Source organism: Arachis hypogaea, chromosome 13 (genome assembly GCF_003086295.3).
Source record: "Arachis hypogaea cultivar Tifrunner chromosome 13, arahy.Tifrunner.gnm2.J5K5, whole genome shotgun sequence".
Lineage (NCBI taxonomy): Eukaryota > Viridiplantae > Streptophyta > Magnoliopsida > Fabales > Fabaceae > Arachis > Arachis hypogaea.
Window position 1 is genome coordinate 133,048,494 of NC_092048.1, and position 144,179 is coordinate 133,192,672.

At 32.9% G+C, this 144,179-nt stretch overlaps 10 protein-coding genes and 1 non-coding gene across 12 annotated transcripts in view; 5 read left to right on the forward strand and 6 right to left on the reverse strand.

Moving 5' to 3' along the window:
* Positions 1-6,723: 6,723 nt before the first annotated feature.
* On the forward strand, positions 6,724-9,957 carry LOC112733706 (glutathione S-transferase DHAR3, chloroplastic). The gene is made up of 6 exons (XM_025782749.2): positions 6,724-7,130; positions 7,586-7,676; positions 7,798-7,941; positions 8,186-8,303; positions 9,027-9,167; positions 9,601-9,957. The coding sequence occupies exons 1-6, from the start codon at positions 6,920-6,922 to the stop codon at positions 9,685-9,687; spliced, it is 792 nt and encodes a 263-aa protein (XP_025638534.1). The 5' UTR covers positions 6,724-6,919; the 3' UTR covers positions 9,688-9,957.
* A 369-nt stretch (positions 9,958-10,326) lies between these two features.
* Positions 10,327-10,398, reverse strand: TRNAK-UUU (transfer RNA lysine (anticodon UUU)). The gene has a single exon. It is a non-coding gene; the product is annotated as a tRNA-Lys (tRNA).
* Positions 10,399-17,978: 7,580 nt separating this feature from the next.
* LOC112733707 (histone H4) lies at positions 17,979-18,698 on the forward strand. Its single transcript, XM_025782750.3, has 2 exons — positions 17,979-18,116; positions 18,213-18,698. The coding sequence occupies exon 2, from the start codon at positions 18,250-18,252 to the stop codon at positions 18,559-18,561; it is 312 nt and encodes a 103-aa protein (XP_025638535.1). The 5' UTR covers positions 17,979-18,116; positions 18,213-18,249; the 3' UTR covers positions 18,562-18,698.
* A 12,353-nt stretch (positions 18,699-31,051) lies between these two features.
* Positions 31,052-33,102, forward strand: LOC112733709 (HMG-Y-related protein B). The gene is made up of 2 exons (XM_025782752.3): positions 31,052-31,577; positions 32,067-33,102. Exons 1-2 carry the CDS (start codon positions 31,527-31,529, stop codon positions 32,571-32,573), a joined length of 558 nt encoding a protein of 185 aa, XP_025638537.1. The 5' UTR covers positions 31,052-31,526; the 3' UTR covers positions 32,574-33,102.
* Positions 33,103-38,221: 5,119 nt separating this feature from the next.
* LOC112733710 (HMG-Y-related protein A) lies at positions 38,222-41,565 on the forward strand. The gene is made up of 3 exons (XM_072212649.1): positions 38,222-38,554; positions 39,083-39,226; positions 40,910-41,565. Exons 1-3 carry the CDS (start codon positions 38,513-38,515, stop codon positions 41,243-41,245), a joined length of 522 nt encoding a protein of 173 aa, XP_072068750.1. The 5' UTR covers positions 38,222-38,512; the 3' UTR covers positions 41,246-41,565.
* A 16,432-nt stretch (positions 41,566-57,997) lies between these two features.
* LOC112733714 (THO complex subunit 4D) lies at positions 57,998-62,159 on the forward strand. Its single transcript, XM_025782757.3, has 7 exons — positions 57,998-58,323; positions 58,951-59,239; positions 60,060-60,203; positions 60,304-60,372; positions 60,827-61,014; positions 61,256-61,318; positions 61,817-62,159. The coding sequence occupies exons 2-7, from the start codon at positions 58,988-58,990 to the stop codon at positions 61,983-61,985; spliced, it is 885 nt and encodes a 294-aa protein (XP_025638542.1). The 5' UTR covers positions 57,998-58,323; positions 58,951-58,987; the 3' UTR covers positions 61,986-62,159.
* Positions 62,160-63,359: 1,200 nt separating this feature from the next.
* LOC112733713 (uncharacterized) lies at positions 63,360-67,794 on the reverse strand. The gene is made up of 6 exons (XM_025782755.3): positions 66,962-67,794; positions 66,209-66,514; positions 65,858-65,916; positions 65,570-65,698; positions 64,007-64,142; positions 63,360-63,890 (listed from the first exon to the last, which is right to left on the reverse strand). Exons 1-6 carry the CDS (start codon positions 67,355-67,357, stop codon positions 63,573-63,575), a joined length of 1,344 nt encoding a protein of 447 aa, XP_025638540.1. The 5' UTR covers positions 67,358-67,794; the 3' UTR covers positions 63,360-63,572.
* Positions 67,795-68,836: 1,042 nt separating this feature from the next.
* On the reverse strand, positions 68,837-71,726 carry LOC112733715 (glucan endo-1,3-beta-glucosidase 2). The gene is made up of 4 exons (XM_025782759.3): positions 71,392-71,726; positions 69,364-70,614; positions 69,239-69,266; positions 68,837-69,143 (listed from the first exon to the last, which is right to left on the reverse strand). Exons 1-4 carry the CDS (start codon positions 71,456-71,458, stop codon positions 69,005-69,007), a joined length of 1,485 nt encoding a protein of 494 aa, XP_025638544.1. The 5' UTR covers positions 71,459-71,726; the 3' UTR covers positions 68,837-69,004.
* Positions 71,727-94,366: 22,640 nt separating this feature from the next.
* LOC112733716 (uncharacterized) lies at positions 94,367-95,964 on the reverse strand. Its single transcript, XM_025782760.3, has 3 exons — positions 95,708-95,964; positions 95,494-95,623; positions 94,367-95,313 (listed from the first exon to the last, which is right to left on the reverse strand). The coding sequence occupies exons 1-3, from the start codon at positions 95,838-95,840 to the stop codon at positions 94,623-94,625; spliced, it is 954 nt and encodes a 317-aa protein (XP_025638545.1). The 5' UTR covers positions 95,841-95,964; the 3' UTR covers positions 94,367-94,622.
* Positions 95,965-132,388: 36,424 nt separating this feature from the next.
* Positions 132,389-135,344, reverse strand: LOC112733718 (plasmodesmata-located protein 7). Of its 2 annotated transcripts, none has more exons than XM_025782762.3 (4): positions 134,989-135,344; positions 134,297-134,895; positions 133,577-133,690; positions 132,389-132,852 (listed from the first exon to the last, which is right to left on the reverse strand). In XM_025782762.3, the coding sequence occupies exons 1-4, from the start codon at positions 135,108-135,110 to the stop codon at positions 132,788-132,790; spliced, it is 900 nt and encodes a 299-aa protein (XP_025638547.1). In that variant the 5' UTR covers positions 135,111-135,344; the 3' UTR covers positions 132,389-132,787. The 2 variants fall into 2 exon arrangements, with proteins under 2 accessions (XP_025638547.1, XP_025638548.1); XM_025782763.2 differs by lacking the exon at positions 132,389-132,852 and adding an exon at positions 133,173-133,450.
* An 8,357-nt stretch (positions 135,345-143,701) lies between these two features.
* The window catches only part of LOC112733720 (nudix hydrolase 18, mitochondrial), a 1,479-nt gene continuing 1,001 nt past the window's right edge, over positions 143,702-144,179 (reverse strand). Inside the window, exon 5 of the mRNA XM_025782764.2 lies at positions 143,702-144,100. Coding sequence (XP_025638549.1) covers positions 143,942-144,100 — 159 coding nt within the window. The 3' untranslated portion in view covers positions 143,702-143,941. The remainder of the gene's footprint in view (positions 144,101-144,179) is intronic.

Consider the following 144,179-nt stretch of genomic DNA (forward strand, 5'->3'; position numbering starts at 1 on the left):
CGTAAAAACCCCAGCTCAAGCAACACGGAGTGTCCGATTTATACGTACCCAAATTTAATTCCTCTCACCTCCCAAATCGGACCATGCGATTTGATGGAGAAAACTTTAGTAACGAAGAACTCGGACGGTCCGAGTTCTTCTTCCTCACCATGCCAAAAATCTGTCCCACATATATGTCTAGTCCCCCTTGATTCCATATCGAAGAATAGCACACATATAGCGTCCATTTCCATAAAATTGAGCCGTAATTACACATGGTTCACTCGTTCTACACGCAGAAATAATTTTTGGTTGGGTCTCATCTCAAGTCATCGAAAGAAGTTAATGATTAAGTCTTCGCGTACAGTTAATGATTAAGTCATCAAAAGAAGTTAGTGATTAAGGCTGATGGTATTTGTGATATAGTGAAAATTCATGTGCAATCAATTTTATGTGAAGTTAATAGTTGAGAGTCGTTAAATAATTTGACTAATTTGATTAAATTTTTATTTAATGGTTCTCAATTATCAACTTCACGTGAAGTTGACTGTATCTGAATTTCCACTTTGTAATATACTAATATTACTCTCTGTTTTTTGGTAATGTACTCTTTTGTTTTTGTATTTAGTTGTTCTATAAAATTAGCGTATTAATGTGAACGCAATAAGTGAAATGGGTTTGGCCCAAATAAACCATGGGACTTCTTCTATGAAGTCCAACGGTCTCTTTTGTTGGAACACATTTTCATTGACCCATTTTGGAAAGCCAGAAAATACTTCCTTCCCCCGTTCCCCGTTTAATTTATAATTTATAATTACTTTTGTTGTTATTCGACTTTAGCCCTGTTTTCATAAAAAATAAATAAATAAATAAACCCGAACACAAAACTAACTCGGTTGTCTATCTAGCAAAGGCCATAAATTAATAATAAAGCCACTCAAAAAATAAAACTAATAACAAAAAACTGATTTGTTCTTTTCTTTAAACAAGCATTACACGTTTAAATAGAATTTAAATTTATAGTAAATTAATCTTTAATTTATTAAATTGAGAAATAAAAAATCTTAAAAAATATCTTAAAAAGTGACTTAAATAAATATAGTTATTTTTAAAAACATATATAAGTTAATTCTTTTACAAAATTTATTATTTTTTCTAAAGTAAATAAAATGAAAAAAAAATTAAAATAAATTAGCCGTTAATAATTAATTAACTTTTATTTAAAACATAATTCACTTTCTATGAATTGTTTTGACCCTATGGCTAATCTTTAAACTCGATTAAATCTGAGTCTAATTAATTTGGATATCGATTTCAGAATTATAAAACTTGAACAATTTAATTATTCAATTAGTTTAATATTAATTAAAAAAATTTAATAATATATATAATTTTATCTACTATTTCTAATAATATATTTATTTAAATTTGAATTAATGATATATTGCTCTTTATCTTTATTATTATTATTATTATTATTATTATTATTATTATTATTTATAATATTTAGAAGACTTTTTAATTTTTTTCTAATTTTATTTTCAATTAAATACCCAATTATTTATTTATTTAAACTGGTTCAATTCAAATTTAATCAATTTAGATTAGTTAAGCTCTGTTCATATCATGTCCCATAAAATATAACTAAAACCAAATGAATAGAATCCCATTTAAGAGATACAACTACTGCTACATTTATTCGACCTAGTGAAAATCGAGCGTTATGACGGTAGTTCAGTATTACTTATCTGAATAAGTAATTAACTCATAAAATATCTCCTATCTGTTTAGATGGAAAATTTTAACAACTTCTCTAATAAAAGGAAACGTTCATCTACCATCAAAGATGGAACTACTATTTAGTTATTTTTTTTACTATAAATATACTAACACCTTTAAGAATATTTAGAATCCGAGAAGTGCTACACATACAAGTCATTTTGGTTTACAAGTCATAGAAGTTGGGTCAAACCCAACAAAAAGGACTTTCACCTATACGAGTGTGTTAACACGCGCACTACTCAACAGTTTTCATAGCGCGCTTCGCGTTCCTCCTCCTCCTCCTCCTCCTTCTTCTCCTTCTTTGCGTTTCTCCTCTTTTTTCTTCGCGTGTTTCATCATCATAGTCTTTTTTTATTACTGTTGTTGTTGCTGCATTTTTCCCTCATTCTCTTTCTATTGATTTTGTAACATTATGTATTTTTTTCTTCTTTGTTTGATTTTGTCTCCGAAGAAGAATTATGAAAATATGAAATAAAAATATGAAGAAGAAGAAGAAGCAGCAGAAGATAAGGAAGAGGAAGAGGAAGAGTTTTGAATTATACAGAATTTATCAACACACATACACCAAAAATTCTTAAAGAATACACCCAATTTTACTGCAAATACAGAAATGTGTTTCCTCTAATGCTGCATTTTTTTTCTTCTTCTTTTTTTTCTTATTTCTTTCTTTCCTTTAGTTGAACGAATGTAAGTTCATCATATTCCAAATAATTTTGTACCATTATGTGTTTCTTTTTCTTCTTTGTTTGATTTTTTTTTGTTTTTATTCTTGTTAAAAGAGTAAAACAACAAAAAATTTGAGAAGATAAAACAAGAAAAAAAAAGACGAATAAGAAAAAAAAGAAGATAATGATGATGATGAAAAAGAAGAATAAGAAACAGCAGAATATGAGGATGAGGGAAAAGAAGAGTTTTGAATTCTGCATAACTTATCAGCATACATACTCAAAAAATTCTTAAAGAATAATACATCAAAATATCTTCGTCTTACACTCAAATTTGCTACAAATACAGAAAAATATTTCCTTTAATACAGAACTTTTATATTACATTCAATTCAAACCATCAACGATGAAACATGATTCACCTATAGAATCATAAACTACTAACAAAAAAATTAACTAGAATCAAATTACACTTCAGCTACTTAATTGAATTCAAAACAATAATCAATTTTGTTTTGGTTCAATTGATAATCTAAACTTGAATTATTTATTATCTTCACCAACGAGATAAGGAGGAGAAGGAAGGAGGAGAAGAAATTCCAATGAAAAAGAAAGAAAGAAGAGGAGGAGGTGGTGGTGTTGATGACGACGATAACGAAGAAAAAGAACGTGCAGCAATAAGAAGAAGTAGAATGTGCAACAAGAAGAAGAAGTAGAACGTTTAGCAAGAAGAAGAACGTGCAGTAACGACACGATCACTAGGGGTGTGCAAAAAAACTGGTTTCACTGAACTGAAACTGTTTTAAATAAACCAGTTTTTTTAAATAAACAATTGAACTGAAACCATAGTTTTTGTGAAAACCAGTTTAATAAAAACCAGTTTTTATGGTTTAGTTTAGTTTTAAACCAAATTAAAACTGGTTTTATTTAAACTCCAAAATTAGTTTTTACATACTCCTTCTCTCTCTCGCTCTCTCTCTCCTTCCTCTTTGTCTCCCTCCTTCTCTCTCTCCCCTTCCCCTTCTCTCTCTCTCTCTCTCTCTCTCTCTCTCTCTCTCCTTCTCCCCTTTCTCCCATTCTCTCTCTCTCTCTCTCTCTCTCCTTTTCCTCTCTCCCACTTCTCTCACTCCTTTCCCTCTCCCTCTCTCTCTCTCCCTCTCCCTTCCCGTCTCTCTTCTTCTTTCTCTCCTCTCTCTCTCTCTCTCTTCCCCTTTCTTTTTCTCTCTCTTCTCTCCCTCCTCTCTCTCTCCTCCCATCTCTCTTCCTCTCTCTCTCTTTCTCCCTTTCCCTCTTTGTCTCTCTCTCTCCTTTCCCGCCTCTCCCTCTTTCTCCCCCTTCCTTCCTCTCTCTCCTCCCATCTCTCTTCCTCTCTCTCTCTCCCTCCTTTTTCTCTATCTCCCCTTTTCTCTCTCCCTCTCTCTCTCTCTCCTTCCCCTCTTTCTTCCTCTCTCTCTCTCCTTCCCCTCTTTCTTCCTCTCTCTCTCTCCTTCTCCTCTTTCTCCCCCTCATCTCTCTCTCTCTCTCTCTCTCTCTCTCTCTCTCTTTTCCCTCTCTTTCCCCTTTTGTTTCTCTTTCTCCTCTCCTTTCTCTCTCTCTCTCCATCCCTTCTCTCTTCCACTTTCTCTATCTCTCTCATTTTTTCATTTTCTCTCTTTCTCTCTCCTATTTGTCTCTCTCCCCTTCTCTTATTTCTCTCTCCTCTTCTCTCTCTTTCTTCTCCCTCCTCTCTCTTTTTCTCCTCTTTTTACCCTTTCTTTCTCTTTTTTCTCTTTCTCTCTCAACCTTCTCTCACTCTATACCCCTATTCTCTCTCTCCCTCCTCCTTTTTTCCAAAACAAGAGATAAAATGAGAGAGAGATAAGAAAAAAGAGAGGGGAGAATGAGAGATAGAAAAGAGAGAGAGAAGAGGAGGAGGAGAGAGAGAAAGAGAAAGAAGGGAAGGGAGAAAGAGTGCAAGGAGAGAGAGAGAGAAAGAGAAAGTGAGAGAGACAGAGGGAAGGAGAGAGGGAGAGGAAGAGAGAGGAGGGGGAGAGAGAAGAAGAGAGAGGGAGAGAGAGGAAGAGGGATAACGGAGAGAGAGAATGAGAGAAAGGGAGAGAGAAAGATAGGAGGGGGGAGAAAGAGGGGTAGTGGAGAGAGAGAAGAGGAGGAGGAGAGAGGGGGAGATAAGGAGAGAGAGAAAAGGAAAAGGGGGAGAGAGAGAGAGAGAGAGAGAGAGAGAGAGAGAGAGAGAAAGGAAGGCAAAGAAATGGGAGGGGGAGAAAGAGGGGGAGAGAGAGAGAGAGAGAAGAGGAAGAGAGAGAGGGGAAGGAGAGAAGGAGAGAGAGAGAGATAAAGGATGGGAGAGAGGGAGAGAAGAGAAAGAGAAGAAGAGGGGAAGAAAAGAGAGAAAGGGAGAGAGAGGAAGAGAGAGAGAGAGAGAAAAGAGGGAGAGAAGGAGAGAAAGAGAGAGAAAGAGAGAGAGGGGGGAAGATAGAGAATGTAAAATCTAATTTTATATATGTTAAGAGAGAGAGAGAGAGAGAAGGGGAGAGGAAAGGAGAGAGAGGGAGAGAGAGAGAGAGAGAGGAAGAGGGATAGGGGAAAGAGAGAATGAGAGAAAGGGAAAGAGAGAAAGAGAGAGAAAGAGAGAGAGGGAGAGAGAGAGAGGAGGGGGAAAGAAAGGGAGAGAAAGAGAGAGAGAAAGAGGGAAAGGATGAGAGAGAGAAAAGAAAAAGAGAGAGGAGGGAGAGAGAGAGAGAGAGAGAAAGGATGAGGAGAGAGGGAGAGAAGAAGAGAGAGAGAGAGAAATAAGGGAAGGAAAGAGAGGGAGAGAAGGGGGATAGAGAGAGGAGGGTGAGAGAGAAGGAGAAAAGGAGAGAGAGTGGGAGAGAGAGAGAAAGGAAGGGAGAGAGGGAGAGAAGAAGAGAGAGAGGGAAAAGGGAAAGAAAGAGAGAGAGAGAGAGAGAGAGAGAGGGAGAGAGAGAGAAAGGATATAGAGCAGGGAGAGGGAGAGGGAGAGAGAGGGGGGGAGGAGGGGGAGAGAGAGTGGGAGAGAGAGAAAATGTAAAAACTAATTTTATATATGTTAAAAGTTAAAACTAGTTTTAGCCTATAAACTAGTTTAAACTGGTTTTTTCAATTAAAACTTGTTTTATTTTTATGAACTGGTTTAAACTGGTGCACTGTATTGTAAATTGGTTTAAAACCTGTTTCTTATGTGACAAAGTAGTTTAGTTCAGTTTCTAAACCATTTAAAATGGTCTAATGTAGTTTCAGTTCAGTTTATGTAAAAACTGAATCATGAACACCCCTAACGATCACATTTATAAATCTGTTAAATTAAGAGGCGTGTAAAATATGCGTGTGTAAGACATGCATGTGAAAGTGATTTAGAGAAAAATAATTTGTATAGACTTGTATGGTAAAATAGCTTGTATGTGAAAAATAATTGTTTAGAATCCAATCTACTAAATCTATTAAAAATCAGCTTAAAACATTTGCTAAGTTAAATATCAGAGTCTTTTGTAGATACCACCCTCTACCTCTTCACAAAGAATTCGAACGGTAACACCTAAACACTAATACAAATCGGACAGACAGTGTCTAAAAAAAAAAAATCTAAACCTCAAATTCAAGTCCAAATCACCATTTTACCTAACCCTCAAAACATGCCCCACTATAAAAAACTCTCAAATTCAAATCCATCCAAACCAATTAAAATAGAATGAGTTTGGGGTTCGGAAATCAAGACCCGCAAGGCCGCAACACTTATTAGGGGTGAGCACAGGTAGCAGGTACCCGATTACCCATTCAAATCCGAACCGAACCAATTAAATTGATTTTGAAACCAACGGATAATCGGGTCCAACCCGAACCAAACCGATGACTTTTGTTAGTGATTGGTTCGGGTATCGGTTTTGGAGGTGTGAAACCTGAACCAACCCGCGAACCCGATCATATATTAATTAAATAAAAAATAAAAAATATATATGGCTTTTTCATTAGACAATGATTATTCATTATTAATATGTTTGGATTTTAATGAGTTTAGTTTTTAATGTATTTAGTGTTTAACATATTTGGATTATTTCTATTGATGTTACATGTTTATTGTACTTGTTGAATTTTTAAGATAAAAATTTGTTTTTTTTTTAAAGAATTTCAAAGTCATCGGATATCCAATTACCCGAACCGAACAAATCTGTTCTTAATCGATTTGGTTTGGTTCAGATACATGTACACAAAAATATAAATCCAAACCAAACTGAACCAATTACATTTTAATTAGTTCGGTTCTAATTTTACCATAAATCCGAAACAAAGTGACGGGTACTCACTCCTAACACTTATTTTGGGGGGTGATATGGCAAATTGGCACGTAAAAGGTGAAACGTGACACGTAGTTAGACTTAGAACATTTGGCAGAAAACAAAACAAAACGCAACCTCATCATCATTCTTCTCCATTCTTCTCCCTTCAAATTCCAATAATTCAAACTATATCAGCTTCCAATGTCCACCGTCAGAATCCAAGCTTCGGCGTGCGCGCTCTACTCCACCTTCAACCACCTCCGCCACCGCCCCAACTCCGTCGTTTCGGTCTGCAGGAATGCCAAGAATTCTAGCGCCCTCAAAGTACTCTCAATGTCTTCTTCTCCGCCTTCTGCGCCCTTCGAAATATGCGTCAAAGCTTCCATAACCACTCCCAACAAGCTCGGAGACTGTAAAAACACCAACTTTCACTTTATTTTAGCTTCCCATTGCTTTGCCTGTTCGAAAATTGAAATTAAATGATACATATTCAGGATGTACACAGACATGTGTTGTGATTCTTCATGACTTGAACGAGTTGTGTGTTATGAATAGTGCTGCTTTTGTTTTTGGTTTAGGAGCTTAATTGCATCCATATTAAGCCTTGGAATTGGATGGTCATTGTAATGTAACTTATTTTCGAATTGTATAATTTTGATGAAATTATCTGAGTCCTAGTTCTGAAATAATAAAAGAGGAGTTCAGTTCTGAAACTGTGTTTACTAGAGTGGAAATTTGATGCCTTTGAAGAAAATGGCCGTAGCGTTATCATGTAATTGAGGGAGTAAAATATTTATGTTTGGTTTTGACCTTTGAACTTGAGGTTCCTATAATCAATTAGTGACGGTTGTTTGAATTGTCTTTCAGGTCCCTTCTGCCAAAGGGTGTTGCTGACTCTTGAGGAGAAACATCTTCCTTATGACCCCAAGTTGGTAGATTTGACCAACAAGCCAGAATGGTGATCTTCTGGTTCATTTCTTTTTGTTAAGTTCTTCCTTTGTACAAGAGTATACAGTTTGTTGTTGTTGTTGTTGTTTTTGTTCTTGTTCCTTTTCTTATTGTTTGTGTTACTGGTTTAGGTTCCTTAAAATCAATGCTGAGGGTAAAGTTCCTGTCATAAAGCTTGATGAGAAGTGGGTTTCTGATTCGGATATCATCACACAAATTCTGGAAGAGAAGTATCCTAGCCCACCATTGGTAACCCCACCCGAAAAAGCTACAGTGTATGTATCTATCTTCTAGATTTCCTGATCATTACTAGATACTTTTGTGCTATTATTATGCGTTTCTTGTGCTTGATGTACTTGGCTTGGAATATTTAGAGAAAAATGAAGCATGGTTGCTGCAAATTAGACAAGCCTAGCAACATTTGCTTTCTCCTCTGTCAGCTTTTTATTCTTAAATGTTAAGATGAATATATTAGATGTCCCCCAAATGACTAATAAAGGCATGAATTTTTGTATGTAGTGGGTCGAAGATCTTTTCTACATTTATTGGATTTCTCAAGAGCAAAGATCCCAATGATGGAACAGAGCAAGCATTGCTAAGTGAACTAAGCTCTTTCAACGATTACCTTAAGGAAAATGTACGACTTATTTTTGCTTTTCTTTTTCTTCTATTGTTTGCATTCTTTATTGGGTCAGTAATTTGTTGATAAAGTCATAAACATATTTACCATCTTCTATGGTTCTCCTTGATGAACCAAAGTTTGATCTTTGTGCCGTTTCTGTGTATATGTCATGGAGTTATTATGAAAGCTCACATACCCATTCATGATATGCCAAAATCTATTTTTATCTTCATTCTTGTAGACATTTGCTGTAAAATGTACCACTGATATTTTTACTCCCTTTGCATAAGACGTCTGGGATTTGAATTGAGTTGATTGTTGAATTGGAAGCAAGTAGTCCAGAACTTATTCCTGAACTAGGAATCTGTTGCTTGAATCAATCCTGGGAGGTAGAGACATAAGCTAGAATCTCTCAATTCTTTCCCGTGCTCCAGGGTAAACTCTAATGTCATTTCCAGCACATTACTTAGACAAACATAGAGAAACAAGTTGTTTGACTAATCTAAGGGCCCTTTGCAGGCTTGTACTCCCAGGTTATCTGAGAGTGATTATGGAGAACTTGATTCATAATATTTGTATGGCACCCTTTGCCATTAATGTGACATCTTGTGTGCCACTAATTCGCCATGCTTAACTAGCAATTACTCTTTGGTATAATTTGAAGTCTGTAAATTAAAACTTGTGCAGGAAACTTCCTATATTTTCATTTAACGGATGATTCTTGCAATTTTCATATAGGGTCCTCTTGTCAATGGGAAAGACATATCTGCAGCTGACTTATCTCTTGGACCGAAGCTGTATCATTTGGAGATTGCTTTGGGGCATTATAAGAAGTGGAAAGTTCCTGATTCACTTCAATCTTTGAAGTCTTATATGAAGGTATCTTAAAGCTGATTCTGCCCTCCCAACTTCTATCATTTATTTGTATTTGAGGAAAAACTCTAGAAGCTTCATTAACACCCATAGTTAGTTGTTACCATTTGTGCAAATCATGTGCAAAAAGTATTATGCTGTGATTGTCGAAAAACCGTAGGCAATGAACAAAAAAGCAATCAATCAGGATGAAGAAATACTTGATCCTTCTATTCAGAGTTCGAGTGTTCACACTAAGTGACTAAGTGAGATGCTCTCTCATTATGATATATAAAATCTCTTGTATGCCATTTTGAGTTTCATATATCATGGTAATGAATCCTTTTGCTAAAATTCACTGAAAGGTTGCAACGAAGTTTGTTGTTTGGTACAATTAACAGTGTATTAAAATGTGTTGGTTCATCTTGTTTGCTATAATCTAATAATGCTGAATATACAGGATATTTTCTCGAGGGAGTCATTCATTAAAACACGTGCACAACCCCAGGATGTGATTGAAGGTTGGCGTCCAAAAGTTGAGGGCTGATGATATGATGTTGAATAATTTCCATGAGACATTGAGGTTCTATGTATACATATAGCAATCCTTAAAGAGTTCATAACCTCTATCCTTTTTTGTATTATCCTAGGTAATTAAATTACTATCAGTCTATCACTTGCCATGTAAGGTTAGTTGGCCACAGATTGTAATATGTTTGGTACTTGGTAGTTGGTAGAGGCCAAGAGCCTTGCATGTAAGATTAAAATAATTGTATTCCCAAAAGGAGTCAGCATTACATTGCTTGTTTTTCCTTTAGCTGTGCACCGTTTTAAGAACTGAATGCGAATGCTGGTGGGTTAGTACTTAGTAATATTGACTCCTGTAAAAAGATATATTTTGTAAACAATAATTGAACGTAAGGCATAAGCCTTGTCAAAATAAATAAATAAGATTTAGGTGATGATATAGATTAAATGGAATAAGAATGGGCGGTTTCAAATGGCTAAACTAATTGACCTTTTAAGGTTGTTTTTTTTTTATTTTGGTCAGGAGGTTGTTTGTTTAACTGATGGGTCAATTTATTTATTCGTCAGTGAGACATAAGGCCCAAAATAAACATTACTGAATTGAGTTGTAATTCCAAAAGCCAAAAGATAACCCATTCCAAGGGAAGATAGAATTAAACGCCGTCTGTGGGGATCGAACCCACGACCACGTGGTTAAAAGCCACGCGCTCTACCGCTGAGCTAAGACGGCTTCTTGTTATTTAATTTGATACAAAAATTATATTGATGCATAACAAAACACCATTTAAAATACAATTTCCAACATAAAAAAAAGATTTATATTCTAATAAAATTTATCATAAATTAATATTAATTTAATATCCATATAAAATAAATTCATTTCACAGTCAATCAATAAATTTTAAAATCAATCATTTTAAGAAAAAAAATAACACTGTATTATAGATATAACATGTGCAAAATCAATGATGCTATGTTAGATTAGATATATATTAAAAATTGGTCATCAACTAACTACTATGTGTAAGAATTTGTATTTGACATCTCATAAGTTTTTTAATTATATTATTATAAATAAAAGAATTTGTATTTGACATCTCATAAGTTTTTTAATTATATTATTATAAATAAATTTAATTATTTTTAGATTGTTTGTTACAAGTTCGATCCAAAACACAAAGAGGGTATAACTACCTCATATTACACTAACTATCCCTTTGACAATACCTCATATTACACTAACTATCCCTTTGACAATACCATAAAAGATAAGAGTATTACTACACATATAAATCTTTTTGGCATACAAGTTATATAAGTCGCTTACATAACGCGTGTGTGAAATCATGTTATTCTTCTTTGTATTCCGCGTTCCTCCTTCTCTTCCTTCTTCTTCTCCTTCTTTTTTGCGTTTCTCCTCCTTTTTCTTCGTGTATTTCATCTTCATGGTCGGGTTTTTTTTAATTACTATTGTTGTTGCTGTATTTTTTTCCTCCTCCTCTTTCTATTGATTTTGCAACATTATGTATTTTTTTCTTCTTTGTTTGATTTTTTTCTCCCAAGAAGAATTATGAGAATATGAAATAAGAAGATGAAGAAGAAGAAGAAGTAGCAGAAGATGAGGATAATGAAGAGGAAGAGTTTTGAATTATGTAGAACTTACTAGCACGCATACATTAAAAATTCTTAAATAATACACTCGAATATCTTTGTGTTACACCCAAATTTGTTGCAAATATAGAAAAATATTTGTTCTAATGCTGTATTTTTTCCTTATTTTTTTCTTTTTTTTAGTTGAATGAATATAAGTTCGTCCTCTTCCAAGTAATTTTGCAGCATTATGTGTTTATTCTTCTTTTTTGTTTTTATTCTTGTTAAAGAAGTAAAACAAGAAGAAACTTGAGAAGATAAAATAAAAATAAAAAGATAAATAAGAAAAGAAGAAGAAGAAGATGGTAATGATGGAAAAAAGAAGAAGAAGCAGCAGAAGATGAGGAGGAGAAGGAAGAGGAAGAGTTTTGAATTATGCAAAACTTATCAACACACATACACCAAAAATTTTTTAAATAATACACTCGAATATCTTCGTGTTACACCCAAATTTACTGCAAATACAGAAAAATATTTTCTCTAATGCTGTATTTTTTTCTTCTTTTTTCCTTATTTATTTCTTTCTTTTAGTTGAATGAATGTAAGTTTATCATCTTCCAAGTAATTTCGCAACATTATGTATTTCTTCTTCTTCTTTGTTTGATTTTTCTTGTTTTTATTCTTGTTAAAAAAGTAAAACAAGAAGAAACTTTAGAAGATAAAATAAGAAAAAAAAGAAGATGATGATAATGATGATGACGAAAACGAAGAAGAAGAAGAAGCAGTAGAACTTATCAGCATATATACACTGAAAATTCTTAAACAATACACTCAAATATCTTCATGTTATACCCAAATTTGCTGTAAATATAGAAAAATATTTTTTTAATGCAGAATTTTTACATTACATTTGTAAAGTCCCACATCGGTTGGGGAGGGGAACGAAGCATGCCTTATAAGGGTGTGTATACCTCTCCCTAGCATGATGTGTTTTGACGAGTGAGTGTGGGGGGCTTCGGCTATCATCCCTATCGTCAAAGGCAAAACCGTGAGACCATGTGTGCCAAAGCGGACAATATCGTGCTAGCGGGTGGTCTGGACTGTTACAGATAGGGATGATAGCCGGAGCCCGGATCGATGTGCCAGCGAGGACGTTGGGCTCCCTTAAGGGGGTGGATTGTAAAGTCCCACATCGGTTGGGGAGGGGAACGAAGCATGCCTTATAAGGGTGTGGATATCTCTCCCTAGCATGACGCGTTTTGATGAGTGAGTGTGGGGGGTTTCGGCCATCATCCCTATCGTCAAAGGCAAAACCGTGAGACCTTGTGTGCCAAAGCGAACAATATCGTGCTAGCGGGTGGCGCATTTTATTTTTAATATGGAGGAAGGTATGTGGTGATACAGCATTATGGAGAATAGGTCTGCTTTCCCTGCATGTGGTGTCAGGGGACTGAAATCGGACCGAGAGATTTAGAGTAAGGAACTTGGGCGGTCCGATTAGAGGAAATATACAAAAAAATATTTTTTTAATAAAATTCGGAGGGTCCGTTTTGATTTAAAAAAAAAGAAGAAAAATCCAAAAAACGGAGGGTCCGTTTTCTTTTAAGGGAAAAATTTAAAAACAAAACTTGTAAACGGAGGGTCCGTTTTCAGTTTAAGGAAAAAAAAAACAAAAAATGTAAACGGAGGGTCCGATTTGTGGTTAAATAAAAACAAAAACAAATCGGACGGTTCAATTTGTGGTCAACGAATTTTTTAACAAAGAACTCGGACGATCCGATTTCTCTCTATCCCACACCTGTGTCTAACACTTGTATACACCATAACCAAGCACAACTCACACACTTTTCCAATATAAAAAAAAATTAGCCAGCGGGTGGTCAATTTCCTTCTGGTTCAATTGACAATCTAAACTTGAATTATTCATTATCTTCAACAGCGAGATAACTGATGATGGAGGAGGAGGAGAAAAAGGAAGGAGGAGAAGAAATTTCAATGAAAAAAGAAAGAGGAAGAGGAGGTGGTGTTAATGACGACAATAACTAAAGAGAAAAATGAAGAAGAACGTGCAATAACGACACAAATAAAAACGTGTGTGCGTGAATATAAATGACTTGTTTAGTGCCAACGGCTATCAAAGAAAAGCACATAACACACATTTAGACGCTTTGTTTAATGCCAAACGCTGTCATTGGTTCTTTGCTAGGAAACTCATACAAACGCTTTGTTCAGCCTGTCAAACAAACGCACATACCACGTCTCACCTTTTAGTCAAGTTATATCTTCATTTCTTTCCGTTGATATCCACTTTACCAAATGCACTTTTCCTTCTACAATCAATTGAACCCTAATCTTCACTTTGTCTATTTTTGGGTCAGATGTATCTTTTTCAATAACTACATCTTTTTTTTTCTTATTTTAATGTCACCTATTTTGATATATATATATTTTTTTTTTTGCTCTTACTTATGTAAATGTTCTACCACAACTTTTTTATTACTACATTATAGCATGGGCGAAGATCCAAAATTTTAAATTCTTCTTACATCCTTCTTAGAGTCTATTATATCATTTTTATCACTTGTTCTTAAATCATTCCTTTCTCCTCTTTGCTGATTTTTGTGTTCTTTCCTTCTTTTTTATTTGGTCATTTTTTTTTGCTATTCTTTTTCTTCCTTTTCGATGGGTGCTCGCTTTTCTTTTATTTGTAGCACTCTTTATTTTTCTTTCTATTATTTTACTACCCCTCTTTTAAAATTGTTTTCTCCAATTTTATCATCCTTTTGTTATTGAATTTTTTACCTTTCTTTATACTTCTCCCATACTAATTTATATCAAACTTTCCTCGATAATATTTTCAAAATCAAATAGATATAATGGTCCTAAAAAATATTCGTTTTCTTTATCTCTATTTCCTTCCATTAATTTACATTTGTTTGATTTCTTATAAGTTAAGTTGTCTTTTTTATAACTTCTTCAAAATTTATATTATCATGGATGCACTTAGGTTGAGATTGAGCTTTTATTAAAAGTTAAAATGTTCGGATTAATTAATTTTTTTATCCCTAACATCTTCGGTCAAAATTAAAATCTTTTTCAATCTTTTTTTAATTAATATCATTCTTAACATTACAAATCGTTTAAAATCATCTTTTTTATATGAAACATTAATTTACGGACGACTATACCCTTCTAATAATTATAATTAAAAAAACTTTTTTAGAGTAGAACACAGACGCTGGGAGTTGGGTCTCTCTCTCTCAACCATTCCCAACAGCAACAACAACAACAAACTCATAAATCATAATCTCCTTCGTACTACCTGAACCCTAACAACCCCAAACTAATCTAAATTTTTAGGGCCTGATTACGATCAAGGCCTTCACTCGTAATTTCCTATTTTATACTTACAGTGAACGTGTTGTTGTTATTGTTGCAGCAGGCCAGCAATGATGATTGTGGATCATAATGTTAATTGGGGGTGGTGGTGCATGACAGGTGACAGTGAGGTGATGGTAGAGGTGGTGTGAAATCAGCAGTAGGTAACAAACCTTGTGAAAAATATGATGATGGAGGTATAGTGGTGATGATGTGGTGATGGTGGTAAAGGAAATGAAGTGGTGGTAAAGAATGGTGTTTAAGTTGAGAGAGAACAGAAAAGGAAGAACCATGGATTATGTTGTGATACGTCACCCTTATCCTCGGCCGCCCAAAAAGTTCGGCACGTGAGCAGATGAGATCGGCCTCTTTGTATCCTTGTTGCCTGGTGATCTGAAAGCTTTTTCCTCATCCCTCCGCTGAGGTTGTCTCTCCGGCTTTTGGGCCTCTCGGAGCTCTTCAATCTCCATTTGACCTGCAGCCCTTTCTCGGAACTCCTCCAGTGTTTTTGGTTTTGTTATCGCAATGGTTTTCCGGAATTTGCCTGGTCGGAGGCTGGCCTTGAGGGCATGCAAGTGGACAGCCGGATCCAAATCTTGGATCTCCATAGTAGCTTCGGAAAACCTGGTCATGTAGTTCTTTAAACTCTCGTGTTGGCCTTGCTTGATTGTGCCTAGGTAGTCTGATCCGTGGACATAAATTCTCGATGCAGCAAAATAGTCAATAAAGGATCTCGCCAACTCCTCAAAGGGGGAAATTGAACCTGCAGACAGTTTAGAAAACCACAGTAATGCAGCACCATCAAGATAGGTAGGAAAAGCTCGACAAAGCACGGACTCGTTGTTAGCGCCGTTAAAAAAATCATGGATTGAAACTTTTTGACATGAGCTCGGGGGTCACCGAACCCCTTGTATGGTTCCAGTGCTGTAGGTAATACAAAGTTTTTCGGCATCTGGAACTTAGTGATCTTGTCAGAAAAGGGGTTCTCGAGGGTGATCTTTTCCTTTGGTGGAGTGATGTTTATGGGATCCGTATTGCCCTGCGCCGAGCTTTTAGAGCTTTCTCCTTCTTGCTTTCCATTGTTCTGTGTGGACAGTTCAGCTATCTTCCGCACCTCCGCCTGGAGTTCGGCGATTTGAGCTAAGAGCTCTGCCTATGTGGGTTGGGGGTTCCCATTGTCAGCCATGTTCGAGGATAGGGAATCTTGCAAAATAAGGTAAGATACTAAATAAAATGAATGGTGAGGTCAGAGATATTCCGGCCCCACGGTGGGCGCCAAGTGTTTCGTCCTAGCACTGGGTGGCCGAGCTTTAGCGACTCCGAGCAAACAACTGTCGGAGAGGAAGAGCTATACGTCGGCCTGGATTGAACACCGCGGCGGGAATACCTGCAAAAGATACTCCGACGCTCAAGTTAGTGATAATCTCGAGTGAAAGTAATTAAGTAAATATGAAGACTGAGAATGGAACCTGAACCTTAGCCGAGGATATTAGCTCGGCTTTATAGGCATTATTTTGCCCGTTTGCTGCAGATAAGTCCTAGTTTGTAGGTTGGTTATGATATTATGTTTTGGTGATTAGGTTTGCTGAGCACGTTTCTTATTTTCAAATGGGTGAGGCCATTTCTGTATGCTCTCGCGCCGAGCTTATCGGGCAGTTGGCGTGAGGCCGATCTCATCTGCTCACGTGCCGAGCTTTTTGGGCGGCCGAGGATAAGGGTGACGTATCAGGTTGGATTATATATATTTAAAAAAATTATGACTATTAGAAGGGTAAAATTATCCGTAAATTAATGTTTTGTATGAAGATGATGATTTTAAAATAATTTGTAACATTGAGAATGATATTAATAAAAAAAAAGGTTGAGAACGATTTTAATTTTGACCCAAGACATTATGAATGAGAAAAAATAATTAACCCTTAAATTCTCAATCATTTGTAAATCAATAGAATCTCATCTCTCCACCTGTATTTTCACTTCTCTATGCATCTGTAAAATATCTTCATTTATAGTGCCTATCTTATTATTCTCATTATTCATTAAACTCATCACATATGTTGTCATATCATTGTCTTTTAGATTATGGTAGTAAAATTACAATCACTCATATCATCCAAAATATCTTTTTATATCATTATTTTTTCCTCTATATTTTTTGGTGTTGGTGTCAGGTTCCTTCACAAATATTTCATATTTTTTCCCATTAAAATTCAACTATAGCAAATTGTTAATTTGAGAAACGTAAATAGTGTCAACTAATGCTTTGTTGAAGCTATCCGAATTTCTCAAATTATCATCTATTTTTTTGTTATTGGCCCCGTCTCGGCAATTACAGTGAAATTTTTCTCACACTGCGCATGGAAACAAACTCCAAAGATTTTAATCTATACTCTTCTGGTTCTATCTGTTTCATATCAAGACCATCTTTTTATTTGTCCAAAGTGGTTTAGGAGAAATGATAGATTTAGAAATTCACTCGTATTATCAATTGAGTTAAATGTGAGGACCATTTTAAATAGGCCAAAACATTTAACATCCTTGAGGGTGTGTCAATCTTTGAAAAGATTGGGAGTGATTTTTTCTACCTTCAATGGGATTATCAACTCCCCATTAATATTTATTCCAAGTTTTTTTATCATTGTTTGATTGCCTTACAGTAGAGATGAGTTGAAGGCAGTGAAACCACCAGAGCTCCGTTCGAGTCAACAATATTGGTAGCAAGAAATTAGATCACGATCTCAGGTAAAGGAGGATGCAGAGACCCTTGTAGATGTTGGAAAGGAGTTTGATTGCGACACATATCTAAAGCTGGGCAATGAACTAGAGGCAATGATGTTGGACTGTGGGGACTTACGAGTAAGAGGCGATGAGAATCTATTTGGATACGGGGACTATCCGTCAAGTTTTGTCCCTCATTTGAGGCGAAAGAGAAAGGCAACATGAGACTGAACCCAGGCTCGAATTGAAGATTGAAGGGAAAAAGTTCGAATTTAAAAGAGGAGATATAGATTAACACTTTTAATAAAATGAACAAAAATTAATTAATATTAATTTAAATTTAAATACAAAGTAATGTAATAAAAAATATTGTTGAACGACTATTTTTATTTGTAGTTTTTTTTTTAGTAGGATTTAGGACTAAGAAAACAATTTCGGAAATTTGTTAGTATTTGGCGGCATAATTCCCAAAAGGTTTAAAAATCCCGCGAGGACCAAAATAGCCCAAAGTGTATTTGCGCCAACGTCACGTGCATCTGAAGTCTGAACCACTCGCTCATCTCAACCACGTCATCGATCTGCAACACACTCGAACTTCGAATCCAGACGGTACATCAATAGATCAATCAACCGTCCAGATCGCCTGATCAAATCATCCCGCGGATCCACGTTCCTTCAACAAAACCCGAACACCACACATATAAATACAACACACATCGCAATTCATAATCATTGCGTAGCTTACTCTTCCTCTCTTACTCGGTAACTATCAATTTCATTATTCTTCATCCCATGCTTAATTCTAACTTAACTCCAATATTATTCTAAGCTACTGTTTTGTTTCTAATTGTTGTGCAGATTTTTGTTTGTGCTAATTGGTTTCTGAGACAGCAAGATGTCTGGTCGTGGAAAGGGTGGCAAGGGATTGGGGAAGGGAGGAGCAAAACGTCACCGTAAGGTTCTGCGCGATAATATTCAGGGTATTACGAAGCCGGCGATTCGTCGTTTGGCTCGTAGGGGTGGAGTGAAGCGTATCAGTGGTCTCATCTATGAGGAGACACGTGGAGTGCTCAAGATCTTTTTGGAGAACGTGATTCGTGACGCCGTTACATACACGGAGCACGCTAGGAGGAAGACAGTTACGGCCATGGACGTTGTGTATGCCCTCAAGAGACAGGGAAGGACTCTTTATGGATTTGGTGGTTAGGACTAAGAGGGTTTTACTCTGGTTTAGGGGTTAGAAAGTTTGTGACTATGTTCAGCAAGTTATCTATCTAAGTTTCGATGTCAATTATTCTGGAATGTAATCAGTAATTACTCATTGCAATGTATTAACTATTAATATGCGTTTTCCTTTACTAAGTTAGGGGAATTGAATGCGGAAATTATTGAAACAAGTAAGCTCGTTTTATTAAAGACAGTTGCTTAGCGATTCGAATATATAGAGCCACTCATTATATATACACGTTACTACGTATACGCGACCACATCAGGGATGAAAATTCCTTGAGCAACATATGATATGGTTCGTTTGCTTGCAACTGCAGATTCACTGAAAACGAGATTTGAAATGTTCCGACAATGTAGAGAAATTTCTTTAGATTGCTTCCACAATGATATAGAAAAATTAAGCAAACAAGCTGTTAAATCGTTGTGAGCAATGCATGTTAAGTTAAATAAATTGCAAAAAGGCAGATTGAGTCCAAATAAAAAGAGAAAACAGAGTTAGTGTAAAGGGTTAACTTCAGAGTAGGTAGCTTTCTGTTAAAGGGGTTTGGGTACCCTTATTATATAGGTGCTCCTCCCTCTCTTGTTGGTTCGGTTTACATGTAAACTTAATCATGGTAAATCGAAGATAGTAAATTTAATTTATTAGCAAAGCAATGCATGTGATTAAATTAAATCGACTTAAATATCCCGGTGAACAATTGAGATATTAGAGTTGGCCCTTTCTTGGGGTCACCAGCGATCTAGGACAACTTAAATTTCCTCTTTAGTAGTAGATGTGGACTTAATTATTACATTTGTGTTTAATTTGCAATGCTGTTTTTGTAAAATTTGTGTAGCGAGTGATTAGCTTTTGAATGAGGCTTTCGTTCTTGGTCTCATATTGTTAGCCAATGAAGACAATGACTAGAACTTGTGATGATTTGCACTGGGTCCTGTCGGTTGTGGTGTTATAAGTCCTAACATCTAAATTATGATAAAATGGGTGCTGTTGTGAAATATCATCAACGTTAGATGAATGTAAACACATTTAAAGTTGAAAAAAATATTTTATATATGGTATCTACATATAACATTTTTATATATAAACCTTCTTTATCATTTAGCTGGAAAAAACGCATTTAACATTATGGATAATGAGGATCAGGAGTTAAAGTAAGAATTATGACAGGCAAGAAGCGACAAACGATGTTATAAAAAATTGTTTGACGATGAAGTTGTAAGAAGTTATTGCTCCTAATCTGTTCCCTTTAATATGGTCCCAACTAGCAGTGTTGAACGACAATAGTGAATGAGTTGGTGTCACATCTTGCAACACCCAATTAATTGTTCATATTCTTGGGCGTCTGATTAGCTATATAGTAGAATTGTAAGGACAGGTAAAACCTTTTTTTTCTTGACTTGGGAATGGTCAATTTGTTAGTGTATAATGGAAATTTTTTAAGTTAGAGACGGATTGCTTAGATTGTTTTCCCGAGTACGGGAGTACCTCTTTATTTTTGTTTTTGGGCAAATTAAATAAATAACTCATTAGAATTTATAATTTAGCTAAATATTCTAAATATAAAGAGTGGACATAAATGCTCTAAATTTATCTAAATCAAATCCATATAATTCGATTTATCTTTGTTTTATCTAAATCGAAATAAGCTAATTTGATTTATCTTGATTTCATGTATATAGAAATTATTACATTTGGTTTTAAGGATGAAATTTTTTCCCTCATCTCAGTTTTCTTCTATTGAACTCCTGTAGTGATTTGGTGTAGGAGATTGTCCTGTTCTGTTCTGATGCGTGGTTAAAATTTCGAAAACGAGTGATGCGAAAGAAAAATGAGGAAGTTGGCCAGGGTGTGCCGTTAGCTATGGAAGAAAACCAACACTTAGTTGATGCCAATTTTCAAATTCAACCTGATGCTTCTTCTACTCTTGCTCCGGTAGAGGAAAGTCCAAGTCACGTCAAAAACGTATCGAAGGAGCCGCCTGTTGAGTCTAAGGCGAAGGCATCTGCTGAGTCTAAGGCAGAGCCACCTGCTGAGGTTATGGCAGAGCTGCATCATGTGGCAAAGGTAGAACCACCTCTTGAGGCCAAGGCAGAGCCATCTCCTAAGGTCAAGGCTGAACAACCCCTTACAGCCATGCCAGAGCCATCTGCTGAGGCTAAGTCAGAGTTACCTGCCCAGGCTACAGCAGTACCACCTGCGGAAGCTGAGGCAGAGGCTCCTTCTGATGATAAGTCTTAGCAACTTCTGAGACTAAATCTACGCTACCTGCTGAAGCTATGTCAGCACCAGACTCTGCGGACAAGGCTGAGCCACCACTTGAGGACAAAAGTGAGAATCAAGAGGCGGTTCCTGAGGGTATTCCACTGCAAGATATTCAAAGCAGTGAAAATATTCTTCAATCAATCACAGTAGAACTTGATGTAAATAAAACTGATCATGAGGAAGTTTCTGACCCGACGGAGGAAGCTAATGAATTTACTCAGAGCAATAATGGTATGTACAAATATGATTCGATTTACACGTAAAACCTAATCATGGTATATCGAAGATAATAGATTTATTAACAACACTCATAATTGTGCATCTTCTTTAGCGTCCGTTACCTATAGTAGTAGACTTGTAGGGACCAATCAAACCTTTTTTTTCTTGACTTGAGACCGGTCAATTTGTCGTTGCTAAACTTAGTTTATAATGGGAACTCTCAGGTTGAGAGGGATTTTTTAGTTTGTTTCCCTGAGTACAATAGTACGTTTTCTATTATTTTTCTTTTGGGTAAAGCACATAAACAAGGTTTATAATTTATGTGAATGTTTTAAATATAAAAAGTAGATGTGAATCTCCTAAATTTATGTAAATCGAATTCACATAATTCGATTTACTTTCATTTCATTAAGCTAATTCAATATACCTTGGTTTCATGTAAATCCAAGCCACTACATTTGATTTACTAGCAGGCTAGCAGCAACACTCGCAATTCGAATCATATCTATTCGATTTATTCATACGCCCTATAATTTGAATCTTGTTGGTTCGATTTACATGTAAACTTAATCATGGTAAATCGAAGATAGTAAATTCAATTTATTAACAAAGCAATGCATGTGATTAAATTAAATTGCAACTGCAGATTCACTGAAAAAGAGATTTGAAATGTTCCGACAATGTAGAAAAATCTCTTTAGAGTGCTTCCACAATGATATAGAAAAATTAAGCAAACAAGTGGTTAAATCGCTGTGAGCAAGGTATGTTAAGTTAAATAAATTGCAAAAAGGCAGATTTGAGCGATTGAGTCCAAATAAAAAGAGAAAACAGAGTTAGTGTAAAGGGTTAACTACAGAGTAGGTAGCTTTCTGTTAAAGGGGTTTGGGTACCCTTATTATATAGGTGCTCCTCCCTCTCTTTTAACAGTAATTTTACCGTTACTTTGGGCTACATTAATGCTGAAGTTCAGCAGACTCGCCCTCAACTCTTTGATTATCACATAAACAGAATGGAAGGGTCGCTAAACATAATCCGCTAAATAGTACAGAAAAACATTCCGAATTTTAATAGCAATGAGAATAAACATGTAATTCACTCAAACCTTGCACACAAGTTTGTTGTTGACAGTGGATGAAGTGTGGGAGAGGGATGTGAACAGTGAGCCTCATGAGAGGGTCCACGGAGATGCTGACCAATTTGAGACACCCTACGGTTCCAACATTTTCGAGAATCATGCCACTTCGGGTCGCTGCACCCTATGCCCGTGGCCATCGAAATTGAAGCAAAATTTATATAATTTGACATGTTGCAAGTCTCCAGCTTGTTGAAACCCAAAGGGGAAAAGGCTGATGAGTGTTGAAACTTGAAACACGTTCCAATGTTTCTTCATCGACTCAAAATTGACATTACTTTTCTTTTATTTATTTATTTTAGCCGTTTTCCCTTCTATTTTATTTTGTCATACCTTATTGAAACAGAGGCTTCATCTTATCTTTTTTTTTTTGTGTGTTATCTTTTTTTGTTTGAGAAGCATTAGAGCAATATAACCTTTTGGAAAGAATGTTAATCATTTTTGCTAGAATCAAGCAAAGGCTATATATATGTTCAGGTTACATCTTTTCTCTAATTTAAACGACTTGTATATATCATTGAATATGTCAAATTGAAAAGTTTGAATAACAATTCTCTTCCACCTAAAATCAGTTTAGAGATATGAAATTACTAATACCAAGTAGCTCCTAAGGTTGAAGATTATGGAGTAAAAATGTAAAATATACCTTCCATGAGGCAAGAAGCGTGTCTCAAGTTGCCGGTATTCAGTAACAAAAAGACAAATACACAAATCTGATGAACACAAAGCCCAAACGGCTGTTGCATGTTTATCATGAGATTCTATTATGGAAAGAGTAAACTCAGACTCATCATCAGAAGATTGAGCAAGATACTCGTAACGAAGCCGTAATTATTGCGCAAGATACTGCTGCCATTGTGGTTTCCTCCACTTTTGCCTTGCTAACTTCCCCGTCAACACCGGCTGATGTCGATGCCATTTGAAGGGAAACCAGTTCTAAGGTGTATTGAGAGTGACAATGAATTGTATTCAATGAAACTAATCAAAACTATCTTAGAGTAACACTGATACATGAGCATATATAGTATAAGCTCTTAACAGAAAACGGAATTGGTAACTAAATTCTGTTAGTTGATTAATTCAAGAACCAGTCTTGAGATAATACAATTATGAATTATCTTGATGTGATCTTGATCCATTCACCTATATACTCTATTACCATTCTTCAACTATAACTTACAGAACATTATTATTCAGAAACTAACTGTCCGTTATCAAAATAGCATTCTAATTTATTTCTAATAATCTAATAAATAAAATATAGGGAAAATCACCCTAATAAACCAATGGCACTAAAAAAATTAGGTAAATCACTCAAACGAGATTAAGTTATGTGAATGTCCCAAAAGGATCTTTTTATGTAAATCTTGATTAAAAATTTTAAATCGACTTACATAGACTAGAATCTTCATGAAACATGATTAAAGAATTGAAAAAGACAAGTTTGAATTGAAAATAATAATTATCTGTTTAATAGAAGATGTTGAAAATTTGAATAATTATCAAGAATATTCAAGAGAGGTATTTGATTATGAAAAGAATGATATCAAAGCATGCAAATTCTACAAGCTTCATGATCATCACCAATGTAGTCTTAGTTGTTAAGAAAAAAAAATTATTTTATTAAAAAGTTTAGTTTATATAAAGCCATACATGCTTTATGTATTATGTGTGTTCCAAACAATAAAAATTGTGTTATGAGAATTGAGAGGTGCTCCTTTGTTTTATAAGTATTAGTGAGTTTGATAGATGAAAAATATGATAGCGTTATTTTTGTGAGTAAGTGATTCTGCGGCCAATATAGTGTGGGTATTATACTGACATTTGGTATCAGAACTAGTTAATCCAGCGCCTAGTGTTTGAGAGTTTGTGAGGTATGAGATGGTTCTCACATAGTTACTTATTCATAGAGTCAGTTTGGCAAACACTTTTAATATTGTGTGGTCCGGTCCCAAGTTAGATGGAAAAATTGATTATAGTTATTGGAAGACTTTGATGTTTACCTATTTGAAAGCTCAGAACCTGTGGAATTTCATCGAACCGGGTTTGTAAGAAGGAGCAGATGTTGCCCAACAGAAGAGAGATCAATTGGCGCTATCTCAAATTCATCAAGGAATAGATTATACGGTGTTTAGTAAAATAGCAAATGCCAAAAATGCGAAAGAAGCATGAAACACTTTAAAGTTATCATACAAAGGCATAGATAAAACTCAAAAAGTAAAGCTACAGTCTTTGAAAAGAGGATATGAAAGGTACAAGATGTCTACCTCAGAAACTATTGAGCAATATTTTACTCGTGTTACAGATCTTGTCAATAAGATGAGAGTCTATGAAGAAGATATACCCGATAGTAAAGTGGTGGAGAAAATTCTTCTCACCATGCCATTGAAATATGACCATGTGGTGACTACGATACTAGAGTCACACGATATGGATACCATGATGATTGCAGAGTTGCAAGAAACCATGGAAAGCCACATCAGGTGAATATTGGATAAGTCAGAAAAATCAACTGAGGAAACCTTGAAAAGTTGGGTGCATTTAAACAATGCTGCAGAATCAAGCCATACACAGGAAGGATGAGGTCGAAGTTTCAATTTTCAAAATAGAGGCAGAGGAAGTTTTAGAGGAAGAGGTCGTGGCAATTACAATCAAGGAAGTTATAATAATTTTACACCACATAATCAAGGAAGAGGTGCAATGAATTTCAGGCCTGTCAACTGAGGAAGAGGTCGAAGCAATTTTTATCAAGAAAGAACCAATTTCAACTGCTTTTATGTGAAAAGTATGGACACAAAGTAGCAGATTGCAGATTCAAAATGGTGAATAACAATCAAGCATACGTTGCAGAAAATCAACATCAAAATATTGATGATAATCCAGGCACTCAGACTTTATTTTTTACAAGTAATTCATGTGGTGAAGATGAAAATATATATTACTTGGATAATACTTGTAGTAATCATACGTCTGGTAGAAAGGAGTTATTTTATTCACTAGATGATTCAATTAAACTATTATTGAAGTTTGATAATAGTACAAAAATTTCTATTGAAGGAAAATGGCATATACTAATTAGATTGAAGGATGGTTCTCTGAATAATATTTCTGATGTTTTCTATGCTCTTGAACTTGATTACAATTTACTAAGTATGGGGCAATTATCTGAGAAGGGATATAAGATGATAACTTATCGTGAATATTGCACTATATTTGACAACAACAGAAGGTTCATAGATAAAGCAAAGATGACTTCAAACAGAATGTTTCTATTAAAAATTCAATATGTTAATCCCTCTTGCATGAGTACTGTGATATTTGATGATAATTGGCTGTGGCATATGCGATTTGGGCATTTTCATTTTTATGGTCTAAACCACTTGTCAAAAAAGGACTTGTTTCTAACTTACCACGGATTCATATTCACAATTGTATTTGTGAGATTTGTCAACTGGAAAAGAAGCACAAAGATCCATTCCTTACAGGAAAGTCATGGAGAGCTAGAAGTTACTTGAAATTGTACATTCAGATATCTGTTCTGTTGAAGTTTCAAGCAATGGTGGTAGCAGGTATTTTATCAATTTTATTAATGATTTTAGTAGATATACATGGGTATACTTTCTGAAGCAGAAATCAGAAGCATGTGCTATCTTTAAGACATTCAAGGTATTTGTTGAAAAACAAAGTGGCTGTAAAATCAAAATTCTCATAACAGACAGAGGGACAGAATATTTTGCGTGTTCAGATAACTTTAAGCAACACGAAATTCAACACCAACTAACAACTAGATATACTCTTCAACAAAATGGAGTTGTTGAAAGAAAGAATAGAACCATCATGGATATGGTCAGATGCATGCTCAAGTCAAAACAAATGCCTAAAGAATTTTGGGGCAGAAGCCGTCGCAACAACAGTTCTTATTTTAAACAGGTGTCCAACAAAGAGTGTTCGAGATAAAACTTCAGAGGAAACTTGGAGTGGAAAGCAGCCATCCATCCATCATTTAAGAGTCTTTGGGTGCATAGCTTATGCACACGTACCAGATCAATTATGGAAGAAGTTAGATGATAAAGGCAAGAAGTGTATCTTTCTCGGCTATAGCACAGACTCAAAAGCATACAAGTTGTACATTCCAAAAAACAAAGAAAGTAATCATCAGTAAAGGCGTGACGTTTGACGAGAAAGACATGTGGGACTGGGACACAAAGACAGAAAAGTAGCCAATTGTAATTTAAAATACATGTGATGATGACGAAGAAAGACAACCGGACATAACCGAAAAACCAGAATCATCTAGAAGACCTCAAAGAGAGCAGAGACTACCTGCTAGATTAGCATATTATGAAGTTGGTAATGACAACGATCCGTCCGATGAAGAAATCATAAATTTTACTCTATTTTCAGATTGTGAGCCGTTGAACTTTGAAGAAGCCTCTAGAAATAACAATTGGAAGAAAGCAATAGATGAGGAGATTCATGCCATTGAAAAGAATGACACATGAGATCTGATAGATTTACCAACAAATAAGAAGCAGATTTGAGTAAAGTGGGTTTACAAGACTAAGTACAAATCCAGTGGTGAAGTTGATCATTTCAAAACAAGATTAGTTGCAAAGGAATACAAACAAAAACCAGAAGAAGAAGTGTAAGTTGAGCAACCTACAAGATATGAAGTTCTTGGAGAAGAAGATAAAATTTACAAGTTGAATAAAGCTTTGTACAGGTTAAAGCAAGCACCAAGAGTATGGTACAAGAAGATTGATTCTTATTTCACTCAGAATGGTTTCAAAAGATGTGCATTTGAGCATACGCTTTATATCAAGTTTGTTGAACCTGAAGATATCTTGATTGTATTTCTTTATGTTGACAATTTGATTTTTACTGGCAACAATTTGAAGATAATTACAGAATTTAGGGAGGCTATGATAAAGCACTTTGAAATGACATATATGGGCTTGATGTCTAAGTTTTTTGGCATTGAAGTAGTTAAAAAAGATGATGTAATTTTTATTTTTCAGAAGAAATATGCAAATGATATTTTGAAGAAATTTCAGATGGAGCACTTAATACCAGTTTTTACTCCGGTCAAAAAGAAGTTCAAATTGTTGAGAAAAGATAAAGGAAGAGTAGTAAATCCCACATACTACAAAAGCTTGATTGAAAGTCTAAGGTACTTGATTGTGACTAGACCAGATATTGTGTTTGGAGTTGGTTTGCTTAGAAGATTTATGGAGGAGGCTTGTACCAACCATTTGGAAGCGGCAAAAAGAATTCTTCGATATATCAAAGTTACTTTAAATGATGAAATTTATTATGAGAATAATAATGAAATAAACCTTGTTGGCTACACTGATAGTGATTGGGCCGGAGATATAGAAATAAGAAAAGTACTTCAGGATTTGTATTTCATCTTGGTTCTGGTGCAATTTCATGGTCGTCAAAAAAACAACTAGTAGTAGCACTTTCTACAACAGAAGCAGAATATATAGCAGCAACAAATTGTGCAACGCAAGTAGTTTGGCTAAGAAGAATTCTTAAGGAATTGAACGAGAAACAAAGTACTCCAACGACGATATTTTGCGATAACAAGTCAGCTATTGCACTTTGCAAAAATCTTGTGTTTTATGGAAGATCGAAGCATATTGATATTCGATTTCACAAAATCAGAAAGTTGGTGAATGAGAAAGAAGTTTTTATTGAGTACTGTCCCATTGATGACCAAGTTGCAGATATCTTTACAAAACTGTTAAAGACCGAGTTATTTTACAAGTTGAAGAAAATGCTTGAAATGATAAATTTTACAAGCTTAATTTAAGGGAGGCAATGTTGATTAAAAATTTTAAATCAACTTGCATGGACTAAAATCTTCATGAAACATGGTTAAAGAATTGAAGAAGCAAAGTTTGAATTGAAAACAATAATCGTCTATTTACTAGAAGATGTTGAAAATTTGAAGAATTATCAAGAATATTCAAGAGATGTATTTGATTATTAAAAGAAGGGTTAAGTATTTTTTTTCTTCCTTAACGTCTTGGGTCAAAATCAAAATCGTCCCCAACCTTTTTTGTTATTAAAATCATCCCCAACGTTACAAAACGTTATAAAATCATCATTTTTACAAAAAATAATAATGCTTTGACAATTTTGCCCTTAAAACAAAAATAAAAAAAACCTCTTCCCCTCCTTCGCCACTAACCCCCTCCCTCTGTCTCCCTGCATCTTTATCATCTACGCATCAGTCACCTCTCTCTCTTTCTCTCTCTTAACCACCACCACCACCACCACCACCACCACCACTACCACCGCCCCACCCACTATCCTTAACTCTTTTCACTTGAATCCCTTACCTAACACAACTCCAACAACCAACATAAAACCACACTCAAACTTCAACAATGCACAATCTGGTCAGGAATCCATATAAATACCAGGTGCATTTTTACATATATCACATCGAGGAACATCACTAGGATCAACAAGTCCAACTCGAACATGTCTACATAACTTAACACAATTCAATTCCATTAAATCTTAATTTTAATTCTATTCCTGCTTAAGATAAAAATAAAATAAAACAAAACTCAATTCAGCGGATCAGTAGACTAATAGAGAAAAGCTTTAGATCTTGTTTAGCAACCAATGGCCTGAACAATTGTATTCATATAAGTGAATCAAGTCGAACGATGCAATATACTTGTCCTAGGCTCTTAGTATACAATAAATTTTAAATCCGTGCTAATAATTTCATCTATTATTTTTGCTCAATAACAATTCAATTTGTGTAGTAAACTAATCGAAATGACTAGACATTAATGAACGGAAGAACAATAGCTTGATAAAATTGAAGTCAAACCTTGTCATCGCAAGAGTGGCAAAGAACAGCCTCGTCGATGGCCCAGAATAAAATTGAAGCGGCGTTTTGGCATACATTGCAGAGGATTCTCATTGTCTCTCTCTTAATAATTATGCCTTTCAAATGTCAATTATTCTTCAGCTGCACTGCTTTCTCACTCTTTCTTCTTCCACAATGACAGTGCCTCAACGCAAACTTTGCGATTTGAACAAGTGATTCAGGTAGTTAGCATCATTAACAGAAGAAGAATAACGAATAGAAGGAATGAATAAGAAGGAAGTTGAAACTTGGAAAGCAGGGTCAGGGGGTCTGAGAGTTTGGTTATGTTGGTAGTGGGGCGTGTCTGAGAGTAGGAGGAAGGGGATTGGGGGAGGGGTGGGGGAAGAGATCGAAGAGATGCTGGGGAGTGGGGTGGAGTGGGGTTTTGTTTTTTTTTTTTAATATTATTTTTATTAATAGTGAAGGATAATTTGGTCAAAAAATATAATTGAAGTAGAAAAGGACGATTTTATAACATTTTGTAACGTTGGGGATGATTTTAATAACAAAAAAAGGTCGGGAACGATTTTGATTTTCACTTCAAACCTTAGAAACGAAAAAAAATACTTAACCCTTAAAAGAATGATGACAAAGCATGCAAGCTCTACAAGCTTCATGATCATCATCAATGTAGTCTTAGTTGTTAAGAAAAAAAAATTATTATTTTTTTAAAAAGTTTAGTCTATATAAAGCCATAGTGAATTCTATGGTGCCTAACTTTTGCCTAACTTATTTTTTATGGCAAATTTTGAATATTTAATAATTATTTACTTTTATATTTTTAAAATTAAATATTAATTTTTAACCATTTTTAGTAAATTAGACAAATATTTTTAGACATCATAGCAATCACTCAAAGCCATACATGCTTTGTGTATTATGTGTGTTCTAAATAATAAAAATTGTGTTATGAGAATTGAGAGGTGCTCCTTTGTTTTACAAATATTTGTGAATTTGAGATGAAAAATATGATAGTGGTATGTGAGTGAGTGATTCTACTGTCAATATAGTGTGAGTATTATACTGACAAAATCGAATGAGACATTATTAATATAGCATTTTTGGTAATAAATCGAGTATACCTGTTTTAATTTACTATCAAAAATATTAAATCATAATGTCTAATTCAATTTATATAAAAAAAATTCTTTGAGAATATACACCTAACGTAATTTTGTTTAAGTGATCTACGTAATTTTTAAGTGCCATTAGTTTATTAAGATGATTTGTCCAATTTTTTTCATATACCTTTTAAAGTATTATCTAAATAATAGTCTTGTAAAATTAAAATCATCAAATACACAAATAATTTATCAAATATAAAACTTATTAGTTACTTATAAAAAAATATATCATATTTTCATAATTTCTATCACTTTTGTTTTTTTGGATGTATTTTTATCGTGTTAAAATATATTTTAGTAGTTTACTCAAATTGTTTTAAGTATTTGTGATTTTAGTACCCGGATAAAAGCGTTATTTCGTTAAGTATACTTATGACTAGAGCCTTGTAATAATAACCGCTTACTTGTTTTTCTAATTCCCTTAACAGGCTAAAAATCTAATATATATTTATTATTTTAAAAACATAAAACAGAAATACAATTTTCCTTGTTTAGAATTAATGATGATTTAATATGGTACTAGACTACTAGTATATCATTATTCATTAGTCCTATGCTTGTTGAACCTAATCAACCTATATTAATTGACCTCACTCTCTTTCAGTCACTTGGATGGAACATCATTATCATGTGTGTCAGTATGTGATACCTTCTTGTTGGTGGTGTTGTACAAATAAATGCCTGGGCGTAGCTGCCACTTATTACTAGTGACTAGTGAGTGCGGAGTAGTGACTACTGACTAGGGAACAACCATATCTGAATCTAACGGACTCAGAACACACGTGATCCTCCCCCCATAAAATCGTCACCGTCGGTTTAGTACGGCTCTCTTACATCAATTTGGATGCTACATCTGTTGAGGTCACGAAAACAAGGAGCTCCCATTCCGGTTTTGGGCTTCCAATTGGGCCCCACCTTTCTACCGAGTTACCCCGTCCACCTTCAGGGACATCTCTGTACTTTCACACTATATTATTAAAAACAATAAAAAAACATAAGCCACGTCAGCGATCCGTGCGTTATTCCGGTGGCAATACCCCACCGTCTGATCACTCACCCTTCTGCGAATCCCAACCGTTCGGATTTTTCCCGAAAACATCAACAACAGCAATTGCAAGAAAAAGAAAGAAGCTCTTGCGTTTTTTTTTTAATTAATTTATTTTTTATTTTATCTTTTCTTCCTTCAAATCAGATCCTCAATTCTTTGCAGGTTCTGCTCAAACGAACGAGACAGTTCTTGTGTGAGAGAAGAGAACCTTGAATCTTGGAAGTTGTATTTCTTTGCGGGAACGAGTGTTCTGCCAAACCTTTAATGGCGACTCCAGAGGTTAATAAACCTCGTTCACTCCCTCCATACCCCGAGGTAACATTCTTCCCTTCTTCAAATCTCCATTTATCTGTTAATACTTTACCTAATTCAAAGTTTTCAGTTATTATTTGATCTTAAAACTTTCAGCTATGTTTTTAATTGTTATTATTATTATTATTATTTTTAGATTTTTTAGATGATTTCAGCTGCATTCAGAATCTTCCCTTCTTGCTTTTTCTTTCTTCATTTTCTTGTTTAGGTTTAATCTTGATCTGAATTCTGAATATTTACAACTGTTCTTGCTATGCTTCCATTGGAATTTCAAAAACTTGGAGAAATGAAAAAAAAAAGAAAAGAAAAATATATTGATTAATTAAGCATCTCCCCCGATTTTGCATTTATAGGAAGCTAGAGAATGGAAATGAAAATTATTTCACTGTATTACGGGTGAAATTAACTAAACAAAAATGACTATAGATTATTTTAAATCAGTGGAAACTGAGTGAGCTTTGTTTACGCGTGTTTTTGTTTGGATTTTCTCAGATGATTTTGAAGGCGATTGAAGCTCTTAATGAAGAGAACGGTTCGAACAAAACGACGATATCAAAGTACATAGAATCCACGTACGGAGGTTTGCCTCAGGGGTACAAGGCACTGCTCAATGTGCACCTTGCAAAGATGAGGGACAGTGGTGAGCTAGTGTTTTGGAAAAACAACTACACCATACGTAACCCCAACACGCCGCCACGGCGGGGCCGGGGCAGGCCCCCAAAGCCCAAGGACTCTCTCTCCCCGGGCATTATCATTGCACCCTCCAGGCCCCGGGGACGGCCCCCAAAGGACCTAAATGAGCTGCCACGCCCACTAAAGACTAAGACCTCGGGTGGGAGTGGCAGACCGAGAGGGCGGCCAAGGAAAATGGCCCGGCCCTCTGGGGGATTTGATGGCTCTCCACCTCCAATGGTGGTTGGGGGTACGCCTAGTGGCAGGGGGAGAGGGAGGCCTCCCAAAATGAAAGGTCCATTGGCGGAAATTAGTGTTGACCGATAGGGTAACCCTTTTTTGTTCTTGGTTGTTGAATCATGGTAATGTTTATTTGGAGTGTTGGGGTTAGAAAAGTGTCTTTGAGTGTCACGTGTTTATGTACAATTTGTGTAGCGTTAGTTGATAATGAAGCTTTGGTGGTTTGTAAACTGTAACTGTGAAAATAGGACAATCAACAATGGATATATAGGACTTCATGGACTCTAAAATCTCTGAAATTCATGACAAAAAATTTCTCGTGTGTGTAGATTATTCAGTTTAAGATTTTTTTTTTAATCTGAAATTACTAATAATTAAGTTTGTATTAGTGGTCTGAGCCTCTGAGGCTATGTGCTGGTTTACAAATTGTGAATTCAATTATATAATATTATTTGAACAATGCTAGGGCCAGTAACTTTTGTGATTGGTAGTCATCAAATAGCTATTAATGATGATTTAATAGTGTGAGATTTCATTCAATAACTCACCTTTCTCTGCTAGTTACATGCTGCCGAAATTCAATAAAATTGCTTCTTAGACTTTTCCATATTATTTTTCAAGGCATGTAGTTTGTTGGCGAAACATTGTTTGAAAGTTGAAACACATTTTTCTGATTTCCAAAGCAATTTATGCTTTTTATGTGTTAGAATATAGAGAAAATGACAAATAAGTCCCTGATTTTTTGTTCTGGGAACATTTTTGTCCATCACCATTGAAAAATACTTTTAAGTTTCTGACCTTCACAAAACTTGGACAGATCAGTTCCTCCGTCCAAATGCCTCCGTCAGGGACTGATCCGTTCAAGTTTTGTGAAGGTCAGGGACTTAAAAGTATTTTTCAATGATCAGAGACAAAAATATCCGCGAGGCAAAAAGTCAGGGACCTATTTGTCCTTTTCTCTAGAATATATTAGGATAATTCTAATGAATGCTAATTGATATATTATAACATTATGGACTATTGTTTTTTGAATAAGAAACCAAGATGACCACATTAACAATCTTCACTAGTAACTAATTTGGATTGGTCGATTGGTTAGTTTATTCGTTTACTTAAATAAGTGTTAGTGTGTGTTTGGATTTACGTTTGTGAAATTGGAGTTCGAATGAAAATGATTTTGTAGAATTGATTTTGGATAGAGGTGAGTTTATGCTAACATGATTTATGTTTGGCAATTTTATATTAAAATTGATTTTGATAAAATAAATATTGTTTGGATAATATTAGTTAAAATCACTTTTAGATAAATAATTAATTCATTACTAAAAAATATAATATTAAATTATAATATTATTTTTTAAGTGTATTTAATTTTTTTTATACTTCTTTTAATATTTTTTTATATAATATTCTTTATAGTACTCTATTTTAGTATATTATAATTTTTTACTATTATAATAAAAATTGATATTTATTTAAGAAATTAAAAATAACATATAAAAATTGACAATTTTTTAAGTAATTTTTTATATTAAAAATTAATATTTATTTATTAAATTAAAAATAACATAAAATAACACTTTTTAGTATTTTTTTAAGTACTCTTAATAATCTTATTTTTATTGTTATTTTAGATTTTAACTTTTTATTAGTTATATTTTTATTATTATTTATTATTAATTTTTTATTTAATTTATCATTTTTAATAGGAACAATAATACATATTATAAAAAATTAAAATAATAAATAATACACACAAATTAGAATAATTATTTTAATACTCTTCGTATTCTTTTATTTAGTATTATTTTGGATGATAAAATTTTATTACTTAGGATTCTATTGTTATATACGATCAATCTTTTATTTATTTTGTCTTTTTTAATAAAATCAATAATTGATATTATAATAAAATTACAATAAAAAATGTAATAAAAAATTAAAATATAAAAAAAAGTATTAAAAGTGATTAAAAAAATTATGGAGAAAATCTACAATGAATGACCAGCAACAAACCTAAACGTACGTTGAGTGAATGCAGAAGTTATAATTTTTTGTTTCAAGTGAACGGTTTTTTGGATACAAAATTACTTCTGCGTTCAGAGAATAAAAGTTGCTAAATATCAAAGAACAACGTTAAATGAACTTAAAGGCAATTATATCCTCTCCAACGTGATTACAAAATACACCCTTAAAAATTTAAATTTTATTTTGTATATGCAACAATTAGTCTTTAGTATGTTGAAGATGTGGTGTGCATGCTTTTAAGTCATTTATATTAGAATAGGTTGCGTGATTAAAATAGTTATATTTGTGTCTTTCTTTTAAGTATAATTATGGTTTTAGATTACAATTTAAAAATATATGTAATAAGTAGTTTAAAATTATGATTCACTAAAAAATTTATTCTGAAATTTTAGTAATTTTTCATAGAATTTAACAAATGAACAATCATAGTTCCCTTTCGGCTTTCACTCTTTACCTTTTCACAAAACCTATCTCATAAAGACATAAATAGTGGATCACATCTTCTAAAGTTTTCTTTGTAAAAATAAAACTTATTTTAGATTTTTATACATTACTAATCTATTTAAAACTGCTAAATCATATTTGTTAATAGTAATGTAACCATTGACCGCATAATTAATAAGCTCTTTACTCGAGAAAAATAATGTAATGAAAAAATGATTTTAATAGAAAATAAGGAAAATATTTTGTTAGATATATAGAAAATCAAAGGAAAGAAGGTTGACAAGGAACATTTTGATTCCGTGTCGAAAATAAAATAAGAGGAAGTATAGAGAGTCAATAAAATATTTGTATAATATATACAATGAAAGTTTAGGGATATTCAAAAACTCACGTGCAGTTATTTTCGTATAAAGTTGATATTCAAAAATTATTACATGATTTGATAAATTTGACTAAATTATCATCTAACAACTATTAATTATCAACTTTATATGAAGACGACTGCATCTGAATTTTCACCAAATAAATAAAAAAGTTGGTCCCACAGTTATCAAACTAGCCCATCGATGGAACTGAAAATCCGGTTTGATTTGATTGTCAATTCGAATTGAGTCATTATTTAAATCGGTGAGAATTAATTCAATCAAATTTAGTCAAATTCAATAAAAATTAGTCAAATCCAATTTTAATTCGGTAAAATCCAATTAAATTAAACAAATAATTTATATACATGAAATTTTTTTATTAAATATATTATATAAATACAATTAAATTATATTTTTAAATTAAGAAAATAATATTTAATAATTATAATATATTTTTTATTTATATATTATTATTTGGATAAAATATATTTTTTGTTTCTAAAATTTATTAAAAATATTTTTAAATTTTATTTTATTTTAATTTTGTCTCATAAATTTTGTATTAAATATATTCTTGGCAACCTTTTTTTTATAATTTAGGACTAATTCAGTAATAATTTTACAAGAATAATTTTCAACACATGTAAATTAAATATAGTTGTCATGCATAATTAGATTGGCCCTAAACTTTCTGTAAATTTAGCTGTCAAGTATATACTTGATGCAAATTCAAAAATTTTTTAGACAAAATTTAAACAAAATAAATTTAGGAGCATTTTTTAAACTTTTTGACAAACTTCAGGAATAAAAAATATAATTTATTCTTATTTTTATTTTTTCTATATATACTTAAACAGTATAATAAATATAAACTAATTGATGAGTTATTAAAATTTTAAAATAATAATGAATTTAATACAAAATAAAGCTAAAAAGATATTTATTATGAAAATAAGAAAATAAATTTAATTTTTATATAATTATTTAATTATAATGAGATCAATCGTTTTAACCTATAACTTATAGATTGAACCGACAATCTAATAATTCAATAGTCTAACTAATTTAATTGTTTAATTATCGGTTCGATTCTGATAATTATAGTTGGTTGAAATTCGATATATATATATATATATATATATATATATATATATATATAAAAGAAGGTCGATCTGAATATTTAGATACATATTGTAGATTGATCTATATTATATTATAGAGTAAAAGTTTTTGCACTACAATTATAGAATAGATAGGATAGATAATATGATAGAAAGAAATCAATGGTCTTTCATTTGCTTCTCTTCGATGGAAGTCTTATTTTCTCAAAATATATCCTAATTTTTGGCCTAATTCTTCTTCTGATGATCGATTCAACCTCTGATAAAAAAGATCTATCTTGGTTCTATTTAATCACTAAGAAAATCCCACACCTAGAAGCCCATTTACTCCAAAATTTAGACAAAAATAGAATTGTTATCCCTGGATCTTGGTAGAAACGGACGATATTTTAGTAGGGAAATTAACGCCTCATAGTTTCGAATCGAATATCTTTAAAAAGATCTTTTGTCTCATGGTAGCCAACTCCAAAGAATCATTTGTGTTTAAAATAAAAGTAGAACAAAAAAAATGTGTAGACTAATGATGTATTGACAATATAAAACGTTTTATAGAGTTATGTAATAACAACAGTTTTTTTTATGATCATTTACATAAAAAGTAGTTATTTTTGTCAACGTAGTGTTATATAATTAAATGTACATATAAAACGATTTTACGCTCACAGTGTATCAAAATTAAATTCTTTTACCAGTGAATCAAAACTTTTGGAGCTTAGTAGCTTACAACGGATGCTCTTATGATTCAAATCTAACACCAAATATGGCATTCGTATATGGTTTTGGAGAATCTAAAAAAGCCAGAAAAAAAAAGTGGATAGCATGTTTCTCCAATAAAAAACAACACGAGTGTTACCTAATTGTTGCTAATAATCTGTAGACTATGGGTAACGGTGACAAATTTTGATAATAATAAAAGAAAATGGATTAGTGTGTTGGTGCTTTTTGTAAAATATTATTATGTTAGTTGGTCACATAGTGTGTACGTAATATTCCCTTCCATCTTTTTTCCCCTATTTTGTTTAAGAAGTTGGGGAACACAACACTATAGCTAGAGCATATGGAAAGTAAGATACTAAAATTTATAATAAAAAAAATATAAAAGTAACTAATTACATTTCAAAATTAATATCACATCAAAAGAGCATATGTCTATGCTAGAAGCGATTCCTCACATATATAAATCTTGGGTGGAAAATTATTATTAGGTGCGAAGTGCGAACAAATTTTATGACTTACAAATCAAAGTTTATTATATATTATTAATTTGTCTAATATGTATATTAAAAATTTGATTGAAAGATGAATCAATTTGTCTGACAATAATAATTCTCAAAAATTTATAAACAATAAAAATTTATACTAAAATAATCTATTTAAAATGATTAGGAACCAATTTGAGTATTTATTTATTTGTTTAAGTGTTGCATAGTTAAACATATATGACCCTACTTTCATATCATCATACATTTATACTCAATTTTTTTGGTGACATACATTTATACTCAATTTTATAAAGAAAAAAAAAACGGAAAGAAAAAAAAAAAAAGGTTAGAAAAAAGAGAAAAAAGAAGAGAGTTAAGAGGGTCACTTCATCCAAAAACAAAGCCCAAAGAACAAGGGAACCTTAAAAAAGATCTTTGAACTTCAACATAATTGCCATGTCATCGATCAAGGTTACCCTGTAATAACGGATCCATCACCGTCCGATCATCATCCATCTCTTAAATCCAAGCTGTCCATTATAATCCCCAAAAAGGATGAAGGAAGAAGGTGGGTGAAAAAGGGGAACTGTTTGCATCTTCTTTTTTTATTTTATTTTTATTATTTCCTCTTTTTCCTCTGCTTTGCAATTTTTTTAATTTATTTATGTTACCTCTATATCACACCATTAGATCTTTGCAAGTGCCACCCAAACCAAAAACTGTTCCTTTGGGTGAAAAAAAAAATTGAACCCTTCCTCTTACAACCCCAAAGTTTTCATTTTTAATATTTGGAGTTAGTGACTTAGTGGGGTGTGCACTGTGCCAGCTAGCTACTCAGCTGCCTCATCAACCTGCAACATACATCAATGGCGACAGAAGAGGATACTAAACTTCCTCCATACCCTGAGGTAAACTTAGCTAGCTTTTAACCAAGCAATTTCTTCCCTCTTTTTAAACCCTAATAAATATATAAATCAATATCCAAAGAATGTTCCTAGTGAAGCAAGTAGAATTTTATGAGGATCAAGGTCGTTTGAATGTTTTTTTTTTTTTAAAAAATTGGTTTCATTTTCTTTTTTGGCCTACATCTTCATTTGAGTTTCCATGTTCCCTAACCGTTATAGGCTGATTTGGTTTTGTTCATCAACTTGAATCTACTTAGTTGAATTAGAAGGCATGTTAGGAAAAAGAATTTAGGGTTTGTAGAAATTTTAACAAGAATGCAACACCCCAAAGTTGTTGTAATTTTGACTGGGAAAAATATTGTTTATCGTTATTATGGGATCTGAGACTTGAGACTCATTTCATGCAATTATTACAGTTCCCATATGAACATGGCAGAAACTCATCGATTTTATTTTATATATATTATTTTTGAATAATACATGTATTAAGTTGTATCTGTTTTTGTGTGTTGGGAATGGCATATGGTGCAGATGATAATGAAAGCAATTGAAGCTACGGGGGACAGCAATGGCGCAAACAAATCAGCCATATCAAACTACATAGAGTCCACCTATGGGGAGCTGCCAGCAGGGCACACAGAATTACTCTCCCACCACCTCAACAACATGAAGGAGAGTGGTGTTGGGAATAAGACACAATTCCCCCTTGAGAAAACACCTTTGACAGAGAAATAAAATAGACACAATCACAACACAAGAATTTAACGTGGAAACTCCAATTACCGGAGAAAAAACCACGGCCGTTGTCAAATGACAACCAGAGAATATCACTATGTGAAAATTGTTACAACACATAGACTTCTTTCTCTCACCGGCACCCCAGTACACCCACACTCTTTCAAAGCAAATATCTAACTACACCTCACAACACTCTCTAATCAAAGAGTACAGAGGAAAAGAAAAATCAGATACAAGCTTAAAGTGTTTCTGACTGGTGCAAAAACAAATGGAGAACTTAGCCTCATATTTATAGCCTAGGCCACCCACTCCATTTGCTATCCTAAGCAATGTGGGACTAATTCAACCAAATCCTAACAATCTCCACCTTGATTGAAATAGTCACACATCTTCAGCTTCCATTGTCAACACCGACAATTCTTTGCTGCCATTGTCTATACCGACAATCATAGTTCAGAGAACTATCATACTCCACCATGAAAGTATACTCACTTGGAATTAGACCACTCCAAGCATTTCGCCTTGGTACAGATCGAAACCTTGCTGAAAATTCATGGTGCAACTTCCAAATTGGCTTTTCCTGGAAGTTCTTCAGCCATCGACCTAACTCCGCCACACACCTTGCATCTCAACGCCAACCAATGCCCGTGTGCAATTGTGGACCTGATTGCCACAACTCATCCTTATCCATGGCAGTGCGGTAATACCATGAGGATACTTCTTGTCTTCTAGAGAACATCATCTTCTCTCATAGAGAGAGCAACCAGAGATCTTCTCCTTCAACGCCTTGTGCAAACCTGATTGTATCAACACATCCTTGACTTGTATTTGCCACAAGCCAAAATTGATTCTTCCATCAAAATTTTCTATTTCAAGCTTCACAGCACTTGAATATCCTGACATTGTTGCAACCGTATACTGGAATAGTATAACTCAACTGTAGACCGTGCACTAGGAAGGGTCCCCAGGAAAGAGAGGTGGGTCACAATGGACACACTTAAATACCAAGTCTTTCCTTAGCCAGAACCTTTTCCAAACTGCACTCTCACAGAGTCACACTGCCTTCCAGCAACAACAACAGCAACCAAAGATCAACCTCAAGCCACAGGACAAAATTCTTTTCTGATGTGGAAGGTCAGACTAGGCTGCAACCACAGAGCATACTAAGAATAAATCCCACCGAACCGAAGCTCTGATACCACTTGTTGGGAATAAGACACAATTCCCCCTTGAGAAAACACCTTTGACAGAGAAATAAAATAGACACAATCACAACACAAGAATTTAACGTGGAAACTCCAATTACCGGAGAAAAAACCACGGCCGTTGTCAAATGACAACCAGAGAATATCACTATGTGAAAATTGTTACAACACATAGACTTCTTTCTCTCACCGGCACCCCAGTACACCCACACTCTTTCAAAGCAAATATCTAACTACACCTCACAACACTCTCTAATCAAAGAGTACAGAGGAAAAGAAAAATCAGATACAAGCTTAAAGTGTTTCTGACTGGTGCAAAAACAAATGGAGAACTTAGCCTCATATTTATAGCCTAGGCCACCCACTCCATTTGCTATCCTAAGCAATGTGGGACTAATTCAACCAAATCCTAACAAGTGGCGACCTCACGTTCTTGAAGAACAACTACATGAAGCCTGACTCTAATGCCCCACCAAAGAGGGGCCGAGGCAGGCCTCCAAAGCCCAAGGCCCCTCTCCCTCCGGGGACAGTCCTGTCCTCACCAAGGCCCCGGGGACGTCCCCCCAAGGACCCTAATGCCCCACCTACTGCCAAAGTGTCAAGTGGCAGGCCTCGAGGCCGGCCCAAGAAGGTTCCTAGGACCACGGACGAGTCTTTGTCATCGGTGTCACCTTATGCTTCCTCCACTGGAAGGCCAAGGGGCAGGCCTCCTAAGATGAAGCCTCACATGGCAGAAGTGAGTGTCGAATAATGAGAAATATTTTGTGTATTTATTTTGTTGAGTATGAGTATGTCAAACTAAACATACATTTGGTTACTTTTAAATGAGGTATGGATGGATTCTACATCCTATTTGAGAGTAACCAAGTGTATAACATAAAATAAGTACGAGGAATATCCCGGTGAACAATTGAGATATTAGAGTTGGCCCTTTCTTGGGGTGACCAGCGCTGTAGGACAACTTTAATTTCCTCTTTAGTAGTAGATGTGGACTTAATTATTAGATTTGTGTTTAATTTGCAATGCTGTTTTGTAAAATTTGTGTAGTGAGTGATTAGCTTTTGAATCTCAGATTGTTAGCCAATGAGGACAATGACTAGAACTTGTGATGATTTGCACTGGGTTCCTGTCGATTGTGGTGTTATAAGTCTTAACATCTAAATTATGATAAAAATGGGTGCTGTTCTTGTGAAATATCATCAACGTTAGATGAATGTAAACACATTTAAAGTTGAAAAAATATTTGATATACAGTATCTACATATAACATTTTTATATATAAACCTTGTTTATCATTTAGCTGGAAAAAACGCATTTAACATTATGGATAATGGGGATCAGGAGTTAGAATAAGAATTATGACAGGCAAGAAGCGGGAAACGATGTTATAAAAAATTGTTTGACGATGAAGTTTGGTGGATATTAAGATGTGGTGTGCAACTGCAAAAAGTTATTGCTCCTAATCTGTTCCCTTTAATATGGTCCCAGCTAGCAGAGTTGAACGACATTAGTGAACAAACTGGTGTCACATCTCGCACCACCCAATTAATTGTGCATCTTCTTGGGCATTACCTATGGTAGTAGACTTATAAGGACCGGTCAAATCTTTTTTTTTTATTTGGACCGGTCAATTTGTCGTTGCCAAATTTAGTGTATACTGGGAATTTGTTAAGTTAGAGACGGATTGTTTAGATTGTTTCCCTGATTACTGGGGTACATCTCTATTTTTTTTGGGGAAATCAAATAAACAACTCATTAGGATTTATAATTGACGTGAATGTTCTAAATATAAAGAGTGGACGTAAATGTTCTAAATTGATGTAAATCGAATCTATATAATTCGATTTATCTTATTTTATGTAAATCGAAGTAAACTAATTTGATTTATCTTAATTTCATATATATATATAGAAGTCATTACATTTGATTTATGTGAGAGATTTTTAATGGTTAATGTATGTAATTCGAATCAATATGATTCGATTTACACGTAAAACCTAATCATGGTATATCGAACATAATAGATTTATTAGCAACACTAATCATTGTGCATCTTCTTTAGCATCCGTTACCTATGGTAGTAGACTTGTAGGGATCAGTCAATTCTTTTTTTCTTGACTTGAGACCGGTCAATTTGTCGTTGCTAAACTTAGCTTATAATAGTAATTCTTAGGTTGAGAGGGATTGGTTAGTTTGTTTCCCTGAGTATAATAATACGTTCTCTATTATTTTTCTTTTGGGGTAAAAAATTAGATGTAAGTGAGAGAAAGAGAGAGAGCGTGGGTGGGAAATACAGAGAGGGGTAGATCTAGGAACCATGGCAATGATCCCAGGGTTTGGAACAGAGAAGAGTATCGGCGGCTGGAATATGAGTCCTATTTGGTTTTTGTGAGCAACCTCCCTGCAGACATATCGAAGAGAGAGTTATTCCATTTGTTCAATTGGACAGGACGCATCAATGACATATACTTATCCCGAAAACAGAAGAGTGGAAATATATACATTTTTGCTTTCATTCGCTATACGACGAAAGGAATGGCGTTGAAAGCTATAGCGGAAATGAATCAACTGAGACTAAGAGGGAAGATAGTGTTTGTCGGAGAGGCTAGATACAGAAGAATGGCGGAACCAACACACAAATCTCTGAGACCAGGAGGAGATGACTTGCAACACCACACCATTTAGAAGCCGCATAGAGAGGTAGTGCCGATTGATGCTGTGTCAGATGGACGTGCTTCACGAACGAAGAAGGATGGAAAGGACCCGCATGGCAATGGTTGGACGAAGGAGGTGGAAGTTGAAGTGGAAAAGGAAAATTTGGAATGGCTGCAGCGAAGTCTTGTTGGGGGCACGACGAAACCTATTAATTTTGAATCTCTGAAGGAAGTCATGGCTAAGAACCTATCTAATGTCGTCCAGGTTAGGGAAATGGGAGTGTACAAAGCTCTACTGACTTTTGATAGTGCTGTGCATGCTGAAGAAACGTACACCTTGAACTTGAATTGCCTCCTACGTTTATTCCACAGTGTATGGCGGTGGGAAGAGTCGGAACATAGTGAAACTCGTAGGGTGTGGCTTGAGTGTTTTGGGGTTCCGTTATACGCATGGTCTGCGAAAACTTTCACCACGATAGGAGGCCAGTGGGGGGAAGTAGTTGGGTGTGCTCGAGAGATAGAATTGTGCAATTCTTTCACGGTAGGTCGCATCTAGATTGATACATGCATAATGGACGTTATTCAGGAATGGATCCATATAACAGTGGGTTCTGGGGGCTTTGATGTGTTGGTAAAAGAAGTTGGACATGAGACGTGCAACCTGCAGTGCACGGAGAACCTGGGTAATGAAGTTATAATAACCGGTGGAAAAAGAAACTCTGGCAACACAAATACAAGCTTAGGAGTGGGTATGGAGCATGGATTTCAAGTAGGGCCGGCGCACGGGGTCACTCAAGACGAAGCCATGCTCATACAGGTTAACCGGGAAGAGGAAGGAGACAAGGGTAGAGTGGTAATTCCAATGACAATTTTGAATGAATGGTTTAATGGTAGTAATTCTCAAAATCGCTTGAATTTTAAATCAATTAGTTAAGGGCGATAATCAAGGGATGGCTGATTTAGGGGGATGCAGCTGATTCAGCGAGGACGTTGTCTTATGATTATAATGGGCTGAATGGGGGAGTCAATAAGGGGAAACAAAAAAAGGCTTCCCATAACTCAAATTGGGCCTGCCAAAACAAGGGGAGAGGTGTGGACCCCTTTAGTTGTTGATGGCAATGCCGGAGATGACAAGGGCAATTCTTTTAATGTTACTGCATTTATTGTAATTTTTTTGTTTTTGTTTTATTTCTATTTGACTGCTCCACTGTACTGTGTTGAGCTCTTTGCATTCAAAAAAAAAAATTTCTTTTGGGGTAAATCACATAAACAATCCATTAAGGTTTATAATTTCTAAATATAAAGAGTAGATGTGAATCTCCTAAATTTATGTTAATCGAATCCACATAATTCGATTTACCTTCCTTTCATTAAGCTAATTCGATATACCTTGGTCATGTAAATCCAAGCCACTACATTTGATTTACTAGCAACACTCGTAATTCGAATCATATTGATTTGATTTAATTATACGCCTATAATTCGAATCTTGTTGGTTCGATTTACATGTAAAGCTAATCATGGTAACTCAAAGATAGTAAATTCAATTTATTAGCAAAGCAATGCATGTGATTAAATTAAATTGACTTAATTTGATTTACGTAAGGACCCCGTGCTATATAAGATCATAACGTGGAATGTTGAATAGAGATAAATTTACAATGGCAAGTAAAGAGAGTTTTATAGTTCTTGTGCACTAGAAAGACATGATTAAGAAAAAAATATTTACTGATAAGGATCTGTTGAGTGTTTTTATCACCTTCTACAAGCCTTGTTGATTTTCAGAATATCGTACTACAGAAATTAGGATTGCATGAAATGAAACGGATAGAGAAGTTATATTATAGAATTCCAAGGTATGTTGTTAGCGATGGGGTGAAGTACGACTCATTTGTGATAGACAGTGACGAGGATCTACAAGTTTTATTTCACTGTCGTCGCCAATTTTCGAAGGTGAGAATCCCTGAACTATTGGCCAAGCTTGTGGATGTGGTCTCTAGCTCAAGAAGATCAAACTGGAATCATCAATTAGTAGCAATGGCAACAGCCTCCAATTCAACTCTATTGTTGTGTCTTCATCTATCCTGGCATCTGCGGGAGATTCGGGAGATTTGGTGGCATTTTTGTCTTTCGCATCTGATCTACACCGAGAATGCGGAAATAGGTGCTAATTAACATAAGTACTACTGTTATGATCCCAATTTCTAGAAAGATTGGAGAACCAGATACGGTGGAAGACGTGCTAGGGGATGATGATAATGTTGAGCCTACCATGATTCATGACGACAACATGATAACATAGGGAGGAGTATTCCTATTGGGGCTGGTGGAGCATGGAGCTCGGGAACTCAACAGTACCACTACACTTTTCGACTCTAGACTTAGATGCCATGAGACAGCAGGTTCCAGATGTAAAAGCTGGTTTTGGGCCAAAGGTTCACAGGATACCATAGGTCTAGCTGAAGTCCAAGCCAGTCAGCAGTTTTAGAATAAAGAGTAAGGCGTCCTGTGTGAAGACTTATAGTATCCGCCGTGGGATTGAGTACAAAGTGCTGGAATCGAACCATGCCAAGTAATACAGAAAAGCATATGAAGTTTGGAAACAATTGCAGATGGTTGATTCGAATCACTCTATGGCAGTGGAAAGGTATCTGGGAGCACTACAAGAAAAAGTAATATTTGTAAGAAAAAATTGTTAAAAAAAACGAAATTTTGAAACAAAAAGAATTTGTAACAAAAAAAGGGGCTGTTGTAGTATGGCCATTACAAAAATTTTTTGTAACAAAAAATGAAATTGTTACAATTCAAAGTAATATTTTTTAACAATTTTTTTTATACAAAAATCAAAATTAGTTACAAAAGTGATAACAAATTTTGATCTTCAAAATATTTTTTGTGACAATATATTTTTTCTATCATAAAATTTTGTTACAAAAAATAACCTAATTTTGTAACATTTTATTTTCTTTAGTTACAAAAACACAATTTTTATTTTGTAATATTTTTTTATACAAATTACATACATAATTTACCAAATTAATTTTTAATTAATTAATATATTATCTACTTTACTGAACAAATCAACATTTACATAATATGTAAAAACATAGATAATTCAAACATGCTTCATTTAACTAAAATTGTTTTAAAACAAAATAACATTAATGTCTACATTGATTAGTTCTACAAGTTATATTTATTACACAAGTTCAACCAAAAGTTAAAAGTCTAACATAGATTAGTATCTCTATGAATCAAAATATTCTTGAGTTCTTTAGGTAACATGTTGTCACCATTTTAGCACTCTTGTAAATGAAAAAAACCGAAACAAAAAATTAGAAACAAGATATAACACCAATTATAATTCTTTCTATTAACTTCTATTCTAAATTTTTAGAAAAATTTTGACAGAATCTCCCCTAAAACTTGGATATTTCTACAGTCTACGGTTCTATCAATAACAACCAATTCATTACTCATTTCTCAGCTATTACACAATCAAATTTATCAAACCAAATAATAGGACATTTGTCATTTATCAACCATGACACAAGTAAAATGTAATAAATAGATCCATATACAATTAAACTATACTAATAATATATGAATCATCTATGAATATGTATTAAAACTATAAGCAATTTTAGGGGGTACCTTTAATTGTTTAGTTTCTTTCATTGTCAAAGCATACTATGAAAGAGTTCACAACGGCTTGTTGAGCTTCCAATTGAGCTTTCACTCGAGCTAATTCTTCCTCTTGCCGTATTCGTTGCTCTTCAAGTTTTTCTTTGAGCACATCATTACACAAGCAAAATTCAACTAAAAAATTCAATAAATAAATTCATTGTATCTACCAAACAAGTTAATGTATCCTCTAATTTGATGACCTTCATCTAAGTTATCACATACTTAAATAATTTAGTTAGATGATTTATATGAACAAATACAAAACTTTTTTTTGTATAATTATTCATTGATAAACAGTAAATGCTACCTTGTTAGGTACTTATTGCAGTTGCTGCACAAGATGGATTTGTAAAATCTACAAAACAAAGAATAAGAGGATCTCCACCACGCTGCAATGAACATGCATTTCAAACTAAAAGAAGTCACAGTGAATTTCAACTAATATTCACACACTCAAAATTGAAAAAGCTAATAATGTTACCAACAGTACACTTACATGTTTGGATAACATCAAAGAATGTGAAAAACTGAATTAAAACTAAAGGAAAGCTCATAAAACAAAAGTAAATAAGAGAATTGAATCCTAAAGCAGTGTATCTGCAGAAAAAGGATACGAGCCACTTTCCTTCTTTTACTATCAAAAGGGAGACCTTCAACATATAAAGTACTTTAAGCATCCGAAGGTAGAGGAACCGTTTCTGACCTTGGCCCGAAAACTGCATCTCCTAGTATGCCCAAACAAAATTAAAAGAATCCAACTTACCAAACTGCAGAAATATGTCCAAAAAAAGTGAAACCAAATAATTAGATAAAAAATTATAACTGAGAACAAATTCAGAAAAAGAAATCCTAAGGAAATAACAATCAAAAACATCAAAAATTCAAAAAACTTAAAATGACCAGAGGAAAGTGCTGTTGGTAACATTATTAGCTTTTTTAAGGAAAGTGGGATTCTCTACGTCAGAGTGTAGAGAATTCCCAACGAGGCAACCTGTGTAAAGAAAGAGTAAAACACTAAACAATTAAAGCTACAAATTTTCGAAAATGATGACTAAAATTAAGCTAGGAAATTCGAAATTTATAAAAAAAAATTAAACAGAAAAATTAAAATAAAACTAACTAGGTAACACCAAACTTAATTCAGAAATTAAGAAAAAATAATAGCACCAAAATTTCAAAAATTATAAAGCAAAATTAAATAAAATTAAAAACTAAAATTCCTAATCTAAGCAATCAAACAACTAATATTTGTCCATCACAGTCAATCCCCGACAACGGCGCCAAAAACTTGGTGCGAAATTTATAACCCACAAATTAACCGGTAAGTGCACCGGGTCGTACCAAGTAGTACCTCAAGTGAATGAGGGTCGATCCCACGAGGATTGATGGACTAAGCAACAATGATTGAATGATTTACTTAGTTAGACAAGCAGAAAATGGTGTTTTGAGAATTCAAAAACATTAACAGTAAATTCAGAATATCAGACAGCAAGCAGTAAATGGTTTGTGAAATATATGGAGAAAACAGTTAAGGCTTCAGAGATATCTATCTTCCGAATTGACTTTTCTTACCAACTATTTTAATCATGCAAGATTCAATTTATGGCAAACTATATGTGACTAAACCCTAATTCCTTATACCTTCTTAGTCTCCTCTAACCTTCATCAACCGCCAATTTCTTGGTCACTTGATTTCAATTAGAGGGTTAATTTCAATTCTAGTTTATATGCCATAGAAACCCTAATTACCCAAATATAAGAGGATTATATGTCACGTATCCCGTTAAGTCCAGATAATTAGAAATTTAGGAGAAATTATTTTCAAGCTGTTGTTCAAGTAAAGAGCTTTTTCAAGTTTTACAAGAACTCAATTAGACAAGGGTCATACTTTCGTTCCACCCAGATTCATAAGATAAAGAACGAAAACAATTCTTGAAATAGAAATCAGTACGTGAATTAAAATAGAAAAATAATAGTACCAATCCATATAATAGACAGAGCTCCTAACCTTAACAGTGGAGGTTTAGTTGCTCATGGTTCAGAGAGAAAACAAGGATTCTGTAAAACTGTAAAGTGCGGAATGAGGGAGAAATGAAGAGATGAGCTCGAAGGGCTGATTCTTTTCCCTTTTATATCTAATCTTAATTAATGTAAAATATATTTTCTAAAACTAAAGAATATCTTTTCCTATTTATAAATGAAATAAAAGTTTAATCAAAATTAAATGATGATCTTCATGCATCTTCAATTGATGAATGGAGACCACTTTGATTCCTATAGCTGGCGCCTAACTTAGAGGACTTGGCGCCTAACTTGGAGGTGGCCGAATCCAAGTGAATGCATTTGTTGTACTTGGCGCCTAACTTGAGAAACCTCAAGTTAGGTGCCACCTTGGCAGTGTCCCTTTTAAGATTTTCCTTTGTCCTGGCGCCTAACTTGGTAAAACCCAAGTTAGGCACCACCTATGCAGCCTTGACTTGATGGATTAAGTTTGTCTTGATGTCTAACTTGGAGAATCCCAAGTTAGGCGCCACCCTTGCCGAAGTGCTGGAGAAGAAGTATGAACTATTATACATCGTTGAAAAGCTCTGAAAGTTAGCTTTCCAACGCTACTAAAATCACGTCAATTGGACCTCTATAACTCGAGTTATTTATGTTAGAGTGCAGAGAGTTCAGGGTTGACATGTACAGCATCATTCGCTTTCTTCTCTTTTTCTACAAAAACTCCATCAAATCCATCTGAATGCCACCTAAAATAAACAGAATTGCACATGACTCAAAGTAGTATCCATAGTGGCTAAAAAATATTTAATTCTTTAGTAAACTCAACAATTTGAATGCATATTCACTAGGAAAAGATAGGAAAGATGCTCACGCATCACCTTAACTCCTGGTTCGTATCCAAGTTCAATACTACATCCAATATTTCGAGTCCTAAACTTCTCAATTCTGTTATGTAACCTAAACGAAAGGAGGGTCCCAGCTCCGAACAGAACAAATCCGTTCTACGTATCCAGTATCACACTTACCTCGATCCTGTTGCGGCCAACCCGCACCTATGGCTCTTCCTTGCGGACAATCCTTAGACATGTGCCCTGGTGCCCCACATCGGAAATACATCTCCAGTCCGGCCCTGTGCGGCTCATCTGGAGTAGTCTCACCATAACCTTCCTGTAGCAACGCCTACTTCATGGAGCAATCTTATGCGAACTGGCTCTTCTTAACTAACTCAGTGAAACTCGTTAGTCTTTGTGGATATACATAGTTGAAGATATCTCTCTTAAGTCCTCTTTCATACTGATGAGCACACATCCACTCTTCATAATCGGCTGGATTTCCTTGACAAGCTTTTGAGAAACGGCACAGGTTATTGAATTCCCGGGTATACTCAGTAACATACATATCCTTCTACTTCAGCTACATTAGCTCCAACTCCTTTTCAGTGCAAATTGCATGCAAGAAATATTTTTCGTAAAACTCTGTCTTAAATCTGTTCTAAGGGATATCTGTTAAATCTACCTGCAAGGTATGACATAGCTCCTGCCACCAATTCTGAGCACCTTCCTCCAACATACAAACGCTCTGTCACAGTGGATACTAACTTCCACCTGTGCAACAGCGTTAACAACATATTAGCCATGTTGACCGTAGGACAACATTGATTCGATTTAAAAACGCTAGGAAAATAATTAAATATGACATTTTAAATGTTAACGACAAATTTGAGACTTACCCCATATGTTGGAGACAAAAATGATACTTTACTCATTAATCATTATTAATTAGTGTTGTTTATGTTATTTAGTGGGAGTGTTATTTCCTTTGACTTTTCTTTCGTAAAATGTACGTTTTATAAAAAAATTTAAAATTTTGGCCTTTTGCAGCCACTGCAACATTATTTTTGTTGTAATTTTCAAAGAAATGATAATTTTTTAAGAATTTTTAAGTTATTATAAAATTTTTCAAAAATTCATTTATTTTTTTTCTTTAGAAGCCTTCAAGCTTATAGCAATTGTTTTCAAAACCTACTTATCTTCTAAAAATGTTTAATTTCAATTAGCATTACTATGTCTGTATGCCATTTTTTATTATGGGTTTGTTTGGGGTCATTTTCAAAAAAAAAAATTAAATGATATTTTTTTAAAAGATTTTTTATAAAAGAAAAAAATAATTTTTTGTTTTGATATTTCATATAAAATGATCTTTTTATCTATCAATTATATTTTGGTAAAATAAGATAAAAGTACTTTTTTATTCATTTATTATATGAAAAATATTTTTTAAAAAAAAAACTTAAAAAAAATATAAATTATAACTTTTCAAAAAAGATATTTTTTATTTTTTTAGTACTTTTATTTTTATTATTAAAAATTTGTCAAATATATTAAAATATAAAATATTTTTTTATTAAAATTTTTTTATCGATTTAATGACGTTTGAATATACACTATGGTAACGTTTGGTAGAGAGACAGAGACAGAAAGACTGAGACTAAGAGACAGAGACTAAGAGACAGAGATTAAAAGACAGAGATTAAAATAAATCTCAGTATTCTGTTTGGTGCAAAATGGGAGACAAAAATTGAAACAAGAATAAAATTCTAATTTAATTTGGACAAAGGTAAAATTAGAATTAATTAATTGAAATGAGGGTATTTTAGGTATAAAATGTTATTAAAGTTTCAATCTCTACTTTTTAGAAGTATTGAAATACTAAAATTTTGGAGATAGAGACAAAAATTTTAGTATCAATCTTTGAACCAACAAACATAATACTGAATCTCAATTTTTTAGTCTCTGTCTCAGTACCTCAAAATAAACGCTACCTATGGCTGCGTTTATTTATTGTCTTTTAAATACATGGACGCAGACAGAAATACACAAAGAGACATATACACAAAGATACACAAATTTTTTTATTGTGTTTGGTGATACTGGACAAAACACACAGTATAAACTAAATATCAATTTTATCCTTATATTATCACCAATGGAATAAGGACAAGAGTAAATTACTAAGGATAAAAGAGTAAATATTTGTGTCTCATCAATGTGTCTCCGTGTCTCATTTTTTTTAAGGACACCAAATACATGTATTTTATGTATGTTTGGATATTACCGTATTCTTGAAAATTCCGTGTCTCAACAAATAAACGATGGATGTGTACCATCGTATCTATATATTAGTGTATGTGTCTCATCAAACAAACACAACATATCTAATACTAAACTATTAAGAGAGGGTTGTCAGGTAGTGGAAATCCAACGTGTCTTGAAAGAAAGAGCTTAAGAGTGGGTTAACTGTGGTACTTTCTATAAGAGTTGTATCATCTGTGGTCTCTCTTCCTTCATTTCTTGTGCATCATTATTAGGTAATATAAAAGGTAATATTAGCTTCAATGTCTTTAATACTTTCTAACAAATCCTCCTCTTATTCTCTTTAACCATTAATAATTTGTTGTATTGTCTCCCTTATTTCAATTAATTTTTTCTTTTTTTCGTACATATTTTTCAAATTATTTGTTGATTTTCAAATTTTGAATTTCACCCCATACATCATATCCATTACTCTTATTTATTTATAACTCCATGCTTTCATTGTATTTTGGCATTTGCTTCTCCCCTCTTCTATTTTTCCAAGTCGAAAATGTTAATGTTAATGTTCCTTAACTACAGGAGTAAAATACAGAAAAAAAATGACCATTTATGTTTCTAAAATGATTTAGGATTAAAAAGTTTTTAAAAAACTTGCTCATGTGATTGATAAAATGTTCTTGAAAGAGTTGTGTGCTAATTTTGATTTGTCTCTATATATCTACGTATTCTTTTTTATTTGTTTTTGAAAGAGTTGTGTGCTAATTTTTATTTGCCTATATATTGTATTTTCATTTTTTTTATTTGAAGGATATAATTTTGGCTTTAAAAATTTTTTATTATCATATTATTAAATTGGTTTATAACAATTTATAGAAATTAAAATTATTCACCATCTGTATTTTTGGATAATAGGTTTGGTTTGATAGGACAACTTATTCTATTTATTTATTTATTTATTTTTTTGCAGTTTTAGTTTAGTAGCACTTACCCAAAAGAGTACTTTGAGAGGCTTCTCAACTTCAATCCATTAAGAAGTAGCCTATATATACAAATTAAAATTTGTTGTATCATTCGCTTTCATTGTAAATCTAATAAGAGACCAATATTATTTCTAAAGTTTATAGAATATACAAGTACATTATTGATATATTAAGTAATTATTGACACAAGTATTGATGGTTTATTTTGAATTTAATCACTAATAAAATGGAATACCACGCCTTTGTGTTTATTTTTAGTATGGTCAGTGACATTTTACAATTTTTTTTGCGAGATTTAAATAAATGGAACAAGTTAAATACATATTTTAGTATTGTAATAATTATGGTTGCAATCTTTAACAAATTGTCTAAAACTATTATAAGTAATCTATAAAATTTTTACAGCACCCCTAATATTTTTAAGTCATTTTTTAAATTTCACTTAAATTTCACACACGCTTGCTATAATCTTATTTTTAAGCGTGTGTGAAATTGTCTAATTATGATATGATTTTTAATATTTTATAATTTATCTTTTTAGTATATAAAAAATAATACATGTTTAACATTTAATTCTTTTAACTATTATAAAGATAATTAAATTTATAATTCAATATGCATTATGTTGTATTGTCTATGCATATTATCAATATTACATCGAAGCAATATTTTTTTTAGTAGAGGCTAATATTAGAGTATAACTAATAAATCATGGTTTTAATGAAATCCTAAATATTTCTATATAATTATTAAAGTACTAACGTTCTCCTATGTTTTTTTTATTATGTACTTCTAAATAAAATAACTCTTCATCCATTTCATGTTTAATTTCATTTGCTTTCTTATCAACTTTTGTTTGTCTTTTTTTTATATGCTTTTGAGATCCTTTTGTTCCCTAATGCATTTATGGCCTTTGTGTATTTATCATTTACGATATATTTTGTAATCATTTCTACCTGTATCTTTAATATATACCCTTTTTGTTTTCTTTGATAATCGTAATTGAATCATGCCGCATGCCTCCTGCATATTAGCTTATTGGGTGGAATATTGCTTTAATATAATAGCTCTTCAGTTTTCAATTTAATGCAAGGAGATGAGCATGATTTGATTATCCTTACTCCTAAATAAATATCCAATGCTCTCCTTAAAGTTATTACTTTCTCTTTCCATCTGTTCATTTCCTCTTTCCATAACTAGCAAGGATGTATGACAACTATTTTCAGGCTCCTTATTTCTTTTCTGAAAATTAATCCTGATATGGTTATATTCTATCCTTCACTTGATCTTGCATAATGCTTTTAATTTTTTAAATAGTTTTACTTATTTTTCAGTTTTGTTTTTTTCTCCCTGTTATTTTCTTTTGATTATCATTTCTCCTTTTTGTTATGATACAAATTCAGGACGTTGAAGAGATCCCTGCATTGTTCTGTAGGAGCTTTAAGGACGTTATATCTAACTCTTTGTTGTTAATCGATGCTAATGGTGATGAGATCAAAATAACAATTCAAAAAGGGGATCGAACTGCTATCATAGTTCAAGGTTACAAGCAACTATTGGAGAGATATCGCCTTGACCATGGTGGTTGGCTTAAGGTGAAATATGTTGGTCGTGACAAATTTCTTATTGATCAAGCAATGGACCACAACATGCACGTAGTTTCTAACTATGTAGTCCCCTTCAAGTCTTTATTGGATAATAAAAAATTATTTGTCCATGAAAATAATGTGGATTCAACTGCTCATACATCTGGATTAATGGATGGGGGCTTATACGTTTCTTCAATTGATATATCCCCTGCATTTCCAATGGATCTTCCTGGTGATATGATTGAATCAATAGATCAACCTTCATCTGAAAATGTGCTATCGATGCCTTCAACACTGTCCAACGAAGTTCCTGTCATTGTTCAGAATGATTTGTCTTTTATACAGATTTTAGAATTTTCTAATCATCTCATGAATTCCTTTTTCGGAGATTTAGCCAATCAGGATGTACCCAAAACCCCTTCTAATGTAAACATCTCTCATTTTACTCCATGTGTAGACGAAATATATGAGAATAATTCCGTATCTCTCATTTTATATAATACTATTTTATGCGCTTTTTTATCTATGATAGGAATGAATTTAAACCATTATTTTTTATGTATTGTAATTATAGGACTTGATCATTCTGCATGATTAACAGTGGTTTTTACTATGTAATACATATTTTCTGCAGATTTTTTTTTTCATTTAACATTTTATAAAAAGAAATTAGTGAAACTGATTGCATTAATTTGTTTCCTAGGTGTTCAGTAGCATATTGAATTTAAAACTACTCTTCCATTCTTATTATGCAGAATAAAAAATGTTGCAATCTATGCTTCTTTTACATTGATTATTATTGATGTATATTAACTTTTCTATCTTTAAGACTTTTAATTTCAGTCTTTTCTTACCTTTTTGTATTAAAGTACCAAAGTTTACACTGTTTCACCTTTTACACCTTCATCGTCTTATTCATGTTTTCTTATTCAAGTACATGATTCTTCTTCAATTGTCCTATTTTTGAAGTATCATACTTTTCCAAGCATTTAATGTTCTCATTCATATACACCATTCCTGCCAATTGGATTAGGTATATAGCAGCTAATTTTGTTTGTTTTGATAATGATCTCAAAGAGTTTGCACAATGGTTAATTCAAATTGGCGATGGGTTGGCAGGTGATTCAACAGATGGTGAGTCTGAGGTAGTCATCTCTAAAGACATTCTAATTAATGATACTGATGATGGGTTTCAGAATTTGGTTACATTTGTCTATGCGAATTTATTGTTGAACTTGAATAACATTGATTACTTCAAGGAGCGCACAATTCTAGCACCTACACTCGAAGTTGTGCATGATGTCAACAATACAATAATGCAATACATTAATGCTGATGAAAAAGTGTATCTTAGTTCAGACTCATTGTGTGCTGAAGAGGGCAACATGGAATATGAGATGGATGCTATCACAACTGATGTGTTGAATTCGATAAATTGCTCAGGCTTGTCTAGCCACCAGTTGAAACCCAAAGTTGGTGTACCTGTTATGCTATTGAGGAATATAGACCAAAGCAATGGACTTTGTAATGGTACTCGATTACAGGTTCGAAGATTAGGTAATCATGTCATTGAATGCAATATCTTGACAGGTGACAAGTGTGGCAAAATAGTTCTGATTCCACGGATGAATATGGTGCCTAACAATGAAACACTTTCATTCAAGTTCCAACGTAGACAATTTCCTCTTATATTCTTCCTTGCAATGACCATCAATAAATCTCAAGGTCAAACTCTAAGCATAATGGGGTTATACTTACCCAAACCTGTTTTTACGCATGGTCAATTATATGTTGCTTTGTCTAGGGTCAAGTCTAAAAAGGGCTTGAGAGTTTTAATAAAGAACAATGGCTCACTAAGTGATAGTTCTACCTTGAATGTTTGTGTATAGGGAGATTTTTCATAATCTATTACTCGGAGCATTAAATTTTTTATGTGTAGAGAAATCTCTATTTGTATCATTCAGTATTATTGATTAGTAAATTGTAGATGACATTTTTAAGTTGAAGTCTTGATATTTTTATTAGGTGGTTCAATGTTTCATAGGAGGTTATTAGGTAACTCTATCCAATGGTAAACCTATTTTTTTGTTGATTGTTGAGCAAATATATAAAATTATGTTTTTGTTATATAACATGACATGAAGAAATTTTTTTACATTAGTAATGAATATGCAAGAAACAATTTTCAGTTTTTTATTTATGTTAAAACATTTGTATATATTAATTTAATTCAATTAAGGACAGACATTAGGGGTGGCAATATGTACCCTACCCGGGTACCCAATTCGATCCCACCCGATCGGGTAGGGTTGCCAACCCGATCCGCAGCGGGTAGGGTAGGGTTCTCGTGCGGGTCGAGTAGGGTGCGGGTTGAGCCTCAACCCTATCCGACCAACCCGCACTCTATATATGTTTATGTTATATATTTATATAAAAATATGTTTTAAGTGGATGTTAAATTAAAGATCTCTCATTAAATGCAAAAGATCCTTAACCATTAAAAGAAAATCATTAATTGATAATTTAATATTTTTTTTACATAAAAATCAGTTCTATTTTAAATTATCATCAAGTTATATAATAATGTTGTATATTTTTTGTAACCCGCGGGTAGGGTCGGGTATCCGCGGATTAAGAACGGATAGGGTTAGGGTTGAGATATTCTCAACCCGCGGATATAGTAGAATTGAGTTTATATAAAAATCTCAACCTGCAGGTAGAGTTAGAATTGGATCTAAACCCTACCCAACCCTGTCCATTGTCACTCCTAACTGACATTAGGACATTTAAGTATAATTTTATTTGATTATGATATACACTATTATGTATAAATGATGTATTTTGTTAATTCAAGTATTAAATATTTTCTGTGCATCGCACGGATCATTCACTAGTATGTCTGGAAAACAAGGACACAACAGACAAGTAATGTGACGGAAATCATCCAATTAAAAAGAGAAAGTATAGGGAGCCAATGACCTAAGCGTACAATGTGTACAATGAAGGTTTGGAAAGTATTAGAGATATTATTATTAGTGTTACATTGTCTTGTCAAGTTATGCTTTTGGGATGAGTGGTTTCAGGATATGGTATAAGAATTCTAGATCCAAAAGGTCAAGGGTTCGAACCTTGGTGAACCCAAAATTAACTTTTTATAATATGAGATGTTTATTATCCTTGGTATCCGGATGGGTATCCCTAGCAAAGATTTATAAGTGATGTTCATTTGATTCATAAACCAAAGATTTAGCCTATTGTACACATTGTACACTTAAGCCATTGGCTCCCTAGCACTACTCAATTAAAAAAGAAAAAAAATGCAAACAAGGGGGAAATAAAAGTTGCGTTGTTAGCACTTAGCACAGTTGCACACTGCATTAAGAAAAGCAAAATGACAAGGAGGCCCCTGAATGGGCACTGGACAACCCAAAAAAAAAAAACGCCTTTCCGAGGGGCCAAGCAATTACGCTAATATATATATATATATATATATATATATATATATATATATATATATAAGAGTGATAAATTAGACCCAAACCAAAATCGCAGTGTTACTCGTTTCGCGTGCTGCATCGCGGAAACCCTACAACCCCCTTCTCTATTATTACCAATTAGCATGGATCCTTCCCCTCTCTTTCATTAGAAACCCTAATTCGCCTCTCTTGTTATTCACTGCCTCCGATTCGAGATCTTCCCCCCCCAGAAAGCACACACTCACGCGCATAACCTCTCTTTCCCTCTCTCACTATTCACAGATTTACGCTCCATACACTCCGTTGCGTTCTTCGTATACATTCCTCACTTCTCTTCTCATCTCCAGGTAAAATTCCCCTCTTCAATTTGTTATTATTGTGTCCGCGCGCCATGTGAGTAGATTAGGGTTTCGGTTTCTAATCTGGTTCATTTTTTTGTCTGTTCGAGGAGGCTAGAATTCTGAACTAGTATCGTGCCTTGATTTGCTTATTATTCTTCTATTGCATTCTAAATACGGTGCTGAAATGCTTTGATTTGGTATTATTAAGGTTACGGTTTTGATACGGTTGTTTAGCCGGAAGCTGGATTATTTGTGGAAAATCATGTGCGTTTGTGTTGTCGGAAAACATAGGAAAATGTTTGTCTTTTAGCAGATTATTCGTTGTTTCTCTCTATTTCAAAATATGAGGACAGTCTTCCATGGAAACCGAGACTTATCTGAACTGTTCGGCTAGTTTTAACAGAATGCTCTCTTGCAAAGATAATCATTGAAGTTTTTGTGGGGTCTGACAGCTAGATGTGTTTCAAATGTGGTTATGAAATTGACGATAATGACTATTGGATAACCGAATCTTCTAGGAACATAACTTTTTCTTGGTTTATTTATTCTTTGTTGTTAAATTTTACATTTTTTTCCTCATTAGGGTAGTGATATTTTATATATCTAACTTGGCTTCATCTTTCTTTTTAACAGGCCTACTTTGTTGACATTTCTGGAAGAATTAAGATCAATGGCATCTTCCTTAGTCATGTCACTTGATGATAGAATAAAGAACAGGAGTAACAGAGGGAGAGCTAGAGGACGTGGTAGAGCCCGTTCTGGCCGTGGAGCAAGCGGGACTCTTGGTGGTGGGAGAATGAATGGTACTGTTAATGGTAGAAGAATGATGACTGGTGCTGTTAGTGCTGGAAGAATGACTGGTGCTGGTCGCAGAGGTCCTCTAATGGTTAATGCTCGGCCATCGTCTTATGCTATCGCCAAGGCAAGCTCAAAAACATGGACCCTTATACATGTGCTTGAGATTCTGAATACTATTAAAACTAATTATGAGAGGATTCTGCAATATAGAAACTCAAAACCAAGAGGAACTCCTACTTAGTATATGATCCATGGAGAAGCTCATGCTCGATCATTTTGCATCATCAATGCTCTTGTCATAGTACCATGTTACAATTAATATGCACCTAAGAGTTGTTTTTGCTTTTGATTTTGGGGGCTTTGCTACGATCTCTGATGTGTGCAGGAGTTCTTTGGTTATTCCTGGCATATTATGTGAATGAACTTCATTAGTTGAATTTCAAAATGGAGTTCTTACCTGTAGCACAAAAATGATATAAACTATAAGCGGGGCTAAATTCTCTAAACCATGCTAATCCATTTCATTTAGATGAGATGATTAAATGTTTGCTTGGTATCTATGGACTGTTTTGGTGGATCCTACTGCTAAGTTGGTGATGCAAGAGTTCAGTTTACTTCCCAATTTCATGGTATTTTGCAAAAGGAGCTTTTCGCTTAACATCAGAACTGGAGTTCTCAGTTGTAGCGTAGCACCAGTTTGTATGCAGTGGGTTGAATTGTTACTCCCCGTTTACTGTCTTTTTACCTAGAAAATTCTTGAGTATGGGTATGTTTTTTGAATACTTTGCCATGGGCAGATCCACTTCATGAACAACATGTTTTGTTTATTTTCTGGGGATTATCCTGCTCTGACTAATCTTGAAGAATGGTGAATGTCTTTTTTGTGGTCATAATCTGATGTGTTCTTATGCCACTCTGGAATGTGTTCTCTTTGCTTTGGCCAGTCGATTCGCAGAGCCAGGCCTTTTCCATGGCAGCATGATTTATTTGAAGATAGTCTTCGAGCTGCTGGCATACAAGGAATTGAAGTTGGCACCAAGTTGTATGTGTCGAACTTGGACCATGGAGTAACCAATGAAGACATAAGGGTACATATTGCATCATATCGTATCATATCATAAGCTCCCTTAGCCTCTATTTCTAGCCAATTTCTCTGGACATCCACTTGAAACTTGATTTGCAACTCAGGAACTTTTTGCCGAGCTTGGAGAGTTGAAGCGCTATGCTGTTCATTATGACAAAAATGGTCATCAAAGTGTAAGCATCAGATTTTTCATTTTAAAAGTTGATACTGTTTTTTTTCCCTTTTGTTCCATTCTATTTGTTGGGCATTTGGGAATGGGTTACAATATACAAAATGTGACATCTTTTCTTTCCCAGTTTAACTATGCAATAACATGGTTTGCCATTTCTTTTGAAGTTCAACAATGTTGTATAAATTTGATTGCATGCCTTTATTTGGTAATCTATCTCATTGAAAAACGGAGAAGTATATACCTTAACACATCCAGAAGAATTGAAGTTACGTAGGCTGCTAAATTAATTTCTTAAGAACTTGTGGATTGACAAAATACAGTTCTCGATTCATTTGTTCCAAATTGGAAGCCTTGAGGTTGCCGAATGCTAACAGATTTCGAAGTCTAATCTCTGCAAAATGAGTTTTAGAATGTAGTAGCATTTTGGAAGTTCTCATTTATCTTTTTCTTTACAGGGTTCTGCAGAAGTTGTTTATACTAGAAGAAGTGATGCATTTGCTGCTCTTAAACGATATAACAATGTGCTTTTGGATGGAAAACCTATGAAGATCGAGATTGTTGGTGCCAATGCAGAGTTACCTGTAACGGCTCGTGTGAATGTCACTGGAGTTAATGGGCAGAGGAAACGGACTGTTGTGATGGCGTAAGTTACATTAATTAGCAATAGAGGTGTTTGACACATCTATATGGCCATGTCCATGTCTCTGCATCTTTTGTGTAATCAACTAATGATGCCTTTCTCATTCTGGAATTGTGAAAAATGTCAATTACTATTTCAACCCTTGATATCGCTATCCTTCAAACATATAAGCCTATATCTTTCCGTGTTGATGGAAAAGTAAGTACTACTTCAAATTGTGAGCTGATGTTAAGAGTGTTTGCAGGCCAAGAGGAGGGCGAGGTGGAGGTCCTGCTGTCCCTAATCGTGGTGCTGGCATTGGTGCTGGGTAAGTCTGTTAGATTGGCAATTGCACTATGTTGATATTACTATGATTTCTCAATGGCATGTGTGTATGAACTTCATAGGCATTATATTTATCTTTTACTACCATTGTCAAAGCAAAGTTAGGTATTGCTTTTGATCTAACTTGGTCTCTAAACCTTCAGTTTACAATTAAATGTAGATGGGATGTTTATGATAGTTTTATTTTGATGTTTTTGCCACAGATGTTAATATCTGTTGGGTTTATTATTTACTTGTTCATTTTCTCGAGTTTGGAGAAGAAGCTTGTGTTAGATTTTCTTTATTCTCTGATCATATGATACTGCATAGTGAAGGCGTGTATTTGATAACGGATGGCCTTTTGATATGCAATCATATCAGCAAAAAGTACCTCGCTATATTTTCCTTTTTCCATAATCCAATTTTGACTTGTTTAAATTTTGTTCAAGCTTATTATATTAGCTACTGAATACCTTGTTTCTATTGGTTTACTATATTACAGTTGGGGACATCGTGGCGGCCCCCCAAGGAGTGGGAATGGACGAGGTCGAGGTCGGGGGCGTGGCAGGGCCGGCGTCCGAGGTCGTGGGAAAAAGGATGCAGTTGAGAAGTCAGCCGAGCAACTTGATAAAGAATTGGAGAACTATCATGCTGATGCCATGCAGTTCTGAGGAAGCAGTGATATTAACTTCGTAGTACCGGTTAATATTTGCCATGTAGTATGTCCTTGTACAAAATCAGTAGTCTGCCGTTATTATATATCCTACACTGCTATGAGATGCCTACTTGTTTTGCGACATTATCTCGTTAGAGGCTGAATGACTTTTAAAAGTTGTTGGATGATATTTTTCCTGCCCATTTTTATTATTGGTGTAAATTGCAATTGCTTGCTAGAGCTTAAGGTAGTGTTTATTTCGAAAGATTGGAATTGAGACTGGTGATTAAAACTCATTATTGTGTTTAGTGGTAAAAAACTAGAATTAAAATTTTAATTTTGAAACAATTCCAGGGTTTTCAGTATTGAAGTAGGAACATATGGGATTGAAATTTCTAAATATGGGGATTGAAATTTTAACATTTTTTTAATAGTTAAAAGGTATTTTAGTAAATATTTTTATTTTATTTTTATATATCTTTTGAATTAAATAGATATTAAGACATAATTCAATGTTGTATACATCAAATATAATATAGAGATTTTTAGTTTCATTTTTCTAATTTCTGTTTCTGTTTGAATCGCTTTTTCAATCTTAGTCCAAGAGTGTTGGTCGGTCCTTAATCCCTTAAACCATGTTTGCATCGAGTGCCTCTTCTATCTATCAATGTAGACATTTTCAATTTTATGGACGCCAAAAATGTACTTGTAGGTCTTCGTTAAATGCTGTCGCTATTAAACTACAATAATAACCATTTCGGGGATACACAAACATAGTAGAAACTAGAAAGATACCTATATGCATATTGGATAGTTCGAGTGTTTTGAGATATTGCTTTCGACTGTGGTTGTAGTAAAGTGTCGATGTCGAGTTATATTTACTTCTCATTTTCATGGTCACCAACTTTTAACTGGGTGCAGCCTAGATATTGTTAAACTTATCCAAGCAAGAATTTTGAAATTGAAGGACTACGGAATGAAACTTTTATTATGAAGAATGCACTGATAAACTGTTATTATGTGCGCGACGAGTTGGCGCAGCTCCAAACTTATCTACATCTTGTTTACGCAATACTCACAAAATTCAATTTAGTTTCAAAATTGCACAGTTAAATTTAATTACTTCTAAAGAATAATTGATCGTATTTTTAATTGTACAAGTAACCAGATTTCCTGCCCAATGCCATTAGAAGTTACTTATTCTCATAGGATATAGCATTAGTATATACAGATAAATTTGGTACTTTTATGGTTTTAGTCATACAAAATTTTAATAAACCATTTTCTTCAGAGTATCTAGCAGATCATGCATCCCACTATGTTCAGACACCTTTTGTGTGTTCGGTTCATCCAAAATTAGAAAGGTTTGAAAAAGATTGATCGATATACGTTTCCTTCACAGTTTTAACATTTATTTCATGATCAAAACATTGGATTTTGAGACAGCACTTGCCGTCATATTATATTAATCTTAATAATACAAATAATTTCTCGTAACGCTGTACACACCATCATTTTACCTTTTACATTATACAAACACTGAATTATCTAAAAATACCAAAAAGCGGTTGAAAAAAAAAAAGAAATTCTCACCTAGAAGATGTTATTGTGGCAAATTTGCAACATCTTCTGACTCATTCTTCTTCTTTAATAGCTTTTGGACAACATCATCCCAGTTTGGTCTTCCACCACTTGTTCTTGATTCAGAACTTGAGGCTTCTTTCCCGTCACTGGTGCTACCTGTCTCGGCTTCATTGTGTTCACCCGGTTCATTCTCTGCAGCATCCACTGCATGGGGTACATTCAAGCTAACAGCTCTTTCCAAAGCATTCCTATGTTCTTTCTCTATGGTCTGCAATCTCTCGAACTTTTGCACCGATGGAGGGACTATCACGGTTTCGGTACTATGTTCCTTCATTTGCTGGAAGAGAAAACCAAAAATACTTCACTTTTATTGACAGCATATCGCACGCAAATGTAACTAACTAATAGATCAACACAAACAGCAAATGGTGCTCTCACACTAAATTTCCTTACTTGTAAAGCTTTCTCTGCCTCCCTTTCGATCCAAATAATTCCATGATCTGATGTTGCATTGCAGGATAAGACGATATGCTCAAATCTTCCATCAACAGGAATGGCAGTTCTCACTTCAGGAGGAAATCTCCCACATCTGTGTTTACCAAGAAATTAGGAATTATATTACAATATATTATCAAATAAATGGTCAAATTCGTACCTAAAAGATCATTTGTTCTTCAAATTGGTCCCGTAAGAATTTTTTTAATCAAATTCATCCTTCAAAAATTTTAGACTAGTTTGGTAAAGTTTTTACTTTTTAAAAGTAGCTTATAAAAGCTAACTTTTAAAAGATGGCTTTTTAAAAGTTGTAGCATTTATGTTTGGTAAATCAAATTAAAAATTATTTTTAATAATCACAAGCAACAATAATTGCATTTGGTAAAATAGCTTTTAAAATTTAAAAATACTATAATAGACAAAAATGCAAGCATTAAATTTGAAAATTAATTAACATATGAGGTTATATTAGACTTTTAAATTTTGAAAAGCACAAGCCAACTTTGAAAAGCTCTATCTTAAGGTGCTTTCAAAAGTACTCCGATCTTTTAAAAGCTACAAGCACAAGCACATGATCTTTTTTATTTACCAAACACAAAATGAGGAGCTTGAGCTTTTAAAAAGCACAAGCACCTCTTCGAAAAGCTTTACCAAACTAAGCTTAAGTTAATCGCATTAGTCTTTCTGTCACTTTCTTTGTTGATGGTGTCAAAATTGCTAATGTAGCACGTTAAGTGACATTACAACACACCTAAGAGTCTTAATTGATTATTAACATAATAAGTTTATTTTTATTTTTTTGGTTACTAACATAATAAGTTTATGAAATTGATTAAATCAAAATCTAATTGTCTAATTGAGGAGAAAACTTGAGGCATTAGAATCTCTTAATTTAGGATTGATTTGATCTAATTTCATAAATTTACCATGTTAACCACCAATTAGGACTACTAGGTGTGTGTTGCAATGTCACATAACGTGCCACATCAGCAAATTCTAATGTGATTAGCAATAAAAGTGACAGAAGGACTAACATGAGTAATTTAAAATCTTTGAAGGGCGAAGTTGATTAAAAAAATCTTTTGAAAACTAATTTGGAGAATGAGTGATATTTCATACACTAATTTGATTATTTACTCATATATTATCTATAGCAACAATTCAGGATGATATTGAACACTCACTTTATGATCTATCGCAAATTGTCTACATTACTACAATTGGGTAAAGTAACACAAATTCTAAACAAACTCCTCAATCATAAACCAAGATTTTCTATAATTCTATTATTGTTTTTGAAGTATTTTTCTAGGTAGGTAGAACCCAAAAAATATTAACAAAAAACAAAATCACTCAATGTTGTGTTGTTACTATATCTGATTAACACTACATCCTTGCGGTATATATTCCTTACTACAATCAAAACGAGACTACTTTACCAAGGGAGAAGAAAGGGAAATTCCCACAATATTTAGGAATATTGGAAGTTTACTATAAACAAGAGTGTATGGAAGTGAATACCTGCAAAATTTTCTCTCAACAATATGGTACATTCGTCCAGGTGCATAAAGTCTCCTTGGATCTCTAAGCTTTCTATCGTCTGGTATGAAGGTGTCCCTCAAGCAAACCAAGAATAATAAGCAGGGCAAGCTGTTTAAATCATCAAGGCCTGGTGTAAGAGATCATTGTGATAATTTACTCCACTCAACAAAGATTAAAAATATGAATGGAGAACAAATCACATGCACTTGAAAGTTGAAAACAATAGTGCTCCCACATTGCCGTTATACGATGAAGGACATTACTAACCAGAATATGGATTTGAATATATCTTCCAATGGAGTGGCCGTTCTTGGCAAGAAATCGTCCTGAAGAAGAATAAAAGCAACTATAATTAGAATCAACATTGTCAATGATCAGAAAGTTGAATAAGCAATTAAATGAGCATCTTTTCAATTCCATTGAGATTAGTAACAAAAAGCTTGTTGATATAGAATATCTTCCTCGCCAGATTAACATACAAACACAAATTCTAGCTTTAGAATAAACAAAGTAATGCCATATAATAATTTGTCTTCAAGAATTGTCATGATTGTGACACACTAGCACTATATTAGCAGGAACACAAGCAGGAGTATCGAATAGAATTTGATTTGTTACCTGCAGCACAACAGAGTGTATGACATTGGCATACTTGACAGCCAAATTGAGTGACATACACCTTGCAGGAGCAATGGCATAGCACCGAATCTTCTCCTTTGGTATCCCTCCCAACCTCTCCCTATGATTCACCACCAGTATAGTCAGCAACGACACAACCCCGGAACCAAGGGAGTGCCCCACGAATACCATATCATAGCTGCAACCATTATCCACCCACAACTTCTTGAGGGTCTCTGATTCCTGGTTCAGCAACCAAACCGCCGACTTCAGCAAACCATGGTGAACATACCCGCCATCAAACATCTGTAACATATTTGGTAAGTGGTAAACACTATCAAGGTTTTATACAATAGCTACATTCATCCTGAATAAAAAAGGGTCCAAGTTTCCAACAATTAAGGCCAAGGCATATAAAAATATTCATCATAGTTATAATAATTCAGCATGTCCTTTAATAGATTATGAGTCCTTATAGGCAGATTCAAATAAAACAATTTTTCTTTGTTTTAATCAAAACCAAACATAGGCAATTCAAACCTCTCGTACCTAGCTCAGCCCCCAGCCAGCTGATTTACGCGCTCGTTAGTAATCTATACCTAATATGAACAGTTTTTCTTCTTATTATTAGAAGGGACGTTGATTAATTAATTCATAACAAAGTTTGAGCATTAGTTTTCTTATAGTTGCAAGCAATATTAGTATATTACTATGTTGAATAAATAAATGTTATTCCAAAATCCAAATACAAACCTGCTTCCCAAGGCGGTTATCCAAAAGGAGCTTGTAGTCGCTCTCTTTGGCGAGGTTGAGGCCGCGGACGGCGAGCACGATCTGGCGGTGCTGGTGGTCGGCGTATATGAGATACGGCGGCACGCGGCCTTGGGTTTCAGAGTGGCCGACACGCTTGACGACGCAATCGGGGTCGACGCGGTAGCCGCCGGCGGGCTCATAGTGGGTAGGACGACGGAGATCGGGCTCGTAGATGGCAAGGATGAGGCGGCAGAGGCGGGGGACGGGCTCGAACTCGTCGGGAGTGGCGGCGGTCCACGTGGCGCTGTCGTAGGAGCCGATGTATGTGCAGCGCTTCCACAGCCAGCGTGCGCAGCCGAGCACGAAGACGCACTCCACCCCACATGACAATGACATTGGTTTCGGATGTTTTGGTCAAATGGGTCTCCGAATATGGTCGCAAGTTTGGAGTTTGCGGATGGTTGAAGAAAGGAAGATGTTTTAACTTGGTAGTGTGTGTTTTCTTCTTCTTCTTCTTATGTGCTTTTGTGTGCTGAGTTGTGACTTGTATTGTCTAGTGTTTTGGAATCTTAAATCCTTAATTGGGGGGTTAAGGGGGTGGCGGTTATTGTGCACATCAGCACATGGAATGGAAGATTCGAGTGTGAGAGGGTTTGTTTATAGGAGCTGGATGAGAGAGAAAGAGTGAGATTATGACAGATTGAATTGGCATAGCAGCTTCTGATCTTTGGCCCCTCATTCTTCTTTAAATACTCCGAAAATGTGTTTACTGTTCTGATACTTGTCTTCAACTACAGCATTAAGTGGTAACTTTTGTCTAACACCAAAGAGGCAAAGAGCATTGGACATTGGCTGCTACTTTTATGCTAATTCTATTATTTTTCTATATGTATGATCGTAAATTTAATGACAACATAATAGGGTAAATGTAGCGCAAAATATCCAATACTATATGTATTTAGTTTAATTTAATATTACATTCGAATTCATGACTTTAAAGGTTACACAAATATAATATAAGAATGTAACTATTGTTCTAATGTAATTAAATAAAGAATTTAATTTTCATATAATATTAAAATAAAAAATTTATACAAATAATTAATATTATTATATTAGTAAAAATAATTAATTTTTAAACTTAATATTTAAAATATTATCTAAATACATGAATATGAACTCTTAAAAAAATAAGTATTATATTAAGAAAATTTAAAGGTAAAAGGTTATCAATTTTAAGGAGAATTGTTAATTGTGGTTAATACAAATATCCTTCTTCAAACCAAAGAATCAAAGATGGCGATATAGTCATAAAAAGCATTTCTCATTGGCAGTATTGTTATTGTGTTTAGCAAAATCCGCCGTACCAACCATACATCGATGACAACCGGGTTTAGCTTTTTGACAACGAGTCATTAATAAGATACTAGCTTTCAGAATCTCTTTCTTTTATTTGATCAAAGTAAATAATATGAATATGAACATACAAAATCAACGCTCATTCTATATCCTTCTTTCAAATAAAAAGACTTTTCTATTTAATTATTTTCTGTATCACTTTGCTATATATCATGAACTCGTGCCTGGATTAGGCGGGTCAATAATAAAGAAATAAAATAAAAAAGCCATCAAGAAAAATGTTATTTATTTATTTAGTGTTTCCAATCTTCCTAGCTTTTTTTTTAAATAACTTTTTCCCCTTTCTTTTTTTCCATCTGGAAAATTCAATGAAGAATATTCTTTATACATGTTTTGAAGGTGAAGGAAACGCTTTGGCAGCCACCTAGTCCTTCCTTAAATCCTACTTAATTTACAGCCTGGAATATTGAATTGTATTATCCGATCACATCTTACATTGAAAAAAAGAAGAAAGGCTTCCACAAAAAAATTGGCCTAGTTAATGCCTTGTCAACTGTCAAACGATATTCTAGTACAAAGTTGAATGGACCAGACCACTTTGGACTTTGAAGTTTGAGATTGCAACATCATCATCATTTTTCACAGAATAATCTAATGAGGAGCATATGTTCCTTAAGGAATGTATCATAGCAAAACCACTCCCCATGTTACTACTCCTATCACCAATACAAGGTTTCTATGAACATTGTTAGCAGAAGAATCTAAACTTGTTGAGTTCATTGATGCTGCTGTCACATTACCAAAGGTTCCATTTTTGCCGAGACTGCACATAATCACATATTTACAAATAAAATCAACAAAGACACAAAAAAACATATTATTAATGAAATGAAGCATAAAAAGGCCAATATGTCTTACCTTCCCGGAAATACACAAGAACCGTGACCTGCATTCGTTAACAATGTCATTAGTTATGTATAATCTTAATTTTGAGAGAAACTATAAAGAAACAAAGTGGATTGATGTAATAAACAGTAACTTACTTGGATTGGAGGTAGAAATTGTGGCCATTTGATTGAAGTTACAGGCTTCAGAAGACCTTCCCATCAAATGGTAGTAAGTATCAAAAGCATAGTTAGCATGTGCAACCACATTGTCCGGTTCATAGCAGGGTTGGCCCTGAAGCAATGGAGAGCAATCCACCTTGCCAGGTCCACAAGCCCAATCTATTCCAGCCTGCAGCATCTTGGGATCAGCATCATCCTTGGCGACGCAGTAAGTTTGATTTGTAGTATCATTAGCCAAAACTGCTCCTGACCCTGTGAGATGCAATATGTAAATAGGTTTTCCATTTGCATCAAACAATCCCCAGTTCTTTTCAGACAATGGCCCTGCTTTTGTGTCCTCATTGTAGAGCTCATAGATGTAAGTACTAATGGCTATCCCCGGATGCTTGGGAGTTCCTGTCATGTTTAAAACATGTTTGATGAGATTGCTGTTATATCCATTTGCATTGTCTAATGTTGCGTCCGGCTCGTTCCGGTCGCCCTTGGAAGGCCATCCTGTCTCCGTCACCACCACCGGGATATTGGTGAAGTTTAGAAAGGACATGGCGAAATATGCTGCGTCCACCACAGCATCAAACACATTGGTGTAGTGTACAAGTGTGTTGGAATCTATGGCTTCTTTGTTGGGAGGCAGAGGCTTGAAAAGTGCATAGTCCAATGGAATCACCCCATTAGATTCCATGTAATCATAGTACGGGTAAATGTTGAGCATTAGATAGGAGCCTGTTGATTGCAAGAAATCAAGCATTGGAATCAAGATAGGATTCAGGGAGCGGTTAAAGAAGGCTTGGGAAGGAGGGAACGAATCCAGGATCATGGAAGACGAAAGGGGTGTGGAAACTTTGATCTGGCGATCCAGATTCGAAGCGACAAGAGCTGAATGAATGTACTTAAGGGCATTGACTAGGATTTTTGCAACGTTAGGAAGTGTGGTTAAAACCTCAGAACCAACACAAATGGATGTTATGTTAGTGGATGGATAATGTGCTACAACATTTCGGTAAACCCAATTGGCAGCTGTGGAATTTGATTGGGCAATTGCTAAGAGTTCTTCATTGGGGACAGAGACAGAAACTTCAATTCCTGTCTTTGCAAGTGCAATGAGCATGGCTTGGTCAGCATCATACAACCGAACATGGTGAATTTGCTGTGATTTAAGAAGTGCTACTACTTGTGTTGGATGAGGCATGTCTGAGAGAGATGTTCCAATGTTCACTCCAATGAATGCTTCAAAGGTGGTAAAAAACAAACCCAAATCAGCATCATGTTCCATTTAACATAAGGTGAAGACCATAAGTTATTGAATTGAAAGGAGAACAAAACCAACAAACTGAGGTGTCCTTCTTTATTTAATGTATCTGAATGATTAGAGGTGGACCACATAAATTGTCATTCAAGAAGAAGATCAAAGAACAAATGCCTATCTACCCTCTCATTATTTTCATTCTAAAAGAAAATATGCAACAAGTAAATAAAAAGGGTTGTGCTTGTGCACATGGGGGTATCTTTTTTATAACTTTGTTCTTTCATTCAAATGTGTAAATACATTAAAAACACCAACAACTCTTCCATTATTAATTCCATGACTAGTATTCTTAACACACTCCCTACCCTAAGATAAACACAAAGAGAAAAGCATTATTAAAAGTAGAATAATTAGTAGTTGCTTGGACCTAATACAGTGTTAAAGAGCAGGCAAGAGAAGAACTCATCCCAAAATCCACCTCTGGAGAATGAAGCAAAAGTAGTTTTCACTTTCAAAGCACACTTAACAATGAAGGCCAACTCATGAGAAATAATATATATGTTATTATTCCAAAGGGGAATGTTAATGCTATAATGAACAGTTCAAACATCAAGAAAATCTGAATGGGAAAAAAAATTAATGTTTATCCCTTGACAAAGAAAACACCCATGTTGAGAGAAAGCACAGCAGCAAAGAAGATAACATAGATATGTTTATAGTAAAGAAAGTAATAGAAGAGGGCACTACTCAGTACTCACCTTCATCAGCTGCAAGTAGAGAGATTTGAAGAAGAAGAAGAAGCAGAAGACAACAATGTAGAGCCATGTCCTCCGGGTTGAGAAACTCAACAATGGAAAGAGGAAGAAGGTGATATATGTGATAATGTGAATGAGAGAGAAACAAAACAAAAGAAGTGATGTTATGGAATTGAAGGAGCAATGCAAGTGGGGAAAAGAAAGGTGTCAGAAAAATGAAAATGGTTAAGGAATCCAAATGAATGCTGAAAAGAAGCAGAGTCAGCAGAAAACGAAACCAGATTGCAAGGACCAAGGAAAGGAGAGTGACTAATATTTTATGTTTGCACTTCTTTTTAAGTATTTGGATTCAAGATATGGTGAGTGGTGACTACAAATATGATAATTTGTTAAAGGTGTATGTGCATGTAAATTACAATTACTACATAAATTGGTATTATTTATGGTTAACTGTGTGGTAGCCGTTAAAGTAGGAGAGTTTAATTGGCTTTAGGATTTTGTCTTGTAACTTGTAACTGCAAAGCATATGATATGAGATGAGATGAAAAGAGACCAATGGATGTGGTGTGGGGCCAGCAAAAAGGGAAAAGGACCACTGCAACTTACAGACAGGTACTCTACATAGAATCAACAACGGTCAAATATTATATGGGATTTCCCACCCTTACCCCTTCTTTTCTTCTCTTCCTCATTCATTTTTAATACTTTTAGTTGGCTCAATGTGGAAAATACTTTTTTGTTAAATTGATTTTATTAAATATAATTTTTTATTATATAATATTTTCCAGATTTTACTTAAAAATATATAATGAAAAATCACACTTTATAACATCTATTAAAAAAATATTTACGCTTATTGTGTTAAAATTAAAAAAAATTATTCAATTTTATTAACTATTGGCGTATATGGTGATTAAATGTTGAGATAATAAGATATGTTAAAATAAAAATTTAGTTAAGTAAATATAATTTTATGTGAGGAATAATTTCTGACTTAATTTTATGGTACTTGTATGTTTGTCGTTGTTATGAATGAAATATAGTAACTTTTTTTAACGTCAAAATAACCTACAGTAACATTAGGGGAGAAAAATTTAGAATAAAATTGAGTATTTCCATATATGTATAACTTAAAATTAAACTTACATTTCTAATGTAGCTAAAAAAAATTTCCAAAACTTGTAATGACACATCTTCACATTACTGATGTTTTGTTTTAAAAAAAGAGGGGGAAAGAAAAACACAATAAATGACTCATGTTTTTTTGTTATTATTTGGGATGCTTGGTTTGGGAAGAATGGGCAGATCTTTAATAATAAGAGAGTCAGTGTAAAAGAAGTGTTTCACAAATTTTTGACTAGTTATAGAGAGTGGAATAGTGCAGATCCTTTTTGTTGTTGATGACAATGCAAAAAATAACACTAAAGATAGTGTTCAGCTTATATTTCCTTATATTTTGGTTCGAGTCCTTTGTTTCTGCCACTCCACTTTATTGTGTTGAGCTCATTTGTTTAAAAAAAAAATAAGAGGAAGATAAAATTAGTAGTTATCATCTTCTATTTTTTTTTTTTTTCAAAAGGATTAGATAACTTTTAATTTTAAACATTACAAACTCAGATACACTACTCATTCACACACATATTTAAGGATTCTATTCATACTTGGCCATTGTCACAGTTTGAACCTGAATACAGATTAAAGCATCGTATATTACCACTCTACCAAAGTCCTAACTTCTTTTCTTCGACCTAATGAATTTCTTGGTTTTTTGGACTTGAATGAGATCTTTTTATCACTTCTCATTAACTCTCCACTTCTTTTCTAACCCAGGAAACAAACAACATATGGCCTTAGAGAGAATAACACATCACTACAAAAATATGGGCGGGCTTAACAAAAAATATTGAGCCTTTTACCAAAAACAAATATCGAGCCTTTCCTATACTATACACGGGACCTTTATTTGGCCCAGATTATTTATATGACTCATTTGTTTGCTCTAGTAACAAGGCAAATAGCTTATATGCTATCATTGCTATGTGAACTTGTCATCAACATTTATCTGAAATCAAGTTGATTTTGTAAATTAGACAATAATTTTAACATTATTGTTTCCAACCCATTAATTATTTTTAATTCAAATCACAGCTTTATCAAAATTTCCCCCTATTAGAAATTCTTTTATCGCTGTCTAAGATAAAAAGAATGAAATGAAATAAATTAAAGTGTCTACTCTTATACAAAATAAAATTGTATAGAGAATACAAAAAAATAAAAATAAATAGTAAATCAAATGAATTTTATTTTCTTTTAAAATAAAATTTAATTTTATTATCAAATATATTCGTATTTTATATTTTATGTATATATTTATTCTGTACGTGAATAACCATAAATTAAGAGTAAAATCCTTTCCTGATCCCTAACCATTTATAAAAAGGATCTGGCACCTTCTGGCTATTAAAAAATAACAACGTGATCCTTATCCATTTTTTCCGTATGACCGAAAGGATCCTCTTGTTGGTTTTTGGATAAAAAGTAATCGGAAGAGTCTACGTGTACCGGTCACTCTTATACGTTGACAGACTATGGTGGATAAGACAAAAATTCTATACACAGTCATAAAAAATGTTGCAGTTTTGATTCCAATTCTTAATAAGAGCAAACCCAAATGTTAATGTGAACCTTAGATATCTCCTACCTTTAGTGATGAACATGAAAAAGCATTCATCAAGTTTAATCCGTCGTTCATGGAAAGAGAAGTTGCTCGGCTCTTCAAGCAACAATGCTGGCAATGTTGGCATGACGAAGAAGAAGTTCACACATCCAACCTGCAATTGTGGAGCTTATGCTATTTTTTTTTGAATCCACCACATCAAATAACTCAAATAGGTTGTTCTTTGGTTGCAGTTATTTCAAAGTATATTAATATTCACTCCATCTTACAATCTTCTGTGTAATTAGGTTGATTAAAAAATAATTGTTCATAATTATAGACTCCTTCAACACATTGCAAATATTTTAAGTGGCTGGATGAGCTCATAACTGAGTTTGACTATACGGTGGTGAACGTGTAGAAGATGGAAGTTCATGGTAGATTAAAGGAGTTGGGGGACAAAATTAAAGAAATGGAGATTAAGCTATATAATGGAGTTCAATAAAAAAGTTACGCAAGACAAAATAGATGTATCATCATAGTATTTTTTATTGCCGTTGCTCTTGGATTCTTTTTTACTGCACTTCAACCTAATAGGATGTAACAAATTGTAACTTATTTTGGATATTAATGATATAAACTAGATGCATATTAAGAATGGTGACTGAGATGTAAAAATGGTTGGATTTTAATGATGGAAAGATTATTGTGAGTTACATTGCAAGTAAGAATGTGATTTATAGTCTTCTAGTATTTTTCACTGTTTTGAGTTAAAGTGACAATTTTTTGTATTTTATTATTTGAAATATGTTTTCATACAATTTCATTGAGTTAAGAATAAACCAAATTCAATAAGCAACGAAAATCTTTAGCCTGAAACATAAATATTATAATATATAGAAAGTTGCAAACTATTTACAGCATGTAATAATATCTCACAAAGACAACACTTACATGCCATTACATACTATCCCCTGGTAACTAAACAAAACAGATAATCTAAAGTATTCAAGTACTAAAAGTTCCAAAATACTTAATTAATACTATCCAAAATACTTAACTAATACTATGCACAGTTTGCATTTAGATATGAGCTACAAAATACTATCCAAAATACTAACTATAACTATCTAGTCCTCATTTTTTTGTGAAACTTTGAAAGGTGGTGCATTGGTTCCACATTCCTTAAAGTTTGGTGGTGCTCCGAAGCTTGGTCCCTTGATTTTTTGTTTGAGTCCTGATGTTGGGGTGAATTAGAACATCCTAGCTGTTGTGCCAGTACTAGTTGCCACTTGTGTCTCGAGAGAAATTCCAATTAAGTTAGTTGATCTTGTAGCCATCCTTAGTTGGGTTAATGAGACTTGATTTGTGGGCACAGTAGGTGGAAGTAACGGCCCATGAACTTGAGGTATCGATGGCTTACGAATTGTCTGCTTCTTCCTAAATGGAGCAGGAATGATCTATGGACCGTTGATCATATTTTGCAAGACATGGTTGCTTGTAGTTGTGGTTAGGCCTGGGGCAGTTGGATTAGGTATGGTTGTTTTTTGTGCCTGTGATCCATTGTCATTTTCACTACTTTGTCCATTGATGTTTTGAACCTTTTTTTTACGAAACATAATGTGAATTAGAATATGAACATGACACTAAAAATTCAGTCACAATGTTATATTCTTTATTACTATTACTTCATTCGTAGGAGCAGACTAGAACATTGAAATTTCTTCTCTTGTTTGTTTAAGTGTCATTGGAGTAAAATTTCTTGATAACTTCTTTGTATACTTCCTTGCTTTGGCCTATAAATTTTGCATAATGTTAGATATCCTATTTTAAGTCACACCATAATTTAATACCATAAATTAGTCATGAACTAATCACAGGATCTAAAACTGCAGACGGAACAGTACCAAATTTAGGTGCAACATTAGCTGGGTTATCACCCTGTAAACAATAATAAGACATTTAGAAAACATATAAACCCCTCATTAAATCATATCTAAGACACATAAATTTCTCATTAAACCATTTGCAAGACACATAAACTCCTTCGATATTCACATTATAAGACATTTAAATATTTGTAAATCCTAATACTAGCCTAATTATTGTACCTTTGATTGTCTTGCCTTCTTCTTCTTTGGTTGCCAATTGGGATCCCTTGAAACTCCTTTACATGTATTATAATAGTGACTCCTTTTTTTTGCACTTGCTACATGTCACTTCGAAGGTCTTCTTCACTTTATTTTCTGTTAGTTGGCTCTCAGACACAGGATCAACAGTTCTTCTCTTTCTAGGACAACCAGTGGTCTCTTAATGGCAGGTGCCACTGGCCTAAGAGCATCTGATGTCTCCCAAAATTTCTCACTATTTACAGGTTGAATTGTTATACCATAAGTGGCATGCATGACATCCATAATAAGCCACTCATGCGCAAAATTTTCAGGCTTCAAGTTAAACTTCTGCAACCTTGAGATTGTAGCAACTGCATATTTACATGGCATGTCTGCAACAAATTACCTTATTACATGTGTACATAATAGAAACTACAAATTACTATTATTAGAGAATTACCAGTAAGCTGCCATAAATTACAAGTGCAGATCTTTTTCTTTATATTCACTCCAAGCTTGCTTTGGCGTCTTTGAACCTCAAAGACAACTCTTTCGTCGTCTCCAGCCCACTCAATTGTCCACTTATTGCTTTCAGACTTAAAGAATTCATCTCCAATCTTTGCTGTTGCACGAGTCAATTTTTTATGATAATTACTTAACCTCTTTTTATGTCCAGCCATTTTTTTCATTATATACCACCTCAAATCCGCACACTTTGCTCTCATTTTATGCTTTTCATTTTTTATATACTCTAACTCTTTCTCTTCAAAAAACAAACATGTCCTTCAATGCTTGCTTGAATTGTGCTAGAGTGTCAAACATTTCTCCAACTTTAAAATCCACTTCACCATAACTAGTGTCATTATCAAATTCATGAAATTTAGGCTTTCTGCCCTCATCATTAGAAAAAATTGGAGATGCTTCAGACTCATACTAATATGACTTGTCAATATCAGAATCTACCTCCTCCACAATGAGCTCATCATTGGCCTCTGCTTTAGGCACTTCATTTGAGCTTTCATCCTCACCCATAGAGTCATTACAATTTGGACCATTGTCTCCATCATGTTGCCCTTGCCTTGACCCATTCATAGACTCATCCTTATCCAAAATATACCTTCTTATCCTCCTCACATATCTCTTATTTTTCTTCTTCTTGGTTTTAGGAGATAGGCCATGATCATCATTAACTTTTTTCTTCATAGGTGCCACAGTCTTCTTCTTAGGTGCTGCTCTCTTCTTTTTAGGTGTCATTGTCTTCTTTTCGGGTGTGTTCTTCTTACTCTTATTCCTAGGTCAAATCTTTGACTTTAACTCCTCACTACTACTGCTGCTTAGTGTCTCATAACCAGGTGGGGGAGGCTTATAAGCCTCATCTTTAGCGCTCTCATAGCCGTCATCAGTGGAGGAATCACTCAATTCTACAGAAATATCTTCTGCTTCATTCACAACTGGATGGCTCACAGGATGATCAAAATACACATGCAACTCAGCAATTTTCAAATTTGCCATCTTGTTATTACACATTTGGTTAATTTCTTTGTCACCTTTCAAAATATGGAGGCCAGACTCTAGGTAAGGGGCAGTGGGATCTTGCCAATATATAATCTTGTACTCTGTATATACCTTAAACCTTTGAACATCTCTTCAAAATCCTTAAAATTAACAAAGTTAATGTCCAACTTGGAGAATCTCTCTACCTTACTATCAAGGTAGCAGAGTATTCCATTTTCGTCTCTTTCAAACCACCCCATGGTGAAATACTAGTATAATCTCAACAGACATCTACAATATATAAACTTTACTCAATAAGTCACAAATAAATTATAATTAATAGACATTGATATGCCCAAAACAGACAAAAAAGCTTTATTTAAAGTAATAATCCAATCCCAATGAAAGTGATTGTTCTTCACAAATGTAAAACAATACACATATCATACTTTATGGTAGTCCATGGGAAGAATACTTGCTTCAAATAAACAAATGAAGGACCACAATGATGTGGTTTACAAACGGTTGAAGAAACTAACTTCCAAAACCGAAGTGCGGCTCTGTCAACAACACGTCACCACCTCCGTCAGCAAACGCCACGTTACTGCGCAGTTACTTTGCCCTCGCCGGCTCTTCTTCATCATCGTTTCTGACAGGAAGTCTGACCATCTCTAGGGTTTACGGTAATTCTATGTGTACGATGAGGACAAAGAGTGAGAGTGTGTGATATGTCAGAGAGAGAATGAAAAATGTATTTTAAAATCTGATTTCATCGTACATCAAAATAGCAACATTTTTAATTATTGTACATGAACCTAATTGTTTTAACAAATTGTTTGAATTCACGTCACAGAATTATCGTTATATGTAGGATTTTTCAATTACATTTTACAGAAAAATTATTATAAAGTCCTTTCGATCACACAGAAATAATGAATAACGATCGCGTTATTATTTTTTAATAATTAAAAAATATTAAATTTTTTTCATAAATAATTAGGGACCAAGAGAGATAAGATTTTACTCTAAATTAAACCTTTATAGATAAACATTCATTTGCCAATGTGTGTGATTATTGAGTTAGCATGATGTTTCGACCCACCCCTTGGCTTCCACTCATTACATTCTATAGTTTTCAAAGTTGAGGCAACAATTATTACCATCTTTGCTGATTCATCTAAAACGTGGAAGTTTCTCGAATTTAATGTTTACTTCTTGTGTCCACACAAGCACTTTCTCTTGATATCTAATCTTAATAAATAGAAAACAATTTAGTTGAGTGAGGACGTTATACGTGACATTGTCCAATGTAATATTGATCATAAATTTTCAAACATTATTTGAACGTCTAACAAAGTGTGTTGGCGTAGTGGTATAAATACGTCAAGTGCTTGTTTAGGTGTCAGTTATTAAAAAAATATTTTTTAATAAAAAATATATTTTATATTTTTTAGTATATTTGACAAAATTTTAATAATAAAAATAAATATACTAAAAAATTTAAAAAAAATTAAAAGTTATAAGTTTATATTTCAAAAAAAATTTTTATTTAAAAAAATATTTTTAATGTAATAAATAAATAAATAATATTTTTATATAAAATATTTAAATATAAAATTATTTTTATTTTTTTTAAATCACTTCTCGAAACTAAGAAGATTAATTTGTAGAAAGCATGAATTAAGTGATTTGTTAATTCTAATTGCTTTTAATTTGTTGCATGCAACATACATATAAAGTATTTGCTACTATGACATTGGAAGAATACGTACGAGTAGGGGTGTACAGACTCGGTCCGGTCTGAAGGTCCGGCCCGGTTCCGAACATTTTTGGGACTAATTTGGTGTGATTTCATCGGGTTTAGGGCCGGGTAAGGGTCTAAAAAATAGACCCGGTCATTATTTCGGGTCGGGTCCGGGCCATAGCTCGGGTCACCCGAAGTCGGCCCGGTGGCCCGGTCATCATACATAATTAATATTTTGTGTTATTAGTGATGGATCATGACTATTCTTATGTGGAATTTAAGTATTGTAAATCTTAATATTTTGTGTTATTAGTCATTATAAGACTATAAGTTAATGTTTTATGTTTAGAATGTATAAGACTTTAGACTAATGCATAATATTGTGTTATTTGTATTGATTTAAATATTTGGTATTATTAGACAATATTAGTATTGATTGTGGTTATACTTTAGTATTGATTGTGGTTATGCTTTAATTTTAAAGAAGGGTTGGTTCTTGTTATATTTTTCTAAGTAAATTTTACCATGTTAAATAATGGTTGGAGTCTTGAAAATTTGGATGTTTTTACATGCTAGCTTACAAGAAGGTATCAACGTAATGTAATGTTAACGGCCCGGTTTTCACCCGGTATAATTGTGGCCCGAAAGTGTATTGGTTTCATCGGGTCTAGGGTCGGGTTCGGGTCTAATAAATAGACCCGGTGTATATTTCGGACCGGGTCTGGGTCACATCAAACCCGGCTTCACCCGGCCCATGTGCACCCCTACGTACGAGCATAAAGCAATTTGAACCCGCACTAATAAGTATAAGGTGTTTGATATGGTACCTAAAAAGTATTGTCTAATTACTAACATAGGTAAAATAATTAATTCTAAATTTAAAAGTATAAAAATTAAAAAAATTTAAATATTTTAAAGTTACTATAAAAAGTAATTTAAATAAAAGTTAAATACTAAACAAAAGACATCATAGAATTGGCCTAAGTATAAATACCAAAAATAAAAGGTAGTTTTGAAACATGTTATACCAGGGACACGAAGTCTGTTACATGTATATTGAAAATTTATTACTAACTAGTCACGTGCAGTTATAATATATATATATACGAAATATGCATTAAAAATGTTTGAAATAAAATATATAAATATATATCATATATCATAATTAATTTTTTGTGTATATAAAATATTTTTACTTTTGATATCTATTTTCCAATAATAACAAATGTGCACACGTGTTGGAAAGTAATTGAAGAATGAACTTAATAAGATAGTTGAATACATAAAGTTACATTAGTTTCAAAAATAAGATAAGACAATATGCTAAAAATATGATAAAAAAAATTAGTATTTTTATATTTTGTTTGGTGATAAATTAAATACAATAAAAAAGTATAATCTATCTTTATTTTTTTCATATAAAATTTAAAATAAAAAATAAAATGATAAAATATAATTATAAAAATTTAATAATAATAACTATTATTATTTCTTGATAATATTTCAAAACACAATAATATTTATATTCATATTTTACTTGTTAAATATAATTTTATATTTCAATATATAACTATGATTTAGTGTCTTATTCTTATAAACAAAGGCAACCTAATTGATAATGATAAAGACCAATAAAATGCAAAGTCCAAATAAAAATGTCTGGGGCTTAGTATAGTGGTTAACAAATATTTGGTGCAACTACACCTGTATTTGATAAATTGGAGCAGCTCATATAAGATGGTACCCTCCAAAACATAATGTCTGGCTTCCATATATATTCTAATAATGACACACCTTGCATCAGAAGAATGTAGAACCCATAATGTGGCTTCATAAGATAAGGTTTCTACAAAAATGAATGGATATGTAGCAATTAGCATTCCCATATCGAAGAATAATCAAATATGGAAAAGGCCTTTTCAGTATCCATAATCATATAAAGTGATTGCTATTAGATAATATTTTACATAATATTATTAAATTTTTGAAAAAGTCGCTGAAAATATTAATGATATTCCCTCTCTTTTTTTTTTCCTAATCATTTATCTTTTTTTGTGGATTTATAAAAAGATGTTGCCGTCTAAAATGTTGACCTCTTATTTTTTATTTTTTCCCCATTTCAATATAAAACAGAACCAGTCATAGCTCCACCTTTTGGACCCATTATCAAGCTCCAATTTTTAGCTTCAAGTATATACTAGACAACATAAATGCATAATATTTAAATCACATTTACATGTAGTGGTGGGTGGGGACCAAAGATTTGTTGGGATTATTAGTTCCAAATCAAAATGTGAAAAGAAAAGTATAAGTAGCCAATGAAAATATTAAACAATGTGAATAATTTATATATTGAATGCTCATTTTATTAGGTGTGCGAATGATTATTCTAATATTAATTTAGGTGAATAATTTAAAAATGTAGTATATTTTAATTTAATTGGTGATTGTTCATGTTGTTCAAGATTTAAAGTATTGCATGCCTTATTTAGGAGCCTAACACCTCATCTCATTAGACCAATCGAATGTTGGTATTCATGAATTATTATTTGATCGTTTATTTTTTATATTTTGTATACATGGTTTGAGTTTATAGGAAATAAATAATAATTTATTTTTTATTGTCTAATTTATTGCATTATAACGTAATTTAGAGTTTAAATCATATTAATTTTAAGTATATTTTTTAAATAGTTATATTTTATAATTCAAAAATTTTATATTATATAATTATTCTCCAATAAATATTGCATTTTCTATTTTGTTTTCAAAACGCATTAGCATTAGCTTATATTGATGTCATTTTTGCATGTTAGGTTAATTCATATTCTTCTGATATGTTAAGTTAAATATTTATGCAATAAACTAAATTGAGGTGGCAAGACGTCAATTTAATCTATTATATATGTCGGCACTTAATATATTAAAATTATAAATTAACAATAAGGACTAAAATAAAACACTTTTAAATTGTATTGAATAAAAAATTAGATATTTAAAAAAGATAAAAATAAATTTATTTAAACCTACTATCTAATAAAAAAACGAAATGGATCGAACAAAAATATAAGTACATATTTAAAACGCCTCAATCTAAATATAAGCAAAAAAGAGTAGTGTTAGGAAGTTTTTTTTCAGCTAATATATTAGTAAACAAAATTTAAAATTCTTTTTTTTATTTTATTTTAAATTTTAAATATTAAATTATAAATTATAAATTTTAAATTCTCTAAAAAAAATTAGAATTAAAAAAAATAGTTAATATTGACTAAATGAAAGTTGGTTTCTATCTTTTTGAACGAAAAATTGAAAGTTATTGCTCTATAAATATGATTCTCCTGAATTTCCCTTTCGATACCCCACCTTCATCTTCAAACTCCAATTCTTTATAAACCATATATATGAATTGTCATTGGTTTTCTTTATTGAGACTTATTATTCAGGGGGAAATAAAATAAAAATAAAAAGGAGATACGAAAATGTGAACTTTTTTATATATATTGGTTTATGAGTGATAAATTTTTTAAAAATGATGTAATAAATTATGTGTTATATGTTGTTGTGGGTTTTTATAAACGTCAATAACGTTTTATTTGTCCTTTTGTAATTAAAATAATATTTTTTTATAAAATAATAATTAAATAATATATCTTTTACTTTGAAATTATCCATATATAAAAGTTGGGAGCCATTTAGATAAAGATGCTGAAAACGTCTTTTTATAAAGATATTTTTTAATAATTAAAATTTAATATATATAATCGATTAAATAGTGTTATTTTTGTCAAAATTAAGCTAGATAAATTAATTTAACCGAAAAATGGTGAATCAAATTTTGAACTGGTCTAAATTAATATCGTTTTTTTTATAGAAAATGACTAAAATACTTCTATTATATATATTAATTTTAAAAATCCTAAATTTTAGTCTTTTATTTTTTTATCGTAGGGTTAGGATTTAGAATTTTTTAAATTAATATATATAATAAGAGTATTTTAATCATTCTCTATAATAAGGGTATTGTAGTAAAAATAATAATATTAATTTAGACGAGTTCAAGATTTGATTTACTATTTTTTCGATTAAATTAATTTGTCTAGCCTAATTTTGACAAAAGTAACATGATTTAATCGATTATATATGTTAAATTTTAATTACTGAACAACATCTATAAAAAAACGTTTTAGACTCCTATAAAAGTTTTAGCTCGAAAATGTCCTTCCAACCAAGCTAATGGGACAAGCATTATTGCGTCAAGCTTGTATGTTGCTTAAGTCATTCAAGGGTGGAGAAAATTTTAAGTGGGCATAGTAGTGATAGTACACCAAGTTTAAATTTTCTGGCTTTGCCATTCAATTGTATATAATTAAGAAAAAATGTAGGTGTGATGTGTGACATTGTGAGTGACCAAAGCATTACGAGTTGGCTTGTGTCATACTGTCGTGTATCGAATTAACAATGGACACATGCAATTATGGGAAGAAGAACGCATGGTATTGCAAGAAAGTGAAAAAACAAAGAATTGTACTATAAAAACTAGTAGGTAGTCTATTTTAATGTAAAGGTTGAGGACATAACAACGTCAAAGGTGACTTGTGAAAATAATGCACTAATTGGAGCATTGATTAATTATTGTAATAATAATAATTGATGAAATGGATGCCAGAAAACACTATGCTTCATGAGGGAATTGTACCTCATATCCAATGAAATGCTTTGCTTAATTTAATTTGTAAAGCTTTTTGCTTAAATTGCAAATGTACCCCAGGGCCGGTAACTTTTATAAATATTGAATAGTATGTTGCTTACCATGCGAATATAAGAGAGTGGCATTCTCCAATCCAATGAAATCACAGAACCAGAGACGAACCTGCTCATGTAGTAATGTATTTGTTCTCAGTAAAAAAAAAAAATACAGAACTACTTGAGAGGATGAGAGCTTATTTTACGAAAGAAAAAAAAATGTGGATTCAAAGCTAATTCCAAATGTTTATTTATTGGGTTGTGTTTTGGTTATCTTGTAATTTATAGGTGCCATTAAATTATTTCTCATAAATATTTAAATTGATTGGAGGAGGTGTACAAATGATTATATATATTTTTAATTTTTTTTGAAGTAATAATTTTTTTTGAATTTGTTTAAATTTTTGTAGACTTTTTTTTTGGTCATATGTTATTTTTTTATTTTTCTTATACAAAAAGTTTGAAAAAAATATAATAATAGAAAATATAATTATAAAAAAATGATAAAAATAAGAGAAAATGACAAATCGATTTTTGATTTTTTTGTTCACGGACATTTAAGTCTTTGAGAATTTAAAAATACATTTAAGTTTCGAATCTTTTAATTTGTCATATTTTAAAAATTCTTTCACATGTGCGTTCGTATCAATCAGGTCAGTACAATAGAAGTCACGTTTGATTTTTTTGTTGGGTCCGATAGACCCAAGTGAACATAAGAGATCGATATGTCCAAGTTTTGAAAATGATTGAGACTTAAATAAATTTTCGAATCCTTGAAGATTTAAATATCCGTAGATCAAAAGGTTAAGGACCTATTTTATCATTTTTTCTAAAAATAATAATAAAAAAATAAGTCATGTTTTTAATTCAGTATTTCTATCCATATCTTTTGTTCACATTATAAAAATCCAAAAAATTTAAACCGATAAAAAAAGACAAAAATTATTATATCTCTAATTTTAATTACCTTAAGATTCATATCCCATTTACTAACTAATAACTGTGCACTTGTTACTTGTTGACATTTTTATTTTTTTTGTTTGCACCGACTCTTGATTATTTTCAGCAATGAAAAACCAAGAAAAAAAAAAGAAAAAAACAAAAGTATCATTTAATTTTTGATTATGTTATGTAAATAATAATTTTTATAAATAATATAAATAATGAACTTTAAAATGACTTAACAAAATAAAAAAAAAAATATTCTGTTATCTCTAAATTATCTCTTAAATCTTAATATTAAAATAATTGCACATCTAGTAAATTGAATATTTAATGAAAAAATTGAATAAAATAAAAATCATCCAATTAAAAATAATTAACATAATCATTTATATATCTATTAAATTGAATATTCGATATATTCATTATTTAAATATAATGGTATTCATATTAACATTTTATCAATCTACAAGAAAATCCAAGCAGATTTATGTTTGTCGGGAGTTGAGTTACTGTTTAGTACCTCATCTTGCAAATGCTATTTCCCTCTCGTTTTTCTCGACTACCTAGCTAGCTATAGCCTGTGTTTTAATTCATGATCGATATTATTGTTGATTAATGAAATCTTTTTAGAAAAATTGTTAGGAGATAATATTTTTAATGAAAAATAAAAAGTTAATTTATGCTAGTTTAAGGATAAAATATTTATTTAGTTCTTAATATTTGAATTAAGTCCTATAACTAGTTTTATTTCTTATATTTGAAATGTTCTCTTTTTATCTCAAATATTTTATTTCATCTTATTATAATTTTATAATAACTAAAACTATAAAAATTATTTTTTTATTATTATCTTTTTTTATTTTTATTTTTTATCACAATAATTATCACCACTATAATAGAAGAGTATTTTAAAAAAATATTAATTTTGATCAAAAAATTAAAATATAACAAAATAAGATGTATAAAATAAAAATAAAATGTTTTAAATGTTAAAAATAAAAATAAAATTTATTTTAAATATTAGAAATTATAATAATACTTCATCCTTAATTTAAATATAAAGTGTTATATATATAATATAAGAAGATTTATATGTATGAGCAGGCGAAGTCAACATTTGTACTCATGGGTATTGATTATGCGTTGATACATGTTTGTGACTTTTTGAGTTTAAGATAATCCAATAATTGTCCTCATAAAACAGGTCAGGTACACAAATATAGGTCTTAGCCAAAAAAATATGACAATCGGGGAGTTCTCGACAATATGCTTGAATGTTTATATATATATATATATATATATATATATATATATATATATTGGACTAATAGTGAGAGTTCTCGATAATTTGGGAGATTTTAGAGAGAAATTAAGTGAGAGAATATAAGATAAGATGATACCACATTCAACTCAAAACTTTAAAGTGTTAAGTTAATGGGTCTTTTATCTTATAAACTCTTTACTCTTTTTTATTTTTTTTAATGTAGGACTAATTTTATACACTCTTCAAGTTTACAACATTAACAATATATACACCGTCATCGTTTAATATTCTTATATTTCATATGATTTGTAAAATAGTTGTAAAAAGTCAAACAATCAATTTTAAAAAATATATATACGATGGTATATACATACTTGAAAAACATGATTTTCTTTTACTAAAAGCTAGTATATTCTTTAACAAAGGCATAAGCATAATAGCTTGTCATGAAATTATTTAATTAAAAAAAATAAAATTAATAAAAAATATATATAAATATTATATCTCTAACATAGTTTAAATAGTAATTTATAGCTTTTATTGATTATTTATGAAGAAACAAATAATAAATATAATCCATTTTAATCACTTTTGAAGAGATAAGGACCTAACTTGACAATCATCTACTTACTTTTTCTAAAAGGTTTTTAAAGAATAATAATATATGATTAATAAACATTATTATTTTTAATTAATAATAATTTATATTTATATTTATAGATATTTTGTATATAAAAAATATATAATTTATATTTATATTTATTAAAATTTATTACATATAAATTAATATAATTTATATTCATATTTTTAAAAAATTATAACATATAACTTAACAAATTTTATTTATTTAAAATAATTTAATATTTATACTAATTAAATAAATAAATAATAACAAACAATACTAAAAATTACTAATTCCACACGTTTCTCCTCCTTAAAGGTCTATGACATTAGGGATTCACCGCCAATTATAGCGACTTGTGGGAAGCATTCTAAGCTGTAATAATTATGGTTGTATAATAAGGAATTTCTTTTGGTGAAAAGTAATATTGGATGAAAAACAAAGTTTTTGCTAAATTATGAAAATCATGCATATCTTATATAATAATTTTTTTTGGATTTTTTATTAAAAAATTAAATTTTACTCTTCGCTAAACTATTTTTTTTATCACAGTATTATCTGTATAAGTATACGTATAATTATAAGCAGTAGTATATTATAACTACTAGTAAGTCATTTGAATGAAGTTAATGACACATCATGAGTGATGATCCATGAATTGACCTTCTAACGACTGCTTTAATTTGGAAGTGATTTGACCCACTAATTAAGTATACCAAATCAACCAATCACATGCCTTCAATTATGTTTCATGGGATAAAATTCATCATCATATGGCAAGAAATTAAATAAGAACCACTAAGAATCTTGCTTTCCCATTGACAAAAGCTGTTCAACACTAATACTAATTCACAATAAAATGGAAAAAGAATTAATATTTAATCCATCATGTTAATTTTTACTTTCTAGTTTCTACTACCAAGGTGGGTTTGATTTAATAATATCCAATTGGTCCATTTTCAAATATCTGTATTTTCAATAGTAATTAATGACTTATAATAATCATAGAATATTTACTTTTAGGCTATTCTATAATTTATTCTGCATCAAAGGCAATATTTCAAAAACATTGTGTTTTTAGTAAAAATAGTTTGAGGGACTTAATTTAATTTTTTTATTTAATATATAAATTTAATTATAAACTTTTAAATTTTAAAGATCTAATTAAAATTTTAATAAAATTACAAGGACCATTAAAATAGTTAAATATTTTTTAAAACATATTTTCTTTTAAAATTAGGTGAAAATATATTTTTTAATGTTTAACTTTTTAATACTCATACAAGTATGAAATTATTTTAAAAGTTTGATTTTAAAAAAATTGAATAATTCTAAAATAATTAAATTTGCATTAATTCTTATGTCGTTACCTAGATTATTTTTTTATCAGTAGTAGATGTAGGCTTATTTGTTATAATCTTTTTTTAGTGGGAATACATAAGAAGTACATAGTATATAAAGTGTAATAATTCAACAAATATTTTTAAAGAGATTTTTCATTCTCTTCAACAATAAAAATAACTTATTTTTCTCTTTCAAAATAATAATAATAATAATCCAGGTAACATATGTTATGAAATATTTTGTTATTTTAATGATTAATTTTTAAAAAAATATAAAATAATATATATAATTATACATAAATAAATGATAACTGAATTTTTATGTTGGTAAATTATTTTTTTATTTTAATATTTAGTCATCACCCTCGTAGAGAAACACAATTATTCAGCTAGCAATGATTTTCCTCAAATAAAAATGGACACAATTGGCCTATGAGAGACACAGCCACGTATAAGATGTTCATTAGTACGTGAACATATGCCTCCAAAATTCTAATAAAAAATTATGTAACTAAATCTTTTAATATTATATGTATGTGCAATATGGAACTTGCAATTTGGGGCACAAAATATTTGGTTTCCACTTGTCTGTATATGAGCTTCAATTCAGCTTTTGATGGTAGAATCCGTAGGTGATATGGATTGAGAATGATGCGCATAGTAATGGGGTACCATCTATATATGATTCACTGTCACATCTTGTAGGGTATCATGTCCATTTTTTGTTATAGTGGATAAATGATTATACTTCTTCCAAGCATAGCCCTTATAGGTGAATTAGAACGTCAATCCGCCAAGAAATGATGCCCAATCCCACAACTTTATTAATTAGTTCTTAATTGTTACAATAATAATTCAGTGGAATATAATATACGTAAGAAATATTTATATTGTTATTTATCATCAAATGGTTAAATTTTCATATTCAAATAATTAACCGGTCTAAAACAAATTAAAGGGCAAAAAAACTGACGGTTTGTATCTTTTTAAGCAAGGCGAAATGATTTTAGATTTTACCGAAAGACTGAATCAAAGTTTGCATGATAACATTGTTTGAATTTTGAATCATAGTTTTGGTCTTCGCAGACAAGATTCTAAGGAAGAATCGCTGAACTCCATTCCTATGGAACAAGTTGACAAATGTAAACAGAAAAGAGTGATAGAAGAATTATGGACATAACGCGGAACGCGGCATTATAAATCATTTGATATGAAGAAATGAAATGAAACTTCACTTGTGTCGTTCTGAGAAGACAAGTATGCCAAAAAGAGTGTGTGAATACCATAACTTTGAAAGATTTTTGTGTAATTAATTTATTGAACTCCACTATGTAAATAAAGGTCATTTTCTTTGTGTAACGAGCTAGCCACAATTATCTCTTAACATTATATTGCCTAACACAAAAAACAAAACCAATTCATACGCGTTTTGAAGCTCCTTTGCGGATTAATTGAAGTGCTTGCATGCTATATATCTAGCTGTGATGATGAAACTTATTGCTAGAAATGAAGAATGAAGCGGCTTCAATCGATGGAGCAAAAACTTATATTTTGTTGATTAATAAATAATCCACTCAGATCATCAATACACACCTGCCGCCAATTCAATTGCTAATAAAGGGATCAAATCCACACAACATTCGTAGCCTTCGCTTTTCCATAAAGACTTTTAAATCTTTAATTTATTACTGTTATTTTGTACTACATATTGATATTTAACTTTTTCAACATCTATTAATTAAATTAACAAGATAAGAACAAGAATATTACTTTTCAATTTCAGAACAATGGGATCGATGCTGTAATAATTAATATTATTTAAGAATTTAACTTGTATTTGATGTTATTTGAAATAAAATATTTTATTATACTATACAAATATCTAATCTTATTATTATATTTTTATGTCATTAAAAACAGTTTATTATTTAATTGAAAACTCATATATATCTAAAGAAGACATACAAAACACAAATATATTTGATTAGCAAGTCATATAGTTTTCATTTTTTATTTATAGCGTGGAAGTTAAATAATAGTAATAGTTTTGTGTAGGTTTATTTTCATTAGATAATTAATCAAATATTAATTTGTCTAAGTCTCAAAAACGTGGAGATGAAAGGGAAAAGGTTTGACTAATTTAAGAGCGATGTACATACATTGACTTGGTGTATGTACGGACAATGCCCTCATAATGTATGTGCATACATGGAATCTTTCTCTCCCACTTAGATCTTATGATCCCTTTCATATTGTTTTGTCCTTCATTGTTTTCAGCAGAGCCTTAATCATCTCAAGTAGTTAAGTTCATATCTGCTTCCTCAAGTCAAATGTACAGGTTACATTTATTTTATTTGGTTAGGTTGTTTCTTGATTATCACATTTTTCAATCCAACTTATTCACAATCCAATTTTTCATGCCGAATCTTGCAAATTAAAAGTTTACTAAAAAATAGAGGTCCAAATAAAATATCCTTATTTCAGAATTTGGAGACAACTTTTGGCTTAATATCTATTTATTTTTCTTCAAATTAAAGACACTTATCTTAAATAATAAAATCTCTCAAAACATTTATCATTCATAATCTACTGTGCTGTTATTATTGTATTTAGTAAAATATTTAAGTATCATATATAAAAATTAAAATTAAAATAATAAATTTTGTTCATCATCTAATATTGTTCTAAAAAAATAACTTTGGCTTGCAGCACAAGTATATGCTTGCTGTCATCATACAAACTTAGACAAGCATATACATTCATATATTAAGTAGAGGTAATATATACAGCAGCTAAAAGGACCATTTACCAAATGTTTGTCTATATATGTATTTAATTACCACTTAATATAATTACTACCATAATATATGTACACAGACCATAATGTGTTTTAATTAGTGAAAAGTATATATAAAGTAATAAAAAAAATCAGAAGTATATATTATAATTAGGTAGAAAGTGACTATATATATATATTCAAATAAAAATATATTTATATAAAAATATAACTAAAATTGTGATAGTTTGATAAGTTTAATTAAATTATTTAATCTAATATATATTTATATTTTAATTATTATTTTTGTATAAAGATATTTTCAAGTAATGTGAGTACAGAAGACTTACACTTAGTAGTATAGCAAAATTACTAGAGAAAGTAAATAAACAAATAAAAAATGGAATTGAGTACATTAATAATAGTGATATATATATATACTTAGATAACACATGATGTATAGTATAATTTTATACAATAATATTACTTGTACACTAAAATCAATCACTAAAATTAATTATTAATATATTTGTATATATATAGTTTAATTTATTTTTAATTTATATTTATATTTATATTCTAATATATATTTTATATTGGTGGCTGATTTTAGTGACTGATTTTAATATATATCTAGTCGAATCTTATGTATATATGGACCCTTTCAATGTTACTCGTAATTTACGGTTTTAACTTTTAAGATAAGGCACCCTTTCTACTCATTCCCAAGCTAAGAAATTATATCAAGTATTCATCGCGAATTCTCAAATTTAATTTGAAATTATCATAAATAATGAACTTATAATTTTGTTAAAAATAAGCTTTAGAATTCAAGTGCAATCTTGTTAAAGTTATCATGGATATTGTGTAGCAACCCTGTTTGTTAAGGACTTTCTTTTCTTTTTCCTTTTGGAAAATGACTTTCTTGTTGTATTATCTACTTCTACTCTGTTTTCTAATTGATCTTTCATTTCTTCCTTTTTTGATGATCAAAATAATTTTGGCTGTGCTATGTGAAAAAAGTAACTCCTAACCATAAATCTTATATAAATAAAGATTAAAATAAATCCCGTAACATAATTTAAAAAAAAAAAGTTTAAAGGATCAACACTTTTTGGCTACTCGAAAAAAATAAGTTTTGTAAAAATTAATAAATTTCTCCAGCCAAAAATGTTTCAAATAGGAGAGAAATAAAGTAGCGCACTCCCATTTTTAATTCTGATCGATTTGATAAACCGCATATCAATGTGGATTTTCACGTGAATTTCTATTCATGATAACAAATTTTTGGTTATTGATCATCTTTAGTCATATGTCTTAGCTTGTCTCACTTTCTTAATCAATATATATTTACATTAAAAAAAAAGCATGTAAATTTTACATAAGAAAGTCATTCTCTTGAGGTTTGTTATCACAATAATGCATTATTATTTATTCTGATACTAATATAAAAGCTGCATCAAGTTTGTTAATTATATGGAAGAGAACATTATAAATGTATTTGACTATATCAATTTTAATTAGAGTTTATTAATGCAATGAGCAAAACAAATTATACCAGAATTAAAATATAGATTTTGTAGGTCATAGAAATAAGATGCTTTATTGTGATGCTGTTTGAGGCTAGCCGCACTTTGATGAACCCTTTGTTTGCTTTTTTGCTGCTGGAAAATATTTATAATAACGATAACACTAGGCGTCCAAAATTTTTTAAATCAAACATTTAACTAAGTCGTAACGTATTTTATTCAACGCCGTTATTATCATGGTCGTCATTTTTTTTGTTCTTTTTTAACGCCGTTATCTTCTTTTTTTATTTAATTTTTTTTATCATCCATCATTATTATTATCATTATTATTGTCATCTTCTTCATCTTTTTTTTAATATGTATTAAAAAACTTAGAACATATAAATTTTGATTCACAGTACATAAAACTTTTTATATACATCACAAAAAAATTTAAAAAATTACATGTCTAAAATATTAATACTTAACTAACAAAATACGAACAATAATATTAATATTAAACCGTTGGTATGTAAAATTAGGGGTAGTAGCGAAGACAATTTTATGTGAATTAGATTTTGTTGTAGTGAAAGCACAAAAAATTTAATACACATAACAGAAATTTTAATGTACAACAATTTTTTAAAAAACTACATATTCAAAATATTAACATCTAACCAATAAAATATATATAACAGAAAAATTTTAGTGTACAATACAAATATTTTTTATGCACATCATAAAAAATTTTTATATACAGTACAAAGATTTTTAAAATACCACATAACTATAATATTGATTTACCCAACCAATAAATTATTGATAACAAAAATTTGTGTATTATGCACAAAAATTTTTATATTATGAATAAAAATTGTTATGCTATATCTATGGGATGTCAATAAAAAAAATTTGTGTACTGAAAAAATATAAAAAAAATAATAATAATATATGTGCACATTTATTTTGTTAGATTTATACTAACTTAATTAATTTTAGATATAAAAGTGTATAGCATCAACGTTATAAAAAATTGTACAACTACGCATTAGTTTAATTTCACAAAGATAATTGATCGCCGGCCACGAGGAGATTGTATTATAAGATAAGAATAATAAATTCTACATATCATATAATTAATAAGTAGCTTCCCGAGCATATATTTGATTAATTTTCAAATATATGCGATTTGGATAAATCGGTTAAGAGGTTATTGAATGGCATCTAGTGCGCAGATTTCCGATGCTTGCTTCAAAATCCAATAAATATACACTGACGTCTACTTTTTGGATGACTTCCATTTAAATAACTTCATTATTTACTTTTATCAAAATTTTAGGTATTGGAATTTGGAACTATCTCATTTTTTCTTTTTCCTTTGTTTTCTTACCCACTTAATTAATTAATTTTGAGCTGTTTAAGTCCTGGATTAGAAATATCTCAAATGATTAAATTGGTAATCTTTCATTATTGCTAACATAGTGAAACACGAGTGTAATTTAGTAGCAACAAGAGTTAAATAGCATTTAATATATGAAGTATGGAATGAAAACATATATTTATTGAACTTGCTATGTAAGAAACAATATGGAATTCTAATTACAAAGGTTAATACTAGGTCGACAAAAATAACAGCTAGAATTTGTCTTATTTACCATTAATTAATTATCATAACAATTAATAAATACCAAATAAGACAAGTTATGATTGATTTTTTTTTGTTACTAAATATTTCGTGTGCAGGTACAAAATTTCAAGTGTGACAAAAGAGATAGAGAAAATAAAAAATATGCCTTGAACATAAGAAGCAACAAACCAACAAGTTTCCACTATCATATACAGATTTTCTTTTCCCCTTCTTTTTGGGGAAAAAGAAAGTGGATAATATATATTGTATATACTAATTACTAAACAAACTATTTGGGGTTCGGTTTCACTGTTTATTCTTTGTAACAACTTACAAGCACATACGTAAGCTGTGATCAAGTGAAATAAATAGAAAAAGAAGAGGAGGATGGGAAATTGCAATCAAAACAAGCCATAAGCCCAAGATTCTGATGAATCCATGATCATTCTTGGGTACTGATTCAGTGAAGCATCAAAAGGTTGCTGCTGCTGTTTTCTGTCACTGTCATAATAATCATCATTAAGAAGCATATCCAAACTGCTAATGAAGTCATCATCATCCCATAAGGCCATGCTGCTATAGTTGTTGTTGTTATTGTCATTGGACCACTCAGAATCTGAGAGAAGAAGGTCTTCAAGGAACTTGGATGATGGATTATTTGAATAAGAATCAGAAGAAGAAGAAGAAGAAGATGATGAAGAAGAAGAAGTGGTTGTTGCTATTGATGAAGTAGAAGCATCACCAGCACATGGAGCAAGGATCTCATCAGGTTCTAAAATTGGAACTTCATCTGTACAGAAACCATTCATCATTATTGTGTCCATGGATTCAAACAGTGGGGTCATGAATTGATCCTCTGCCTCAGGCTTCTCTGCCTCCTTAATTTCAGGTTCATGATGATCTTGTTCTTGCTCTTGAAGTGGTGGTTGTTCTGGTTTGATTTGATTTTGGTGAGTGGTATTATTAGAGAGTGGCTTGTGTGTGACAGGATCAATTCCTAATTTCTTGAGCTTTTTCTTGATGTGGGTGTTCCAATGATTCTTGATCTCATTATCAGTTCTTCCAGGCAGATGTGAAGCAATCTTAGACCACCTACCAAACAAAAATACTATTTATTATTGAAAAGGAATAATGGCTTTAAAGCCACTTGAAAGTTACAGCTTATCATAAAAATTTTGCTTTCTTTATTATTAATCATTAACGTATGCAGTCAACTTTAAAGAAGTGCAATCATAAACAAAGACTTGGTCTATTGGAGATAGAAAGAAGCACCTGTTGCCTAATTGAGCATGGAGGTCAATGACCATTTTCTCCTCATATTCTGATAGAAGGCCTCTTTTCAAGTCTGGCCTGAGGTAATTTGTCCACCGAAGCCTACAACTTTTACCACACCTTAACAAGCCTGCATCAAAATCATTTTCCAATTTCATTCATATCCAAATTCCTACATTAATATTAAATGTGGTGGACATGATAAGAAGGGAACCTGCAAGTTTAGGGACAGCTCTCCAGCAACATTGGCCATTTGTGAGGATGAAGTTGATCAGCTTCTTGTCTTCCTCTGCAGTCCATGGCCCCTTCTTCAACCCAACTTTATCACAGCATGGTTGCCTTCCCATTATGAGAATATGCACATAAACAAGGGAAGCTTTGAGATAGAGCAGCACCACCTACTTATTTATATATACACAAATACAATAGAATTGAATTGCTCTAAAGTCCAAAAGTCATCAAGCCCCCACTATCTCAATTTGCATTTTTGATTTAAGAGATATAAATAATAAAAGACAGGTGTTGGTTAGAGAAGGTGACACGGGCCACACGTGCTAGGTCATGGTCAGAAAGCGCCAACTCATCAACCTACTTTGCTTCGGTTTCAAGCGTGAGATAGAGATAATACTCCATTCCACTATCTATCTCAATTCCTGCAAACAGTAAACACCATTCTCAATTTGTGTATGTAACCCTCCAATTACTTCATATTTTCCGACCAATTGGAATCTCACCCCCACCAACACCTCTTACAATTCACTACACTCTTCTTCTTTGCCTTGTTAAACATTCATTCATTTCATTCAATCTCTTCATTATTATTTCAGCCCCTATAAACTAATTCTCATTTATTTCAACTCTAACTATTGACTTCTTTAACACTTTTTATTTGAAAATATTATTTGTGTTCACACTAAAGCCTTTAATGAATAAAGTATTTACTAAAATATAATTAATCCTTTTAAGCAACAAGGTTAATCAACCAGCATGCACTTTAATTATTAGCAAAAATATATATATATATCACACCGAAAATCAATTAAGAACTCGGGATGTATATCAAATAAGAGCCAATTTTATTTTTTTTAAGTAGAATTTTCTAGACATTTACAATTGTTTAAGGAAAATATTAATAAAAAGAAAGGAGTCACGAGGAGTGTTAGGGTCAGCAATTTTTATGATTTATAACCATTAAATAGCCATCAATAATATTTTTAATGATGTGAGATTTTATCGAACGATGTAGGATTATTTATTTTTCTTTTACTGGATACATAGTGGATAAAATTTAATAAAGTTGCTGGCTCCTTAGATTTTTTCAAGTAGTAATTATATGAAGCCATGATTGAGATTAAAAGATGATGTGATTTATTATTTGAACGTAACCAGTTTGAATTCCTTTAGTAGTTAGCTAGACTCATGAAGGTATAAATTAAAGAACAATGTGAATTATCAATTGTCTAAATAATTCTATTCAGCAATAAATAAGTACAAAAAGATAAAAAAACTAAAGCAAAAGTGGGGGAAAAAAGGGTCAGCTTTTCTTTTTCATTCCTTTGTTCTTAGTCAAATCCTATAATTTGTGTATTGTGGCCTGTGGGTGATCGATGCAATGTGAGTAATGATGAAAATTGTAGCTACACATCAATTACATGCATCATATAAAACTAACGGATCATTGGTGCACGTTCTTAAAAAAAATCATAATATCTATACTTAAAAATAATTAATTCCTTAATTAAATGCTCATAAAATCAATATTTTACTTCATTCTAAATATTATAAATGCGCAATGTTTGCAGAAAAATAAAAAGCAAGAATAACTTGTTAGAAAATGTAGTGTGTTGTTTTACCTTAAAAGCAAATATACGAAGACTCTAGCTTTTAAGACGTAAAGAAATAAGTTTTAAGGTTGTTTCCATTTATTTACCATGACTCTACATATACCTTTCAAGTACGCTCTCTTGTATTTACTTCTTGTAACCAAAGTCATCAGGGTTGCGTCATTCTCGTTGCGACAACAATATAATAAACTAATGACCGATAATGTATAATTAATTAGTGAATTCACCCACGATAAAAAAATTGCCTATCTATTATCTTCAATAGTCTAATATAATAAATTTAACGTGCATAATACATATTATAAAATTCAACCTAGGAATATGTCTCATCCATCTATCCCATAGAGTAGAGGAAGAAGTTTAGATATTTCAAAAATATTCAATCTTTTAGTGTGTTGATGTTAATTATAAAAAATATATATAATATATAATAATTAAAATTTACGATTAAAATTATTAAAATATTAATATTTTTGATACATTTAAAATTTTTTTTATAGTATAAGGTTATTTGAACTCAAAATTAAATTAAATCTCTTGTATGAGTTTAGTTTGCAAATTTATTTTTTATCTTTTGTAAAAAAATAAAAATAATAATTCAAAATAAAATTTTATAATTTTTAATAAAATAAAAAATATCCAAACCAAAGGCAATCTTACCTTTTTCTCTTACTATCTTGTCAATATATATATATATTGAACCCAAATCTGAGGTCCCAAAAAAAAAAAAAAAAACCTGAGCTTTACCCTAGCTAGCGTGACTATATATATAAGAAATTAACAAGTTGGGCGATATGGTGGCTATGGAGAATCTGCGCTTCTTTTGGAAAATCCAACTCTCTCTCTCTGAATCTCGATCTCTATATATAGCCAGCTCAAGTAAGTTTGCAACATGGAGTAGTTGATCCACCAGGATTTAATTAGCCATGATACATATTTAATCTTGAATAGGGAGATTGTGTTCCCCTAATTTAATCTTGATTATGGTGTCATGATTCAATAATTATTCCTACTAGCAACTTGATCCATCTTCCTTTCTGCATGCATGGAGCTTGATCAGATCGAGTACTCATAAGGATCGAAAAACTGACAAAGAAGGGGGCTTAAAAACGACGATTTCTCTTCTCTTCAATTTAGGGTTTTAAAAATTAAGGGACGGATTGGACTACGTTTTTCATGGATTTTAATTTTAAAAATTTTCTCCACTCTTTCCTATTTAAATAATTATCCATTCTTCTCTAATTAGTTATATATATGTGATTATCATGATTGGTTGTTGTATTAGTATGTTCATATCTCCCATTTCAGCCATGTAGCAAAATAGTTTAGGGTTTTTTTTATCAATCTTTTTCCTTTGCTTTAATTGTTTCTCCATATTAATTTTTCGAGTTATTATTATTATTATTATTTCCTTGTTGGATTTCGTAGGTTAGTTAGCATTATTACTTACATGTTTTTACTTTCTTATGTTATTAAGATAGAGTCTTCCTACTTATCTAAATAAATTCTCTATTTTTGTGAGTGATGCATAGAGCAGAGAAGTATATTTATGTATGTATATAATGCTGCGGTGTATGTTTTTGATGGCAAATCTTAGAAGTGCCGTCTAATATGTTGTACTTAGGTTCAAATTTTAGCTGAGACCAAATAGTAGATGAGAATTTTTAAATCGAAAATGTTTAGCAACCAAAGAAAATAAGCCAAAAACAGTCATAACTTGTCTTATTTAACATTCATTAATTATTGTGATAATTAATTAATGCTAAATAAAGTAAGTTGTGGCTGTTTTTTTTGTCACCTAGCATTACCCATTTTAAATGTTGTGCATGTGAGCGTGTAGTGTATATAAGTTTGTGATGTTGTAGTGTCTAAAATTAGAGACTTCTAGTTCATCTAAATAAATAAATAAAAAGAACACAATAAGTGAAGTGCATCGTACTATTGTTAGTGGCCGGTATTATTGTTGCATATACTACTACTTACACCACCAAGATCAAATGAAACAATTTGTTGCTTTGATTTAATACATCTGTGGTGAACTTTCGATATTTATAATTAAGGATTCTTCGTTAAACTTTAAGGCAGCTTGTTACATGCTTGCAATTGCAAGAGGAAATATATGTTTAATATTCTCAGGTTGATTCTTTGGTTTCGATGTAGGAACATATGGTTTCAAACTCCTGTTTCATAAAGGAAAATAAATGTAAATAATCACCAAAAGATAAATATTTAACTTATTAAAATAGTTTCACAATTTAAATCTTAAAGCATTGAAAACCAATAATAACTATGGTCCACGGTGGTGTTAAATATACACTCTAGGGCAATATATAAGTATTGACTTAAAAAAAAAAAGACACAAAAAACGAAGATTACTATAAGATACATATAAAATTTAAGTATAAAAAGAATGTTTTAGGCTATCGTGTTTGTTTAGTGATATTCTTTTACTACCACGCCGCTATGATTATATATCAAGTTATATTTTTTGGTGACTATATATCAAGTTATATAAGTAATGATAAATCAGATTAGGAATTGATTCATAGATAGTATGAATATTTAAATGATTATATATTTCATAATAATAATTCCATTGTAAATATTAAAATGAAGATTTTTAAGTATATTTTGATCCATTAAATGATACATGGTCATTATATCTACATTAAATTAAACTGTTAGCTAGCATTGTATAAGTTGCAAGAAATATGAATAAGGCGTCAATTTTTTAAGGCACCGATTGAATTATGTATGCTTTAAGCCTATCATTTCATTCCAATGTGTTGTATATATATTAGTTTTAATAATAATATTTGAAAAATAGTAACAAATTAATCTAAACAGTTTAAAATTATTTTAGCGTTAAAATAATTGTGTATATTTAAATATAATAAATATATAATTATAAATAATATGTTTATTGAATTATAGAGGTTATATTATATAAAATAATTTTAAATATTGTATATGTGTGCGATGTTTTACGAAAAGTTGATATTGTTAAAAGAAAATTATATGGTACAGATCTAAATCTGTACAGATTTAAAGATTTGCTTACTTAAACCACATTTTCTAAAGCCACACTTTTCACTTAAAACCGTAGCTCTTCACAAAGAAAAGTGTCACCTAATGGAAAAAAGTAAATTAGAAGATTTAAGAGAAGAAATAATTAAGTTATCAAAATTAATAGATCAAAAATTAATGATTTTAACTAATGTTAACTGTAATGACACCGAATTCTTAAAATCAATACAAAATAATTTTTCTCAAAATCTTTATTTTACTATAAGCTTTATTGAAGGACTTCAAAAACCTGAAAAAACTTATTTTTCACACGGAATTTCTAAGAAATGTTATCATGGAAATGATTCCCCACATCTTTATCATACTTTTAACCCACAATTAAATTCTATAGTAGATATGCTTGAAAAAATACTAGTATCCATAAAATTTCAAAGAAATAAGGAAAAAGAAAATCCAAAAGAAGAAAAATTTAAAAATATAATCAACATAACAGATTTAAAAGTAAAACCACCACTAAAATTATGAATATTGAAGAAAAATTAGAAGAAGTTACAATGCTTTTTAAACAATTAAAAATGGCTCAAGAAAATAATATTATGGAACAGGGATTTCAGATAGAAGAAGAAATAGTAAATTCTGAAAATATAGAAAATGAAGAACACATCCTAGATTATTCAAGTGACGAAGAACCAGCAATTCCAATACAAGTAAAAAATGAAGCTGGAACATCTAAGGATAATCAATCTCAATTTAAATGGGAAACAGGTTTTGATAATTATGCTTTTAAAAAAGGGTTTATAAATAAAGATTCAAAATATACAAAAATATCATCAAAATACGTTCCTAAAATCCAGGAAATGGAAGGAGAAAGAATGCTCGATTTAGACTGTAAAACGAATGAAAAAGAAATTTTCGAAAACTGGTTGAATTCCTTCTTATTAGAAGCCTTTACTAATCCAAAACTTAATGAATTATCTGGAAGAGACATTTGGAATTACATAGGGTTTCATACTAAATGAGCTATAAGAGATTATATGACATCAATAGAAAACCAAATAATAGAAGAATTAGCAACAAAAATAACAGCTTATGATAAGATATTATATATAATGATGATTCTATATAAAGAATTTTTTGGAAAAAATATTATAAACAAGAAGTCTATAATAAAGAATATCAAGAAGCAAAAAACCATTTAGCTAACATTCACATATATGATCTATGTAATGTGGAGTCTTATATATGTGAATATAGAATACATTATTATAAATTAAAAGAAGAAGATAAAAATCATTATCTTAGTATGTATATAACAAAACTTCCATATCCTGCTAATGAATTTATTATGGGAAGATTTATAAGAGAAATAAATAGAGGAACAATTGAAAATAATTTTGGTGGAGCAACCTCTGCAATAAGAGAGGAAATAAAAGAACGTTGTATGCAAGAAGCAACTCAAAAAAGATTTGCAAATATAATTAGAATTTGCTGTCAGGATAATGAAGAGATACCTCAAAAATATGGTCTTAATAAAAATTTTCAAAGAAAAAGAAAATATCAATTTAGAAAAAGAAAATACTATCCAAACTGGAGAAAAAAGAGGTATTTTAGAAAAAGAAATAACAATAAAAATAAGAGACAAAAAAGTGATTATTGCCCAAATAAAAAAGAAAATTGTAAGTGTTGGTATTGTCAAGAAGAAGGACACTATGCAAATGAATGTCCGAAAAAGAAGGATAAAAAGGATCTTACTAAACAAATAGAAATTGCTAAGTCTTGTTTTATGGAACCTTTAGAAGAATCTGATGATAACTTAGACTATATTTTTGAATATGTCTCGGAAACAGACTCAGAGACTGAGTAATAATGCTACATTTATTACTATAAAAATAACAGAAAAATATATAAATGCTTTCATAGATTCTGGAGCAACACAATGCTTTGCTAGTTCAAATATAAAACTTGATTGGAAAAAATTAAAGAAACCATTAAGAGTTAGAATAGCTGACAAATCAATACATAAAATTAACCAAAAAGCAGAGATGGTTGAAATTTTTATTCAAAATTATAGGTTCATTGTTCCATCTATATACATGTTAGATTCTGGAATGGATTTTATCATAGGAAATAACTTTTTAAAGCTATATCATCCATTCATTCAAGAACTAACATATATAGTTTTAAAAGCTCCACACGATTCTTCAATAAATCAAAAATCAAAACGTATAAAAATACCGACTACTACTATAGATAAGATCTTAAAATTTAAAATATTTTCTATATTAGAGACATATTATTTAAATTTATACTTTCAAATAAATATCCCAAAAAATAATCTTGAAATAAAGATAGAAGAACTTTTGGATGAAATTTGTGCTGAAAATCCTTTAGATATTAAAAATACAAATAACGAATTAGTAAGCATTAAATTAAAAGATCCGACAAAAGAGATAAATGTTCCAAATAAAATCCCTTATTCCGCAAGAGATAGAGAAGAGTTTTCATTAGAATGTAGAGATCTTTTGGAAAAAGGAATTATAAGATTAAGTAAAAGTCCTCATGCGGCTCCAGCCTTTTATGTCGAAAACAATAATGAAATTAAAAGGGGAAAACGAAGAATGGTTATTAACTATAAGAAGATGAATGAAGCAACTATTGGTGATGCTCATAAACTTCCAAGAAAAGATTCTATTTTAGAAAAAATCAAAGGAGCAACTTGGTTTTCATCTCTTGATGCAAAATCAGGATATTGGCAACTTCGTTTAGACGAAGAAACAAAGAAATTAACTGCTTTTACTTGTCCAACAAAAGAATCAACAAGTATGTTGCTCTATGAATGGAATGTATTGCCATTCGGATTAAAACAAGCTCCAGGTATTTATCAAAGATTTATGGAAGAAAATCTAAAAGAGTTAAATGAATTTGTTTTAGTGTACATTGATGATATACTAATTTTTACAAAACAGGATAGAGAAGATCATCTTCAAAAATTATTAATAGTTTTAGAAAGATGTAAAGAAAAAGGATTAGTTCTTAGCAAAAAGAAAGCAAGATTAACAAAACAAGAAATAGAGTTTCTTGGATTAATTCTATCCACTCAAGGAAAGCTAAAACTTCAGCCAAATGTCCTAGAAAAGGTAAATTTATTTCCAAATAAAATAGAAGATAGAAAACAATTACAAAGATTTTTAGGGTGTATAAATTATATTTCTGATCAAGGATTCTTAAAGAATATAACAGAATACACTAAAAACTTATTTCCAAAAATAAGTACTAAAAAGAATGGAAATGGGATGAAAAAGATAGTATGCAAATTCAAAAGATTAAAGAATTATGTGAAAAACTTCCAGAACTTTATATTCCAGAAGAAAATGACTATTTAATAGTAGAAACAGATGCTTCAGACATAACCTGGTCAGGATGTCTAAAAGCTAAGAAAGCTATAAAAAGTTTGGAGCAAGGAAAAGAATCACTAGATTCTAAAAATTCCCCAAAGGAATTACTTTGCAGGTATATTTCAGGGACTTTTACTCCAACAGAACAGAGATATACCACTCATGAAAAGGAAACTCTAGCAGCAATTAAATCTCTTAAGAAATGGAAAATTGATTTACTACCCAGAGAATTTACATTAAGGACAGATTCAAGCTACCTAACAGGTTTCATACGATATAATTTAAAAGTTGATTATAATCATGGACGATTGGTAAGATGGCAATTATTTTTGTTACAATATCCAATAAAAATTGAATATATTAAGGGTGACAAAAATGTTATTGCAGATACATTAACAAGAGAATGGAGTTCGTCTACAACGCATTAGATCAAGAAATTCAGAAATACGAACAAGAACTCGAAAAATGCAAGCATTGTCAGCAAATAAGGACACAGATCCAATCCCTCAAGAAGGGCATCGAAGCAATGAAATCAACACAACAACCAAAACCATCAGAGCTCAGCCAGCTAAGCGTGGTGGACAAATCAGGTGAAGAAAAAATTCCAGAAAATAAAACAATTGCTGAAATTATCAAAAAATCTACCCAAGATAAAAAATATTATGTAATTTATAATGGCCCCATGAAAGGAGTATATGATGCCTGGGAAAAAGCAGCACCATTTACACATCAATCAAGGATAATTCATAAAGGAGGGTTTTTAACACTGGAAGAAGCAAAGGAATCTTTCAGGGAATATGAAGCTCTTCATCCAGAGCAAACCCTAAAAAGAGCAGATAAAGCTCCAATTCAAACCCAGAGAACAGGGATAATAAGAAACATTCCTACAAGGGCTGAAATCAAAGAAAAGAAAAGGGTCTGTAGATCAAATCTCAGAGAAACCCTTAATATAGTCCTGAACTGGACTGAAGAAAAAAGAGCAATTTTGGGATATTATCCTATTGCCAAAGAACAGCTAACAAAGCTGGTTATATTTCCAGATGCATCCCCATCGGACACCTATCAGTTTTTCCAGTATGGATTAATTGATACAATTTTAATTTTTAATGATCTAAAAATTATTAGTGAGTTTCCTGCAGGATTCGTTGATGCAGTGAAGAGATTTAAAAATATGATTGACAACGTAAATCCAAGGGATATATCCCTAAAATTTACGAACAGTCAACCTATTTTTAATGAAGAAGAAGAATGCTTGGTTCCAGCACACCAAGTAATATTCATGTCCGTCTTCCCAGGAAATTTTCAACCAATTGATCAAGTTCAAGATTTAACAATCTACAGTCATGAAGGAAGGCTAGCCAGCACACTAGCAAGGGTCTTCGAAAGAACTCAAAAGATAACAAGGGAATCTCACACAAGAATTAATTATAAAAGCAGAAATACTTTGCTTGTGTCTAGTAAAAGGAATGAAATTGAAGAAAGAGAGATGAGACTCTTAGTAGAATTTGAATCAGCATTCTACAACTTATCTGGACTCTTAGAAAAGCTCCCTGAAGGGATAAAGAGGAATCTCTGCTATCTGATAAAAGACAGAGAAGACCACAAGTGCCAGCTATGCGTTTCAGAGTTATCTGAAGAAAGCAATAATAAAACGGAATCAACCCACATGATAAAGGAAGAAGACAACGCATCTGAAGGTCACATAATGAAAGAGGAAGACAGCACATCTGAAGCATCTCTCAACATTATTGCATAGTGACGTAAGCGCTTAGGTCATAGAGCACCAACAATGTAGCTGGTGCAAGATAATAAACAATGACGTAAGCAATGACGTCATAAGAAGGGTAAGGATGGGAATTGTCCATCAGACCCAACCATTATAAATAGGTTGCTTAGGCAATTGTAGAGGTATCAGAAAATAGAAAGCAGGATGCAAAGAGTACTCAAATGCTAGGAGAGCAAGGAGGAAGCTGCCGAGGCGATTCTATGGTCTGAAGAAGAATTCCCATTAGGGAAAAATAGTTCTAAACTCCCCTCTGGAGTTAGTATTTACAATCTCCCCTCTGGAGATAAAAACACCTTATGTAAAATATATTAAATAAAGGAAGTTTTTCTCCAGAAAGGTACATATTCATTCTAGTCTTTCAATTATGAATTATTTAGAAAGTTTAGAATTAACAGAAGAATCTGATTATTATAGATTAACTGCTTTATTAGATAATGAAAAACAGGCTGTTTTAAAAACAGAATTAAATCTCAAATCAAACGAAAATTTTAATAAACAAAACCTTTTAAAAGAAGTTTTTAATAGAAAAAATATAATATACTATGGAAAAATTCAACTTGAAGCCCCTATAAAGATAAAATCCGCCAATGGAGAACTTGAAATAGCTTTGATAAATGATGAAGAATTAAGTAAACAGATTAAGAAAATTAAGGATCAACAAAAAAGATCTAAAATTGGATGGATTCATATTAGTACTATACAAGTCTTAATCAAATCTACATATATGAAAGGAATTAATTCACCAATAAGCTTAGCAATCTGTGACAAAAGAATTACTGATGACCCAATAGATCAAATAATTGGAATTGTTCATGGAAACTTGGCAAACGTAAATGTTAAATTTAATGCCCATCTGGGATATGCTATACCCTTATCAACTGAAAATCTTGGAAGATCTATAAGTCTGCCTTATAAATTTCACAGAAAGAATCTAATGGAACAAGATGATGAACCATTTTCAATTACATATGCAATAAATTATGCTTTAACAATTAGCCATCATAGTATAATATTTAAAAACAGAGAAAGAATTTATGTCGATGAATTATTTCAGAAAATTGTAAAAACAGAAATACCAAAATATAAAGCTATTGAAAACCCAGTTCTATTATTAAAAGAACCGTCAGGAAAATTAGTTTCATCGAATTTTCAAATAAGAGAATCTAAAATTAATAGCCCTTTAAGTCTATCTAAGTTGAAGATTAAAGAAGAAAATTCTGAAATAAAAGAATTAACAAAAAAGGTCGAAAAATTAAATGAAACCCTAAACACTAAATTATGACAATAAATAAAGAAGAAATATATGTAACTTATCAAGACAAGAAACAAGAGCTCTTTGAAAGAGAAAATCGTTTGAATTATTTACAGTTTTCTGAAATAAATCAAAGAGCATTTGAAACTCTAAAAATAATCTATGACAAGTTAAAAAGAGAAGTTGAAGAGCTAGAAAAATTAATAAAATCTCTAGAAAATAGTGATGAATCAATGATAGAGTTTGCAGAAATTTTAAAATAAATAATGAAGCATAAAAAGATTGAAAAACCAGAAAATAAAATAAAAAGAAAAAGGGCAGAAAAATTAAAAAGTAAAATAAAAGAGTATAAAAGGGAATTAAATAACCTTCAGATCGAAATTGATGACCTTATAATAAAAAGGATAGAAATAAGAATAAATATAAACAAGTTGGAATTAAACTTAAAAAATTTTTAAATGCCTGGAAAACCATATTATGACTTAAAAGAATTAAAGCTGTTGAAAGAAAAAATGGAAAATGAAGTTGAAAAATTAAGAAGGTATTTAGAAACAACAGAAAGTGTAGAAATAAAAGAAGTTTTTGAGGATTTAAGAAATTATAAAATACAAACAGATAAAAGATTTTATATACAATAATCCATGCAAAAAAGAATATTATAAACTAAAACAAGATTGAAAACTATAAAAATGAAATTACAATATACAAGGACTAGTAAAAAAATGGTATCATATAGTAAAAATGATTGCAAAATTGGTATCAGAGCCAAGTTAACGATTAAGGGTAACACTTTTTCTTTAAGCAACACTTTTAGTGGCACGCTTTTGAGCCACAAAAAGACAAAAATCTGTACACCCACATCTGTACACTATAAGGCCCCATTGTTAAATTCTAACTATGTTAATGTTCCTGCCAGAGGTTGTATTTCGGAGATTAGGAGTGGTAGAAACTAGAAACAGAGAATTATGTGGCTTTATGTAGTCCGTCCACGTCCTCTTTTGTATCGTCTTTTTTTTTTAATTATTCTGTTGATTTCTATAGAAATTTTAATTAAATTTTTATATATTTTTTAATTAAATTTTTATACCATATTAAATTTTATAACTAAATTTTTATCATGATAAAAAAGTTAAAATTAACATAATATTCTGTTAAACTAATTAGGAGCAACATACATGAGAGACAGAGAGAGAATGAAAGCATACGAAATGGAAAAACACAGAGTGAAAAAGAACTAATTAAATAAAACATAATAAGGGCTTAGAATAAAAAAGAGTATCAACGACTGGAGCTTGATTCTTTTTCTATTTTTATTGACAATTTACCGGAAAATATATTAAAGATAGAACTCTTTAATCTGTTTAAATGGATAGGCAGAATCATAGACATATACTTGTCATGGAAGCATAAAAAGGGTCAAATCTATCTATTTGTATTCATACGATATACTACAAAGAGCGGAGCAATGAAGGCTATTGCAAATATAAAAGATTTGGTGCTAAGAGGAAAGATACTTTTTGTTATAGAAGCGAAATATAGAAGGGGAGCTATTTTGCAGGATATGAAGGGTAAAGAAAAAACGGAGATCACAAGACATAATGTTGAAGTAAGCGCCAACAAACAAGGAGTGGAAGAGTAGCCGAAGAGAAAGTGGTAAAACAGCAGAGTGTTGCACCCATTAAAGAGCCGAATAATAATAGGTGGACAAAGAAGTTAGAAGTACCAATAGCAAATGAGAACGTCGTCTGGCAGCAAAGAAGTATTATTGGAGGCACGAAGTCGGCGATCGATTTTCAAGCACTGCGGCAAAAGATTCATAGGAACTGGCCAGGCGTAACACAAGTATGGAAATTGGGAGCATACAAGGCAATGTTAACTTTTGACACTGTGCTTAGTGCTGAGGAATCTTATACTTTTAGGATGAATGACCTATTAAAAATGTTTTATATGGTGTGAAGATGGGACGAAAACGAGAGAAACAAATCTAGAAGAGTATGGTTAGAATGTTATGGAGTTCCACTACATGCATGGTCAATAGCGACTTTTTGAAGGATAGGGGATCAATGGGGTGAGGTGGTTAAGTGCGATAAACTCATAGAATTATGTACTTCATTCAGTGTTGGTCGAATTATGATTGATACGTGTGATTTTGATATGATTAATGAGTGGATTCACAATACAATAGGTACAAGTGAGTTTGACGTCCTTGTAAGAGAGGTGGGTGAAGAGGTGTACCAAAAAGAATGTGTTTAAAAGTTAATGGCTAAGGAAGGAGACAGACACATAATAATTAGAGATGAGGTGCAACACGAAGGTATTGAATAATGGTGGTGAACAGCTGGTGGCTGGATGGGACCAGGAGGTGGTGTTGATGACGGAGGCATAGAGAAAGGAAGAACACGATAAGTACAAAAGGGTAATTTCATGCTTAGATTTGAATGAATGGAATCATAAGAATCCAAAGTATTATTATGAGAAGATAACTATGTGAAATTCATGGAGAAGGAGGATTCTCAGGTATCAATTGAAATGAATCAAGAGGAAGATTCGGCTAAAACAGTTTCTTATGATTATGAGGCTTGCAACAGAAAACATTCATATTCACATAGAGGAGATGAAATTGCGTTGGGAACAAATAGGCCCAACAAGTGGGGTCTCTTATATCATGATTGTGTGAAGGAGCTTACCCATATTGGAAGACCTTCCAGCGGGCTCCCCAACCGGATCAGGTGCGACCCATATTCAATGTTGGCCCGGCAAGGGAGAAAGGCACTGCACATGGGTGCTACGCAGATTGAGCCTGAGCGTGCAGTTGGCTCAAGGGCTGGAATGGTCGACAGAACGGCAGAGGGACGCAAACACTGTAGCGTAACAAAGGAGGACGCACGGGTTGCCGCGATTGCATAGCTCGATGGATGGACAAACGACGATGAGAAGCAACGCACCGTGGAATTGAACGACGTCAGTGAGGGAATCAAAAAGGCAGAATCACAGAACCAAGTGCAACTCACTTGGACGATCAACATTCGGATAAGACGGGAATGGTGCAGGCTGAGGCGGTGGTTCCAGGAGTGGAAGTCACAGCTATTGGGCAAGGAAATGTTACAGACATAAAAATAAGAAAAAACGCACAACATGGACAATGGAAACCTAGCGATGAAAACGGGTATGCAACTGGAGGAGGAGCAAGGCTTAGAGGAGGGCGGGGCAGGTGTTCAGAGCCATGGACAAGAGGAAGAATGCGAGAACTATGCAGAAAACAGATCAGATTTGGAGGCTGGTCTGGATGGAGGCAGTAAGTTCCACAGGGAGGATCAACGGCTAACTTAGGAAGAGGAAATGGCAGAGAACAAAGAGGCATGGAAGCTAGCTGTAGAGTCCGGTGCTCAATGCAGGGATGAGGAGAACATCATGGCTATTTTACATGAGTAAAATGAAGCAATTGCTCTGAAGCAGGGGAGGCAAAGCAAAAAGAAAAAAGTTGAAGGAGTCGGCCAAAAAATCATAAACAGGTGTGTAATAAGCTTGTTAAATGATTTTAAACTCTTGGAATATTAGGGGATTAGGAGGTGTTGAAAAATTTAGTATGATAAAGAATTTTAAAAGTAAGTTTAAGTTGGACATGTTGAGTTTGATAGAGACAAAAAATGAGGTGGTTTCTAAATTTCATGTAATACGCATTTGGGAAAGTGACAGAGCTAGATGGGAGTTTGTAAGTTCAGTTGGGACTTCTGAAGAGTTATTGTTAATATGGGATGAATCAATTTTTAAATTGGCTAATTGCTATAAAGGGAATACATGGTTGTGTGTAGAAGGGGTGATAGTAAAAGATACTTTTCATTGTGCTATTTGTTTGGTTTATGGACCACATGTGAGAGCTGATATGATTTCTATGTGGGAAGAGTTGAGTTATATTGCAGGGTTATGTTAGGTACCGTTCTGTTATTTGGGAGATTTCAATGAAATTTTGCATTTGGAAGAAAGAAAATGAGTGACTAGTTTGCCAATATCTATTGACGATTTTAGAACATGGATGAATGATTTGGAGTTAGTTGATTTGGCACTTAATGATCGCAACTATACATGGTTTAGGGGGACTGTCGTGCAGTCGTATTAATAGAACCTTGGTTAGTTTAGGCTGGCTCGATACGTATCCGGAGATGCAACTGAGGGGAGGACCAAGAGGTTTATTTGATAACTGCCCTTTGATAGTGGAGGACAAAAGAAAATTTGAAGACCCAAGACCGTTCCGTAGCTTGGACTCGTGGTTCACACATGAAGGGTTCTTGAGAATGATGAAGAAAGAGTGGAGGGAATTAGGAGATGGACATCTCTTAGACAAGATGAAAGCATTGTCAATACCGCTAGGTAGATGGCATAAGCAGCATTTGGGGATATAAATAAGAAGATAAAGCAGTTTGAGAAAGAGATAAAGAAGGTGGATGATATGGTTAGCAGTGGACTTTATGATGGTACAATAGAGGCAAGGAGAAGGGCGTTAGTGAGGTGCCGTGAGAAGTGGTATATTAGGCAGGATATTCATTGGAAGCAAATGTCTATATCTCGGCATGCTGAGAAGATGGATAGGAACACAAGGTATTTTCACAATATGACTTCGGCGAGAAGAAGGAATAACTGGATTGAGTCATTGGTGATTAATGGGAGACTAGTGAGGAATCATGCAAGAATAAAAGTTGCAATTAGAGATTTTTATAAAAGTTTGTACCACTAGAAAGCTTATCCAAGTTTGAGCTTTACAGATGGTTTAGTTAATCGATTAGAAAGGGAAGAAGCTGAAGCCCTTGAGGTGATGCCATCGGTGGAGGAAGTGAAAGATGCTGTTTGGGACTATGAATCATCTAAGACTATAAAAAGTGATGGGTACAACATAAATTTCATAAAAAAGTGTTGGCATGAGATTGGAATGGATTTTACTGCAGCTGTGATGAACTTTTTTGAGACGACAAGGCTACCAGTAGAGTCTAATGTCACGTGGATAACGTTGGCTCCAAAATTTATTAGGGCTAAGGAGATAAAAGACCTCAGACCTATAAGTATGGTTGGATGTGTCTATAAATTTATATCTAAATTGTTGACAAGAAGAATGAGGAGTATAATGCCAGGTTTAGTTGGAGAATCACAGAGTGCCTTTGTAAAGGGAAGGAAGATATATGATGGAGTTTTAATTGCATGTGAAACTGTGCAATGATTGAAATTGAAGAAGAAGGCATCAACAATAATCAAATTGGATTTCCAAAAGGCATATGATAGAGTTAAATGGTGCTTTGTTGATAATGTGTTAGAAAATATGGGATTTGGTAGTACATGGAGGGCATGGATCAGAGAGTGTATTAAATCGGCATCTATCTCTATTCTGGTTAATGGGTCACCATCGAAACCATTCAAGATGGAAATGGGGCTTCGTCAGGGCGATCCACTATCGCCATTTTTGTTTGTTCTGGTAGTAGATGTGCTTAACAGGATGATCAGGGAGGTGGTAAGGAACAGGCGAATCTCTCCACTTTTAGTCGATATGAATAATATAGAGTTATCACATTTATAATTTGTCGATGACACTATATTATTCTGCTGCTGGAGGAGGAGACAGTGTGAAGTTATCAGAGACTTTTGAGGTGCTTTGAAATGATATTTTGGTTGAATATTAATTTTGACAAGTCCAATTTGATCCCAGTGAATTACAGTCAGGAGTGGGTTAGTCGGATGTGCCTTCTTCTCGGATGCTACCAGACAGCTCTACCGGTGAGGTACCTTGGTATTAGTCTCGGAGCAAATCCCTGACTAGTAAAAACTTGGAAGCCAGTAATAGATAAGGTGAAAGAAAAACTTAGCTTGTAGAAATCAAAGGTCTTTAGTAAGGCCGAAAAGCTAGTACTCATAAAGTCAGTAATAAACAGTCTACCTATTATTATTTGAACTTGTATAAGTTGCCAAATGTGGTTGTACAAAGAATAATCTCATTGCAAAGACGATTCTTTTGTGGGAAGGAAGATGGACAACCTGATCTGGCTCTTGTTAAGTGGGAGATGGTCCAGACACCGAAAAATCTAGGAGGGTTGGGTTGGGAGATATGGTGGTCTGTAATACTGCTCTATTGTTTAAATGGTGGTGGCGTTTCTCAAAGAAAGACTGTCCGTTATGAAAAAATTGTGTACTCCTGTAATAGCTTAAACCCTGATCTATTGTTGTCAACTTAGACAGTACCAGTGAAAAGAGGTCCGTGAAGAGACATATGTCAACTTCAAATAAAAGACCAACAGGTCCGACAGAAGATGATTGATGGCCTTGCTATGGAGGTAGGGGATAGTAAATCCACCAGATTTTGGGAGGATACTTGGCTCCAAGTGGAAAAGCTGAAAGACTCCTTTCTGATACTATTCTTGATTTCAATCCAAAAAGGATCAGTAATTGGGGATCGTGAGTTTTGGGATGGGATAGAGTGGATTTGAAACTTTCAATGGAGGAGAAAACTTCGCCATTGGGAGGTAGATACCTTGGATCAACTGCTTCATGTCTTGCAATCTATTATTGATAGCAAAAGTACAAGATAGAGTGGTGTGGAAATTTGACAAAAAGGTGTTTATTCTACTAACTCATTTATTCAGATTTTGCAGGAAGAGACTATGACCGATGATATTTTGAACTCCAGATTCACAAAAGAAATTTAGAAAGGATTACTTTCGCCTAGAGTTGTTTACCTGGTTTGTTTTAGTAGGCCAGGTCAATACAAATGAGCGGCTAAGTAGATTCGGAATCATTGAATGGAATGATAATTTGTGTGTTTTGTGTAAAAAGGATGTTGAAACTGTACAACACTTATTTGTTACTTGTGAGTACTCTTGACAGGTGTGGTGTGTATGGATCAAGGTGTTTGGATGGGAGCGGACTATCCCAACTACCTTAAAAGATCATTTTGAGCATTGGCAGAGTATGCCTTTGACAAAAGAGTTGCGCAAGTGTTGGTTAATTGAGTTCTTCTCAATTATATGGACTATTTGGTTACGTAGAAATAATGTCATTTTTTAAAACAAGGTAACAGACGTGGTTGATTGTGTTGCTCGATCATTCAGTTGTGCTAGGAAATAGTGTGGTAGTTAGCTCATGTTATTGATGGCTATACCGAAGATGACATAGGAGTTATTTGGTTTATATTTTTATGTTTTGTAAATGTAAGTTGTTTGCTCCACTTCAAGTGTTAAGCTCTTTTTTTCAAAAAAAAAAAGAATATTCAGTAAATGTTAAGCATATTTGTTTTGTTTAATATAATATTCTGTTAATTTTGGTATTTTTGTTATGGCAGGGACTTAATTACAAAATCTGATATGGTATAAGGACTTAATTAAAAAATATATATATGGACCTAATTAAAAATTTAGTGAAATTATAGAGATCGACAAAATAATTAAACATTTTTTTATTTTATGTATTTTTTTTTAATTTTTTTTAGAATAATAAAGATAAATCTTAAGTTTTTAGATTACAAAAGTTTTAATATTTATTACAAAATTAATTATTTTAAAATTTAAATCAATAAAAAAATATATGAATTATCATATATATCTCTAGTAATAACTTATTTTTCTTTTGTTTTATATATATATAATATTTTAAACAAAGTTCATCTAATCATCTTAAACTATGATTTTTTTTTGTTGCTTTCAATAATATTATTAGTCGACATTATTAGGAATTACGTAATTAAGTTTTCTTAGCTAGCATGCTTTTTGGATTGAATTTATAGTTCGTTATTTTACACAAAAAATAGGTAGGCTTTCGTATGTATTATTGAGTTGATTTTATAGATCATTTTTTTAGAACAAAAAGTAGGTAGGATTTTTTTTTTTTTTTTTTGGTGTGGAAAAGTAGGTAGGATTTATGTACAAAGAGAGAAAGTCTCCATCGCTAATATGAATTATTTTCGTGTTAGAAGCAATAAATAGTGCCGATTCCAAAGAATAATTGAGAGTTCGTTGATAATGTATATAATTTGGCGGCAAATACTTCAAGCAGAAAAACATTAATATACTGAAGCTGAAGTTATATTATTATTAAATAAATTGAATACAGACATAATGTTCCCGTAAAAATATTGCGTAAGGTCATTTATAATGCTAGCCTCAAATAAATACTTTACTAGTTTTTTTTTTTTTTAAATAAATACTGCTACTACTTGTGTATACTTTAAGCATAAGTGCAATTCCATGTGATATATATATATATATGATGATTATAACTCGGTTAAATACGAATTATACTTTAAATAAAACAGTTATCTTAATGTTATAATTCGGTAACGGCTGAAATAGTTCATAATTTTTATGATAATCATATTAATCATGCATTAATTCTCACAGCAGTAAGTAAATTCTATCTTTTAATTTTTTTAAAAAAAATACTATCTGAATTAATATGAGTGTTCGTTGAAGTATTCCCTCACCTGAAAACTCAGGTGAAATCGACTTTACGTGAAGTTGATATCTGATAGTCGTGAGATGAAAATTTAGTCAATTCAGTCAAATCATCTAACGGCTCTCAAGTATCAACTTCACGTGAAATCGACTGCACATGAGTTTTCACCATTCCCTCACCCATCCAATCCCCCGTGACAAATTCGGTTAGGAAAATTTAACTAACAAATGTGAGTCGTCGTTAAGGATGTTAGTGGTTATAACTTCAATTTGCCATTTGAGTTTCTTAAAATTGTTGGGCCACTCGGTTTGGATTGAAATGGCAAGGAGGATTGTTAGAGTCAGCAATTTTTGTGTTTTGTAATTATCAATTGGTTATTAATAGTCTTTTTAATGGTGTGAAATTACATCCAATAATGAAAAATTACTCATTTTTCTTTTGATTGTTAAATGCGAGCCAAAAATACAACAGTTGCTAGTCCCTAAATTTTTCCAATTCACAATCCATGTGCCTAATATTTTATTCACGAACGTACTGAGCTATATATTGCAAGCATATAGCCAAACAATGAATCATATTATTGGTTAGATTGCGTTAAAAAGAAAAAAAAAAGGGCGTAACTTCACTCCTCAATATATAAAATTAAGTGCTTTTTTTTGGTGACTCAATATAATTAAGTGTGTCTTATTATTTTATGAAAAGTTTTAGTGTGTCTCTATATTTATATCGCGTCAAATATTAATAATATCAACGCTTCATAACCTATTTTCTTAGAAATAATGTAGTAAAATTAGCAACATAATTATGATTTTTTAATATTATATTAATAACACAAAATATGAAACTCCTGGTGAAGACGCGACTATGCCACTCTATACATATTGACGCGTGAAAAAAAAATATTAAAATTAAAATTGAATGGTTTAACTAATTTTAAAAGTTAATTTATAGGATGAAAAATATCACATTATTATAAATTTTTTAGAGACTTGATTTTTGAAAAATTAGAGACTTGTAATACATCATCATCGCATTTAAAAATGATCATTTGGAGACAAAATATTTTACAGGTGGGTGACCCAAAAATATTAATTAGATTGGATAAGTTTTGATGATACAATATTAGAATTAAAATTAAATGAGTTTGACTAAACCTAAAAGTTTTTTAACATAGATTTTATTTCTTTCTCTTTTTATTGGTTTTATGATAATTTTTATTTTTTTTGAAGTAAATAAGAATCGAATTTAAACTTTTAAATCATATAAATTTTTTGATACGTATCATAAAATTACTTATCCTAAAAATTTATAAGAGGACACATACAAATAGTTATATATATAATAGAAGATTATATATATTATACATGACAAATATATATATATATATATATATATATATATATATATATATATATATATATATATATATATATATAAAGTTTTAAAGTGTTTGGGTCACAATTTTGTAAACCAAGTCCATATTTTAATATCTATCTTTTATTTATTAATTTCTTATTGTGACCGTGACATGCCAACAGCACAAATGAATAGGTTATTGATAACGTGGTCAAATTAAAATATAGGCAGAAGAGCAAAATAAAATTGCAATAAGTTAAACGTTTACAATTACTGATATAAATCATATATACAACGACGATCACCAAACGGCAAAAGATTCAAGGTATTTTTTCTTTTCTTTTTCCGAATATTATAAATATTTATTATCAAAAGTTTAAACTAGCTATTAGAAAAAATAAAAATCTTTGATCTAGAATGAAAAATAACAATGATACTTTCTCTCTCTGAACATGAAATTGCTAGCACTACCAAACGTATATATGCAAGGTACGTACTACAAAATAAATCCTGCTAGTTGTTATCATCTTAGTTGTTTAACCAATCATTTTCTTAATTACTGATTGTTAAAAACAATGACTACTAGCCATATTTCTTAATGAGAAATAAACTTAATGCTAGCATCCTTAGAATATATAAATAGTAATGAAGCAGCCATGGCGACATGCATTCTTCACATTAATTAGTTCGTTGTTTTATTAATTAATTCTCAGCTTTTTTTTAGTTATTCACACGGTATTTTTTAATTCGACAAACAAAAAATTAATCTATTGCAAATTTAAGTATTATTTAAAAGTTTATAGTTAAGTTGTTACCGACACAATGTAATATTCGAACCTCCCAATACTTTTCAACACTTACTTAAGGAGACAAAATCAAGTATCACTTTAATTATGCGTAAATAGGTCATATATAACCAGACAAAGGTTATGATGGAGTCAGCTGAGCAAATAGTCAAATTTAATTTATAACATGTTAAAATGTAATCAAGTTGCTTTGCGTTTTCCACTTAAACACTATAAATTAAATGTGATTAATACCATCGTCCAATTTTAAATTATTTATTGACAAGGATATATATTATATTAACTAATTTAAAGAGATTGCTTGAGTTTAGTGGATGGAGTTAGTTCCTTATATATGGCTGGATGTGCAATATTTTTTAATATCCAACGGACTTAAGAGATCAAAATCAGTTTAATGAGTAAGAGATTAAAATACAGCTAATTAGTTGATAATATACTAAATTAAAAGTCAATTTAATTATACTAAATTATATACAAACAAGAGGTACATTTTAAAATTTTATGTCACTAATTAAGTTTGGTATTGTGCTGTAATGTCATTTTAAATCCAAATAAACACCTCGGTATATTGGTGTTATATATTATATAAAAAAAAGCATTATTCGTATATCAAATACTCTTTACATTCACATAATAATATAATTATTATTAATTAATAATCAATTTAAATTATTTTTTAATTAATAAAACAAAAAATACATATTTAATTATTAAAAATATTAATATTAAAATAACATTTATTATAAAAAGTGTAAACGTAACCAAATTGTGATAAAAATATTAAAAACATATAATCCGTTAAGAAACATGTTAAGGCATATCCGGCCCGTTTCTTTTCGTGTTCAAGAAAATGAAACATCAACAACCTCCTACAACCAATAATGCTTATTTTGATTTTGATATATGCAGACTGCAGATATATATTTTTGTCTTTTTTTATTGTTATTTGTGTAATTTGTAGAATTATTTGAGATACACAATAATGAAATAAATAAACAAGTATAAAGTGGTTGATTTTCTTTTTTTCTTTTTTCACCTCAATATATACCTATCATTTTGTATTTTATTTTTAATTTTATTTTTAATGTCAAGAATTAATTATATACATTTACTGGTATATATAAGGTGTGGAAGACTGGTGGAAGAGAGCATGTTGTTAACACATTATTTATTATTAAATGAAAAATAATCATATGTAAACTCGACTTATAGTAATATCCTTTTATCTAGTAAAAATTAATGAGTTGACGTAGTGTTTTTCATGTGTAGTAAATATAGTATAATCAATGGACGCTCTTAAAAGATAAAATATAATTTTTGTTCGTGCATGTTGTTAGCTCTCACGATTTACATAATAAATAAAATAAGACACTTACGTAAGGAGTTTTCAAATGTTACAATCAGATAAAGGATTATTTAAGTATATCGTCCTTTTTTTAATGAGTCATATGTACACATTAATATCAAGTTCATTAGTAATTTCTATTATTTTGTTGTTTGAGTAACTTTTTCAGCGATAATTGTTGTTAACTGGCTCTTTATTTGTCATAGTAACATTGTATATTGTGCACTATGTGACATGGCTCTTTTGACGACACAATAAAAAATAATTATTAAATTCATTAAATTAGATAGAATAAAAAAAATAGTATTACAAGTTACAACGGCTTTTCATTCTCTTCCCTTCACTCCACTCTCAAAAGTTACTTTGAATAGAGCTCTAGCACACCGTGAACAAGAAATTCTTCATGTTTTTTCTTTTTTGTTTTTGTTAGGAATGAACGCAGATTGAACCGGATCAGATATGACCAAAATTTCTGTCTGATCCGCACTAAAATTATTGGATTAGATATCGGATATATTCACAAAACACAAAAATATTTTAAAAAACTTATTTTTATTAAAAAAATCGATAAAATTCATTTTTTTATTCTTTTAAGGGAGTCACTCAAATAAAGACGCCTAAAACGTCTTTTTTTAAATATATTTTCCAGTAATTAAAATTTAACATATATAATCGATTAAATCATGTTATTTTTATCAAAATTAGACTAGACAAATTGATTTAACCGAAAAAATAGTGAATCAAATCTTGAACTGATCTAAATTAATATTATCCTTTTTATAAAAAATAACTACAATACCTTTTGTTCATACCATGGCCCAACGATTAAGGCCCAGGGTCCAAGTAAAAAGGCCCAACCCAAAGGGTTGACCTCACCTTTCACCAGATCAGCCACTACGAAGTCGGTACTCGTCACGACTTGCTCTAAAGAAGACGGGAACGAGGGTTAGCTGGCAGATAAGCGCTCATTTGAATGAGTAACTGCCCCTAGAATCTCTCTAACCACTTCCACGAGCCATATCTTAACTTCCCTAAGATAAAGGGACAGTTAACACCCTAGAAAAGTGGCACTACTCCAACGGTGGTTATTGGTCCACCACTATAAATACACTGACACCCCTCAGGTATCTTTAAGTCCCAATACTCTCTAGGCCTGCTCACACCCTTGCTGACTTAGGCATCGGAGTGTCTTTGCAGGTACCACCCTCATTCGTTCATACTCACAAGTCGGACGGAGGCCCTCAAGGCGCTGACCCGCACGAAGGCTTCCTTCCTCAGACGATTGGGCCAACCCAGCGAGTCCAGCCCAACCATCTCCGGTTACCCATCGTAACATTGGCGCCGTTGCCGGGGACCCGAGAGATCAACCAGTGATGGCGGACAGATTCCCTGAGGAGGGTCATGTGGAAACAGATTCTGAACAAGAGAATCTGGATATCGGAAATAATGACGCGGACCTAACCCTCCATCAGGAAACCAACGATCAACACAAAGGAGGAACCTCCGGAGTCAAAACCCCGAAGGTAAATTCCTCTGAAGGCCGTGAGTCAGAGAAAGACGGACAGTCCCACGCAACTGAGCTTATGGGATTAGTTCATATCCACCAAAGTCGTTTGGAACAACTAGAACAGGAACGGGAGCGACAAAGGGAGATAGAAAAGCACCTAAGAGAGGAGATGGATCGACGAAAAGAGTTGGAGGAAAAACTCTTAAAGTTAGAATCCTCCCTCAAAGGTCGGAACTCCCGTGACGGTAGAGAAGAGTCGCCCCTAGGGGGGAAGATCCTTTTAGTGAGGACATAATGAGGGCAAAAGTTCCGAGAAACTTTAGAAGCCCCGATATGGACCTCTACTACGGAACCACTGATCCAAAGCATCATCTGAGCAATTTTAAAAGTCGGATGTATCTGGCTGATGCTTCTGATGCTACGCGATGCAAAGCCTTTCCGACAACCTTGTCGAAAGCGGCAATGAAGTGGTTCGACAGCCTCCCCCCGAGGTCGGTTACCAGTTTTGAAGACCTCTCAAGGAAGTTCTTGATGAGGTTCTCTATCCAGAAAGACAAAGTAAAACATGCACCAAGCCTCCTGGGAATAAAACAGGAGGTCGGAGAATCCTTACGAGCCTATATGGAAAGGTTCAACAAAGCATGTTTAGAGATTCGAGACCTGCCCACCGAGGCAGTCATAATGGGGTTAGTCAATGGGCTCAGAGAAGGTCCCTTCTCACAGTCCATATCCAAAAGACATCCCATTTCTCTAAGTGATGTACATGAAAGAGCTGAAAAGTACATCAACATGGAGGAAAATGCTAAGTTAAGTGACCTGAGTTGGCGACCTGGGCACCCTCCCTCAACAAAAGAGAGAGAGAGGGAAACCAAGAAGAAGGAAGAACTCGGTCTCGATAGACCAAGAAAATATCACTCGTATACTCCTCTGAAAGTTTCTATAGTGGATGTATGCAGAGAGATTTGTAACACCGAAAGGCTGCCACCCCCCAGACCCATTAAAAATAAAAAAGGGGGGAGCCGCAGCGACTACTGTGAGTACCATAAAATATATGGTCACTCCACAAACGATTGCTACGACCTCAAAAATGTGATAGAAAAGCTGGCGAGAGAATGTCGGCTTGACAGATATCTCATAGAAAGGTCGGACAGTCATGGGAAGAGAAAGCGAGATGATATGGATAGAAGAGACCCACCACCGCAGACTCCGGAGAGACATATCCATATGATCTCAGGGGGGTTCGCGGGAGGGGGACTCACCAAATCCTCTCGCAAAAGACACCTCAAGAGAGTCTACCAAGTCGGAGGAGAGTCATTCGACCTCCCAACCATTTCATTCACAAAAGAAGATGGGCAAGGAATAATCCCTGGACAGGATGATCCAGTGGTAATAACTATGATCCTAGCAAATGCTCATCTCCACAGAACCCTAGTAGACCAAGGAAGCTCAGCGGACATCCTTTTTAAGCCCGCTTTCGACAAACTAGGGTTGGATGAGAAAGAATTAAGAGCCTACCCCGACACCTTATACGGACTAGGCGACACACCAATAAAGCCACTAGGATTTTTTCCCATCCACACCACCTTTGGAAAAGGGGAAAAATAAAAAACTCTGAGCATAGACTTCATAGTCATCGATGTAGGGTCAGCATATAACGCTTTAATTGGCAGAGCTACCCTTAATCGACTCGGAGCGGTGGTATCCACTCTTCACCTTTGTATGAAATTCCCGACCTTAGCGGGGATAGCGACGGTAAGGGGAGATCAGAAATTGGCAAGGAAATGCTATAATGAAAGCCTAAACCTGAGAGGAAAAGGCAGAGAAGTTCACACAGTAGAGCTCGGAGGCACAAGGGCCAAAGAGGAGCTGCGTCCACAACCGGGAGAAAAAACCGAGGAGATACAGGTCGGCGAAGAGGAGGGAAAAAATACCCACATAGGGGCCAACCTAGGGGAAACCCTAAAACAAGGGTTGACTAAGCTCCTAAGAGATAATTCCGATCTCTTCGCCTGGAAGGCCTCCGACATGCCTGGGATAGACCCCGAGCTCATGTCCCATTGGCTCTCGGTTTATCCGGGGTCCCGACCTGTACAACAAAGAAGACGCAAGCTCGGCCCAGAACGAGCCCTAATAGTAGAAGAGCAAGTACAAGCGCTCCTAGAAGCCGGCTTTATCAGAGAAGTCAAGTACCCAACGTGGCTAGCCAATGTAGTGCTAGTCAAAAAACAAAATGGTAAATGGAGAATGTGTGTCGACTATACCGACTTAAATAAGGCCTGTCCCAAGGACCCTTACCCACTGCCAAGTATTGACACCCTGGTAGATTCCAGCTCGGGGTATCAATACTTGTCATTCATGGACGCCTACTCGGGGTATAACCAAATCCCGATGTATGATCCAGATCAGGAGAAAACATCATTCATCACGCCCAGAGCTAATTTTTGCTACGTGGTCATGCCGTTTGGATTAAAGAATGCAGGGGCCACATACCAGAGGCTGATGAATAAGGTGTTTGCCTCTCACCTTGGAAGCCTAATGGAAGTATACGTCGACGATATGCTGGTAAAGACCAAGAAGGAAGTCAATCTCTTGGCAGACCTCTCACAAGTCTTCGACACCATAAGGTTACACGGGATGAGACTAAATCCCTCAAAGTGTGCCTTCGCGGTAGAGGCAGGAAAATTCCTAGGGTTTATGCTAACACAAAGAGGGATTGAAGCTAATCCCGACAAGTGTAGAGCTATTCTAGAGATGAAAAGCCCGACCTGTTTGAGAGAGGTCCAGCAGCTGAATGGCCGACTCGCAGCCCTCTCCAGATTCTTGGCAGGATCAGCGCTAAAATCCCTTCTGTTGTTCTCCTTATTAAGAAAGGGATGTCAATTCGAATGGACTCCGGAATGCGAGGAGGCATTCCAAGAGTTCAAAAGATTCTTGAGCCAACCTCCTATTCTGACCCGACCTATAGCTGGGGAAGACCTCGTCCTATACTTTCAAGCTCACACAATAAGAGTTCGCACGAACCAACCCATGAAGCAAATCCTCCAAAAGACGGATGTTGCAGGGAGAATGGTTCAATGGGCAATAGAACTCACCGAGTTTGACTTAAAGTATGAAACTCGGACGGCGATTAAAGCCCAGTGCCTCACCGACTTCATCGCAGAATACGCAGGAGACCAAGAGGAAAAACCAACTACATGGGAACTTTATGTAGATGGATCCTCAAACAAAATAGGAAGCGGTGCAGGCATAATATTGGTGGACGAAAGAGGGACCCAAATAGAGGTTTCCCTCAAATTTGAATTCTCAGCTTCAAATAATCAGGCGGAGTATGAAGCCTTGATTGCTGGATTAAAGCTGGCGGAAGAAGTCGGTGCTACAAAAGTGATGATATACAGCGATTCGCAAGTAGTAACCTCCCAGATAAGTGGAGAGTATCAGGCAAAAGACCCAAATATGAAAAGGTACTTGGAAAAAACTCTGGAACATCTTGGGCGCTTTGCAGAAACCGAGGTCAAACACATAACTCGGGATCTAAATAGCAGAGCAGACGCCCTATCCAAGTTGGCAAGTACCAAGCCAGGAGGGAATAACAGAAGCCTGATCCAGGAAACTCTCCAGAAACCCTCCGTAGTAAAAGAAAAAGACAAACAAGAGGATGTTCTTGAGGTAGTCGGATTAAACCTCGGTTGGATGAACCCCTTGGTCGAATACATGAAATTCGACATCCTCCCCAAGGAGGAGAAAGAGGCTAAGAAGATCCGAAGGGAAGCACAACATTACACTTTGGTGAGAAATATCCTCTACAGAAGGGAGATATCAACACCATTGTTAAAGTGTGTACCGACCTCAAAAACCACCGAAGTGTTGGAAGAAGTCCACAGTGGGATCTACGGAAATCATCTCGGAACAAAGTCACTAGCCAGGAAAGTGATCCGAGCTGGATTCTACTGGCCGACCTTGCAGAAAGATGCCACGGAATTTGTGAAAAAGTGCCAACCATGCCAGATGCATGCAAATTTCCATGTGGCTCCTCCGGAGGAGCTCATCAGTATCACTTCTCCATGGCCTTTTGCAAAATGGGGAATGGATTTGCTAGGACCTTTTCCCCAAGCGCCAGAACAAGTCAGATACCTGATTGTGGGAATAGATTATTTCACAAAGTGGATAGAGGCAGAACCATTGGCACCATCACCGCATAAAGAAGTTGGAGGTTCCTCTACAAAAATATCATCACAAGGTATGGGATACCTCATTCCATTACTACAGATAATGGAACCCAATTCATCGACTCTACCTTTAGAAGCCTAGTAGCCAGTATGAAGATCAAACACCAGTTCACCTCGGTGGAACACCCGCAAGCCAATGGGCAAGCCGAGGCAGCCAACAAAGTCATACTGGCAGGGCTAAAGAAAAGATTACAAGATGCAAAAGGAGCCTGGGCCGAAGAGCTCCCACAAGTGCTATGGGCTTACAGGACAACCCCCCAATCCGCCACTGGAGAAACACCCTTCCGACTAGTCTATGGCGTAGAAGCCATGATCCCAATAGAAGTCAACGAACAAAGCCCAAGAGTGATTCTCCATGACGAGATCGGAAATATACAGGGGCATAAAGAGGAGCTCGACTTGCTTCCCGAGGTCCGAGAAGAAGCCCAGATAAGAGAAGCAGCGTTGAAACAAAGGATGACTACAAGATACAACAAAAAAGTCATTCGAAGAGCATTCACCGCAAGTGACTTAGTCTTGATCAGAAACGACATTGGAGTCAACAAATCGGGAGAAGGAAAGCTCGCTGCAAATTGGAAAGGACCATACAAAATCAATGAGGTCTTAGGAAAGGGCTATTATAAAGTAACCGACTTGGACGGCACCGAGTTACCAAGGTCGTGGCATGCTTGTAATCTGAAAAGGTACTATAGCTAAAAGCGAACTCTACTCCCTGATGTACTCTTTTCCCAACTTCATGATTTTTTCCCAAAAACCAAAGGGTTTTTTCTGGAGAAGGGTTTTTAACGAGGCATCATAGTAGAGGCTAAGGGAAATAGACTGTCAAAAAACCCTTAGTAGCAATAAAGTACCTCCCCAATTAATAAAGATCTTTTTATCTTACAAATATCTCTTAAATTCCTTTGTTGTTTTCTCTTTCTACGAAACGCGCCGACTTAAGCTCGACAAAACATGAAAATCCCATGAACCGACCTAGATGGTCGTCAGGATAAAACGACGAGGTACAAGTCGGTGTAAAGAGGTTATAAAAGGTGATCGTAAGAAACTTGGAAACATTCCGACTCACAAGTCGGAATGAAAAGACCGAGTAGAAATAGAAAACGAATCGCAAAAATAACCTAAGTCATAAAAGCTCAATGAAACGAAATTGAGTACTAGGAATAACAAAAGAGAGATAGGAAAGAACCAAAGAAAAGGCTGCCCTAAAGATCCTCAAAACGAAAAGGTTCAGGAAGGCAGACAAACCAAAGAAAAGGTTCTTTCAGAAAAAATCAAGGGGGAATCCAAAAAAATCGCAAATCAGAAAAGCATGCACGCATAAGGTAACTTAGACCCTTATCCAAAAAGGGTATTTATTTTCTAGCATTAAAACCCCTATGAAAAAGGGTATTATAAAGTGTTTCGTTTACGGCCTTAAAAGGCCAAAAAATTGTTCAAACACTAACAAAAATAAATAAAGAGTTTAAAAAAGGAGGGACCCACAGGCCGGGCCCCCAAAATAGCCAAATTACTTTTTAGGAAGAAGAGTAGATGGATCACCACCACCAGAGTCAGGAAGAACGCCGCCAGGACCAGGAAGAGAGGCATCCATAGGAGAGGAAGTCGGAGGAATAGTAGAAGAGCTCGGAGCGTCCTTAGGACGAGGAGGGGACTCTATGATCCTCTGCCCCCGAGTCTTCAATTCTGACTCGGAAACAATCACAGGGGCAGGAGGATCCACAATGGCTCCGTCGATGACGACTTTGTCAGGATCCAAAGGAGGAAGGTCCAAGTCAGGAGCAATGACTCCGACCTGCTCCTTAAAGACCCTCCAAGCCTCCTCGGCGCCATCAGCGATAGAGTCCTCCAACTCGGCATAGGCCTTCCGAGAATTCAGCAGATCATTCTTCACAGCCACAAGATCTTCAAATAATTTTTGATAGCTGCCCTGCGCTGTTTTCCTCAAGTCCACCTCCATGTTGCATTGGGCTTGCAACTTCCTCCCCTTCTCCCGGAGGTTATCTCTCTCCTCCTTCAGCTTGGCGACTTCCTCCTTCAACTCCCTCTCATGCTCTTGATATATACGAAGCCTTCCTTCCAGCTCCTCGACCCTCGAGGTCATCCCTAAAGAGCTGAGAGGAGCCTTCTCAAAAATATCCAAGAGTTTGCCACAAACCCCCGCCGCCTTGAGACTCTCTTCAACCAGAGTGGTAAGGTGGTGACGAACAGACACATCATCCATGCTTATACGAGCTTGGGGGTAGATGTTCTTTCGGACGAATGCAAGAGCATCCGCCTTCACCTCACCAGAAGAGCCAGATTCTAAGGTCTTGCGCTTCTTATTCTCTGGCTCAGGAGAAGGTCGGGCAGAGGGGGGCGGCTGAGAGAAAGTTGAAGAAGAAATCACAATGGGCTGAGAGGGAGTCCCAACGTTCCGAGGAGGAGGAGGAGGAGAGATAACCGCCCTGGCGCCACCAGTCCTGGCGCGAGACTTTGCTTTAGCCTCCTGGACCCTTTGGTAAGACTCCTGAGCGTTTGCCTTTGCCATCTCTGAAAAGACAATAACAGATAGATCAGACAAGTCGGAAAAGTCAGTCAGACAAGTCGGAAATCTAACAAACAAATAAAAGCTACCTAGCTGTGCCTGGACAAAGGTCGGAGACCCCTGGAGAAACTTTTTTGTGTCCAAGTATGGGGCCCTCCCCCACACTTCTCGGAGGAACCCCACAATGGCTGCTTCTACCTCATCCAGACCATATTTCTCGCAGGGGGAGGCCTCCAGCCAGTATAAAGGAAATCGGGGAGAAGAATTATCATCCAGAAAAAAGGGATGGTGACCCTCTACGGCTTAAACTTTGAAAAAATAATTTTTGAAGTCATGGAAGGATTCGTCAAAAAGGGTAAAAATTCTCCGACCCTGTATGGCTCGGAAAGACACCCATTGTTGCTTATTGTTTAGCCCACTGAAGGGTTTGGTCATATGGAAGAGATAGAAAAAAATCTTCAAAGAAGTCGGGAACTCCAAAGCTTGGCTAATAAATTGATAAATTTTCAAAAAACCCCAAGAGTTGGGGTGAAGCTGGGTAGGGGCAACTCGGCAGTGATGCAAAACAGATATCTCAAAGTTTGAAAAAGGAAGAAAAACACCCAAACGGGTGATCATACACTCATACATAAAGAAAAAATGAGGGGCCGCCTCATTGACCCTCCCAAAGCAAACCCAGTCTTCAGGACCCGGGACTACCAATTCATACTTCGGCTCGTCATCCTCAGAAGTACAAATTCTGTGGTGAGTGCGAAGGTTGGTGATAAACTCAGTATCGACCGAGGGTTCCTCCCCTAGGACCGTGACATCAATCCATTGAAAAAGGATATCTACGGAAGCCATTTCTTTTTCTTAAAAAGGTAGCAAAAGACCTACAAGGGAAAAAGAAAAGGAAAATAAAAAAACACGGTCTCTAAAGGAGGAAGTACGGAACTGAAGTCTACAAACCAACCTATCTACAAAATGAAGGCATGCAAATAGAAAAGCATGTTACAAAAAGAACTAACCTTTATCCGAAAATGAAGGTTGGAGAAAACGAAAGCCTTCGAAAATGCAAAAATGGAGCACGAACGAATGAAGGAGAAATTTGAAAAATCGCAGAAACGAAACAATGAAAGAGAGGGAAAGTATTTATAAGTACGTTAGGGGCACAATGGTAAAAACGGGGCAGTCATTAATGAAAATGCACCGTTACCAAGACCATCAATCCCTACGCACATCCCTAACGGACACGACGCTTGATTAGACGTAACTGTTAGAACCAAAAGGTCACAAAAGTCACGTCGGTTTGGAAACATCACGTCGGTCACAACCCCGAGTAGTATACTCGAACCCAAATCTTAAAGAGAAATTGGGCTCGAGTAGGGGCACTGTTCATACCCTGGCCCAACGATTAAGGCCCAGGGTCCAAGTAAAAAGGCCCAACCCAAAGGGTTGACCTCACCTTTCACCAGATCAGCCACTACGAAGTCGGTACTCGTCACGACTTGCTCTAAAGAAGTCGGGAACGAGGGTTAGCTGGCAGATAAGCGCTCATTTGAATGAGTAACTGCCCCTAGAATCTCTCTAACCACTTCCACGAGCCATATCTTAACTTCCCTAAGATAAAGGGACAGTTAACACCCTAGAAAAGTGGCACTACTCCAACGGTGGTTATTGGTCCACCACTATAAATACACTGACACCCCTCAGGTATCTCTAAGTCCCAATACTCTCTAGGCCTGCTCACACCCTTGCTGACTTAGGCATCGGAGTGTCTTTGCAGGTACCACCCTCATTCGTTCATACTCACAAGTCGGACGGAGGCCCTCAAGGCGCTGACCCGCACGAAGGCTTCCTTCCTCAGACGATTGGGCCAACCCAGCGAGTCCAGCCCAACCATCTCCGGTTACCCATCGTAACACCTTTATTATAGAGAATGATTAAAATACTCTTATTTTATATATATATATATATATTTTTTTTTTTAAAAAAAATTCTAAATCTTAACCCTACGATAGAAAAATAAATGACTAAAATTTAGGATTCTCAAAATTAATATATATAATAGAAGTATTTTAGTCATTTTCTATAATAAGGTATTGTAGTAATTTTCTATAAAAAATGATATTAATTTAGACCAGTTCAAGATTTGATTCACCATTTTTCAGATTTGATTCACCATTTTTCGGTCAAATCAATTTGTTTAGCCTAATTTCGACAAAAATAACACAATTTAATCGATTATATGTGTTAAATTTTAATTATTAAAAAATATCTTTATAAAAAGACGTTTTCAGCGTCTTTATCTAAGTGGCTCCCAATTTTCTTAAATAATAAATTAAAATAATACAACATGTATGATAATTATTAGTTGAATAAAATATAAAAAAAAATATTTACTTATTTATTTCTTTATTTTTGCGGATACGCGGATATACGAATCGGATATGCGGATACCTACACAAAATACGCAATCTGATCCTATTAGTGTGTGGATCGGATCCATATCCGCCATTTCGGATCGATTTTAGATAAATATCGCGGATATGCCGATCAAATCCGATACATGAACACCCTTAGTCTTCATTAAATAAAGTTATGACCTACCTGTGTATATTCACGGACTAATTTGACTTTAAATAAAGTTATGATATATCATATATATGACACCTAATATGTCGCGTGTCATTGACATAAAATATATTGAACTGAATTATATTTTAATATTATATTTAATTTAAAATAAATATAAAAATTAAAAAATTAAAAATTATATAAAAATATTTTTAGAAAATATTATTAAAATTTTAATTTTTATTATTTAAAATTTTAATTTTAATAATCATCCAATACACAATATTAAGTCAGTTATTCCGAGAAACAAACACGCAGCAGCCTTAAAAACGTATACTACTAAAGGACTATTATTTGTCGTATTAGTGAGATGGCTAATTTAATTTAGGCATATGATATGATATAGAGAAAGATCTTAGTGTTATTACTCCACCTTCTAAGTGTATATTAATAAAAAATTTAGTGTTTCCAAACAAAAGTAACACGTCGTTTTTCTGTTACTGTACTTTCATTTCTGAAATGGACGTGCTTCTTGCGTTTTTATTTTATAATTATTTATTTTTTTGAGGTCATTCTAACGTATGGCTGCTGTATGCAACTAGTACCTTTGTTTTCTTCATATTGATTTGAAAATTAAGAGAGCAACTTAGGGAGTGATGTTATAACCTAAAAAGGAATAACGAATCTTAAGTCTTAAGTGTGGATGATGATTTTTCAAAAATTATTCGTATTAAAAATATAATTATTTATATATTTTTATTATATTATCAGCTTAAATTTTTAAAATTACTAAAATATTCAAAGATCATCTAACAAGGATCACAAACTAAAACAAATAAGACGGAATTTTAGAATAAATAAAGTGCAAGTGTTATTATACCATTGATGAATTTAGAACCCATACTGTTCAATAACAAAACAATGACACAAGACATAGTTAAATAAAACAGAACACTCATTTAAATGACGGTAAATTATTTAATTTATTTATCAACACAATACATTATTTAGTCTTTAAATGACAGTGTACATATTTTTCTCGTTGAAAAAGTATAGGTAACCAACAAGATTTTTGAACAATGTGTAAACAATGTGAATTAATAGGATTAAAAGAGTAAATTTAATTAGTAGCATTAAATTAGAGTGTAATATATTTTCATTTGATTGGTGATTGTTCATGTTGTTCAAAATTTTCATTGTTCCCTTAGCACTCCCCTATTATTAATTCTTTGTACAGAGACGATGGCTTTATGCATCAGCAATCATGCATATTACATGGACATTAACTTTTTCAATCAAACATTTCATATTTTCATTTGAGCTTTTATGCCATAAATTAGGTGAATTATATGATAAAAATGTAAGTTGACAGATCTTTCTTTTTATGAGATGAAATAGAGATTGAAAAAGTTAGAACCCATATCTTGAACAACAATAAAATAATTAAAAATAACTATAAAAAAATTTATATTTTCTCTCTATACAACTTTAATCTGTATAGTAGAGTGTCTCCATAAATTATACAACTTCATAGGAAAACAAGAAAAACATTTTTTTGGGTCCATATTTAACACAAGTTTGTAATGAAGAAGTTACCATCATGTTTTAATTGTGTGCATTAGCCAACCAACCTATTTGATTAAATTTCATGTAGGGATGGCAAAATTTCTCGAGACACGAGAATTTTTAAGATGACTGTTCCAAATAAGAATTTGATTGTAGAGAATTTTTTTTTTGGGGATGGAGACGGGGGACAAAATTCTTCCGAGGTAAGCGCGGGGACCCGAGCGAGGATCCCCGTCCCATTTCCGCTAATCTCCGAAATTTATAAATTTATTGAATTGTCCTTGATAGTTTATTTCTCATATATGTTTTTTAGTCATTTCACACACACACATATATATATATATGTAATCCGAAACTCTCTAACGTTGTCCATACTCCATCCAATCTCTCTACAGCCACCCTATCGTCACTCTCCCTTCTCACCGCATCGTCACACCTCACCGTGTCATGATCCTCACTGCGTCATACTCTCGATTTGCGGCGTTCCTTTTCGTAACTCTGTCGTCGTGTCCATTCTCCTCTCAGCGTCTTCCACATTGTCTACTTCTCTGTCCTCTGGCTCGCTGTTGTGTCCCCCACTGCGTCATTTCGAAAGAAGTCACAATCTTTTGTTTAGACATTTTATATAAAATCTTGTTGTTTTTGTATAGAATAGATACTTACGCCTTTATTTATATGAAAATTAATAATTAGTTAGACCTATCAGATAGATGGGGAATGAGATCTCTGCAAAGAATGGGCTCCTGTAGAGAATGAAGATGGAGAGCAATATTTTCTCAAAGTAAAAAACGAGAATGGAAAGGGGAAACAAATTTGAAAACAAGGATGAAGAGCAAAGAGGCATCCGCCCCGCCCTGCCCATTCACATCCCTAATTCCATGGCTATTAGCGTAAAACTAATTGGGGGAAGAAATAAAGTTATGAAGGGACAAGAAGTCTAAAAGGAAGTAGAGTAGGGTGACGATTTTTCTTTCTTTTTTGGGAGGTGTTGATTCATGAATCATGATGACATAATGTGATTATCACTTCGCAATAGAAAGTTTCAGAATCATCATCTGCCCAATTCATTGGGCCTGTTATAAGTCCACATGAAACATTGCTCAAACATCTTCCTGGCCCAAAAGTCATTCAAAAATATTAGATATTATGTTTTTATGTTTTTGTTTATGGTATTGATATTTTTTTACTTGATTGAAAGAGAAAATAAAGTTTTAGAAAGCTATTAGTTTCATGGCCCAACAAAAAAAAGGAGAAGAAAACATTAGTTACAGTGATTCATATAATTCAATTGATTTAATGCTTATTGTTATTTCCTTTGTCAATGTTTTGGGAATATCTCAATTAACAGATCGCATTATTCATGCAACGCTGCTGGGTACATAAGATTTAACGTACCCGTTACTGATTTAAAAATCAAAACTACGATAATGAATTTAGGCCATATAAAAACCCATCAAATGAATCTGGCGATGGCAGCTGGCTAATAAACTGTTGCAACAATAATTCATTATTCATATCTTGCAATAATTCAATTTATATATTTGCCTTTTTGGTAATCGTGATAAGAAACAGTGTGCATTGGCGATGCTATATCAACCTTCTTCAATTTTATGGTCCATGATTTTGTATTCATCCTCATAACTCCATAAGACAAAGTCCATAACATAAGTGGACTACTTACGGATATTGGTATGAATATAAGGGGCTTGATATTCTCGTGAAATCGAACTCTTGGTTAAATTCTGTAATAAAATAATTTCAAGTGAAGATATCAATCTCAAACCCATGAATTTGTCTATGTATTAGTTAAAAATAAAATTAAAAATAATAATAGAACCCCACATGTGGTCAACAAGCTAAGCATTGCGATCAAAAGGAAGAATATACCACAAAAATTATATTGTTGATTAGAATTTAGATATTCCTTAAAGTTAAAGGGGCAAATCTCATGCAACATTTTTTTTAGAAAAGAATGATATATATATAATTATTGAGGATGACTGGATGAGACCGCATAACTTTAAAAAGTGAAAAGGATTGAGCAACACAGCTCGGCTTTTGTAATCAGATGAGTGTCCCAACGTGCTATACTCTTTTTATATAGGATATCCTCATCAAAGTGTTCTTTCGAATTTAATTTTATATTTAGGGAAATATTAAAGTGCAAGATAAAGAGAGAAGGAAAGAAAAAGAAAAGAAAAGAAAAGAATAAGATTGTAAAGAGGGAAAAACGAAGCAAAAGAGGCTCCAAAGGCAAACCATTGGAGAAGGCTGAGAATATGATCAGAGCCAATGTGCATGCCACATATAGAGTTTGACGACAAACATAATTTTATTTACCTGCATGAAAAATAAAATTAATCGAAGAAAAAATAAGTAATCATATTATAAACATATAGAACTCATAATTATTTGAAATCTAGATATAATAAAGAAAAAAAAAAAGAAGGAAGAATTGGAATATACCTTGTCCTTCACAAATTCTCCTCAAGAAAGCAAGGAAAATAATGAGTAAAGCTACACCTGCTAATAATCCAATAATTATTGCAAATGTCTTCTCACCTTCATTGTCCGATCTACCTGCAAAACTCCAGAACAAAGCAAATCAACTACTATATATATAAAGTTACTAAGGTAATTGTTCTTTTTACAAATCTTTTTGTAAGTTACTGAAAAATGCAAAGCAAATATTCACATGTAGGTCCATAGCCAATACACATCTTTTTCTTTTATTTATTTATTTGGGTCAACAGCCACTTGTGTGAACATTGAAAAGAATTTTAAACCCTATAAAATGACATGATTCGTTAATAAATTATTATGATTTTTTTTATTTTGAGAAAAAAAAAGCTCTACTTCTCCCTATTCAATTTAAAGTTATATGCACTTTGATCTTCACATTTTTAAATTATTCAATGCAAAGAACTCGTAAACTTTTCTAATTAAATTTTTGCCTTTATCTTGTGGGTAAAAAATTTCATAATCAAATCTATGATAAACATAAAAAGAAAATAATTAGAATAAAAGAATAAATCGTAACTGAATTCGTTGAATAAATTATTAACAAAAGGATTAATCTACACACATAAAAGTTTAGACTTAGATGTAAAATAAAAACCCTCCTCTTATAACATTATATAGAGGTTTTTTTTTGTCAGAATCATATTTTCTGCTTTTGGGCCTTACCATGGGCTTTTGAGTTGTAGTACCCCCCATGGGCCCCACCGGTCGAGAACCTGGCGTAGCACTTCCCCAGAAACACGTCCCCGTAATCGGAGGCGGCGCAATCACTCCTCAGCCGCCGCACCGCCTCCCCAACGCAATCCTGGCACTCCGCCGCACTGAGATCCCCCGTGCACTGAGCCACACCCTTCAGCCGACCCGAACCTCCAACCCGAAAATACCCTCCCGAACCCGCCAACCCAACCATAACCGCTTCCGGATCGCACCCGGCCGAATGCGAGCCGCACTTCCTCAGTACCAGCGACTTGTCCTCCACCCCAAGGAACGCGACGTTGTCGTACTTGACGAAGCAGCCGTCGAGCTGGACGGCGCCGCCGCACGCTCCTGGACAGAGCTCGCCAGCTCGTGAGACGGCACGTGCGACGCAGGTGGCGCAGTCTTGCATGGCGAGGTCGCCTCGGCACTGGTATAGACCGTAGGCGACGCCACTTTGCGAAGATGAAAGGACGGTGAGGTTGTTGTAGGCGGAGAATGTGGCTGAGTTGACCAGCGAGCCAAGTAGCGAGTTGAGGTTTGACTCGTACGGCGAGGTTGGATTATACCTATTATGTATTAGAGATAGTATCATATTAATTAGTTAGAAGTTAGAAGAATAGTTAACTTTGATACCATATATACATTGCGTCATTTGATACCTTTGTTGCGTGCAGCCGCCATAAACGAAGGTGTCCACCGGTACGGAATAAGAAGAGGAAGGGAGTAACTGTGAGGAGAGAGAAAAGACAATGAGGGCCAGGAGCGATAGAGAGAGAGCCATTTTTTAATTTCTCTCTTCTTTGTGTTTGAAGACTATTATCTCTCATCGTGCCATTATATACTTGTGTATATAGCATGTATTTGTTTCTTGGTAACGAAGGGAATATGGAACACCTCGTATATATGTATAAGCAAATCCTCTTCATTGTCTCTGTGGTCAACAAAGTAGACAAAAAAGCTTCTCTTCTTAATAATTCATTCTTGTATCTGCTAATGTGGGGGATCCATGGATCTCAAACGCTTTTCTTTTCTTTCTTCTTTATTTACCTATACATGCCTATTTGCGTTGTTGAGGAATGCTAGGGCTCAGCAATTTTGGTGTTTTGTAATCATCAATTGGTTATTAATAGTGTTTTTAATGGTGTGAGATTACATTTAATGATGAAAGATCACTCACTTTTATTTTGATGATTAAGTGTTGGCCAGAAAACACAAAAATTACTACCCTGACTTTTCCATTTGCATTTTAAAACAGTTGAGTAAAGTGCTTAAATTTAGAATTTTCTTTCTTCAATTTCAAATCTAAAACACTTCATCATACATGTTGCATGATTGAACTACTTATGTCTGCAACAACTAATGGCTTCATTTATTTAAATAAAGTAGCTTTTAAAAAAAAAGATTATTAATTAGTTTTTTCCTTGTTATGGGAAACAAACCCTAATACCTTTCGTGACCTTAATTACTCATTGTAGTTGTTTCTGTAACAATAACTACACATTACCTTTTCCAACTAATAATCTTTAAACCCCATAACTACATTAAGTGGAATATGCTATACCATAGGGAAAGAGGAGGAACAACATGGCCCAATGTTGAATATACGCACCCAAATTAAAGCAAAGTGGCTAATATATTGTAGCATGACTTAAAGTTTAACACAATTTTTAGAAAGAGATGTAATTTGATGTGGACATAATTTAGTGCAAGACTACCCCATTTGACAAGTGGATCGGAGCATGTTCAAGAAGAGCCAAGCAATCAACGATGAAATCGATTATCCATTCTATATTGCCAATAAAACATACACTCAATGACACACTAATACTGATTAATTCCTAAAATCTAGTGGTAAATCAAAATTCTAACACAACAATGTATTAATGCAATACATGCAAGTATCAAATTCAGAGGCATTATTACTCACTCATCACCCATTCACAAGAGAAGGTGCGTTAACTTCATCATATAAAGTATTAGGTTTAATAAATTGTAAAGTAAAAGTTGGAGACCCAGATAGGAAAGGGCTTTAAGCCTTTAGCACTTCTGCTCCAATTCATAATTACCTTTTCTTAGGCTATGTTTTGGTTGGAAGGAAAGAAATAGAGAGGAAGGAAATAGAAATAAAGAAAAAGAAAAAGCAAGAAATTGAGTGGATTTTTATTTTTTTTAGATGTGTTTGGATGGAAGAAAAATAAGAAGGAAAAAAATGTTATAAAAAGACAATTTTATCCCTATATTATAAAATATATTAAAAAAGTAAATGGGTAGTATTGGAAGTAGAAAGAAAAACATTAGTTTTTTCTTCATTTTCTTTCTAATGTTGGAGACCAATTTTTTTTCTATCCATTTTTTTTTCTCTAATTTCCTTCTCAACCAAACAAAGTCAATTTTTTTTCTATTTTTTTTCCTCTCTTCTCTTTCTTTTCATTTTCCTCTGTTAGAGTGAAGACGCAAACGGACAACTGTGTATGTGACTTCGCACTACACACTTTCCAATTATATATTCTCACACTCAAAATTAGGCCACGGTAGATTAATGATGGTTCTTATTCTAGAGTAGTAGTGTAGATTTAATTGAATTGAATATATCTATGGTTACATCAGCTAAATATCCTTATGTATGCATGCATATATGTGTGGTTTAGCTAGCAAAAAGAGGTATGAATATATTATTGCAGCATGGAGGTTACACAAGCTAAGAGTCTTGTCATGTGACCCTCAAAGAGAAACGTATATACCGGAGGATCCTCAAATAATGGCCAAGAGAACATTATAGGAAAGTCACGGGAAATGTTTTTACTTGCCATAATTAATTTCTACAATGTATATATGCATGTCCATTGGCCATTGCAATTTGTAAATTGTAAATTACATTTTAAAACAAAAATGGTCCCCCCATTGAGATCTCATTCAAACCGTGTCCTAAAATAGAAACATTCGAAAAGATATATATATATATATATATATATATATATATATATATATATATATATATATATATATATATATCGGTCCCCTACTATATACTAACACACACGTACTGTGTAACATTAAGGACACTGAAAACAATGTTGGATTAAATGAAGATCAAACACTAATCTCGGGTTTTTCCTTCTTCTAGAACAACATATATGGAAACTTAAGTTCATAATGTATATTAAGGATAAAGAAGACTACTAAAATATATTTCATCAACGCTTAACTAATAGTGATAGTTGAAAATAAATGATTGAGAATGTCCATATTTGTTGTAGTGATCGATGAAAGTTTTGAATTCCTTCGCTTCAAGATGAAATATTTAATTTGATTTCATGTATGTTTAGAGGGTTTAAAGGAGTTTCAAAGCTCAAAAGCTCTAAATAAAGATATCCTGTCTAAACTCTAATCACAAGGAATACCTAAAATTAATTACTTTTTGACTAGTTAGTTGCATATGTACTTGCTTTAATTTGATTGAAGCAGTGTCTGCCAGTGTGGGATTTGATCCGATCAGAAACTAGTCCTATCAAACATATCATAGACATATATATAAATAAAAGATTGGAAGGAAAAGTTTAATTTCATTCATTTGTAAATACTAATATTCAAAATTTTCATTTCGAATTAGAGATATTTAAACTTCTAACCAGTCAAAGTTGTATGTACGTATTGTTACATACATACGCGAGACACACTTGATATCATCAGAAATTGTTGTGTACTTTTTGAAATAAGAAATTTCTCTTTATTACACCTATTTATTGTTAGCAGTCTTAGAATTCAGCACATTTTTAAATTTTGGATTAATAAATAATTAGTATTGATGTTTTTTATAAAAAATAAAAAAAAATCCAAATACATATAGAGAGCGTGAGTATACGCTTTTTACGTTTTTTTTTTTTTTTTTTGCAAAATCTCACTTTCTCCCAAAATTTTTGTCGTCCTCTTTCTTGCTCTCAAAGCTGATGAGCACTCTCAACACGAATCAGCCTTTTTGAGCTCGCTGTCTATCACCAGTAACATTTCTAACCGCAGCGACGTTCCTCTCTGCGACACAGTCACCTCTCTCAACTCTTTGTACATTCTCTTTAATTTTTACTGATGCCTTATACTTCTGCAACATTAAAATTTGTATTATTAAAAAGTTTTAATGTAAAGGTTAACTAGTTTTCTCTTAATTAACTATGGTTACCAAAATTAACCACACCTAATTAATATTTAGCTACAATGTGGTCTCCCAAAACGACCGTATTACTTCTTTGCAGGAATATTATCTTGTTAACACAGTAGGAATCAGTGCAAGATAAGTTAAATTAGTACAAAAGATCTATGAACCTATGCATTGTTCTTATTGTAACACGGTACACTGATGACCAAACACATTAGAACTTTCTATCTTAGATCGTCGAATTTCTCAACACCTCAGTTTCATTAATTATACAATTTTTTTTTCGATTTCTCGATGATAATCATTATATTTATTATTTTGTTTGTTGATTATTTATTACTACAAAGAGGCATTTAGAAATAAAAAAAAATACACGGGACCTCCACCACCATGAGTTGTTTATTGGGATAAAAAAGATTTTGACAAAAAATTGATACAAAAGTCATTAAAACAAAAACCAACGATTTGTTTTATCTATTTTATCTTGTTAATTTAACATATTTTTTTTATCTTGTCATATTCTTCTCTTTTTTTATAAAATTTTTATTTGTGTGATTATTATTGTAGGGTATTATTACCCTTTTAGTTAAATAAAATAATGTTGATGCTAAATTTGCAAACAACATAACAAGAGAACTAATTAATTTGACTAAAAAAAGGAACGAAGAAGCTTAATAAAGATAATAACACAATAACCAAGTTGGGTTGGTCTAGTAACCAAGTTGGGTTGGTCTAGTGGTTAGCTCACTAGTCCGCTTAAACAAGTGTCGGGGTTCGAATCCCGCCTTGTGCATGCAGCAACCCATTGGCCAGCGGCAAACCCTTAAATGGAGCTCAGTACCGCGACGGATTAGTCCTTGACCTGCTGGGTTAGGGGATACCGTGGGAAACCAAAAAAAAAAAAAGATAATAACACAATGAAGGAAAAGAAAACAAAGTAAATAAATAAAGTTTTAGAGTGTTATAGATGAAAAGGACTGAATCTATAAGTCTACAAATTTTATAAACATTGCCACTAATTAAATTTTTGGTACTACTAGATTTTTCTAATATGTTGCTATTATCTTTATGCTAGTTTTAAAGTTTAATAATCCTTGTTTTAAGGTTACCTTTAAATTTATAGATTTGATTTGATTTCTTGTTTATAAATTTGGTGAAAAAAATAATGACAATAAAATGTCAAAAAAAGACAACGTATCAGATGAGAAAAACAAAAAAGAAAGGTAAAAATTAGTTTTGATTTCTCTTTTATCATAAAGAGAATGTAAAATAAAATAGTGTGTGTGTTTTTTTACAGTGATACAAAGTAAAATGAGGAAAAAAATGTTTAAATAAAACAAAAATAGTGTATATGCTTTTTTATATTATGATTTTTTTTTTATTTAACGTTGTGTAAATTTAATTATTGTTTGTATTGATTTAATAAAAAAGAGAAAAAAGATAAAAACAGCACGAGATCGCCAGTAAAATTAGCGAAAAAATCTAAACTAAACAAATTAATAACGCTTAACCGTAGAGATATAAATTATAGTTTTTAGCGTTTGTTGTTTCTTATTTTAATTTTTCAGTATAATTTTTATTACATAATACTACTTGTTAGTTGAATGATGACTAATTTTTTATATATTTGTTGGTCCCGAGACTTTTTGATTTATTATTGTTTGCCGCATTAGTTTGATTGTACCTCACCACCCCTGTTATCTTAATCATTCAATATCATATAAACGAAACCTATTGTGTAGGAGAAAATTGTTTGGTTCAGAAACAGAAAAATTTAAAAGGAATTCCCTCTTTTATTCAGGTTAATCAAAATATGCATATATAAAAGAGGACTAGATATACGTCTAGCTAGAACCAGACATTAAATTTAGAGTATTAAAAAATCAGTAATTTTTGTGATTTGTAACTATCAAATAATCATCAATAATATTTTTAATGGTGTGAGATTTTATTCAATAATGTGAGATTATTCATTTTTTTTTTTGCTGTTTCTATGTTAGCCAAAATTGAATAAAGTTACTGTACCTAAACTTTTCCTAAAATTTAATGCATTGTTGTTGATCTCTGGAGTCTTGCCCTCACTAGAGTACAAGATCTAATAAATTTGTTGCCTCTTTCAAGACCTAATAAATTTGTCTTAATTAATTTATAGTGCATTGTCTTGGTCCCTTTCCTGATCTAGACTCTACACATGCATCATTCATGCCAGCACCGCCAGCCCATATATTGTCCTTGTCATCTACACTATTGGCTCTAGTAGCCCAGCCCACTAAATTATGGGCTATGTCTTTGAGACGAATGAAGTTTCAAGGAACAGATGGAGATAAGCCCAACATTAGGACCAATAAAATCAGGAGATGAGCCCAACTTTAGACCATCCTGAAATTCAGCATTGAAAATGAGAATACTGTTCGGAGGCTTCACGACCAAAAAAAAAAGGAATATCGTCCAAGGCTTCCAAACAAACAAAAAAGCTACCAGAGATTACAAATATAATTATTAATATTGTTACTTCGTATCAACTTAAACTTTTGAGAGTAATATTATGATATAGTATTATATTCCAAAAATAAATTTTTGGTGAACCCAAAAAAGATCCATTCACTCCTACCAATTTTGGAAAAAGTGGTATCATAATAGTAAAAAAGATGTTAACCTCGACCTTTAGAAAATTATTACCGAAATTGTAGGTTTAGGGAGAAAAGAAACTCTTGTAACATTTATTTGAGAGTTTTAAAAAATTCCGATCCCCCTCTTTTTTTGTTGGACTTTGTTAGGTAGACAATGACTTTTGTGAACAATATAAACAATAGGCTCAAATCCATACACCTAGTGAATTAAATGTGTGAATTGAACATCGAATATATCCATTATTCATATTGTTCATTGTCTACCTATACTTTTATTTTTTGTTTCTATCTTGTTCTTTCTCCTTTGAGGTGTCCGATTTTCCTCACTAACTCCCAAAAAGAGGCTAAAAGAAGGAGTATTATTATAATGAAGTTTGAAAGGTTTAACGTCGGCTTTTGAGGTATGGCAAAAGATCCCTTTAAATTAGATTCCTCCAACTTCAAGTTTGCAATCATTCCTGATGTGGGCCTTAGCTTATTGGTGATGTTAAATTTGTCCCCATCTATTTAGCGCATGATGATATAGTAGTAATCTTGGTCATTTCAGTGGATAGCAAACACATTTAAGCATTGGTGGCCTCTGTCTTTAAAAATAGGAATATGTCCCTTCCCATCACCAACTTGTATGTGCCATGCATGCTTCATGACAACACTCGCACATTGTGTGTGAGCAAACAACCCAACAACAATGGTGGGATCATTCTTACACAATTTGCAGCTTCTTCGCGCACCTTCCCTTTTCCTCTCACCCTCTCACTACCATACCCTGCCTTCTCCATTATTTAAACAACATACATACATTTTATGTATTATTCATAAACATGAGAAAATTCAAAATAGCTACTAAGAAGTATAATATCTAAACATGACCATTTGTTAAACGTCCATAATCTTTTAGAAGTCGCATGATAATTTTTTTGTTTGTTTAGATCTATTTTGATACAATTACGGTGATTTATTCGTGGTTTTAAGAATATTTGCGACCATGACTCTGATTTGTCTCTCATGGACCACGGTATAGTCGTTTGATTAATGGATTTAGATTGATCTAACTTTGACTCAAAACTTGGAAGGATCTTCCGTTGAAACCGATAGGATCACTCTTAATAAAGACATCAACGGTATAACACAAAGTTCGAATGAAAGAACATATGTTAGGAAAGGATCAAATTCATTAACTTTGCCTGCATACACTAATTAAACTCGTACCATTTGGGTTACTAATACAAAAATTACATAGCAGCCAAGATTCCTTTAGATATCACTCAATGTCACCTTGTAATTGTAGGAATTAAAAAATGTTCTAGACTTTTAGTTGGATAAAATTATTTAAAAACTTCTACGGAGAAAAGGAATCACATCATATAGACAACTATGTCAAAACTTGATCAGAGACAAAAGACATACTTTACTAGAAGAATGAATATTTCAAAACTAGTTATGGTACTCTTACAACTTCATTATGGTTAACCATTTGTTACATGTGTGTGAAACTTTTTGACCATGAATTACTTTCGTCAATTTTTTAACTAACCATCAAAATAACCAATGATAACAGGAGAAAAAATATTAAGTTTTGGTATCTGTTTATGCATGTAACCATTATGTATATTAAATATCGAATTTGGAATTATATTTAGGTGAATGATATGGTACTTTTGAGATTGTACCTAACTTATCAAAAAAGACAAATAGATAATATTTATTATTATGAATGGATAATTTAATCTTAGATCATTTTTTTTTCTTTTGAAGCAAAATTAGTAGAACTAAAACTACCATTAAGTACTTGAGGGAGGAGAATGAGTGGAATATAAGATTTTTAAGTCTAAATAAGACATTGGTAAAGAAGTTAATCGACTAATTATTTTTCGTCTGTTTATTAGAACTCATCATATCCTAGACTTAAAAAAAATCGAAATAATAACCATTACTTTTTAAATAAATTTTGAGATGGTGCCTAACTTACCAAAAAAGACAAATAAACAATATTTAATAAATTTTAAATATTTTATTTTTTATTTTAAATATTTTATTTTTTATCTTTAAAAATAAATTAGACAATTTAGACACCATAGTAAAAAATACTATAGAACTCACCTTATATTTATACTCGCATATACTACCACTCAGAGAAGTTCTAATTATATATATACTGTTAGTAATTTATCCATGTTATGAGTGGATAATTTAATCTTAGATCATTTTTTTTTTCTTTTGAAGCAAAAATAGTAGAACTAAAACTACCATTAAGTACTTGAGGGAGGAGAATGAGTGGAATATAAGATTTTTAAGTCTAAATAAGACATTGGTAAAATCAAGTTAATCGACTAATTAGTTCACTCGTCTTGTTTATTAGAACTCATCATATCGTAGACTAAAAAAAAATCGAAATAATAACCATTACACTGTAGTTAGAAAAATTATAATTTGTTTCGAATAAATTCTAATTAACCTTGCAAGAATTGTCGTTTGTCTAATCCGCAGTTTTCTTTTACTTGGTCCCTGGTGTGATCCATTCCCTTATCCTATCTTGTAAATAAAAGCAAAAGTGATTCTCGTGCCTCCTAATAGTTTCCACAAGTCTCGCAATTAAGAGAGAGAAAGGGATGTATAAAAATTGATTAAATCTGAATCCACACTTAGTTTAAGGAGAAAAAAACAATTGAGAGGAAATCAATCGCCAAACTCCTATGCAAGGTGGATGAAGCTAGAAACCCTATTGGCTATGAATAATATTATTATATATACTATGATACCGATATGATTTAAGGTGAAAAAATGTTGAGAGCTCTCTTCTAGCCTCGAAAATATAAAATATTTACAAGCGAGTCAGATTTGGCAATTGGACATATCTGATGCTATGCAACTTAGAACTTGCTTTGTTTCACGACCAAGTAGTTTTTGACCCGTGAGACGGTTTACAAGTCTGTCTAGTGCTTCCTTCATCCACCAGTGTTGACAAACTTCTCTTGCCTCAGATACACTCATCTACAATAACAGTCCCCCAAATCAGAAACCTTCAAACATTAATAATTGAAACATTCAATCCAATTGATTGCACAAGTAC

Bases quoted from the DNA above. Each gene is read 5' to 3' on its own strand.
- LOC112733714 (XM_025782757.3), top strand. From the start codon at position 58,988: ATGGCATCTTCCTTAGTCATGTCACTTGATGATAGAATAAAGAACAGG. The intron at 60,204-60,303 runs GTACATATTGCA...TTTGCAACTCAG, and splicing joins TAACCAATGAAGACATAAGG to GAACTTTTTGCCGAGCTTGG. The intron at 60,373-60,826 runs GTAAGCATCAGA...TTTTCTTTACAG, and splicing joins ACAAAAATGGTCATCAAAGT to GGTTCTGCAGAAGTTGTTTA.
- LOC112733716 (XM_025782760.3), bottom strand. From the start codon at position 95,840: ATGGGAAGGCAACCATGCTGTGATAAAGTTGGGTTGAAGAAGGGGCCA. The intron at 95,624-95,707 runs GTTCCCTTCTTA...ATTTTGATGCAG, and splicing joins AGCTGTCCCTAAACTTGCAG to GCTTGTTAAGGTGTGGTAAA. The intron at 95,314-95,493 runs GTGCTTCTTTCT...TTTGTTTGGTAG, and splicing joins CATGCTCAATTAGGCAACAG to GTGGTCTAAGATTGCTTCAC.
- LOC112733706 (XM_025782749.2), top strand. From the start codon at position 6,920: ATGTCCACCGTCAGAATCCAAGCTTCGGCGTGCGCGCTCTACTCCACC. The intron at 7,942-8,185 runs GTATGTATCTAT...TTTTGTATGTAG, and splicing joins CCACCCGAAAAAGCTACAGT to TGGGTCGAAGATCTTTTCTA. The intron at 8,304-9,026 runs GTACGACTTATT...ATTTTCATATAG, and splicing joins ACGATTACCTTAAGGAAAAT to GGTCCTCTTGTCAATGGGAA.
- LOC112733710 (XM_072212649.1), top strand. From the start codon at position 38,513: ATGGCGACAGAAGAGGATACTAAACTTCCTCCATACCCTGAG. The intron at 38,555-39,082 runs GTAAACTTAGCT...CATATGGTGCAG, and splicing joins AACTTCCTCCATACCCTGAG to ATGATAATGAAAGCAATTGA. The intron at 39,227-40,909 runs AGTGGTGTTGGG...CAAATCCTAACA, and splicing joins ACCTCAACAACATGAAGGAG to AGTGGCGACCTCACGTTCTT.
- LOC112733715 (XM_025782759.3), bottom strand. From the start codon at position 71,458: ATGGCTCTACATTGTTGTCTTCTGCTTCTTCTTCTTCTTCAAATCTCT. The intron at 69,267-69,363 runs GTAAGTTACTGT...TAACGAATGCAG, and splicing joins AATTTCTACCTCCAATCCAA to GTCACGGTTCTTGTGTATTT. The intron at 69,144-69,238 runs GTAAGACATATT...GATTATGTGCAG, and splicing joins TCTTGTGTATTTCCGGGAAG to TCTCGGCAAAAATGGAACCT.
- LOC112733707 (XM_025782750.3), top strand. From the start codon at position 18,250: ATGTCTGGTCGTGGAAAGGGTGGCAAGGGATTGGGGAAGGGAGGAGCA.
- LOC112733718 (XM_025782762.3), bottom strand. From the start codon at position 135,110: ATGGCTCTCTCTCTATCGCTCCTGGCCCTCATTGTCTTTTCTCTCTCC. The intron at 134,896-134,988 runs GTATCAAATGAC...AATACATAATAG, and splicing joins GGCGGCTGCACGCAACAAAG to GTATAATCCAACCTCGCCGT. The intron at 132,853-133,576 runs GTATATTCCAAT...ATTTTATTACAG, and splicing joins GAGAATTTGTGAAGGACAAG to AATTTAACCAAGAGTTCGAT.
- LOC112733713 (XM_025782755.3), bottom strand. From the start codon at position 67,357: ATGTCATTGTCATGTGGGGTGGAGTGCGTCTTCGTGCTCGGCTGCGCA. The intron at 65,917-66,208 runs GTAACAAATCAA...ATTCTTCTTCAG, and splicing joins TACACTCTGTTGTGCTGCAG to GACGATTTCTTGCCAAGAAC. The intron at 65,699-65,857 runs GTTAGTAATGTC...TGATTTAAACAG, and splicing joins ATATTCAAATCCATATTCTG to CTTGCCCTGCTTATTATTCT.
- LOC112733709 (XM_025782752.3), top strand. From the start codon at position 31,527: ATGGCGACTCCAGAGGTTAATAAACCTCGTTCACTCCCTCCATACCCC. The intron at 31,578-32,066 runs GTAACATTCTTC...GGATTTTCTCAG, and splicing joins CACTCCCTCCATACCCCGAG to ATGATTTTGAAGGCGATTGA.